At 44.0% G+C, this 144,179-nt stretch overlaps 1 protein-coding gene across 1 annotated transcript; it reads right to left on the bottom strand.

Moving 5' to 3' along the window:
- Positions 1-31,538: 31,538 nt before the first annotated feature.
- CALB1 (calbindin 1) lies at positions 31,539-121,907 on the bottom strand. The gene is made up of 11 exons (XM_073550520.1): positions 121,778-121,907; positions 121,468-121,544; positions 115,077-115,151; positions 83,863-83,943; positions 62,856-62,912; positions 61,743-61,820; positions 43,247-43,302; positions 37,637-37,676; positions 37,340-37,393; positions 34,471-34,542; positions 31,539-34,185 (listed from the first exon to the last, which is right to left on the bottom strand). The coding sequence occupies exons 1-11, from the start codon at positions 121,854-121,856 to the stop codon at positions 34,072-34,074; spliced, it is 783 nt and encodes a 260-aa protein (XP_073406621.1). The 5' UTR covers positions 121,857-121,907; the 3' UTR covers positions 31,539-34,071.
- Positions 121,908-144,179: the final 22,272 nt, after the last annotated feature.

Below are 144,179 nucleotides of genomic sequence, written 5' to 3'. Positions count from 1 at the left end.
TGATTGAATGGAAACCTCCCAGAGCCTTAAAGTTAGTCTAGGTCATGTGATGGTAACCTGGTTAGTAATGAGGTATGAGCCGGCAGCCCCCTCGTGCGGTCATCACATGTCCCAGTAAGAATATCATCTAAACAGTCGTGCTGGTGTAAGGGAAAGGAACTAGTTAGGCATGTCTCCTCCGTGATGGGTCCAGAACCGTCGGGGCTGTCACCTAAGTCGCAGGGGGAAAAGCTTAAAGCGTGAGACCACTCACCGTACTAAAGAGAAGGAGCGTGGCCAAGCTGAGAGAAGATTCGCGCGCAAGGATTCAAACAGTTTGGGCAGGAACGTCGAGCGTGCGAGAGACCTGTGAGGTAAAATCAGCTGAGAGGCGACTGGGCAGAGTAGAGCAGAGCCTGTGACGGCAGAGCGCTTTGACAGGAGACCGTCGACTGAGTACCGCTGAGACACCACTGTCCCCGCTGACGTCTCTGCCCTTACTGAGACCACTGACAACTCTGCCACAGCTGTCCCCACCGACCGCACTGACCGTGAGATACAAGGTCTGTGAACTGGACTTGAATCGACACAGCTAGCCGGGCTGCCCGTTGTAAACTGTGTTTGGGCAGTGCTGCAAGTCTCCATAGTATTGGGACACTCACCACTGAGGTAAAAGACGTTTTCCTCTTCATCACTTCATCTTCTGGACCCAAGACCTGCATCAGGATCCCGAGGAGTCTCCGCCGTCGTCAGGACCACGAGAGGACACCGCCATCATCAGCATATATTACATCAGCTTCCTTAGGACTGTGTCAGACCTTCACTGCGTCACATCCTAACCGGCTCCAGTCACGGTCAGGAGTTTAACCGTGACTGACACCTGAGGGTAGTATTTATCCCCTTTCCTACATTAGACGTACTATTCTGTCCATGTGACCTGGGACCTAAGTCCCAAGGACGGAATAGTAGGTCTAGTGCGATCAGCGGCGCTCACGGGGGGGAGCGCCGCTGATTGCGGCCGGGTGTCTGCTTCTTATCACAGCTGACACCCGGCACTATGTGTCAGGGGTGGTCACGGACCGCCCCCGACACATTAACCCCAGGCACACTGCGATCAAACATGATCGCAGTGTACCGGCAGCATAGGAGAGAAGTGCGCTGGGAGGGGGGCTCCCTCCGTGCTTCCCTGAGACCCCCGGAGCAGCACGATGTGCAGTGCTGCTGGGGGGGCCTCCTTCCCAGCAGGTCCCCGGATCCAATATGGTGGTGGGGACCTTCGGGGGCTTGCAGGGAGCCGGCTTCCTCACTGCCTGCAGAGCGCAGGCATGAGGAAGCCTGTGTAGCACCTGTGACAGATCGCTGATCTGTCACAGCGATCTGTGATGTGACAGATCAGCGATCTGTCACATAACAGTGATGTCACCCCTGGAAAAATGTAATAAAGTTAAAAAAATAAAAAAAAAAGTGTAAAAATAATTTATAAAAAGTCGCTAAATAAATTAAAAAAAAAAATTCCCTTATAAATTCATTTTTTGAAAATAAAAAAGACAATAAAAGTACACATATTTGGTATCGCCGCTTCCGTAACGACCTGCCCTATAAAACTGTCCGACTAATTAACCCCTTTATTGAACCCCTTAAAAAATAAAAAACTAAGCAAAAAATAATGCTTTATCATCATACCGCCGAACAAAAAGCGCGATCAAAAAGCCGGATATAAATAAACATGGTACCACTGAAAACGTCATCTTGTCCTGCAAAAAACGAGCCGCCACACAGTATCATCAGCGAAAAAATAAAGTTATAGCTCGCCGAATAAAGCGATGCAAAAATAATTATTTTTTTATATAAAATTTTTTCATTGCATAAAAGCGCCAAAACATAAAAAAAGACATAAATGAGGTATCGCTGTAACCATACTGACCCGAAGAATAAAAGGGCTTTATCAATTTTACCGCACGCGGAACAGTGTAAACGCACCCCCCAAAAGAAATTCATGAGACGCTGGTTTTTGTTCATTCTGCGTCCCAAAAATCAGAATAAAAAGCGATCAAAAAATGTCACGTGCCCGAAAATGGTACCAATAAAAACATCAACTCGTCCCACAAAAAATAAGACCTCACATGACTCGGTGGGTCAAAATATGGAAAAATTATAGCTCTCAAAATGTGGTGATGCAAAAACTATTTTTTACAATAAAAAGCGTCTTTTAGCGTGCGACAGCCGCCAAACATAAAAACCGCCATAAATAGTAAATCAAACCCCCCGTTATCACCCCCTTAGTTAGGGAAAAATAATAAAATTAAAAAAATGTATTTATTTCCATTTTCCCATTAGGGTTAGGCCTAGGGTTAGGGCTTGGGTTAGGGGTGTGTGGGGGTTAGGGTTGGAGTTAGAATTGGGGGGTTTCCACTGTTTTGGTACATCAGGGGCTCTCCAAATGCAATATGGCGTCTGATCTCAACTCAGCCAAAAATGTCAAATGGCGCTGCTTCCCTTCCGAGCTCTGCCATGCACCCAAGTAGTGGTTTACCCCCACAAGTGGGGTATCAGCGTACTCAGGACAAATTGCACAATAACTTTTGGGGTCCTGTTACCCTTGGGAAAATAAAAATAGAGGGTGATAAGATCACGTACCACTAAATCTGAGTACGGCTGTACGTTATAAACTTCTGTGAAGCTCTTGGGGGTTCAAAGTTCTCACCACATATCTAGATAAGTTCCATGGGGGGTCTAGTTTCCAAAATGGGGTCACTTGGGGGTTTCCACTGTTTAGGTACATCAGGGGCTCTCCAAACGTGTCATGGCGTCCGATCTGAATTCCAGCCAATTTTGCAGTGAAAAAGTCAAACGGCGCTCCTTCCCTTCTGAGCTCTGCCATGTGCCCAAACAGTGGTTCCTCCCACATATCAGGTATCAGCGTACTCAGGATAAATTGCACAATAACTTTTGCAGTCCAATTTCTCCTGTTACCCTTGGTAAAATAAAAAAAATGAACCTGAAGTAATTTTTTTTGTGAAAAAAAGTTAAATGTTCATTTTTTTAAAATATTCAAAAAATTCCTGTGAAGCACCTGAAGGGTTAATAAACTTCTTGAATGTGGTTTTGAGCACCTTAAGGGGTGCAGTTTTTAGAATGGTGTCACAATTGGGTATTTTCTATTATATAGACCCCTCAAAGTGGCTTCAAATGTGATGTAGTCCGTAAAAATAAAATGGTGTTGTTAAAAATGAGAAATCGCTGGTCAACTTTTAACCCTTATAACTTCCTAACAAAAAAAAATTTTGGTTCCAAAATTGTGCTGATGTAAAGTAAACATGTGGGAAATGTTACTTATTAAGTTTTTTGTGTGCCGTATCTCTGTGATTTAAGAGGATAAAAATTCAAAGTTGGAAAATTGCGAAATTTTCAAAATTTTCGTCAAATTTCCTTTTTTTCACAAATAAACGCAAGTTTTATGAATGAAATTTTACCACTAACATGAAGTACAATATGTCACGAGAAAACATTGTCAGAATCACCAGGATCCATGGAAGCGTTCTAGAGTTATTGCCTCATAAAGGGACAGTGGTCAGAATTGTAAAAATTGGCCCGGGCATTAACATGCAAACCACCCTTGGGAGTAAAGGGGTTAATTGTGCTGTCTGCCTTACTAATTCTTGCGCCTTAAGTTATCCCCAATAGTCATTCGCTGTATTAGAGAATATTATCTCTCCGTTTTCTCCCTGCATAGAGTTTTCTCTTGTAAAATAAACCCCTATCACCCTTGGTCTGTGTACGGTCCGTTACCGCATCCTACGTGCCTGCAGTCTCCTCACACTGGAACAGGAAAGGGTGTTCTCTAAACTGTTCCCACGTGATGTCTTGTTCTGCTAAAGCATTAAGATTTCCTTTCTCTGGAACTAAGGGGTGTAGGCTGACCCCTGAAATACAATCCCGTAGCATTATATCCAGCCTCCACCAAACTTCACAGCTGGCGCAATGCAGCCAGGTAGTTAATGTTCTCCTAGCATTCAACTCCATGGAACACGATTCCATTGCTCCAGAGTCCGGTGATGGTGTGCTTTACGTCACTCCTGATACTTTGCATTGTGCTTGGTGATATAAGGCTTTCATGCAGCTATTTGTCTAAAGAAACCCCAGCTATGATACACGCTTTGCACTGTTTTTGTGCTGATGTGAATACCAGAGGAAGATTGGACTCTTCAGGTATGGGGTCAGCAGAGCACTGGAGACTTTTATGCACTATGCTCCACAGAATCCTGTAACTTTATGCTGTCCCCAGTTTGTTACTGAGACGCTGTGGTTCCTTCCACTTTTCAATAATATCACTCAAAGTTGATTGCATAATATTTAGGAAGAAATTTTATGATTAGTGATGAGGTAACCTGCTCGGATAAGGCGTTATCTGAGCATGCTCTGGTGCTAACCGAGTGTCTTCGGCGTGCTCGAATAATATGTTCGAGTCCCCACTGCTGCATGTCTCACGGCCGCCCCGAATCACGAGAATCTCGTTAACTGAAAACGACAAATAAAGAATAAACAGCAACCACAAGATGGATTTCAACAACCCAGGTATCATTGTAATCAGTATAACGACGCCAACCTGACACTGTCTGTAGTTTACTGAGCAGAATCCTGCTGACAGGTTCCCTTTAAGGAACAAAAGTGTGCTCTGATTATCGTCCCATGATATTCTCTGCTCATGCGCTCTTCTCTCTCACTCTTCCATTCTGCATGACGTGATAAAGCTCTTTCTTCGCTCACAAAATGAATTATGTGTAGTTAAATAATCTTGGCAAGAATCCGGCACTTATTATGTAAATTGTATTTTCTGTAAACAACTTAACATACTCCGTGTAATTATAGGGAGATAATTACATTTTGTGGATTGCACTGATTAAGAATTAAAAAGACATCAAGAAGAGTTTTCAGCCCCATGATTCACTATATTCATCAGGTAAGGACAAATGGCGAAGATTGCCTCTCAGAATAACATATTTACTTTAGGAGGAGGCTGTCTCCACAATTTGGAGACGTTCTACATATCATTCTGATATAAAACTTGTCATTAAGCAAGTAAGACGCCAAAATTCTCATGAATGTGTTTGCAGGTTTAAAGTAAACCTGACAGTGGATACAAGCTGCCCAACACACAGCCTCTAGTAATCAAATGCTGGCTGCATGATTTCAGCCACATACAGTGGCATGTAAAAGTTTGGGCACCCCTGGCCAAAATGACAGTTATTGTGAAGCGTTAAGCAAGTTGAAGATGAAATGATCTCTAAAAGGCCTAAAGTTAAACATGACCTGTTTTCTTTGGATTTTAGGCACAAATATATATATATATATATATATATATATATATATATATATATATATATTTTCATCTTTTACATTTTAAAAATTACAAAAAGGAAAATTGGAACATGCAAAAGTTTGGGCACCCTGCATGGTTAGTACCTAATAGCACCCCCTTTTGGAAATATCACAGCTTATAAATGCTTTTTGTTGCCAGACAAGAGTCGTTCAATTCCTGTTTGAGGGTGTTTCATCCATTCTTTCTTGGAAATTCTTCCATTTCTGTGAGATTCCTGAGTCATCTTGCATTCACTGCTATTTTGAGGTCTAGTCATAGATTTTCAATGATGTTCAGATCAGGAGACTGTGAGGGCCATTGTAAAACGTTCAGCTTGCACCTTTTGATGTAGTCTACTGACGTGTTTAGGATCATTATCCATTTGTAGAAGCCATCCCCTTTTCAATTTCAGCATTTTTACAGATGGTGTTATGTTTGCCTCAAGAATTTGTTAAAATTTAATTGAATTCATTCTTCACTCTACCTGTGAAATGTTCCCTGTGCCATTGTCAAAGGTATGTCAGGTGTAACAGGCAGTCATTTTGGATCCTGCTGTAGAAGGTCACTGTGCCTGGCTCTGCAAGCACATTGTGGATCTTTCATTTCTGCTGTCGAGTGAAATCTTTCTCCCTCTAGGTTCTAGTAGTGATCTCCACCATCTGCTGCTGATTAACACTCCATTGCTGCAGGCTTAAATACCTTTAGTCTCTTCAGCATGGGCCAGTGATAGCTCTATTTACCTCTGTCTGTTGGAAGTGCTAGAAGTCGTCTAGTTTCTTCTTGGAGTCTCTTGGAGGATTGCTGGTGTGAGCTCTCTTGTGTCATCTCAATCTAAGTGCATTCCCTCATTTGTCTTCCTGCTTTGTCTTTAGTTGTAGGGGGGGCTGACTAGTGCTTACCCCGTCCCCTCACTATCCAAGGCCTATTGCTATAGGCAGACAAGGATTAGGTTCCTGCTCGACGATAGTTGATGTACCTATTTAGAGACATAAGGGCAGACAGGGTGTTGTCAGATCTTCCTAGGGGGTCTCCACTTCCCCCTTTCCTAGTATTTGGGCTCCCCCACCCTCTTCCAGTTGTGCACCTAGCTTCTCCCTCACCCAGTGTGACAGCCATTGACAGCAACACAACCCCAAAGCATGATTGATCCACCCCCATGCTTAATGGTTGGCAATATGTTCTTTTCCGAAATTCTGTGCCCTTTTTTCTCAACACAGATCTTTGATCATTGTTACCAAAGAAGTACTTTTTGCAGGTCTATGTGGTGATGCATTATTTGGTTTGCAGGCATATGTGGGGGCCATTATACCCTTTGCAGGATTATATGGAGGCCATCATACTGTTTGAAGGACTATGTCGGAGCCATTATACTGTTTGTAGGGCTATGTGTGTGCCATTATACTGTTTACAGGTCTGTGTGGGGGTACCATTATACTGTTTTCAGGTCTGTGTGAGGGGTAATTAAACTGCTTGCAGGTCTATGTGGGGGGGGATTACACTATTTTCAGGGCTATGTGGGTCATCGTTACACTGTTTACAGGTCTATGTGGGGGCCATTATACTGTATAGAGGGCTATGTTTCGGTCATCTATATATATAAAGCTGAGTGTATGTGTGTGTGTAGGTATCAATCCCTGAGCACTCCACTTAGCCCCACCCACTCCACATAGCCTTACTCTACATGCAAAGCCCCATCCACATGGCCCACATTGTGATCGTACACGGATGGAGACATATTCACCTCAAAAGCCACCCAGCAAAACTCACCAGCTGCGACGTCCCAGCCGCTGCGACCTACAATCCGGGCCACCGCCTACAGAGTATCAGTGAGCTGCAGGCACAGGTCACATCTAGCTCTGTTGTGTCTAGAATGGAGTTGCTCCTTTGAGGCATGACGTCAAGGGAAAGGGAGAAGCACATGTGAGGGGAAGAGAGGAGTGAGGGGAAAATGAGAGGTGTGAGGGGAAAATAGAGGAGTGATCGGAAAATGAGAGGTGTGAGGAGAAAATGAGAGGTTTGGGGGAAAATGAGAGGTGTGAGGGGGAAACTAGGTCTAAAGGAAAAAAGTGTGGTGCTGCACAAGAAGTAGGCTGTGTTTACGATATGCTTTATTGCAATTAGTGCAATTTCTCTTGGGATCAAGTGTTTCCAATTGTATATGGAAGAGGAGTGTGAGGTGCTGTCGAAGGAGGCAACTATGAAGGAGAAAAGCTGTGCTGCACAAAAATGCTGTGTATAAAGGAGGAACGTGAGGGGTGCAGGAGGAGGATGTGTAAGAAGAAGAATGGGGTGCAGGAGGAATAAGGCCCCTTAACTGCCGCCATTAAAAGTCGTATTGGCAGTCATTAAGGGGTTAATATTGTTTTTAAAAAAATTGCTTCAACAAAATGGCATCGGTTGTGTTCCGTGTACCAGTGCGGGAGCGTTGCTATGTTCAACAGCGACAATTTATGTGCAATATAATCATTATAATTTGTTATAACTCACCATGGTTAGTTACTATGCCCGGGGGGGTCATCATACAATTTGGAGGGCAATGGGAGGCCATTGTACAATTTGGAGGGCTATGTGGGGGCCATTAAACGATTTGGATGGCTATGTGGGGGCAATTAAACTATTTGCAGGGCTATGTGGGGGCCACTAAACTATTTGGAGGGCTATATGAGGGCCATTATACTATTTGAAGGGCTATGTGTGGACCATTAGACTATACGGAGGACTATGTGAGGCCCATTATACTGTTTGCAGGACTATATGGGGGCAATTATACTGTTTGCAGCACTATTTTGAGAGGCCATTATACTGTTTGCAGGACTATATGGGGGCAATTATACTGTTTGCAGCACTATTTTGAGAGGCCATTATACTGTTTGCAGGACTATATGGGGGCAATTATACTGTTTGCAGGACTATTTTGAGAGGCCATTATACTGTTTGCAGGACTATGTGGGGGGCCATTATGCAGTTAATTTTTGGAGGGATATATGGGGGCCATTATACTATATAGATTGCTATGTTGGGACCATTATACTATATGGATGGCTATGGGAGGGCCATTATACGATTTGAAGGGCTATGAGGGGCCGTTATATAATTTAGAGAGCTTTGAGGGGGCCATTATATGATTTGAAGGGCTGTGTGGGGGCCTTTATACTATTTGGAGGACTATGTGGGGCAGTTAAACTATTTAAACTATTTGAAGGTCTATTTGAGGGCCATTAAACTATTTGGAGAGCTATGTGAGGGCCATTAAACTATTTGGAGGGCTATGCGGGGGCCATTAAACTATTTGGAGGGCTATGCGGGGGCCATTTTACTATTTGGAAGGCTATGTGTTGACAATGTAGGGGCAATTATACTGTTTGCAGGACTATGTGGAGGGGCCATTATATTGTTTGCAGGACTATGTGGGGGCCATTTTACTGTTTGCAGGTCTATGTGGGGTGTGAGGTAGCGCTTTTATTCGGGTAGGGGATACTCGCTCAGCAGCCACAAAATCAGATCCGGCACTGATTTTCCATAAAGCAAGCATAGTCCATGCGGTTTATTCAACATCATAAGCCCACAGCAGCAACAAAACTTCATATAAACAGCAGAGCGTCCATGGCAGAGTTTAACTCTATAAACCCTGTGTTCACACAGGTTGTACAATGTCCAGCATACAGGCTCTCTTAGCCTCACTTATCTCACCCATGTCCAGGTTTCCTCATGGCTACTTCAGCTTACTGCAGATGTTCATTCCCTCCCCTGGGAACTCTTAGACATGTGCAGCCATTCACCACAGCCACTTCACAGGCTGTTAGCCAGGACGCTCCATCTCAGCGGGACCTTCCACACTGGACCAATCGGATCCCAGCATTCACCCCATGTGACCTACCCTGGCCACATCATATGGTTCATAGCCACGCCCACAGGGTCACATGACTATGACCTCATCACAGGTCCTTCACACACACATATACACTTTACAATAGCGTTATTAAACACACCCCCTGGGTGGGTTTGTAGGTAACTAGTCCCTGACACATTGAACCAGCACCTCAGCAGTATCACTGCTGATTAACACACACATAAATCTCCATCTCAAGGCCACCCACCTGGAGATACATAACGGTCATTCAGTATCTTGCCATTCATCCACTCTCCTGGGACATCCATACAGTGCCCCCTAGTGGACACAGTGGTCACTACACCACAGGGGGTACCATTCTACTGTGTTTAGGACTATGTGGGAGGCCATTATACTGTTTGCAGGTCTATGTGGGGGAGCATTAGTCTTTTTGCAGGGCTATGTGGGGGTCATTTTACTATTTGCAGGTCTATGTGGGAGGCCATTGGACTGTTTGCAGGTCTATGTGGGGGGCATTAGTCTGTTTGCAGGGCTATGTGGGTCGTTGATACACTATTTACAGGGCTATGTGGGGACCATTATATTGTTTTAAGAGCTATGTGGGGGCCATTATACTGTATATCAAAGATTGATGAATCTGGATTTTTAGATTGTCCACATTACAGTCATGGCCAAAAGTTTTGAGAATGACATAAATATTAATTTTTACAAAGTCTACTGCTTCATTTTTTTCTAATGGCAATTTGCATATACTCCAGAATGTTATAAAAAGTGATCAGCTTAACAGCAATTACTTGCAAAGTCAATATTTGCCTAGAAAATGAACTTTATCCCCCAAAACACATTTCAACATCATTGCAGCCCTGCCTTAAAAGGACCAGCTAACATCGTTTCAGTGATTGCTCCATTAACACAGGTGTGGATGTTGATGAGGACAGGGCTGGAGATCAATCTGTCATGATTAAGTAAGAATGACACCACTGGACACTTTAAAAGGAGGCTGGTGCTTGGCATCATTGTTTCTCTTCTGTTAACCATGGTTATCTCTAAAGAAACACGTGCAGTCATCATTGCACTGCACAAAAATGGCCTAACAGGGAAGAGTATCGCAGCTAGAAAGATTGCACCTCAGCCAACAATCTATCGCATCATCAAGAACTTCAAGGAGAGAGGTTCCCTTGTTGCCAAAAAGGCTCCAGGGCGCCCAAGAAAGACCAGCAAGCGCCAGGACCGTCTCTTAAAAGTGTTTCAGCTGCGGATCGGGCTACCAGCAGTGCAGAGCTTGCTCAGGAATGGCAGCAGGCAGGTGTGAGTGCATCTGTACGCACTGTGAGGCGGAGACTCTTGGAGCAAGGCCTGGTCTCAAGGAGGGCAACAAAGAAGCCACTTCTCTCCAGGAAAAACATCATGGACAGACTGATATTCTGCAAGAGGTACAGGGAGTGGACTGCTGAGGACTGGGGTAAAGTCATTTTCTCTGATGAATCCCCTTTTCGATTGTTTGGGACATCTGGAAAACGGCTTATCCGGAGAAGACCAGGTGAGCGCTACCACCAGTCTTGTCTCATGCCAACTGTCAAGCATCCTGAAACCATTCATGTGTGGGGTTGCTTCTCAGCCAAGGGAATGGGCTCTCTCTCAGTCTTGCCTAAAAACACAGCCATGAATAAAGAATGGTACCAGAATGTCCTCCAAGAGCAACTTCTCCCAACCGTCCAAGAGCAGTTTGGCGATCAACAATGCCTTTTTCAACATGATGGAGCACCTTGCCATAAAGCAAAGGTGATAACTAAATGGCTCAGGGAACAAAACATAGAGATTTTGGGACCATGGCCTGGAAACTCCCCAGATCTTAATCCCATTGAGAACTTGTGGTCAATCATCAAGAGACGGGTGGACAAACAAAAACCTTCAAATTCAGACAAAATAAAAGCATTGATTTTGCAAGAATGGACTGCTATCAGTCAGGATTTGATCCAGAAGTTGATTGAGAGCATGCCAGGGAGAATTGCTGAGGTCCTGAAGAAGAAGGGTCAACACTGCAAATATAGACTTGCTGCATTAACTCATTCTGTCAATATAACCTTTTGTTACTCATAATATGATTGCAATTATATTTCTGTATGTGATAAAAACATCTGACAAACACACATAAAAACCAGAGGCCAGCAGATCATGTGAAAATATAATATTTGTGTCATTCTCAAAACTTTTGGCCATGACTGTAGTTCCTGAAGGATTGAATGAATGTATAGACCATACAGGCTGAATAGGGATACACTGATATCTGTTTGTTATTGCTAATAGTTCTGGTAAGTATCCGGGGGTATATGTTTATACTGATATGTGATTACATGGTAAGAGTTAAAATATTAATAATCTAAATGCCTACACCTAGTCTATGTGCAAGAATGCAATTCACTCTGTATGTACCGTTATATCTTTATTTGTACGTGATGAAGAGAGCCGGCCGCTCTAGAAATGTGTTGTATTAATATTAAAAACATAATTATCTACTATATCCGACGAGAGCACACTTTCAGATTGCCATGTTTTTTTCCCTCCTGTTCTTTGGATTTTGTTAATCCCTGCTGGGATTGATGATGAGTGCTGCATTGTGCATTTACCAAAGTTGTAATTGTGACTGCGCAACTCGTCCAGGTGAGCCTGTCCATCATTTGGCTCCACTATGTCAGTCTGAGCGGGTTCACATATGGGAGCGCCCCTGATTCTTGCTGTTAGGTCTCTCCATAAATATATACTGAGGAGCAGCCTCCTGAACTAGTCACCCAAGCGGTGTGCTCCGCGCACTGCTTTTAAATGTTTTCTCTGAAATATTGCAGTGTTTCAGAGCACGGTAAATCACACCTGGCTGAAATGATGGCAGCAGTGTCTGATGCATAGTGTCTGAGGTTCCGTGAGGTTCCCTTTGAGGGGGGTTTAAAGATTTTATTAGATATTTATTTATTAGATATTTTATTAGATATTATTAGATTTTATTAGGTAACAAACCAAACAAGGCAAGTCTTTATTATTCAACCACCACAACCCCTTTGTATACCAGACCAATGCCCAAACCCCATAACCTCCTTATCCTACATCACTGAAGGGGAGCTTGCTCATCTTCTCTCCAAATCACACCTCACCACTTGTGCACTCGACCCCATACCATCCCACCTCCTCCCCAACCTTGCCACCACTCTTATCCTATCCCTAACCCACCTTTTCAACCTATCACTTACTTCCGGCACCTTCCCTTCTGCTTTCAAACATGCCACAATCACGCCTATCCTTAAAAAGCCAACTCTCGACCCAACAGCCTTGTCCAGCTATCGCCCAATATCGCTGCTCCCATTCGCTTCTAAACTCCTGGAACAGTATGTCCATGCTGACCTTTCCTCCCACCTGTCACAGTCCTGTTAAGGTCGGCGTGCAGCCACCGCTGTGCAAGGACTCACCCACACTGCAGAGGGGCCAGGGGTCAGATACGGCTGGATAGTTCAAGGAAACAGGACCTGGAAAAGCTAAAGTCAGTGAGCAGTGAAGGACCTATGGTCATGTGACCACAAGGGGGCGGGGCTTAGTGTCCTGCTATCAGAGATAGGCAGAACACTAATACAGGAATTCTCAAAGTCAGACAAACCGGGTCATACACAGAGATAACAGTAAAGTACCAGGGATGAGACAGGACGGATAGTCGGGGACAGGCAGAGATCAAAACCAAACAGACATAGAAGGTACCAAGCAGAATCCAACAAGCAGTATCCAGAAAACAGACCGAGTCGTACACAGAGAAGCAGATAAACAAGAACACAGCACTAACACACTCAGGGGTCACCACACTATGCCAAGGGCGAAAGTATAACTGACGGGGATGGGAGCATCCTGAGGCTATAAGAAGCTATCCCAGAACCAGGGAGAGGCCACAATCATAAGCCCCAGGTGTGCAGGTAAGCCTGCACTGGGATCACAACCTTTAACCCCAGAAATGCCAGTCATCAGCACTGGTTCCAGACATTAACCCCACGTGTGCGAGTCAAACCCGCACCGAGATCATGACACCACCTCTCATCTAACTTGCTCTTTGACAATCTACAATCTGGTTTCTGTTCCCATCATTCCACTGAGACAGCCCTAACCAAAATTACCAATGACCTACTTACAGCCAAAGTTAACGGACAATACTCTATACTCCTCCTTCTAGACCTGTCCTCTGCTTTCGACACAGTTGACCACTGCCTCCTAACTACAGATCCTCTCCTCCTTTGGCTTCAAAGACCTCACCCTATCCTGGATCTCCTCATACCTTTCCAACCTCACATTCAGCGTCTCCCACACTACCTCATCCTACCCTATCTCTGTTGGAGTCCCCCCAGACTCTGTTCTAGGACCCCTACTCTTCTCAATCTATACACTTGGCCTGGGGCAACTCATAAAGTCCCATGGATTCCAGTATCACCTTTATGCCGATGATACTCAAATCTACCTCTCTGGCCCAGACGTCACCTCTCTGCTGTCCAGAATCCCAGAGTGTCTATCAGCCATATCCTCCTTCTTCTCCTCTCACTTCCTCAAACTCAATGTAGACAAATCTGAACTGATGATCTTTCCCCCACCTCACAGATCATCCTTACCTGACCTATCTATAACAATTGACTATAACAATTGACGACATCACGCTTTCCCCCGTACCCGAGGTCCGCTGCCTCGGAGTAACCCTTGACTCTGCTCTGTCCTTCAAACCGCACATCCAAGCTCTCTCCACCTCCTGTCTCCTCCAGCTCAAAAATATTTCCAGAATCCGTCCCTTCCTCAATCCTCATTCTACTAAAATGCTTGTACATGCCCTCATCATCTCCCGCCTCGATTATTGCAACATCCTTTTCTGTGGCCTCCCTGCTAACACCCTCGCACCTCTCCAGTCCATCTTTAACTCTGCTGCCCGACTATTTCATCTCTCTCCTCGCTACTCCTCCGCTTCCCCACTCTGCAAATCTCTTCACTGGCTCCCATTCCCTCAGCGTATCCAATTCAAATTACTAATACTGACCTACAAGGCCATCTATAACCTGTCTCCCCCATATATCTATGAACTAATCTCCCGATACCTTCCCTCACGTAATCTCTGGTCCTCTCAAGACTTCCTTCTCTCCTCTCCACACTTATTCGCTCCTCACCCAACCGACTCCAAAACTTCTCCCGAATATCCTCCATCCTCTGGAATTCTTTGCTTCAACACGTCTGACTATCAACCACAATCGGATCCTTCAGACGGAACCTGAAAATCCATCTCTTCGGGAAAGCTTACAGCCTGCAATGATCCCCGTTGCCTCCTCACCACTACTGGAGCTACTGCCTCACCAGCACTGGAGCTGCTGCAACCCCCCAACCTACTGTCTCCTTCCCCACCATCCTGTAGAATGTAAGCCCCAAAGGGCAGGGTCCTCTCTCCCCTCTATATCAGTCTGTGACTGTTAGTTTGTTTACTGTAAGTGATATCAGTAATTTGTATGTAACCCCTTCTCCTGTACAGCACCATGGAATCAATGGTGCTATATAAATAAATAATTGGTGCAAATATAAAGACTTACAGGATGGACTTCAAAATGCCAAATTCTATATTTGGACTGGAGTCAGCAGAGACAAATTTAATTATTATAACATTATTATAACTCCAATGTAACCATTATTAATATTTCTTTATAGTTATCTTCTTCTTCTTTTATTCTTTGTTGTTTTTTTAACTTTATTTTATGAAAATTAAAAAAAAGAATTTATACACAAAAAAAGTGTCTTCAAGTCCCCAAAGAGCTGCATCCTGAAAGGGTTAAGGTACTGTAGAACTCTATTGATAAAGGGGTGTTCCAAAACTAACATTTATTTTGATCTTAAATGCCTGTCTATTTAATGTCTAATCTATTTACTGATATACTGTATATAGTCGAGTATAAGCTGACCCGAGTATAAGCAGAGGCCCCCTAATTTTGCCACAAAAAACTGGGAAAACTATTACTCGCTTATAAGCTTAGGGTGGAAAATGCAGGAGCTACAGGTAAATTTCAAAAATAAAAATAGATACAATAAAAGTAAAATTAATTGAGACATCAGTAGGTTAAATGTTTTTGAATATCCATATTGAATCAGGAGCCCCATATAATGCTTCATACAGTTCATGATGGCCCCATAAGATGCTCCATACAAAATACGCCCCATTTAATGCTGCACAAAGGTTAATAATGGCCCCATAAGCTGCTCCATAGAATAATATGCCCCATATGGTGCTCCATAAAGGTTGGTGGCCCCATAAGATGCCCCGAATAATGCATAAAGGTTATAGCCCCATAAGATGCGTCATAGAGTATGCCCCATAATCTGCTCCATATATTTTGATGGCCCTATAAGATGCTCCATAGAATATGCCCCATACGCTGCTCCATAAAGGTTTCCTGCCCCATATGATGCTCCATAGATATATATGCCCCATACGCTGCTCCATAAAGGTTATGGCCCAATAAGATGCTCCATAGAATATGCCCCATATGCTGTTCCATAAAGGTTATGGCCCCATAAGATGCTCCACAGAATATGCCCCATATGCTGCTGCTGCAAATAAAAAAAAAATAAAGGACATACTCACCTCTCGTTGCTGGGGGCCAGGTGCTGGTGTCCTCAGCAGGTGGGGACACCGGCGCGCTATGGGGCCAGGTGCCGGTGTCGCTTCTGGCTCAGGGCCCCTGCACCTGCGATATTCACCTGTTCCCGTTCCACCGCCACGCGCCGATCTGTCTTGCGGGTCTCTGCAGTGACTGTTCAGGTAGAGGGTGCGCACAAACTACGTCATCGCGTCCTCTGACCTGAACGGCACAGCCAGAGGACGTGGAAGACAGAGCGGCATGCGGCAGTGGAACAGGGACAGGTGAATATCACATATGTTCCCCCTGTCCTCCCCCTGTCATACTCACCCCCTCCTGGCGCGTCTCTGCAGTCCCTGCTTCTCCGATGCCGGCACCTCCTTTAATGAGCGGTCATGTGGTGTCACTCATTAAAGTAATGAATATACGCATATTCATTACTTTAATGAGTGGTACCACGTGACCTCTGAACACAGGAACACTGTGGCGCCGGAGACCATCTGAGAAGCAGGGGCTGCAGAGACCGCGCCAGGAGGGGGTGAATATGATCTGACAGTCGCTCTCCCCCTCCCCCGCCAACCCCCTGGTCTGTGACTCGAGTATAAGCCGAGAGGGGGCACTTTCAGCCTTAAAAAATGGGCTGAAAATCTCGGCTTATACTTGAGTATATACAGTACTTTAATTAAAAATTCACTATCGTTCCCTCATTAACTGCTTTATTCTTTTTATTCCCTTCTACCTTATTTCCTGCTTTCTGTTTGATAATGCTTTGAGAATCCCTAGTGCTTACTGGGATACTCAAATGATGTGTCATCGGGGAGCAGAATCTGTGGTCACTGTCGCACCTTCTGCCTCTTCTCTGAAATGAAAAGTCATCAGTGACGTCTGTTGCAGGGGCTGGGCTAGTCCCTGAGCATGTGCCAATTTTCAATTCCAATGTATGCTCAGTAGGATCCTGTCACTGTACCATATGCACAGTGACAGTGCGCTCGCTCGCCAACTCTGATGAGAAATGATTAGCTGGCAAGAGAGCGCACCATCAGGAGATAAGTAGAGTTTTTGCCCAACCCCTGAAGAAATGGACGTCACTGATGATGCTTCGTTTCAGAGTGGGGACAGAGGCTGTGGCAGTGATGGCAGCCTCTGCCCCCCTATTGACAGTTCGTTTGAGTTTCTCAGCATGCACTGTGGTTTCTCAAACAAAGCATCATCAAACAGGAAGAAGGTAAAAAAAAAACCAGATAAAGCAGTTAAAGTAGTGAGGGAACAATAGGAACATTAATTAAAGTATATTGGAAAAGAGATTAGATTATGACATTAAATATGCAGATATTTAGGATTAAAATTAATGTTAGTTTTAAACCACAGCAGAAAAATGTAAAAATTGTGATGTGCGTGTATGTAATGCTGGGCAGCCCGCCTGACATATAGGTGTCATAAATAGGCTGTAAGCCGAACACATTGCATCACACATACCTGTGTGACTGGCATTCTACTCAAGCCTCATTTGTGTGCATTTTTTCTAGTAGGTAGCCACCCCCATCATAATTTTGATAGGTGTGTGGGTGGCTGTTTCTATCAGTAGTTTGCACCTGTGCTGCCCCTGCCATTATCGTGGGGGCTTGCTGCATCTTGCTAGTGCATTTATCATCTGACAGGCTTCGGTAAAGCTGTTTCCTTATGGTATGTGTTTCTTAGTTTTAAGCCACCCATTTAAAGGGAACCTTTCAGCTGGTACATGCTGCCCAAACTGGGGCATCATGTATCAGCCACAGGCACTGACCGTAACATCACAGCTGTGTATGTTTTGTCTCTGTAATGATGCAGTATTTCAGAGACACACACTTTTAATAGCTGCCGGTGACCGAGCCGTGTTGTAGATTAGTCATACAGGCGGGTCCTCGGCAGGTACTCCCCACCTGCTGACAGTGTCTGACAGGTCTCTATTAGTGATGAGCGAGCCTGCTTTGTTAAACTGTTATTAGAGCATGCTCGTGTGCTAACCGGCATGCTCTAAAAATATGTTCGAGTCCCCGTGACTCCATGTCTCGCGGCTGTTCGACAGCCACAACACGTGCAGAGATTGCCTGTTTGGTAGGGAATCCCTGCATGTGTTGCAGCTATTAGCCGCAAGACATGCAGTCGCGGGGACTCAAACATATTATTCGAGCACAACGAAGATGCTCTGTTAGCACCCAAGCATGCTCGAGTAACACCTTATATGAGCACATTCGCTTATCACTAGTCTCTACCTATACGCGCCCATGGGCAGATATTTGTCAGTCACTGTCAGTGAGTGGGGAGAAGCCAGCGGGGCCCCACCTATATGACTATGGCTTGTCACCCATCAGCTATTAATCACATAGCTTTGATCGTACAGTCACGGTTTGGGCAGCATGTATCAGCTGACAGGTTCCCTTTAAGGCTTGAACAGACTGATTTTATTGGTGAAGTTTCAAAAACAAAAATGAGAATATTCAGTCCAAGTGTGAAATAGGTTAATGTTGATGCTTACCCAATGCAGGCGTTGGCCCTGACTCAGCCGTATTTGGATGTACACAGCAAGTTTTCCTTTATATTATTTTTCGGTAGAAGGCTTCAATAACCTTTAAGTGTACATAACCTTTCAATTCCAAAAAAAAATCAAGTCTCTCCTCAATTTGCTGTGTTATTATATTATTGAGGCAAATGCAGCAGCGACGTTCTTCATTGTCAGCTATTTCTCCAAGTTTGTAACATTAATCTTGTAGGTTGAAGCAGAGGTTAAGAATATTCCCTACTAAACAATGAGTCTGAGATTTATTTTCAGATTGGACTTGTATTTTGTCTAATATGTGCATAGAAAATACTAGAACATGCAGCGGTGATAGTATTATCAGGACTTACCAAACCCATAATACACAGCATATTAGTGTCATGATCCAGGCTGGGTTTTGTATCCTGTCTCCCTTTCCTGGTCTGATCATGTCAAGGGTTAACTTTTCTCTGCCTCGTTGTGGTGCCAGGCTGGCTATTTCTCTTCACTGCATCCTGCAGGTGGTGTCAGTTATAGTTTCTGCCTACGGCGTGAGTAGCTGACTCCGTGTATACCCTGATTTGTCCTTCTGCTGTTGCTGACTTTGCCCGTATCTGTTTGTTCCCCTCTTCCCGTCCCGACTCTGTGTTCCCCTTTCATGTTTTGGACTCTCCGGTATTTGACTTGGCTTGGACCCTGACCTGCTGTTTTGTCTCTTGTCTTTGGCATATCTGCTCCTGACCGGTATTGACCCATATGGCTTGTTTCTGACTCTGTTTGTTTATTCCTTTGGTACTGCGCTACAGACTAATATTGACCCGGCTTGTTTGACTATTCTGCTGCCACCTGCTGGTAGCCTTGCTACTGCACTGCAGGTCTGCTCTTGCTGTGTGCAGTCCTCCCTCCACTCTATTGCCATCTAGTGGAGCTTGCGTCTACCTGCATAGCAGCAGTGTGACAATTAGGAGAAGGTTGTGGGTTAGAACTTATAAGGAGGACACAGAGGACCAAAGCAAAGCCCAGGTAATGGGCATTTTAGGAATATTATTTCACAGAATTCAGAAGAATCACGTTATGTGCATCCATCTAAAGTGAGAGATATGAGACAGTATTCAGCTGAAATCACACATGTGATGGACGCTTTGTTATAAGTCTCACTTGAAGACCCCATCATATTTCTTGGAAAGAATGTCCCAGCATGCATTGCTATTCTCATCTGTAATGGCACCTTCAACTCAAAACTGAATTTGGATGGACTTGAATGGACTTGATGTTGACCTCTCTTTTTAGCAAAATATAAGGACTTCCTATGGAGTTCGATGTTGGGACTCCCAATTTAGATCTTCAGATTAATCTCTGGTTTAGTGTATTTAATAAAGGAACCAAGCAAGTCATGGTCAGATCAAGAGACTCGCTAGTCAATAACAAGATAGGACCAAAGAATTTCAATGGCTTGTAGTTCTGCTGCGTCACGGTATGTAATGTATTATTTGTCAGATTGACAATTACTGTGCAAAACGGACTCCATGAACTGGGACAGAAAAACATCTCAGGAGCATTGTATACTATGCAGTCAAAATTATGGATGCTACAAGGGAGCTCTATGGATTTCATTACAAGTCATTAGGGTCCATTGGGCGCCATTAATGTCTCTCATGTGGTTGATCAGCACTTTGTCATTTTTTATTTTTTTTCTCTTACAATGACAATTTCATCGATTTTTAATCCATGTCTATTTTTCCCAGCAGTATTGCATCTGTTTTTTTTCATATCCTCACCAAAAAAAGCCCAATCTTCTCGTCACGATGTGTAAATATTGGCAACCACACAAAGGAAAGCAGTATTTTATAAAGTCTACTTTAGTGACTGTGTGACCAAATAACATACGGGACATTGAATTTTTAGAGACCATCCATATTTCGGTTCACCTTGACGTGGTTGGATGACTTTCGCTTTTTGATCAATAAATGCTAACTAAGTACCCTACGTTACTAACGTGTACAGCAATAGTGGAGTTCATGATTTCATTAGTTGCAGTGTGCTGGCGCATCGCCTATGTTTGTATGTAGACAACATAGTGTAGTTGTGCACCTGTACATTAATTCATATTTATGGTGTGAGGGCTCTATATTTTATTTTTATGTAGTACATATCAGGGGGTGTGGACCCCTCCAGAGCTCAGCAACTTTACCTGCCCATCTTTCTCACACAAGGTTGTAATTGCGAGCTATTCCTGTTATTTTTTTTCATTTCCCCTTCAAATGAGGCCTGGTTTGGCACATGGAGAGGAAGCACATTATTGATAAGGACCATCCATATTTAGGGTCACCTTGACGTGGACTGATGGCTTTTGAGTTCTTTGATTAAAAAATGCTAGCTAAGTACCTTACATTATTAACGTTCACAGCAATATTGGAGTTCATGTTTTCATTATTCGCAGTGAGCTGCTGCACTGTGTGTGTATATTCAGGTAACATATGGGTCTTGTCAAGTTACCACATCGGGAAACACTGGTTATAGAAGCTCTCCTCTGTGGCCCTATTACTGTTTTATCTGTAATCCTGCAAGTTATCTGTCAATGTTCCACGCATGCACATATTGCCGAGATGCATGCTCAATTGACCTCTATCAGGCATGTGTTCTGTTCCTTATAATTGGATATGTTCTCAATACCTAATGCTGCCTATGAATGGGCAGGTGTGCCGGTCGCAACGTCATCGGCACCACTAACTTCCAATACAGAAGTAAGCTCCTGGATGCCGCTGGATAGCAACTTTAAACAGCAATTGCATAACTTTTTTTAATTTTAAGATTTCAAAAAAATGTGAACATAGACAATGAAGCCTAAAGCTACAACAGTTATTGTGTCTGTTGTTGGTGGTGTCCTTCATCATCCATTGGGCATCAGAAAGTTCGGAGACTATTTTGTAAGATTGATTACAAGTGGACGCTTGATGACCAATGTTTTCTCAATGTAATTTACATCATGCATGTTTAAGGGTATGTTCACACAGTTTGTTTGTTAATTTTGCTGCAAAAACCCACTTCAAATACTTTAAACCTCTTCCAGCAGCGGAAATTTTTCATTATTGCACTTTTGATTTCACGGTTTTCATCGAGAAGTAAAATTTGTTCAGGTCAGTCTGATTACGCCTATACAAAACTGGTATGGTTTCTTTTATATTTTACTTGTCAAAAATATTAATCTGAAGTGGATTGAACAAGAAGAAGAAACAGAAGTCCTTCCAAATAAAAAAAGTAAAGAAACAAGATTATCCTCAGGATACAAGGCGGCATATTTGGCTGTGATATGTGAGGCCTCTGAGAATAAAGCATTAAGATTCACAAGTTGGTATCTTACAGGTGAAAACTTAATTTAGAATAATATAATTCCTTTTACACATGAATTGTTTTACTAATTAAATATACTGCGCAAATTATTAGTTTATTCTCAAGGGGTCTGCAAAACCTGGCCCCATTTTTTCTCCTGCTCGGCAGATTTATGCAGTAGTAATACATTGTAGAGAGCATTGCAAGCTTTAAAACCAGGGCAAGCCTCAATCTAGACTTATTTTTTACACATTTTTTTACTACATTTTTAATTATCTGAAAGCATTAAAGGGAATATTTCATAAGGTTTATGCCACCTAATCTAAGAGCAGCATAATATAGAGCTAGTGACACATGGCTGGAATCAGGATCTCTAACTGGGCTGCTTTCTGTAGTTTTGAGAAAATCAGTTTTATCAGCAGACGATTATCAGTAGGAAACTAGACATTCATATTCTTGAGCTCTGCATAACCCTGCCCCCACCATTGATTGTCAATCAGTGATATGGGGGTTCTGATTTGCCTCTCTAGCAATCCTAAAAGTAGCTCTAACTGAAATGTTGCTTGTTCTTCCCGACCTTATCTTGACCGCCGCCACTGTTCCTGTTAACTGTCATTTATTAATTACATTTCGAACTAAGGAAAGGTTCAATTTGAAAATGCTTTGCTATCTTTTTACAGCCTTCCCCTGCTTTGTGGGACTCCACCATTTTCATTTTCAGAGTGCTAAGCAGCTGCTTAGACAAACCCTTGGCTGCTGTTTTTTGAGACAAGGTTAGAGGAGGCTGGGTTTTTATAATACTGGGAAATTTGCATCACGTAGTGTTTCCTAGCAATGATAGTGAACAAGCCATAACCCTAACAAGCTAATTGAATCTGAAACCGTTGTCAAAGTTATCTGAGCACACAAATCTCCAAGGGTGCTGACACTTTTGCATTGGCCCATTTTCCTTTTTGCAATATTTATATATATATATATATATATATATATATATATATATATATATAATATATATATTTGCCTAAAATACAAAGGAAATGTGTCATCTTTAACTTTAGGCCTTTTAGAGATCATTCCATTTTCAACTGCTTAACTGTTCACAATAACAGTCATTTTGACCAGAGGTGCCCAAACTTTGACATGCCACTGATGGGGGAGAGTACAGAGGTGTGTATAATGATCTTTTTACATATAATCCTTCCCCGATGAGAATAGGCATTGTCTACATCTAGAGTAAAAAAGATTTAATCATAACAGGTGGCGATTCTTTACTGTGCAAATAGTGAGACTATGGGTTCTTTGCTGTACGAGCAGTGAAACTAGAGCGTAGAACTCTGCCACATGATGATGATTGACTATACAATTTCAAGAAAGTCCTGGATACCTTACTTGGTAAATATAATATTACAGTTTATGGGTACTATATTTTGAAGATGGTCTGTTGACCCGGTGGAACCAGTTTGATTGCCGTATCTTGAGTGGGGAAGGATTTTTCCCCCTAATATGGGGCAATTAGTATCAGCTTTTTGTGGTTTTGGTCTTCCTCTGGGTCATAGGTTGATTTCAATGGACTTGAAAAACTATTAACTATATTGGGTCACATGGCAGATTATTAAGAAGAATCTCTAATGAATATTCATAATGAGTCATCTTAAATTATGGAATCTAAATGAAACATCAGGGGAAATAAAGTTGTCATATTGTAGAATATATCCTGTTATTCTAAAGGCTCGTTAGCACCTGTGTTATGAGTTTATAAACCTCTTGTAAGTTGCAATGTAACACCCATAAGCGTCTATGGACCAGATTCTGAATTGTCCCTTCTCTTTAAAACACACATCTGTCTCTTCTCTATATAGAAAAGTTGGGTCTGCGCTGGATATATTCTTGTTTTTGGCCCTGTGCTCGGCCTCACACAGGAATCTGAAATCTTCATCTCATCTTTGCCATGCTCTAATAAAATATTTACAAAAAAACATAATAATTGTTTTCCACTAAAAAATATTAATCTATCTTTCGTATCTAAAATTCATTTAGCCCGGAACTCTACACAGTATGTATACACAATTATTAACCTAGGAATAGACCTACAGATAGGAACTATGACTACACCTATATATAAACTTATGGATAGACCTATAGACTTGTGGATGGACCTATGACTGCATCTATGGATCTGTGAAAAAATGTTGGAAAATAAGAATGCTTTCAAAAGTAGAAGTAATAGTTTATTTGTATTAATTAACAAAATGCAAAGTGAATGAACAAATTAGAAATCTACATCAAGTCAATATTTGCTGTGACCACTCTTTGTCTTCAAAACATCAATTGTTTTTTTGGGAGACTTGCACTCAGGTTTTGAAGGAACTCAGTAGGGAGGTTGTTCCAAACATCTTGAAGAACTAACCATAGATCTTCTGAGGATGTAGGCTTGTGCAAATCCTTTTTTTTAATGTCATTCAACATAGAATCAATCATGTTGAGATCAGGGCTTTTTGGGAGCCATATCGTCACTTCCAGGACTCCATGTGGGCTCACTTAGCTACTAAGTACTTGAGTACTGCTCACAATACATTGCACCATTGCAACCCAATTATTTTACGGTCACAATATATTATGTCAGCAAAGGCATTCCCACCACACACAGTGTAATGGCCCTCACAGCCCTCCCACACACAGTATGATGGCCCTCACAGCCCTCCCACACATAATATGATGGCCCTCACAGCCCTCCCACACACAGCATGATGGCCCTCACAGCCCTCCCACACACAGCATGATGGCCCTCACAGTCCTCCCACACACAGCATGATGGCCCTCACAGCCCTCCCACACACAATATGATGGTCCTCACAGCCCTCCCACATACAGCATGATGGCCCTCATAGCCCTCCCCCCCACATGATGGCCCTCACAGCCCGACCACACACAGCATGATGGCCCTCACAGCCCTCCCACACACAATATGATGGCCCTCACAGCCCTCCCACATACAGCATGATGGCGCTCGTAGCCCTCCCACACACAGCATGATGGCCCTCACACACACAGCATGATGGCCCTCACACACACAGCATGATGGCCCTCACACACACAGCATGATGGCCCTCACACACACAGCATGATGGCCCTCACAGCCCTCCCACACACAGCATGATGGCCCTCACAGCCCTCCCACACACAGCATGATGGCCCTCACAGCCCTCCCACACACAGCATGATGGCCTTCACAGCCCTCCCACACACAGCATGATGGCCCTCATAGCCCTCCCACACACAGTGTGATGGCCCTCACAGCCCTCCCACACACAATATGATGGCCCTCCCACATACAGCATGATGGCGCTCGTAGCCCTCCCACACACAGCATGATGGCCCTCACACACACAGCATGATGGCCCTCACACACACAGCATGATGGCCCTCACACACACAGCATGATGGCCCTCACACACACAGCATGATGGCCCTCACAGCCCTCCCACACACAGCATGATGGCCCTCACAGCCCTCCCACACACAGCATGATGGCCCTCACAGCCCTCCCACACACAGCATGATGGCCTTCACAGCCCTCCCACACACAGCATGATGGCCCTCATAGCCCTCCCACACACAGTGTGATGGCCCTCACAGCCCTCCCACACACAGTGTGATGGCCCTCGCAGCCCTCCCACACACAGCATGATGGCCCTCACAGCCCTCCCACACACACAGTATGATGGCCCTCACAGCCCTCCCACACACAATATGATGGCCCTCACAGCCCTCCCACACACAGTGCGATGGCCCTCGCAGCCCTCCCACACACAGCATGATGGCCCTCACAGCCCTCCCACACACACAGCATGATGGCCCTCACAGCCCTCCCACACACAATATGATGGCCCTCACAGCCCTCCCACATACAGCATGATGGCGCTCGTAGCCCTCCCACACACAGCATGATGGCCCTCACACACACAGCATGATGGCCCTCACACACACAGCATGATGGCCCTCACACACACAGCATGATGGCCCTCACAGCCCTCCCACACACAGCATGATGGCCCTCACAGCCCTCCCACACACACAGTATGATGGCCCTCACAGCCCTCCCACACACACAGTATGATGGCCCTCACAGCCCTCCCACACACAGTATTATGGCCCTAACAGCCCTCAAACACACAGTATGGTGGCCCTCACAGCCCTCCCACACACAGTATGATGGCCCACCCACACACACACACACACATCATGATGGCCCTCACAGCCCTCACACACACATGTTATGAATGAGTCACCGTAGGAGGCAAAAACAGAAATACTAGCTAAGTCCAGAAAACCAGAGAAGTTGGCAGCTATCGGACTGCAGACCCCTGAACCTAACAACAACAACTAGCAGTAGCCGTGGGAGGTTTCTACGGTGCCCTAGACCCCTCGATCACAGCCGGAGAACTACATAGCCTAAAGACAGAAAGGGAAATCTAAACTGCCCCAGAGCAGACCCCAAAGCAATAGGCAGCCCCCAACATATAATGACGGTGAAGCAAGATGAAAAAACACTCACACGGATAGAAAGATAGGCTGAGCAAATGATGGGGCCCAAGCTAACTAAGTAGGACAGAATAGAAAAGCAGCTGTCTGCAATCCGCCAAAACCCTCTCAAAAACAAGAGCCAACAGACTGATAGGGAAAAAAGCCCTGAAGACGCTAGGCTTCAAAAACACTATCAGTACTCAGGTATTATCTGAAGACAGAGCAAAAAGGAATTCAGCTCACCCAGCAGGGAAAGGCAAAAATCCAGAAAAACAAGGCAAAACAAAACCAAAACAGAAATGCAAAAAGTAGAGCAGAAAACTTAGCTTTTGAGGAGCAGGAATCAGACTGGTCTTCAAGAATCCCTCAGAGTAATCACCCGCAAGGCAGGAGGGTATCGGCTGCCTTATATCCAGTCAGCAGTCCCAGTCACCCAGTCATCATCATTCTGCTCAGGTGCTTTGTAATCAGCCTCACTACCTTCCTTCACTAGAAGAGGGAGTTCATCAGACCTCAATGGTGAAGGGGAAAATGAACTCACAACACACACACAGCATGATGGCCCTTACAGCCCTCCCACACAGTATTATGACCCTCACAGCCCTCAAACACACAGTATGGTGGCCCTCCCAGCCCTCCCACACACAGTATGATGGCCCTCACACACACACATGTGGCGCCCCTGAGGCTCAGTCGCCACAGAGGTACTGCACCTTCTCCTAAGGTGTAGTGCCCCACCAACTAGGTAAGTTGGGAACTCCTTTCCACACTCCAACGCCTGCACCCCACACACAGGATAGTTCAGCAGGACCACATTGCGGCTCCATGCTTAGAGGGTAGCAGGGCACCTTTCATGGGTCCTTGCTTCATAACACGAGATGTGCTGGGAGGTGGGTAGAGTTGAGAGATATAAAAGGTTGGGAAGGTTTAGAATTAGAGATCAGTCTGAGAGGGTCAGTCAGTCAGGAGAGTCTGAGGACGGATCCCTGGAAGAAGGGATGAAGGAAGGAGTGCTGCAGCTGCCTCAGTGACCTGAGCCATCTGGCACGGGAAAGGAACAGAAGGAGAAAGACATAGAACTGCAACCTAAGCTTCCATAAGAGAGAGAAGGAACAGTGCGGAATGAAGGAGTAGGAGAACAGAGAGGAGTTGTGGGTTGGAAGAGGAACCCTGCCTATAGGTTCTCAGCGCAAGGCCGGGGCCCGGTCCCCGAGGTTGTACGGACAATTATGGTTCTGCAGCAGACACCGGTGGAGTAGTTGGCTGTAAATGCACTACTCCCATCTAAGACTTGGGGCACAACAGCAACTGAATAGAGAGCCAGGACTCCGGAGAAGGGAGTCCCCGAGAGAGGCTACAGCGGTCTGCCATACGAGTAGAGTTGTGTTAGGAACATCTGACAGGAGGAACTTCAGAGTACCACGGTACTGGAGCTCTTCACACCTTAAGGCGCAATAGAGGAGTCGTTCAGGAGAGGTACATGTTGGCGGAGTGTTGGAGAGGAGAATCCTGACTTCCTGGGAGGTTGATTGAGTCTCTGCCCCGGAGGACACGGCACGGAGGCAGGCACCAGTGTGTACCACGGACTGTGAGTAAAGCTTTGGAACTACAAGCCCTGGTGTCTTCCATTCATTTGTGCGCCAACACCGTCAGCACTACTACATCTGGGTACCAACATTCCTCTCACCACCTGCACCTATACACTGCCCTGGGGTTACAGCTTCACCTGTGGGGAGCTACACCATCTATGCTGCAACACACCATCAGCCCCAGAGGATCTGCACGCAGCGTTGGCTTAACATCTTGCTTGCCAAACACCACAGGTGGCGTCACAAACTATTCCACTTCATTAACTACAAACCACCATTGATTTGGGCGCCCAGGGCCACGGACCGGGTCACCGCCGCTGTGACACCACATCCCCCTGACACCGGCCCGGTTCCGAGTACCTCACAGCCCTGGGAGGGCGACCCACACACACACATCATGATGGCCCTCACAGCCCTCACACATACACACAGCATGATGGCCCTCACAGCTCTCCCACACACACAGCATGATGGCCCTCACAGCTCTCCCACACACAGTATGATGGCCCTCACAGCCCTCCCACACACAGTATGGTTGCCCTCACAGCCCTCCCACACACAGTATGGTGGCCCTCACAGCCCTCCCACACACAGTATGGTGGCACCCACATCCTATCACATACTGTGAAGGCCCTAACAGCACCTACAGACAATATGATCCCCCACCTAGTGTGATGCCCTTCCTGTCCCCTTACACAGTATAATGGCACCTAAAGCCCCACAAACACTATGATTGCCACAGCTCCTCCACAGCCCCCTCCCCACAACCAGACACACTATATGATACCCCCACAATTTCCCCTATAATCATGGGTAGACAAAAAAATACTGCAATTCCGATGGCTCCGTAGTCCACCATCGTATTCATATCTATCTCCTGAGGATACAGATACTGTTGAAATTCAGTCAACCACTAATGGTCGGTGCGCAATTATTTCCAACCCTTTGTTTGTACTGATCTGCAGGCTGGAAGGAAAAGTTAAAGGGCTGGATATGACACCTTGGACTGGTTCTGACCCACTGGCCACAACTTTGCCCATATCTGGCAACAAAGAGAGATACTTTCACAGGAAATATATAATCTATAAGTCAGAGATCTGTAAAAAGGGATTTGCTCTCTGTTGCATAAAAAAGGCCAGCACTACACTGAAATATTAGGTAGTATTAAGGATTGATTTTAAAGGCACTACCCGCCTTCATCAAAAAATATTTGCTTCCTAAATGAAAAGTTAAGAAATTTTCTAAATAATCTTTGTTAAAAATGTTCTACCATTTTGCTGCTGCAGACTGTAAGTCCTTTATTTAGTCAACCACTCAGCTAAAGGGAAACAACTGAGACATAGTTTCTGCTCATGAGAGCGCTCTGGATCCCCTCCATCTTTCAGTGTTAGAGATAGCAGGTGGAGATGGTTGGACACAGATCTGTAGTAAGGAGCGGAGAAAGTATGTCAAGTATGTCAAGCCTTATAGAGGAAACAAAACAGGGCGCATCCACTGTGTGAAACCTTTAAAACACTATTGTAATGGTGAGGCAAGGAGAGACTCACCTGATAGGGTTGTGAAACTTCGGTCACAACACCTACAAACGCATGAAACAGCTGCTGCAGTCTGCACAGGGTCCAAAGACTTGTAAGTTAACATGGCTTTAAGGTGCAATGATACACTGCGCTGCTGTAGGTATAATTCAAGGAAATTTATTGGTGCCTACGCGTTTCCTGAGCTGTCCCATCTTCACTTACAAGCCTTATGGAGAGAAGAGTACATAGACTATAGGCAAGGAAGAAAGCTCATGGACATAAGTGCAGTAGTATTTTATATAGTAGTTACGCAGGGAAGGAGAGAAATGGAAGAGGGAAAGACTGCAGATAACAGAGGGGTCTGCATAGGAGCTGTAGACACGAACTGGAATTATGTTTTAATTAAGATTAAAGTTGCATTTTAGACGCATATAAGCAATAAAAGCAATAAAAAATTGGCTGCAAAAGCGAACTTAGTCTTTTAACATTGGAACTGTAGCAGCGTAGATTAAAGGGGCTATCCACTACTAGGACAATCCCTTCGGACTCTGAATAATTGTAACTGTGAAAATAAAAGTTCCTCCCATGCTGGTGCCATTCCAGCAATGTCAGTACTGTTGTTCTCGGGGCTCATGTGAAATTGTTCTGTTACATGATCCCAGCACCCAATCAGCGCTGGCGTCACTGTCCCCGTAGCTCTCACTACCTCTTGATTAGTTATACGTCCAAAGGCGGAGACAGTGTCGCCAGCACTGATTGGGCACAGGGTTCTCGAGGCATAGCAACCAAACGTGAGCCCCGGGAACGCGAGTGCCGACACAGCTGGAAAGGCGCCGGCATAGGAGGCCAGTATAAGTGTTTTTATTTTCACCGGGTAAACATTCAGATTGAGAAGGGGTTGTCCTAGTAGTGGACAATCCCTTTATCTACGTAATTTATAGAATCATCAGGATGACTTCTAATATCAGGAAAATGATGCTGTATCACATTTCATGGATTGGACACCATTAAAATACGCAATATACCTAATATGTACACTCATCTTACCGTTACCGTTCCTCCACCACTTTACAACACTGCTGAGGTCCCCCACTGGTCTCTATGCCTCTTCTTCCAACCAAGCATCACTACTGCTGCCAACCATCCTGATGTACAAAGCTCCAAAGCTCGTCTCAGTACATCGTACTCTGTGATTGGCTGCAGGGGTGATCTGACGATCACCACTGTGACCATTGGTTGGCTGGAATTGACACAAGAGATGTATAGCTTGAATACCTGTTAGGTACTTGCAGCTTCTACTCCTCAGAATACTAAATATTCTACATATAGAATGGAGGATCACTTTAAAATATAAATTTTCATAATGCAAATAATCATAAAACCCAATCAGACATAAATAGTCCATAATTAAGACCCTTAAAAGGGCCCATTAAATCTTTGATATAACAGTAGGACATTTCACATCACATAAACCCCATCAGATGTAAGTAGTCAACAATCAAGACCCATAATTGGGTCCACTAATTCTTTGATATACAAAAAATTAGGATAAATCATGTATAAAGTGTCAATGTGCATAGAAAATAGAAAACAATGAGTGGATCTCACCCATTTGAGACATAGGGATATCAAACTTCAAGCGGTTCCATCCACAGTAGAAGAATTGATGGGTTTTAATTGTGGACTATTTACATCTTATTGGGTTTTGCGATTTTATTGGTATTATTAAAAGTTATATTTTAAAGGGATCCTCCATGTTATATATGGCCTACCTAGCCAAAGGAGGGTGCACTGAGAATGGACTCAGGCAGTGCTGGAAAGGGTGGGGGTTGATAAGGTGATTCATACATTATTTTTGGGGCATAAGTTTTTCATTAAAGGGTGGACGGTCTTTTAATGTAGTCTAACTACTTAAGCTTTCCCTTGGCAGAGAGAGGTAGGGGCGTTCTGGTAGGGATTTCTCCCCTAAGTACTAACTAGCCCATCTGACCACAGCAAAGTGGATCTGTGTCTCGGATGAAGAAAACCCCAGCTATAAGTAAAAGGCGACCTCATGATTTCTAGTGGATGTTATCTACTTCGAAATAAATGGCCCTCAATAACAATCAAGGGACATCAGGTCAATGGTGAGTCCCATTTGCAGTGACCGGTCTCCAAACCTCTTGAATAGCGATTTTCCTTCCCGTCCCATCCAATCACATTCATCCATTCATCCTCCAGCCTGAATGACGACAGACGCCATGTTTTCCAATAAATGGTTTAATTATGCAACTTCTTAGTTGACTTCAAAATAAAAGACCAAGGCAGCTTGCAGCTTGATACTGTACAGTTTTTTTTATATTGTTCTTGTCTTTATCACTGGCCACAAGTGTATTTTTATTAGAAGATACATTATTAATCTCATATTCAGCTCTCAGGAGACGCAAGACTCAGCATTTAGTTACTGAACGCTAGAAGTTGTACTAATGTGCAGTTTACCAGATTTGGAAATGAAGTCTCAGAGCTGAGATCTCACGAGATGTGGTTGTATGAAGGAACCGTGTCTGTTTCTATGCCCACAAACAGAAGATCTTTTATTCCCCGAACTGTCAGTAATTCATTAGGACCGCCCACTTGACTCCTAAGCCCAGAATAAGCAGAGACGTAAAATACAACTTATGCTGAGTCTTTTCCCACAAACCTATATATCTATTTGCTTAGTTCCGTCATCAGACTTCATGCTTCACGAGACTGGTCCACTTATGCTGCGGCTCTCTCACTTCCTCTGAATGTAATGAAGCCAGTGCTGATTGGCAGCAGGGATTGAGTGACACTGTAATGTCAAGCAAACCCCGGGGGAACCAGTGCCGACACCGCTGGAACAGCACCGGAGGTGAATATAAGGGTTGTTATTTTACTAGAAGGGTAACATGGGGATTCAGAAGGGGTTGTCCAAGTATGCACAGAGTTGTAATTTCAGTTGTCAGAAAACCTGAGTTCCAATCCCTATACAGAAAAATAATGAAATACATGCTCATAATTCTGGATCTATAGGTACTTAAGGGTGGACATTCACATTAATGTTTACAATAAGCTTTAGTGGACATGTGTGAATAAACACAGCATGTCCATAGAACTGCCCTCCCTGAGGTTAAAGGACAAATCCAGAAAACTAAACACTATCTCTAAATACTGTAGAGTCCCTTTGCCTCCCTGCATATAACATGTAGGATGTTGCTCTAGTGTCTATTAAATATATTGTTTAATGCTACAATGACTTTAAATGGAACTTGTCTTTTTAAACCTGTGCGATCTGCAGGCAGGATGTTATAAGGCAGAAGGAGCTGAGTATATATATATATATATATATATATATATATATAAATATATTATGAAGGCGGAAAGATGTTGAGACAGAGACCCTGATTCCAGTGATGTATCGCTTAGTTTTCTGGATGTAGCAGTTGTGGTGTAATCATGGTTTTCTCTGCTGTAGATCTAGCAGAGCTCTGAATGCTGAGCTCTGTATAACCCCGCCCACACCACTGGTTGGTTGCTTTATGTGTACAATGTATAGTGGCAGAAAATAGGAAAAAATCAGAGTCACAGTGTAATATGTGGAGAAACCCCTCAAATCCCAAACCACTTCAATCTGAAGAGACAGCAGAGTAACAGTAGTGCAAAAGAAGAAGGTCTGGCTTGGAAAGGTATGCGTAAAAATATTAAATTCATTATTCCATTTGATTAAATGGATTAAAATTATTTATTTTTGATAGGAAGAGATAAAGGTATTCTAGCGTTTCGGCCCTTAGTCATAGAGTATAGCAAGGAATCATGGATATCCTGTTTAAAAGTAACAACCTCCAATCACAGAGATCGTGATTCATGACATATACATGGAAAAAATATTCATGCATATAACATACAAAAAAAGTACATGAACAATTACAAATGCATCAATACGTGAATACTAATATATAAGCATTGTGTCATTTCTAAAATTCATGGCTTCGGCTGTTTCTTGTCCAATTTGATTATTCAAAATGCTTCTTCTTTTGCCTTTTGCACAATAGTGACAGAAAGCTGCGAATCAGAGCTGGGGGTGTGGTTGGACTAAAAGGCACGGGGCCAATTGTCCTGTAGTGATAATCTCCTGATGATAAAACACTGATTGTACTGAAACAGCAAAACACAGCCCAGTAAGTGACACATCCATGGAATCAGGCTCTCTTTCCCCTGCAATATGCTGCTCTCGGATTACACATCAATAGCCTGCTGACAGATTCCCTTTAAGAAAACAAAACCAAAACCAAGTATGGTAATTGTATCAAAGCCATACAATAGAAGAAAGATCATATATGTGCCCCTGCCATAAATTGTGCGTCACAGCCTCAGTTTAGCCTTCAGTAACTTGTGCTGCAGCTTCCCCGAGGCCTCTGGAGGCAGGGTTTGCTGTGACTTGTGGTTCCACAGGAGTGAGAGATGTATGGGTTGCTTGCTTCTGATTTCACTAGGGTTTCTCCGGATTTTTAGGGACATATTCAGCTCATAGCTCCCCCACTACTTCTGTTCGCAAACATACTTTATGTCTCTTACAAAGACATTGTTATGTTTCTCCCCTGTAGTTACAAAAACTGTACATTACAAACAGTATAGAAACAAATTAAAAAGGAAAAAAAAGAGTAATTTGCAGCACATTCTGGCTAATTCTCTACACGCAGTTAGATTTACAGATATAAAAGAAGTTGGGTGTCAGAGCCTAGTGCTTGTGAGATACAGATAGCAGAAGACAGGTGGCTAGTTTTCATCGGCACAAAGGACTAGCGCCAGCTCCGTTCTGTACAGCTTCCCTCCGTCTGATAAGGCCATGATGCTTTTCTTGTAGGTTGAGATGCTGTTAATGTCTAGTTCCTATTTAGAGAAGAGATAATACCTTGTAATCCAATTTGGAAAGCCACGTGACCCTCCCAATTTACACAGCGGTCAATGTCACACATTGCCTCATCCGAAAATCTCCCCTTACTTTTATACTGCATCGCGGAATTACTTTTATAGGTTTTTCTACATTGTCCCCATTGCTGGCTCAGGAATGACACTTCTTCCTATTAGCCGCCTTTATAAATTAGTCAGATTTTTTTTTTTTTAATCTAATTTAAAACCAAATTATCCCTTCCAAAAATAAAGTCAGAGATTTACCTTTTTATCCTTCTCACAGAGATCTTTCAGTAAGGCGTCTAATTCATTTTCATCTATATAGCCGCTGTTATCCTGCGTGATGAATGGGAAATCGTCAAGAGAAAGTCAGGCGTTTAATGTGCTGGGCCGCTGCCTCCGAGACCGCGCTTCATGCAAATCAGCCAATGAATAATTTTTACTGACTTATTTTTTTTAATTAATAAATCCTTAAATTTAATGGAGTTTTTCTTGTTTTTTTTTATATTCTGGAAGTTGAGATTATCAGTGAGCTGGAAGCAGCATAAGGCAGCAACAGAAACGATAAAACAATGGTGACTGTGCTAAGGCAAATATCAAGAACACAAAAGCCAAGGACCAACTCATCATCGGTGGATATTAGGACCATGGCTGCTTCTAACATGTTTCCTTGTAGGAATGGCACAGTTTGTGAAACATGAAAATACCTGCATTAACAGTAAACTATCAATTCTGGAACACATTTTCTTAAAAGTATCCCATTCCTCTTTTAGCCCCTTAATGACCAGGCCAATTTTTACAATTCTGACCACTGTCACTTTATGTGGTTGAAACACAACAAGAAAGCACAGAATAACAAATTTGCAAAAATACTCTGCAGTGAAAAATATGACAATAATCAGCAAGTGCTGGATAACAAATACAGGGTATTTAGTCGATACGTTTTTTGCAAAAAATGTATACCAAGCTGCTCCACCTCGTCATGGTAACCCTTAACGAAGCAGTCCCTATCTAATGTATTTAAAACCTGAACATATGAACAGTGTCTAAATGGACAGGATTCAGACAGGCGCTTTCTGGTATGGGCTCGTGGTGTAAAACAGCTCTTTATGTGCATGTCACACAAGAGAGGGGTGGGGTCTCCCAAACCATGCTAAGCAAGGAAAAAACGGATTAAAAACACATGTGACATGCACAAATGTGAACAAGTCGGTAGGACAGTGTTCACACCACCCACTGACTGAAACACAACAAGAAAGCACAGAATAAAAAATTGCTGATTATTGTCATATTTTTCACTGCAGAGTATTTTTGCAAATTTGTTAAGGGGGCCGGGGGAGGGGTTTAAGGTGGGGGCAGCCTGTATTAGGGAAAAAGTGCGGGAAAAACCGCACTCACCAGCCAGGAGCAGAGGAGAGAAGTCCCACCCACCCTCCCTGTTTTGGGTAGCATGTTGGGGGCTGCTAGGGGATGTATGTTTTAAAAAAAAAAAAAAGGTGATCGGTATATAGATTCTTGTCAGGGTCTATATGAGGCGTTGTTGTTGCTGTTGTCACAGTGGCTGTGGGGCGGGGGGTGGGGTTCTTGGAGTTGACGGTGATTGCTCGGGGAAGGATTCGGAAGTAACATTCCCGACAGTTTAAAATGGTATGGGGGATCTGGCTTTTGGGTATGGGCTCTGGACGGGGTTTTACCTCGGGAGCTATGGTGGTTGGTCTCCCAGAAGGGGAGTTACGGTGCCCTCAAGCTGGGCTGGACGGCTGGGGGTAACATGGTGGAAATAAGTTTATAGCCAGATCTTTCTAGCTCCAAGAACCCTCCCCTCATAATTTTGAATTATTTAATGTTTATTGTTAATGTTTGTTAATAAAATTGGCCGCTGTGGCCAAAATTATCCAAAGAATTTAAATTGTACCTTGTCTTATTCTCAGGAGAAGGGAAAGAGGGGGATGTTAGGAGGCGGCGAGGTATCGAGGAGAAGGTAAAACTGAAGTCGCCATATGCGGTCATGCTGGCACCGACGAGCGACGCGTGGACGCGGACGGGAGGACGTCAGGATCGCCGCGTCTGAAAGGTAAGTATCGTCTGCTGTATCGCTGCTGCATCGCTGTGAGATCTGCCTGTGTGGCAGCTCACTAGCGACCATTTAGCGATGCACCAGCAATCCTGACCGGGTCGTATCGTTGTCGGGATCGCTGGTGTATCGCTAAATGTAAAGGTGCCTTAAGACTCAATGATAATTACATGTACTATTACGATTTACTTACTATAGGGTATATGCTAATTTTGTTTTTTTCTTGGTGTTTTTTTTCTGTAAGGAGTTTGTATGTTCTCACTGTGTTTGCGGGGGCTTCCTCCAGGTTCTCCAGTTTCCTCCCACACTCCAAAGACATACTGATAGGAAATTTAGAATGGGAGCCCAAATGGGCACAGTGATGATAATGTTTGTATGTAAAGTGCTGAGGAATATGATGGCGCTGTACAAGTGAGCATAACAAATAAATAGATAAAAAATTGGATCAGGATAAGGATCAGACAGTTGGAATTCAGTTTCCCGATCCGTTTGTTCAGCAGAGAAATAAGCCACTGCCAAATGATCCTGGAAGAAGCTCCATCACAAAGAGCACAGGAAACCGAGCCCAGCGTTCCTGCGTATGGGGGAGTCGAGACTTTGACTGACAGCTATCTAATGGGTATGGCCTCCTTAGCACTGTGTAGAAACACACAAGTTTATTTATTCAGTTCTAGGTGGAATAACCGAGCAATGGCACAATGCACAGTTCTAATAACAGATAGTCCAGCATTATGATTTTATGGGAAGGGCACGTATTTACTAAAAGAAAGCTGGTGGAAGAGATTGCAGGTCATCTTGAAAGTGAAAAAAGTACCATGTGCGCATGAACATTTAATAACTGTCAATCTATAGCTGCTAAATGATACAGACGTCAACAATGATATATTTTAGCCTGGGGGGGACAAAGGAATGGCCAGGACTCCGAAGTTTTCATATTGGCTGTTTGGTAGGTCTGTTGGGAAGTGTTAAGCGGTGCTTTTATTTGAAGCCAGTCCAGCATGTAATGAAATAAATGACACACATATCACAGGAAAAGATCTGTATAAAACAGTAACATACCTTGTCATATAATTCAAAGGCTTTGTTAAACTCTTTGCCACACATCTTAACACCCTATAACATAATAATAATAATGTTATGTCTGCAGTAATATATATATACACACACACAGACAATCTGCAATAATATATGCAAAGAAAACTGAGAGGTCATCTCAGCAATTTAGGGGCTAAAAGGAGCAAAAAGAAAATTCTTGTAAATATACCGTAGATATCAATAAGAAGGAGAATTTTCATATCATATCAGAGCTGGAACTGGTAAGATTTTTAGGAGTATGTGAAGGAATTGAACTCATACCTGAAATTTTAGAAGAAAGTTTTCTTGGATTGGCAGCAATCTTAGGAACAAAAGAAAAAGTTTTTAATATTAGGGATTTCTTTCTTAGGTTAATACAGAAAAGGAATGTACTCATAGATTAACCCCTTATCGACCAGGGGTATTTTTGGTTTTGCATTTTCATTTTTCCCATCCCCTTCTTCCCAGAGCTATAACTTTTTTATTTTTCTGTCAATATGGCCATGTGAGGGCTTGTTTTTTGAGCGACGAGTTGTAGTTTTGTAGGTCATTATGAATTCATAAACACCAAACAAGTGTAGGTTCTTTTTTTTATCTAAGTGGTGAAAAAAAAATTCCAAAGTTTGTTAAAAAAAAAATAAAAAATTGCGCCATCTTCCGAGACCCGTAGCGTCTCTATTTTTCGTGATCTGGGGTTGGGTGAGGGCTTATTTTTTGTGCACCGAGCTGTCGTTTTTAATAATACCACATTTGTGCAGATACGACCTTTTGATCGCCTGTTATTGCATTTTAATGCAATGTCACAGCGACCAAAAAATCGTAATCCTGACGTTTTAATTTTTTTTCTTGCTACGCCGTTTAGCGATCGGATTAATCCTTTTTTTATTGATAGATCAGGCGATTCTGAACGTAGAGATACCAAATATGTGTATGTTTGATTTTTTCTTTATTGTTTTATTTTGAATGCGGCAAAAGGGAGGTGATTTGAACTTTTACATTTTTTTAATTTTTCATATTTTTAAAAACATTTTTTTTAACTTTTGGCATGCTTCAATAGTCTCTATGGGAGGCTAGAAGCTTCCATAGCGCAATCGCCTCTGCTACATATAGATGATGCTCAGATCGCCTATATGTAGCAGAATTACAGCTTTGCTATGAGTGCCGACCACAGGGTGGTGCTCATAGCAATCTGGTATCAACAACCATAGAGGTCTCCAGGAGACACCTTGTTGTTATACCAACGCATCATTGACCCCCGATCACGTGATGGGGGTCAGCGATGCACATATTTCCGGCCGCGCGACCAAAAGTGCTGGTTAAATGCGTTTGACAGCGGCGTTCAACCAGTTAGAAGGAGCGGGTGGATCGCGAATCCACCAGCGTTTATTGCGGGTACATGTCAGGTGTTCAAAACAGCTGACATATCCCAGCTTTGAAGCGGGCTCACCGCCAGAGCCCACATCAAAGCGGAGGAGACGTCCAATGACGGACAGTCAGTGACGGACTGATTCTCTTGGAAATTATGTGATATTGTTATGTCAGGAAGCAGTGTGAGTGATCTGACCAAAGAACGAGCGTGAAGTGGCTGCTAATTGGCCACAACGATTGCGTGACATAATATGATGGAAGGTCTGGGCGGAGAGACCATGCTGACACCACAGGAATAGTGCAGGCCTGGAGGTGAAGTATGGCTGTTATTATTTTACTGGGATTAAAAAGTGGTTGTTTAAGTAGTGGACAACTCATTTAAGAAAGAGGTCTTATCTCAACTATATAATATTTTTTCAAACTCTTCTTATCCTAATGACCACTATAAAGTACCCAGCCATGCCTCAGACACTCAGGATTTAATTTCTTACTACTTCTGTCTCCAGCACTTCCATAAGTAAAATGGCTCTTAAAAAAAAAAAAGAAGTAAAATGTCCATTTATTACGCCCTGTCTCTGCTCTTGTTGTGTATATATTTGTATTTGTGTTTCTTCAAATACTTTGTTATACCATGCCTGATGAAGAGACCTAAGTAATCTGGAAAGCTTACTTGTAACACCACTGATTTTATATTTGTTACCCATTAAAAGGTATCAGAACTACAAGATTATTTTGTTTCTCCTACTGAAAACAATCTTTTTCACCATTTTTTAATTATATCAATAAATTATTCCTGCACTAAGTGTGTCAAAGGTTGTCATAAGTTTATACTTCCAGACTTTCATGTCTCTCTGAGATTTGAAGTTACCTTTCAATACAGGAGAGTCTGGGAGTATAAACTTATGACAACCTTTGACGTACTTAGTGCAGGAATGAATGTGTCACATGGATTTATGTCTTTTTAGACCTTGTGGGGGCATCACAACACATAACCAGACCCCAATCAGTGGACAATAAAACATTCACACTCCTTATCTAGGAACTATTCCAATATTTATGGACACAACTGTTTATCACTCTCCCATAATGATAGTTCTGTGCTGTGTTGTGTATAAATATGTGATTCTTCAGATTTTGTATTAGTCAATGCCTGACGAAGAGACCTGAGTAGTCTCGAAAGCTTGCAATTTGTTACCTTCTTTTCAGTTAGCCATTAAAAAGGTATCAACCACTGAGGACTCTCAATCCTGAATATTTTTCTATCTACTGGCTAACACGGTAAAAAGATTTACTGTACATCTTTCCTGTATCAGGAGGCAGCAGGCAGTACTTAAGGCTCTTGATTACTGGTCACAGAATATTGAAGAGACCGATGGACCAGGTCCTGTAATTTGATCTGCACCAACCCTAGTTACTTCTTAAGCCCCCGTTACACATAGCGATATCACTAGCAATATCGCTGTAACGTCACCGATTTTGTGACGCAGCAGCGATATTGCTAGCGATATCGCAATGTCTGATACTTGCCTCCGACCTTCTCCCCCGCTGCTCATCGCTGGTCGCGCGAGAACGTCCTGGACCATTTCTCGTCGGGCGCTTCCTGCTGGGCTTCCTGTGGCGCAGACGAGCGACGTGTGGACGCGGGCGGAGGACGTCAGGATCGCCTCGTCTGACAGGTAAGTAGCGACCCCCTACCCCTGCGATGTCACTGGTGAGATCTGCCTGTGTGGCAGCTCACTAGCGACCACTTAGCGATGCACCAGCGATCCATATCGTTGTCGGGATCGCTGGTGCATCGCTTAGTGTAACGGCACCCTTAGCCTCATTCTAGGGATCAGTAGAAGTCCCAGCTGTGGAATCTCCGGGAAATGCAATTTATGACCTATACTGTGGCTAGGTAATGACTTACTAGGATAAGAAAAACTATCCAATTTTTTTTTGAGCCAGAGCAAGTACAGTGCATAGGTGTGCAATCACACTGTGCCCATTTAACAAGCAGAACCTAAGAAAAAAACAAAATGTGCAAAAACCCTGTAATAAGCAAATAAATAGTAAAAGTACATGTAAACAAGATAGTGTACTTAGTTAACATTGCTTTGATAAAAAAAACCATAAAAGCCATCCCACCATGACAAGGCGTACCCAGATTGTGACGTACCTAACTCTTGTAGTTCACCTTACTATGTGCAAGCAAATGTAAAAATAGATAAGGGCAGAGCTGCACCTGGTCCTGACTGTTCAGTGCCCTGCACCACAAGCAGCTGAGGTCGCATTACCTAACTGCGCTGCCTTGCTCTGTTACCCAATGCCTCTGTGGTCTCCCCTGGTGAATCCTCTTCGGCACGCTATCTGAAGGATGCCATACAATTTACTCTAAACAGGATCTCTCAGGATCATCAGTGTGCAGGTTTGAAAAAAGTCTATGACCAAAACATCACATATTGTACACACAGTTTGGACCACATAATCCATTTTTCATCTGATTTCACCACAACCCCCATTTGAGTGCCAGATTTTTTCTATTTATGTTCCAACACCTGCCCGGGGAAAGCTATGTAAGCAAAATAAACGGCCCAAAAAAAGGGAGCCATGCCCTCGTTTGTACAAAGTCCAACAAAACTAAACTAAAACCAAAAAATTTAACTACAAGAGTTGGGTACTGTCCCAAGTGGGGTGCACCTTGTCCCTGGTGGGATGGATTTTACGCTTTTTTAAATCAAAATAATGTTAGCCGTGTCCTATGTTATTTACATGTACTATTACTATTTACTTACTACAGGGTATTTGCTCATTTTGTTTTTATCTTAGGTTATGTAAGATAAGAAAAAAACCTTATTAATTTCCCATTCCAGAAAACCTCTTCAATATAACTCTATATTTGTGGACAGTATGACCAGCACATCATTTCCCAATTACTCTGTGGGTTATAACATGTATTATCTGCTCCAGTTGATAGGTTTGGTCTACGACTGAATGTAAAAGATTATAAATTGATGTTTACAGCAGACTGCCCAGCAGGAAATGCTTTCTGCTAATAATGCCGGACATGTAATTGCTTAAATACTAGCAGATTTTCCCGACCATAACCTCAGCTAATACCCATCATAAGTACATTTTGTCCCTTAGCTTCACCCTGCGACCAGTTCTTAACCTCCTTCATGGCCTTACTATAACCTGCCCCCCAGAGTGAGGTACAGAAGACGTTATATTAAGTCATCAGGGATGTTTGTCACTGTCCTCAAAAGTCATCCATTTCTGTAGATAATCACTAGCGAGGCTTGTTTAATCCATAGTGATATCTAGTAAACATTTCTACTTCCTCACTTGCTGGGATTAGCATTTCAAGGGTTTTATGGGGTATTATTTTGACAGCATAGAGAGCTCTAACAAGGTCAAAAAAGGATTTCCTTGTATTCCAGATCTGTTTCTATAAATGCAGTTTATCTCGTGCTGATGTCTGTAACACAGGATTCAACACTTTGCACTTAAAGCAAACCTGTGAGCAGGATTTTGCTAAGTAAACTATAGGCATTGTCATGTTGCTGCTGTTACACTGATTAAAATGATACCTGGGGTGAAGAAATCCGTCTTGTGGTTCTTGTGTAGTCAGTGTTAGACATTTTCAGTTAAAGGGAATCTGTCATCCCTTTTTGAGATATCATATAATGATATCATTCAATTGTGTGTCACATAAGGATTCTCTTAGTACTTTTGCTTCCCCCTGACCCCGCACCTTTCATGCATAAATACCTTGTTTATATCGGTTCATATGTATGTAAACTGTCGCTCTCCGGTCTGCTGGGCGGGGCTTATTCACCTGCTCCCCCCCTCCCTGTCTTGCTCTACGCATTTCTTCTTGTGTAGAGCAAGACAGGGAGGGGGGAGCAGGTGAATAAGCCCCGCCCAGCGGACCCGACAGCGACAGTTTACATACATCTGAACCGATATAAAAAAGGTATTTATGCATGAAAGGTGCGGGGTCAGGGGGAAGCAAAAGTACTAAGAGAATCCTTATGTGACACACAATTGAATGATATCATTATATGATATCTCAAAAAGGGGTGACAGATTCCCTTTAATGATATGCTCGTGTTCCGAGGCGGGATTGTAGGCAGAGTCTTATCTTCCTGCTCTAGGCTAGAGAAACCAAGGAAAGACCTGCCCACGGACAACCCTGTGACAGGCTCGCTTTAAAGGCAGAGATGTGGAATGGACGGGGCTGTTTTATGTGCCCCAGACAATTGTTGGGGTCATAAGAAGTGATTCTGCAATTGCCAGAGTATTTTGAGACAGGGTTAAATTGGCAAAAAGGCTCAAGTGTAGGGTTGCACAATCATTTTCTCCACATTCGAGAAGGATGGTCAAATTATTCTGATCAAAATGTGATCTGAGTGGCATCAGTTTGTAAGCTCGCTAGTACTAACTGGTGGGAGCATTAAATGATCTTTGCACGTGGTACAAAATCCAGTTCATCCTCACCAGTTATATCAAGGCAGTCATATGTGCAATGTATTGACCACTTACCTGGCCATTTCTGTAAGTCCCAGCTTCCCATCATTATTTGAATCAAACATTTTAAGCTGCAAATGAAATAAAAACTCAGTTGAACAATTTTCTTTTACAAAATTTGACATGTAATATAACAAAAGTGTTTATAGACTTTGGAATTTAATAAATTAATCTGTCCAATTATTTTTATGAAAATTAACTCTAAGAAACTCAAAGGCTGCAATCTGAAGAACCCCAGTTCCACCTATAGAACTTTTTTTGGGGGTAAGCTGAACCAATCAATTCTACAGGTGGAAAGGAGACTATTACATTAGATAGCTGTCAATCAATTGAAGGTTCAACTGTCAGATACAGTATCTACTCCAATCTCCCCATACAACAGGCCCAATCCTTCTGTCCTATGATGATATTGTCAGAGGAGAGTCAGGAGGCCCACATACATATTTAATGGGGGGGGGGGGCAGGGGCTAGTTCATCCAAAACTGGCAAGTTCAGATGACTTGAATCTCACTGCTCCAAGCAGAATATGCTGGTCACTGGGGGCATACATATGTTGATATTTGGTGTTTTTCCAATTTATAAGCAAACACTTGAAGGGCAGAGCCCCACTGAATATTACTCCTCTCTATCAGGTCATTGAAATGTAACTTTTGTCTTCATTAAAATTCATATGATGAGGTAATGATTAAAATATTTGCCATTGTTTAGTTATTTAGCAACTGTTCAGTAGCAGTGGCTTATCTCTATATATTAAGATAGCACTCCGGGGTGAGCAGCAGAACCGCCAGCAGGAGCGGTCCATGACTGATCTGAGCCAGCATCAGGAAGACCAGTTGCTAACTACCTTCCTGTTAATTCTTAGGCCCATTGTAAGAAAAAGATTTAGTTTTGGAAAACCGCTTTAACTTTTGTGGAGCCCATAAACCTCATTGAAGCTTCTCCAGTAGACCTCATTCAGATGTCGGTTTTTCTGAAACGAGTACTATCTTTGTTTTTCACGGATAGCACTCCTACCTATAACAGTCTATGAGGTAGTTCACATGCCTATTTTTTTCCTCAGACTGAGTGGTCCATGCAAAATAGCGGAAATATGACTGATATTGATCGAAATAGTGGATCAAAATCAGCAATGCAAGTCTACGAGTCCGTGAAAAGATCGGACAACACTTGGATGCCAAGTGACTGTGACTGTCAAGTGACTGTCTGTCCGCAGTCTCCAACATCATGTCCGCTCTCTATCTGAAATTTAACCTCTCAAAAACTGAACTTCTTCTGCTCCCGCCATCTACTAACCTCCCTAAATCTGACATTTCACTCTCCGTGAGTGGCTCTATAATAACACCCCGACAGCAGGCGCGCTGTCTAGGTGTTATGTTTGACACCAATCTCTCCTTCACATCCCATATACAATCTCTTGCCCGCTCTTGCCGCTTACACCTAAAGAACATCTCCAGAATCCGCCCTTTTCTCACCATGGAAACAACAAAAACCTTCACTGTCGCATTGATCCACTCCAGCCTGGACTACTGCAACGCTCTATTAATATGCATCCCCATTACTCAACTTTCCCCTCTCCAGTCCATACTTAATGCAGCAGCCAGGGTCATCCATCTGGCTAATCGGTACTCGGACGCGTCCGCTCTTCACCAATCGTTACACTGGCTGCCCATTCATTATAGGATCCAATTCAAAGTACTTGTTCTCACCCACAAAGCTCTCCACAGTGCGGCACCCCCCTACATATCCTCCCTCATCTCTGTCTATCGGCCTAACCGACCGCTGCGCTCTGCAAACTACTTTCGACTAACCTCTGCACTAATCCGCACCTCCCACTCCCGACTCCAAGATTTCTCCTGTGCTTCGCTAATCCTCTGGAAAGCTCTACCCTAAGAAATTAGGAATATCCACAATTTGCACAGCTTTAGGCGCTCCCTCAAAACACATTTGTTCAGAGCGGCCTATCACGTTCACTAATCAGTCATTTTATGTGTAAATGTGTGTGTGTAGCCCATTCACTATCTCATCTATCCCTCACTCCCTCAAGATGGCTGGACCATCATTGTAAATACACCATTGTAAATACACACCTGTACTCTGTACTCTGTATCTCCCTCACCTCATTGTAGATTGTAAGCTCTCACAAGCAGGGTCGTCTTATTTTGCTTTAATTATTGTATTGTTAACGTTGCTACTTATGACTTGTGTTTTGAAACTGTTAAACTGTAAAGCGCTGCGGAATATGTTGGCGCTATATAAATAAAGATTTATTATTATTATTATTATTATTATCCATGTCTTGTCCATTTTTCACTGTTTTTTTCCATCAGAAAAAAGCTGATGAAACTCTGACCAAACTCTGATGAAACTTGGATGAAAATCTGATGAAACTGCTGAAAATCACTGATGAAACTTTTTTTTGTATGTGAAAAAAAACTGACATCTGAATGCGGCCTTACAAAGTTGGCAAAAGCACAATTTTGAACTACTGTATATAGGTTGTACACCCTTAACACTCCATTCACAAATCCAATTTTCACTTCTGTGGGCTGTTCATTTTTCCTAACAGATGTTACTTGGAGACATTTGAGTCTATGGCCCTCTCAGGTGCCTGACAGAGACCGAGATATTTTTGAATTTTGTCCAATTAAGGGACCAAACTCACTTGTCCAAGAGAATGGATGTGCAAAAAAAACCCCAGCTCATGGAAGTCATTTGTGTCTTATCCATTTGCTGCCTGGTTTTCGCCAACTGGTTGCTAGGACAAGCTTGGGGAACCTTCTTTGGTTTTTGTTTTTTCATAAAAGTAAAAAGAATGACAAATGGATGGTAGAAAACACACATGGACCAAAAACAGATGAAAATTTTATCCAGTGCACTGCTAAAAGTCTACCCTAAGTCTAGACAAGCCCTGAATTTATTGGACTGGTCACTTCTGTAGGTTATGGATGTGACTCTCTGTGTACAGCTCTGTACAAGTTATACATGTTGCAATTTTTTTTTCACAAGGTCTGTGTGCAAAAATTCCCATGTGCACATAGGTCACAATTGATCCGTGTGAATCGGTTGCGTCAATGGACATAACACAGACCAAAAAATATTGGTGTGAACATGCCCTGAGGCATGAACAATAGTTCAATTTTCATCCAGAAAACAAGGACAATTTTCGTCTGCTATCCACGTGTCCATATTTTATGTCCATGTGGCATCGCATTTATTCATCAAGGGTTTAAAATGTACTCGATCAATTACAGTTTCCTAGGTTAATAATGGCAATGTATCCTTCAGAATCATATGCAATACAGATGTTCTGTATAGGATCCAATTCTTTTTGCACGTCCATAGACTTGAATCGGCAGGTCCCATCCGATATACAGAAGAAAATAGTCCAAGCTGCAATTTTTTTGGCCCTTGTGAAAAATTTGTAAACTGGACAGCCCTTTTGAATTACATTAGTCAGTGTACATTGGTCAGTGTGCGTTGGTCAGTGTGCATTTGTGGCGCCCCCAGGGGTATGGTCGCCACAATGGCATTGCCTTCCTTCTGGGAGGGTGATGTCATGCTTGGAAGCAAGGAAGGGTCTCTCCAGCAGTTCATCTATACATGCAACACAGTTCCCACTCCAGGCCAACAGAGGGAGCTCTGAACCAGGATTGGGGGAGGAGTGCTCTCTGAGGGCCAGGAAGGGGACAGTTAGTTAGTGTGAGGAGGGCAACGTGTGTAGACGTGGAGTGAGAAGCTGGAGGTTGAGCTGAGGACGGAGAGCTCCCTCCTTGTGATAGCGCATGATCTTGAGCCTGGTCTCCACGGTTGTATGGATACTGAAGGTCCTGCAACAGAAACCAAAGGAATAGGAAGCTGTAAATGCTCTATTCCCACCTAAGGCTCGGAGGCACAACGACTGGTGAGCCAAGAGAGATAGAGGGCTACAGCTGTCTGCCATACGAGGTAGTTCTAAGAGAAGATAAGAAGGAGGAACTTCAGTGTAATACGTACTGCATGTACCTCAAGCCAGCGCTAGGAAGGAGATTACACAACCCATCTGATAGAGAGATACCTGAGTTGTTTCCAGGCTAGCCTGCTCCTGTGCCATCTGTAATCAGGATCCAGGACTGCATTTGCCAAGTAAAGGTAAAGAAACTGCACCCTATTGTGTCCTTGCCTCCTTCCTGCAACATCCTCAGCACTGCTACATCTCTGTGCCAAACACTGCACCTTCTTCCTAACCCTTTATCTAAACTGCCCTGGGACTACAGCCCTGCCTGTGGAGGGCTACATCATTGCTGCAATACACAATCTGTCCCAGAGGATCTGTTTGCAGCGTCTGCTTAACACCTCCCTTGCCGAACACCACAGGTGGCGTCACGAATCCTTTACAAACTTTATTCCCAACTCAACCCCTTTTATATGGGCGCCCAGGGCCACGAACCGAGTCACCGCTGCTGTGACAATCCCCTCTGAGAGACCAGCCCGGTACCGAGTACCCCACAGCCCTGGGAGGGTGACCCATTTTTGGCGTCACAAATAGGATTACAGAGCCCGGTACCCCCGGGTCCTGTGTGCCAGAGACTGTATTGTGTACTGTGAACTGTTGGCGGCATTGCCGCCATTATGCCGCTGCTTGGTGCGTGCGGGAAAACAATAGAGGCGGGCCTTCATGGGCGGAGCCTGCCGGAGAGCGTGAAGCAGTGAAGTCCCGCACGGGAAGAGGAAAAAGCGCGCGAGAAGTGGGAGGAGCTGAGGCCTACAGCCCAGAGCATCGGGCCTGCGAAGCGGCCACTGGTAAGTTTGCTCAACCCCCGGCCCTAGCTAACATTAACTAGGGGGGGAAGAGAATGTCTGAGCCACGCAGCAATGCAGCGGCAGACGCCGCCGCCAACCACTCAGCGCCGCAAGATGATGGATCCAATAGGGCTGCGGCTCCGATAGCGCCCACCGCAGCGGTCCCCATAATGCCGCTGTCTGTGCCCTTCATTCCGGGAGCAGCCTGGCTACCGCAGTATTCAGGGGAGTCACATACCATAAGTGAATTCAAAGAGAGACTGAGCAGTTTTTTTGAAGTATACCCTCTGTCTGAAAGCCAGAAAGTGAACATCCTGATTGGGCAGCTAACGGGTGCAGCGCAGAGGGAAGTAAAAGCCTGGCAGGACACTGACAAAGAGACTGTTAAAAAGATCCTGGCTAAGCTGAGAAGCACCTGTGACATTCGCACTGCAGCTGAAATCAAGATGAGATTCTTTGGATGCAAACAGAAAGTGGCGGACAGTATAAGGGACTATGCTCTTAACCTGCAGGAGGCGCTGCGAGCTGTCAAGCAAATTGATCCTGACTGTGTGAAAGAGGAAGACAAGCTGTTAAAGGAGCAGTTCATTGAAGGACTCCTATCCAGTACCCATAGAGCACAGCTGCGCATTATAACCCTGCAAAACCCTGATTTGGACTTTGCTGATTTCAAGGACAGGGCTATTCGGGTACTGCAGGAACCAACTGTCAACCGTCCAGCGCCCCCTAGGCACCCAGCGATCACCAACCATCAGGAAGCAACATCTTTCCCTCCCATCCCTGTAGAGGCCGATGCCCAGACTCTGGATAAAGACCCAGCTGCAGATCTACGTCTTCAGGTCCAGGAGTTGACCAAAGGAATGGCTGCACTTACTAAAACTGTGCAGTCCCTGTAAGTGTCCTCCAAGGAGAATATCCAGCTCGCCTCCAGTCCAGAGGATGTCCCATGGCTCCGGAAGAAGAGGATTCCTCCACTCCGATGAAGGAACAACGACCGTTATGACCAGGACGGACGTCTCATCTGTCGTAACTGTCGCAGGATAGGCCACATCGCCAGGTCCTGTCATTTAAACGAGCAACCCCTGGGGCAGAGGGCCAACCCCCAGTAATAGGATCCCCAGGCCCAAAGAACTGGAGAGCCAAGTATGTTGGAGGGAGACCAATCCTTCCAGTGGTGATTGACGGCATTCCCCTGAACGCTTTGCTGGACACTGGTTCCCAGGTGACCACCAAGCCGTACATTCTTTACAAGAGGTATTGAGCTGACTCTGAACTTACCCATGGCCCAACTGATGAACTGACAGTAGTTGCCAGTAATGGCCAGTCTTTACCCCAAGTAGGATGTAAAGAAATTACTGTTAAAGTGGGTAGAGTAGAGCTAAAATCTCAAGGTCTGATAGTTGTGGATATTGCTCGACGTGAATGTAATCCCATGATGACTCTTGGTACCAATGTAATTGAAAACTGTCTTTCCGAGGTTACTGTCTTGTTGCAACAGGTGACTGAGACTGCTGGTTCCAGTGAACAATGAGTCCTGCAGAAGGAGATCAAGGCCCTGGTGCAAAGACAGCAGGTAGAACTCTCTGGCGGAGAGATTGGCAGTGTCAGAGTGAGTGATGCTTTCCCCATTGCAATACTCCCCAGATGTGAAATGTTGATTTGGTGTCGGGCAGCTATAGGTCTCAGAGGAAATGATTACCAGGCATTGGTAGAACCAGTGTACTCTGATAGCCGGCCCACTGTCCTGACAGCCAGAGGGGTAGTTGATGTACGTAAAGGGAGAGTACCTGTACGCCTTTTGAATTGTGGGGAGGAGGCCACAATACCTTGGTACGCCACAGTTGCTAAGCTGCTCACTGTTAGTAACAACGCATTGCAGGCAGCAGAGCCCTTGGTCTCATCCGATCAGATGGAGGACAATGTCTCTGTGAAGCAGCTGGAGGAGTGGTGCCAGCAACTGCAGGTGGGGACTGACTCTACACCTTCATACCAGAAAAATGGGGTTTACAGGGTGACCCAGGAGTATGAGTGGGTATTCAGTAAACACCCTCTAGATTTTGGGAAGGCAAAAGGGGTTCAACATCATATCCCCACTGGAGATCATCCACCCATTAAAGAAAGGTACCGGCCTATACCCCCAACACAATAACAATGTGCCAAAGGTATGTTGAGAGAGATGAAGGAAGCTGGGGTTATCAGAGACAGTTGTAGCCCCTGGGCAGTGCCAATAGTTTTTGTAAAGAAAAAGGATGGTACCATGAGAATGTGTGTTGATTACAGGAAAATTAACAGCATTACACATAAAGATGCCTATCCATTACCTAGAATTGAGGAATCATTAGCTGCACTTAAAACTGCTAACTACTTTTCCACCTTGGATCTCACTAGTGGGTATTGGCAGGTTCCTGTGGCAGAGGCAGACAAGGAGAAAACAGCATTTACCACCCCAATGAGTCTCTGTGAGTTCAACTATATGCCATTCGGGCTTTGCACCGCCCCAGGAACATTTCAACGGCTGATGGAGTGCTGCCTGGGACACATGAACTTTGAGACAGTCCTGTTGTACCTTGATGATGTCATTGTTTTCTCCAAGACTTATGAAGACATCTGGAACACCTGGCTGAGGTGTTTGAAGCCTTGTCCAACTTTGGCCTGAAGGTGAAGCCTTCCAAATGCCACCTCCTGAAGCCCAATGTACAGTACCTCGGACATGTGGTGAGTGCAGAAGGTGTGGCACCAGATCCGGACAAAGTCACTGTCATCCGGGACTGGCCGAAGCCCAGTAACCTCCATGAAGTACGCCAATTTCTTGGGTTGGTAGGCTACTACCGAAGGTTCATCAAAGGCTTCACGTAGATAGCCACCCCCATGCAAAATCTTCTGGTGGGGCAGTCCAAGAAGACCAAACAAAAAAGTTCCACCTTTGAATGGACTGAGGAGTTGGAGAGATCCTTCACTCGACTGAAGATGGCTCTCACAGGGGATGAAGTTCTGGCCTGCCCAGATTATGACAAACCATTTGTGTTGTACACTGATGCCAGCAATGTGGGACTTGGAGCAGTACTTGTCACAGGTACAGAATGGCAAAGAAAGAGTGATCTCTTACGCCAGCAGGAAGCTTTGTCCTACGGAAAGGAACCCTGACAACTACAGTTCCTTCAAGCTGGAGTTCCTTGCCATAGTCTGGGCTGTCACTGAAAGATTCAAGCATTACCTAGCTTCAGCCAAGTTTACCATCTTCATGGAAAACAACCCGTTGACTCACTTGGAAACTGCAAAACTAGGTGCACTGGAGCAGCAATGGATGGCTCGGCTGTCTAACTATGAATTTACCATCAAGTACCGAGCAGGGCACAAGAATGCCAATGCTGATGCACTGTCCAGAATGCCAGATGCAGGAGAAGACCATGAGGCTCTTGAAGAAATAGAGCTACCTCCCTTCCATCGGCCAATTGTAGCCCAACGTGCTCAAGGAGTGAGAAACAGACGGTCTGGCTTGAAAGAGGTCACCCTAAATCCATTGCCTCATCATGACTGGGCAGAAACGCAGGATAGCAAACCCGCAGTCTGCCTGGTGAGGGAGCAACTGTCACAAGCTGACTCACACCCAGAGTCGGATGCTCCTGAAGAAACCCAGCAGTTGTGGAAGGAAAGAGGTCGGCTGTTCATCTATGAAGGAAAGCTGTGTAGGAGGAGTATCAATGCCTGCACTCATGAGCTGGTCTAGCAGGTGGTAGTCCCAAAGAGAGAGGCATCAATGGTCTTGATAACATACCACAATGGAGCCGGACACTTCGGTTGGAAGAAGTTGGAAGCCTTGCTCCGGGAGAGATTCTACTGGGCTGGTATGAGGAAAGCCATTGAAAAGTGGTGCCAGGAGTGTGGACAATGTAACCTGCGCAGAAAGGATCAAAACAGCCAGAGAGCTCCTCTCCAGCCAATAGTAGCCAAACACCCACTCGAGTTGGTCGCCCTGGACCATGTGAAGCCGGTCCCAAGCCGATCAGGCTACATCTATGCTCTTACCATCGTGGACCACTACTCAAGATTCCTGGTAGTTGTGCCTGTCAAAGATCAAACAGCCAGGACAGCAGCCAGAGCAATCCAACAGCACTTCTGTAGACCACATGGGTATCCTGAGAGAGTGCTTACAGATCAAGGTCCCGCCTTTGAAGCAGAAGTGTTCCAGGAATTCTGTAACTTGTTTGGTTGTAAGAAAATTCGGACAACACCATACCATCCACAGACCAATGGCATGTGTGAGAAGATGAACCAGGTAGTGATTGACCTACTGAAGACATTGCCTTTGGAGTAGAGAAATCTGTGGCCAGAAAAGTTACCAGATCTGGTAGACCTTTACAATCACATTCCTGTGAATTCCACCAACTGTACCCCAGCCTACCTAATGAGAGCAAGACCAGGTAAGCTGCCTATTGATTTGGACATGGGAGTCCTGACACCTGAAGTAACGTCACCAGATGCTGACTGGGATACAGAAAGACAACAACAGTACCGTAGAGTACAAGAGAGTGTGGAGAAGAGACTAGCACAAGCAAGACAAAAACAAGAAAGGCACTACAACCAACATGCCCCTGTAGTTCCTTTGTCACCTGGAGAACAAGTCTTAAAAAGGAAAAGAAGATTGCATAAATTGGATGACCAATGGGAAGCTGAACCTTACACCATTCAACCCTCAAACTTTCACAATACAAAGGTGTGACTTATTAGTAAAGATGGAGGAGAAACCTCAGCAGCAATATCAAGGGATCATCTGAAACTGTGCCCTGACCAGTTAAAAGAAAGAATAAAAGAACAAAATAACATCCAACCCATGGAAGAAGAAGCAAAAGTCAGCACTATACTTGGAGTGCTGCTATAGTGGTGCCAGTGTTGACATTTCCCCAACTGGTAGTACAAGAAGACGTGACTCAAGAGAACTCTGAGAATCAGGAAGTTCAGGTAGCAGATGCCATACCAGCAGTGGAGCCAGAGAACCCTCGTCCTGCCAGTGGTGAATCTGTCATACCCATGGTGGGACTAAGAGTTCACAGACAATCTAGTATCCCTGTGTTACGTAGAAACATCAGTATTGTAGTCAGTTCAACACCAGTGGTTAGTACCAGACAACCAGTGAGTTCCACAACCACACCAGTATTACGCAGGTCTACCCGTACTACACAAGGTATACCACCATTAGATTCCGCATATAATACTGTAAGTTAAAGTAATGTAACTGTCAAACTGTATATATGTAACTGTTCAAGTTTTGTGCCTACAAATAGTCTGTAAGAACTTTCCTTTTTGAATTTTTACCTTGCTTTCATGGACACTGAACCACAGGACTGTGTGTGGTCATCAATCTTGTAAATAGTTCACCATTTGCCCAGGAATGGATCATGGACGTTGATGCACGAACTTATCATCACAGGCCTATTTTTGGAGCTTTTAGTTTTTGTAAATTTTTCCCTTTTTCAAATCTTGTAACCTTTATAATTGTTCATATTGTTTGCATGTTTTATATGTTTTTCATCAGCCCAGGAGTGCTGACTTGCACTAGGGGGGAATGTGGTGCCCCCAGGGGTATGGTCGCCACAGTGGCATTGCCTTCCTTCTGGGAGGGTGATGTCATGCTTGGAAGCAAGGAAGGGTCTCTCCAGCAGTTTATCTATACATGCAACACAGTTCCCACTCCAGGCCAACAGAGGGAGCTCTGAACCAGGATTGGGGGAGCAGTGCTCTCTGAGGGCCAGGAAGGGGACAGTTAGTTAGTGTGAGGAGGGCAACGTGTGTAGACGTGGAGTTTGAAGCTGGAGGTTGAGCTGAGGACGGAGAGCTCCCTCCTTGTGATAGCGCATGATCTGGAGCCTGGTCTCCACGGTTGTATGGATACTGAAGGTCCTGCAACAGAAACCAAAGGAATAGGAAGCTGTAAATGCTCTATTCCCACCTAAGGCTCGGAGGCACAACAGCGACTGGTGAGCCAAGAGAGATAAAGGGCTACAGCTGTCTGCCATACGAGGTAGTTCTAAGAGAAGATAAGAAGGAGGAACTTCAGTGTAATACGTACTGCATGTACCTCAAGCCAGCGCTAGGAAGGAGACTACACAACCCATCTGATAGAGAGATACCTGAGTTGCTTCCAGGCTAGCTTGCTCCTGTGCCATCTGTAATCAAGATCCTGGACTGCATTTGCCAAGTAAAGGTAAAGAAACTGCACCCTATTGTGTCCTTGCCTCCTTCCTGCAACATCCTCAACACTGCTACATCTCTATACCAAACACTGCACCTTCTTCCTAACCCTTTATCTAAACTGCCCTGGGACTACAGCCCTGCCTGTGGAGGGCTACAACATCATTGCTGCACCCCACCATCTGTCCCAGTGGATCTGATTGCAGCGTCAGCTTAACACCTCCCTTGCCGAACACCACAGGTGGCATCACAAATCACTTATAAACTTTATTCCCAACTCAACCCCTTTTATATGGGCGCCCAGGGCCATGGACCGTGTCACCACTGCTGTGACAATACCCTCTGAGAGACCGGCCCGGTACCGAGTACCCCACAGCCCTGGGAGGGCGACCCACATTGGTCAGTGTGCACTGGTCAGTGTACGTTGGTCAGTGTGGATTGGTCAGTGTACGTTGGTCAGTGTACGTTGGTTAGTGTGCATTGGTCAGTGTACATTGTTAAATGAGCATTGATTAGTGTAGATTGGTCAGTGTACATTGGTCAAGCACATGTCCATATTATATGTTGGTCTGATCGAGACCTAAGCCTGATAGTGAATTCCACCTCTTCATTGTAGCAATCAAACTTCCAAAACAACAAAGATGCAGAATTCTTCTTAGGTTGTTTTCTCTGTCATTACAGTTGGTATTAACTGACGCCCGGACTCATTCAGCTCAGTAACATCAGATCATGATTTCAATGTGAAAAGAATCATGGAGAACGCGTCTCTGCACTTGGCTGGATTTCAACAGACGGGGACTTTGAAGAGGCACGCTTTTGAACACACATCACTTACCACCGGAGAGGATGAACCACTTCTGAATAGCACTTAAAATGAAAACTTCAGAATATCAATAAATGAAAGAGACGGGAGCCACCTTGCAGGAAAGCTCCATTGTATTCTCCAGCCATAGACTGCTCATGTTTATGCAAGAAGCACGTCTGGCTGCTTGTAGCTGATAAAGCGCCTCAGTATTACAACAGTTGGAAAGGGACTGAGAGTATCATGCAGGAGAACGATGATCTTACTGAGACAGACTGAACACATTGATACTAGAATTAGATTTTTTTTTAACATATAAATAAGTCAGAACATTCCTAATGAAATTTATGGCAATAATAAAAACTAATAAGTGCCATAAACTAGGTCTCCGGCAGATCCAAATACTGAATTTGTATTATGCTATTAATGGAGCTTCTGACCTGATTGCTCACAAGCCGGCGGATTCTCAGATGAAACCTTTCTATCCAAATTATATGCATTTTAGTTATTAAGAATTAGGACACTTAATAGTAGCAGCGCGCCTTTCAGAAATGGATATCAAAGTCTGTAGTGACTAATGAAAAAAATACAGCTCTCCTAGGAACTTGGAGGTGCACAGATAGGATCCCGATTGGTCAAAGTCAAGTAATAAGGAGAATCCGGCACTCAAAAGTAGGCAAGGTGAAGAAATCGGCTTTAATTCAGCTGTCCCTTGTATGTACAATAGGTAACGTTTCGGTCATCATAGACCTTTATCACACCAACACCAGATAGTGGATAACCACAGGGCTTGTAGATACAATGAGGGGCTGCGCAGGGGGGAATGTGACCACCATCGCTTGTAAGGCAAGCACTGATTAGTAAAACATGTAATATGAGTGGACGGAACGGTAAATTGAGCCTACTGGCCGCGCCGAGGGTGCACCAAGCAATTTAATTAATGTAGTTAGTTTCTACACGTCTAGTCGGCATGTGGCCGCATGTATGCAGATCACATACTTGTGTTAATGTGTCCACTGTTCCCAGTGCCGACACTGGAGAATCCTCACAGCGTGCGCATTCACAAGTCTGCAGTTACATAGAGTGACTACAGACTTTAACCCTTAGGCTATGTGCACACGCTGCGGATCTGCAGCAGCTCTGCAGACAGTGTACAGTAGCATGTAAATCTATGTGATTTACAATCTGCTGTGAACATGCTGCAGATTTTTAACTGCGGAAAAGCTGCGGTTTTGAATCCGCAGAAAGAATTGACATGTCAATTCTTCCTGCGGATTCTGCTGCGGTTTGCCGCCTATTCCATTGTTCAGGTGTCAAACCGCAGGGGAAAACCACAGTTTGACAAATACAAATCCGCAGACCAATCCGCAGCGTGTGCACATGGCCTAAGGCTGGACAACCCCTTTAAATCCAAGTGGGTGTTATCAGACAGTTTTCACTGGGGGTGTGTACTTATTTCCCTTGTATGCTGTGACTCACCAAAGCTAAAGTAAAGAGGAGAAATTGGCTGGGCCTGGAAGACTTTTAGCAGGGAACAATTGGCACTTTTATGGTGCAAGCTTCTATAGAATTGTGACATGTAGCTGTATCAAGAACTTTGATCATTTTATTACATCTGATTAAAGCATTGCATTATGACTGTTAGCGATCACTTTCTGAAGATACATCTACAGCTACCTAAAACCCTGACGCGAGTTGCTTTTCATGAAATTCAATAACATGTATTAAACTTTATCATAGACTTAGAAGTCACATTTCATTTTATGGACATTTGTGCCAGAAAGATGTTGTTTTTTCTTCCTTAGAAGTCTGCCAGGACCAGCAAGTATATTCTCTATCTTTCAGCGTTAGTGTGCTGCTAAGTATGGGTCAAGGGCACCAAAGCCGAGTTTGGTTCTTCATATCAAGGTTTTTTTGTTTTTGGCTCTACTTTACATTTTGGATTATATCTACGGCTGTAGGTAACTACTTATTGTGCAGTCCCTCAAAACCTAGAGACAAGTATCTAACCACTTATATCTACCACTTACACAAACCGGATCAATCAGATTAACAAACATTGAATTCTATTGTTCATGTCCTTCATAATACTATATTTTATGGCAGATATGCCTTGTATTTTGTGTGTGGTGTGAAGCTGCCACTGAGAGCAGGAAACACAACCACAAGGACTCGGGAAACCTCTAAATTAGATGGTAATGAAGTAGAATGAAATACACTGAATTTTGGGTTAATAATGAGCTTTGAACAATGGTCTTGGGAAATCTTTAAAATGATGGCCTGGATTAGACTGAGTTTTTTTCTTGTTATATACTGTTCATAGGGGACTTGTAGTATAAATCAGGAAATGTTCACGTTTTAAACTGGCCTCTTTAGTCTTAACCCTCTTCTCAAAGTTTTCACAGGGTTTTTGCCTAAAGGGAATCGGTCATCGGGTTTTTGCTACATCATCTGAGAGCAGTGTTAAACAGGGGCAGAGGCCCAGATTCAAGTGATGTGTCACTTACTGAGCTGCTTGCCGCAGTTTTGAGATAATCACTGTTTTCTCTGCTGCAGATCTATCAGTTCTGAGTGCTAATCTCGATATAAACCCCACCCACATGACTGATTAGCAGCTTTCTGTGTGCACTGTGCATAGGAAGAAAGTAGCTCTTAAGTGGTGGGGGTGGGGTTATACAGAACTAATGAATATGAAGGATTACATGGCAGCAAATTTACTAGTCCTCTTGTGATAATCAACTCCTGATAAAACAGTGATTTTTTGAAGACTACAACAAGCAGCCCCGTAAGCGACGCATCGTACAGTCACTACATCATGCTGCTCTCAGATTAGGTCTTGAAGGGAATCTGTCACCAGGATTTTAAGTTCCCCAAATAACTGTTTTATACTAAAGTGTATTGTCACCTTAAAGCAAAGCTGTCAGAAAACTGAGAGCAGGAATTGATAAAGGTGAAAAGAGATGATCTGCTTGATATATTTGATGTCTAGTTTATGGTCTGATGCAGAATTTCTGAATAAAGAAGTCACTCTTGACAGGACTCCTAAGTCGGACAGTGAGTCCTGATTTCCCCGCCCATTCTGATCAGGGCGTGTACAGACAAGGCTGACACTCCGGCTTTGTGGTTATGTATGGCGTCTGAAATGTGACCTGGCAATATTCATTGTCTTTTACATTTAATGGATTATTTGGTTTAGAAAACCACTTTAAGATGTTCTACAGTTGAAAGGAACCGGAACGTGGTGGCAGAGGGCATCTCTCACTCCTTCTCAAGAGCAGCTACAATGTTATTAGCTTTTTGTTAGGGAACCCTTCTAACAAATGTCAATAGTTCATGAGTAAATTATCTGGATATTTAAAGGGAACCTATCATGTCCAGGAACACTATAAACCTGCATATATAATAGTAATCTGCAGGTACATAAGGTTTAAATCCCTTTTGACAAGCTTATTGGAGCAGCGAGTCACTTCCAGTCATTGGGGCGGTGCTGTGAGCTGTTACAGTCACCGCTGTCTACACAGTGAGTGCAACTAATCAATCAACAACCATTTCATTGACAGCTTGCTCTGCACACACATGCTGCACACATACTACAGAGCAAGCTGTCAGTCAAAAAGCTGAGGAGTAATTATAGTGAGTGGTAACTGTAACCGCTGCCTGCACCGCCCTGATGACTGGAAGTGAGCGGCTACAGGGAGGATATAGCTTAATTTTCTCTCTGTAGCTGCTGCTCGAATAATCCAACCAGACATGATTTCAACACTATTTACCTGCACATCATCACTATATCTTCAACTAAATAACGTTTCTGGACAGGACAGGTTCCCTTTCATTATTTTTATTACGTATGCTTTTTTCAAACTTTAAAGCCGCGCAGAAAATACAAATGCACATGTAGCCTCTCTGCCAAGTCCTCACTGATCCAATTCTTGTATGACCTTGATCAAGATTATTCTCTGCCCTGGTTGGTATCACAACAATTAAATAAGTAAAATGCTGCTATGGAAGTGATATGCAGATTGCCTCTTCAGAGAAAAAGAGGACTTGAACTCTATAGCGCCACTTGTTGGTAGTAGCGATCCTACAAGTCACAATCAACCCTTTAACGAGTCTTGTAATATGACTTAGGATAAAAGCCAAATCAGAATTTCAATTTGCAGACACGGTGTTTCAAGTAATTGGCCCTCATCAGTGCAAAGTATGAGAACTGATTTGGCTAGGTGAGAGGCTCTGGACTGAGGTCTAAGGGGTAAGGTTTCTCCTTGTGGAGAGTGACATACCAGCTCTGGCTTGTCAAGGTAAGGAGGCTTATTCGCCGTGCAATGCTCCTCTGGGAAAATAATATGCAAATTACCTCTTCAGAGAAAAAGAGGACTTGAACTCTATAGCGCCATCTGTTGGTAGTAGCGATCCTACAAGTCACAATCAACCCTTTAACGAGTGAATTTTTTTGCCCTGTGTTACACTGGTATTACTCTCATTATTAAAGAAGAGGGAATTTTCAAACTAGCATACCAGAATAAAGACAGAGTCAATAAAATAGAAAAAAATCATCTTAGCTCACCCACTAAGATTTAAGACAGCAGACTCCATATTGCAGACGGTGCACGGAAAAAACTCCATAGAAGAAAAACGGGAAACTTTCAAAGAATCTTTTCAATCTCTAGGATTCTTTCATTTTTTATCATGCTTTTAATAATGTGAAATAAAGGAATCTTTTTCATTTTTTTTTAGACATGTTGCCGGGCATTGAAAGATTTTTCAACAGTAAAGACAGAGTTTCGAATTGAGATGAAAAGGCTTCAAGCATGAGAAACGCTGAAAAGTCTCCACCTTTTATCTAAATCTGATCATTTGTAATTTCCTTCTAAAAAAATAGGTGTACTCGTCACTATTCCACATTTCGCACCCAATAGCGCATAGCACAATTGTAAGGGGGTAAGGCTGGTTTCACACTTGCGTTTTTTTGCGCTGTATTTTGCATGGGATGCGCTTATGTGCGCATTGGCATGCTCATGTATGCTTTTTTTTGCGCATGCGTTTTTTTGTTGACCATTGGTTAGACAATGGAAATTAGGGGTTTAGGTTAGAGTTAGGGTTAGTTAAGGGGGTTTAGGGTTAGAGTTTGGGTTAGGGTTAGTATGGTTTGGTTAAGGGTTAGGGTTTAGGGTTAGTTAGGGTTTAGGGTTAGGGTTTTGATTAGGGTTAGTAGGGTTTGGTTAAGGGTTAGGGTTAGGGTTAGTATGGTTTGGTTAAGGGTTAGGGTTAGGGTATGGTTTGGTTAAGAGTTAGGGTTAGGGTATGGTTTGGTTAAGGGTTAGGGTTAGTAAAGTCATGGTTTGGGTTAGTGTGAGGGGCCAACTAATGTTGGAAAAAAACGCAAACGCGGTAAAAACGCACTAAAAACGCATACAAATGCATAAAAACGCTGCGTTTTTTTCATGCATGCTCATAAAAATGCTTGAAAAAAACGCAGCATTTGTATGAGTTTGTATGCGTTTTTTCCATGCGTTTTTTTGCGGGAAAAACGCGCTGCAAAACAAAGCACTTGTGAAAGTAGCCTAAGATATGATGTCTCTTATGCCTCCCTTCCCTCTGATTGTCTTCCAGTTCCTAATGTTTACAGACGTGTTTTTATGATTAATGCCTGCGGTACTGCTATATGTATAACTATGTATTACCGCTCACTACTTATGGTATTGTCACTTGAATGTGTTACCATTGAATGGATAACTGTATACATTACCTTATGTTCCTGTATGATAATATTGCATGTGTATTATGTGTCAATTGTGTATGTACAGTCAGGGAAAGTTAGTGCATCCTTTATTGGCACATTAGAGGAAGTCCTTCTTAGTATATAATTTCCCAATAGGCTAGTGGGGCCTGATAATAGGTTCATAGAGGGTTAAGTGTAGGAGGGGCTGCTGAGAGTTAAGGTTAGTGATGAAGAGTGGTTTAGTCAGACAGGGCGAGGGCGCCCAAGAGTCCACATGGAGATGCAAGTATGCCGAGGAGCATAGTATTGTTTCACGTAGGGGAAGGGCTGGACGCAGCTGCCACCAGAGTACAGGTCACGAATACGGTCCTGGCCCTCCCTTACACTATCATGCCTTCTTTAACAGTGCCCAAATAAGTCTTCTTAACGGGTCATTAATCTCTCAACTTTCCAATTTTCCCATTTTGAAAAATCCACATTATGCTTCATCAATAGTGGTTGACCAGTACCTCTGCTCATGGCCTTCCATTGCTATCTATAGACATGTGCCTAGTGTGCTCTGGGATTACAACTGTCTGTAAATTTACAGACAGTTGAACAAAAAAGTATGTTTTTTCTGCTCAACACTGTCCATAATTTTTTTTAATTGTTTGTACTGTACTGCGCAAGCGCTTTAAAGGAAGATGTACACCTCCTGACACGAAAAGGAGTAATTCCCTGTTAAGCTCATACGGTACTTCTTTCCCACCTGTGTGTCTTCACTCCGCAGAGTCATCTCTGTACCAACTCCCAAAGAAGCAGAAGCAGCAACCCAACAGGGGCACATGCCGACTCAACACTGGGGGCCAACCAAGTGGGGTGAGTGTCTGACTGTTCTGTGTATGTTCAACATGAGAGGAATGTACTGCAGGCAGAAGATTTGCCTGTGCCAGTGACCCATCTATGACATTATTCAGTGCTGACACCAGGACCATAAGAACGGGAAATGGGCAGTTCACATACAGCGTTGAGCCGATTCTCACCATAGTCTCCGTATATTCCGCCAGCTTCGAATCTTCGTATGGTTTGTTTGCCTTCTTTAACAAGTCTTTAAGAAAACTCTGTCGGAACAAATAACAAATATTTCAGAGGAATAAAGCTTTATCTATGAAGGAGCAGAAAATACGCCACTGATTTATTCCCCACAGGTGAGTAAGGTCACATTTTGCATTGGAGACCAGCCAGTACGAAAGCCCAAGAAATATTACAGTAGTTTGGCTGGAACCCTGCTGGTCAGGCAGATTTCTGTGCTATATCTTTGAATTATTATATCTGTCTGATTATATTAAATCTGAATTTCCAACTCTACAACTTCAGTACAAGATCTATGGGACCTGCAGGGAAAATCTGAATACGATATGGGACAATTTACCTTCAGAGTGAATGCAAATAGTATAATGTAATGGTACTGTGCATCAAATGAGAACACGGGCTGTTTTTTTTTTTACTTTTAATTAGTCAGTCATTAATAAAACATTTTTTTTTGCTTGACACATTGGCATAATCTACATACTGTTGTCACATACTATTTTTGTATCCTGGCTTCTAATGAAGTCCATAATCTGTGGATGGTATTGCAGCTTATGTCCTATCAGATGAATACAGTTGAGCTGTAATACCAGAAGCATCCTATGGACAAGAGTGGCGCAGTCCATAGACAGAGAACTTGAATTCTAGTGCCACCTATTGGAAGTAGTAATTCTAATAAGCCTTGCCACATGACTTAGGATAAAAGCCAAACCAGAATCTCAATTTACAGAAACATGTTTCAGGGTGTTGCCCTCACCTCAGTGCAAAGCATGAGATCTGATTTGACTGTATGAGAGGCCTCTGGCTGTGGTCTAAGGGATAATTTCTCTCCTTGTCGTAAGTGACATGCCTGACATGCCATTGTAAGGAGACTTATAGGCCATGCAATGCTCCTCCAGAAAATTGGGGTGTTTCCCCTACTCAACACAAAGCAAGAAGTCTGATTCGGCTGGTCATGAATGATTATTACATAAACAGCTACTTCTAACTAAAGCAGAAGACTTCACTTTAAATTACATCACAATCCACTCCAACTAGTACGTCTCTATCGTATATATTTACATTACCTTAAGTTCATCAGTTTCTATAAAGCCGCTATGATCGGTATCATACCTCCGCCATGTCTGCAAGAATGGATAAACAACAATAAATGTAATATGAATGTAATAGATAAAATAATTCACATTACATATTAAAATAATAATAAAATGTATTAATAAATCCTACACCGCAATACAGATATTCTGTGGCATGTGTACTGCTAAATGGGTACTATTCATTTCAAATAAAAAAAAATGTTTTGAAGATAGAGATGATGGAATCTATTGAAAATCAAAATTTAACATTTTTGTCAAATTTTTTCCCAAACAAAAATTTGACTTGTGGTGAAAGCAAAGAGAGAGCTGCGATCCCATCCTGTCATGTCTGTATCCTCTCTTTTGTGTCCTCCTCTGCCCAGGAGCTGTGGTATGATCAGACCATGTTCTTGTATGATCAGACACGGCCATTACACAGTACCCAGCAGTGGCACATTTATAAGATTATCTCAGCACAGGAACATTATTTTTAAGTACATCCAATTGTGGAAATTATTTTTATTTTAAAAACTATTGATTAATTAAAATATACTTTGTACATGGGTTAACCCCTTCAATTCCTTTAATGGCAGCCAAGCAGTGAAGACTTCGATGCTGCGATGGAGCATTATCCTGCATAAAAAAAATTTTTTTCTTGACTTCTTTTTGTACCGCTGCTTGAAGAAAGTGTCTCCTGTAAACTGGCTTAGAGGTTTTTGAAATGATTTTGAGTCCATCTTCAATCCAGAATTGGTCCAACCAGCACATTTTTAATAATACCAGTCCACAGCAGTACCCACCTCCACCATGCTGGTGTCTGAGTCGAGGTTTGTGCTTGTTAGCGATCCAGCCACGGGCTTATCCATCTGCCCTGTAAAACGTCCCTCATCTCATGAGTCCATAAAGTCTATTAACAACCTGTCTTCAAATATTTCTTGGCCCAGTCTTGATGTTTCACCTTCTGTGTCTTGCTCAGTGGTGGCTGGGTTTCAGCCTTCCTTACCTTGGCCATGTCTGAACATCTTGTACTTCTAGGTCTCCAGGAAGGATGCAGCTCTAGAATATGACAGAACTGTAGGATAATGGTTTCCTGGTCACGTCACCTTTGAGTCTTCTCCAATCTTTGGCAGTTAATGTGCAACTTTTTTTCTCAACACATTTTTTGTGACCCTGTTTTCTATTTCCAAAAAAACTTATGATAGTTCTGTGATCATGTCCCAGTATCTTAGCAATTTGAAGAATGTTGCATCCTTCTGTAAGTCTTATAATAGTGTTTTACTTTTCAGAGTCAGTTAAGTCTCTTTTTGGCCCTTTTTGCTTGAGGAAAACAAGCTGCCTAATAATTCTGCACACCTTGATAAAGGGTGTTGTGTTCTTAGGTCACACCCTCCTTATTACACAAATACACATCACCTGATCTGCCTCATCCAATAAGCATTCAAGTTTATACAGCGCAGAGTAGGAAAATCTGCATAAAAATGATTATGGTCAAAATATTCACTTGCCTAAAATTATCACGCAGTATAATGAATTCCCATAGAAAGACTCAATGAATTCTATAATAGCAACATAAATAATATTTTTTACATTTATCAAAAGATGAAAACAATAGGTTAAACAAGGAAAATATTCAGATGATATTTGGGGACATGCATAAAGTTATAAAAATCCCAAAACAGTTAGTGCATAGTATGCATCTTATTTATTGCCAAAATTTGTACTTGAAAGATAATACTTTATTTAGTTAATCTCCATAAAATGCTGCAGTCTATAATAAACCCCCAACAAATCATGTATATATTGTGGAAGATCGTCTCACTCGGCTGTACACGGAGGTAGTGTCACGGGGGCTAAGTTCAACTAAGGCTGAAAGACCCGGGGCCCCTGTGGTGTCCCTTTACTAGGGGAAACCCTGTCTGACCCTCAACCCAGGGTTTTTGCTGAAGGTGCAAATGCCTGAGCCTCCGACCTTTCCTTATCTCCTGCTCAGCCCTGCACTTAACCCTCCACCCTCCACCCAGTGAGAAGTCACCACCAAAGCTCCCACACAAATAATGACAGACAGGGAGAACTTAAACTGCACTGCGCCGCACACACACAGGAATAAACAGTAATGTGAACAGGGCACAACTAAACACAAATATGGGAAGGAGAAAGGATAACGACGGATCATACGACACCAGATATGAATCTCTCTCTCTTGAACACCTCCACTCCAGACCGGAACCACTTGGTATGAAACACAAGCTATAATCGGCGACGCCCATAGGCCAGTATGACTATTTAAAGACCGTGGGCGTGACTAACCATCCAACCTGGTCTCCAGCAGGATTAACCCCCGAGAGCCTGAAGATCAGGCCGGCGCCACTGAGGCTATAGTGGCTGGAGGTGGAACTACCTTTGCCTGCCGGATGCTGTGGTGTGAACAGCGTCCGACATGACAGTACCCCGTCTTCTACGAGGGACCCCAGGGCCCTCAAGACTCATAGGACCCGGCTTGTCCGGATGACGACGGTGAAAAGAACTGACCAGCCGATCCGCATGTATGTCTGAGGCTGGAACCCAAGACCTCTCCTCTGGACCATACCCCCGCCAGTGCACCAAATACTGAAGAGTACGGCGTACTACTCGAGAGTCCACTACCTTGGCGACCTCGAACTCTAACTCGCCATCCACCATGACTGGAGGTGGCATCGGCGTTGTGTCCACAGAGCCTACCACCTTTTTCAATAAAGCCCTGTGAAACACGTTGTGTATCTTGTACACTGCGGGAAGTTCCAACCGATAAGCCACTGGGTTAATGATGGCAGAAATCCTAAAAGGCCCAATAAACCTTGGACCCAGTTTTAAAGAAGGGATTTTGAGTTTTATGTTCTTCGTAGCTAACCACACCCATTCACCCACACACAGGTCCGGACCTGGCACGCGTCTACTGTCAGCCACCCGTTTGTACCTGGCACTCATGCTCAACAAACGCTGTTTCACCCGCCTCCAGACTGATGACAATTGGGCTCCTAGCTGATCCTCCTCCGGGACACCCCCGGAGTCACCCTGACGTAAGGTACAAAACTGAGGATGTTGACCGTACACACAAAAGAATGGAGACTCTCCTGATGACTCTTGGCGGTGATTATTTAATGCGAATTCGGCCAGAGGAAGGAAAGTAGACCACTCCTCCTGGTTGTCGGACACAAAGCATCGTAAATACTGTTCAAGATTTTGGTTCATGCGCTCAGTTTGTCCATTAGACTGTGGATGAAACGCCGATGAATGTGACAACTTGATCCCCAACCTTGAGCAAAAAGCTTTCCAAAACCTCGCCACAAATTGCGTACCCCTATCAGATACTATGTCAGACGGTATTCCGTGGAGTCTGACCACCTCCTTCACAAATACCTGAGCCAACGTCTTAGCATTGGGCAAAGAGGACAACGCCACAAAATGCGCCATCTTTGAAAAACGGTCAACCACCACCAGGATGACCGTGTTCCCTGCCGAGGCTGGCAAGTCAGTGATAAAATCCATGGAGATTTCTGTCCATGGCCTATTGGGTACCCCCAGAGGCTGTAGCGTGCCAGCAGGACGGGTTCGGGGTGACTTAGCCCTAGCGCACGTGATGCAAGCTGCCACGTACGAGACCACGTCCTGCCGGATTTTGGGCCACCAGAAACGACGCGATACCAGCTCTAAGGTGCCCTTCACCCCTGGGTGACCAGCCAGTACCGAATCGTGGTGTTCCTTCAACACCTTAGGCCGAAGATGCAGGGGTACAAATGATTTGTTGGCGGGAAGTCCTGGTGGTACCTCCTCTTGGGCCTCGGCAATCTCCGCCTCTACCTCAGTCGTGAGAGCCGAGACCACTACCCCTTTCTGGAGGATGGGTACCGGCTCTTCCCGAGGTTCTCCCCCCGGAAAACACCTAGACAAAGCATCCGCCTTGGTGTTTTTAGCCCCGGGACGGTACGTCACAAGAAAATTGAAACGAGTAAAAAACAATGCCCAGCGAGCCTGCCTAGGAGACAGACGCTTGGCCGACTCCAGGTAGAGCAGATTCTTATGGTCGGTGATAACTGTGACCTGGTGAGCCGCCCCCTCCAAGAAGTGTCGCCATTCCTCAAAAGCCAGTTTGATGGCCAACAACTCCCTGTTGCCGATATCATAATTCCGTTCGGCCGGCGACAACTTCTTGGAGAAGTAGGCGCATGGATGCATCTCGCTCAAGGACGAGCCTTGAGACAGTACTGCCCCCACTCCCACCTCCGACGCATCAACCTCTACCACAAAAGGTTTAGACACGTCTGGTTGCACCAGAATGGGGGCTGAAGCAAAACTATTCTTCAGACGCTCAAATGCACGTATAGCCACCTCAGGCCAGTTCGCCAGATCGGCACCCTTTTTTGTCATGTCCGTGAGCGGTTTGGCGACAGTCGAAAAGTGTTTTATAAATTTCCTATAATAATTCGCAAACCCCAGGAACCGCTGGAGTGCTTTCAGACTCTCCGGCCTCTCCCATTGCAACACCGCTTGCACCTTAGCGGTGTCCATTTTAAAACCAGCTGCGGACACAATATATCCCAAAAAGGGCAACTCCTGGACAAAAAATAAACATTTTTCCAGCTTAGCATAGAGCTGGTTCTCCCGGAGCAACTGTAACACCTGCCTAACATGCTGCAAATGAGTGTCCCGATCGCTAGAATAAATGAGGATATCATCCAGGTATACAATCACAAATCTCCCCAGGACATGAGCAAAGACATCATTAATAAAATGTTGGAAAACGGCAGGCGCGGTGGTCAACCCAAACGGCATAACCAGACTCTCAAAATGACCCTCAGGAGTGTTAAACGCCGTCTTCCACTCATCCCCCTGACGGACCCTTATGAGGTTATACGCCCCCCTGAGGTCCAGCTTGGAAAACCATTTTGCCCCCGCTACCTGGTTGAACAAATCCGGGATCAACGGCATTGGGTAGGGATCACGGATAGTAATCTGGTTTAACTCTCGGAAATCCAGACACGGGCGTAACCCCCCATCTTTCTTCTTAATGAAGAAAAACCCCGCGGCTACAGGCGAGGACGAAGGCCGGATGTGACCTTTGCTCAGACTCTCCGCGATGTAGTCTTTCAGAGCTTGTCTCTCAGGACCAGAAATATTAAACATCCTGGCCTTAGGTAATTTGGCCCCGGGTTTTAGCCTAATAGCACAGTCATAGGCTCTATGTGGAGGCAGTTCTGAGCAACCCTTCTCAGAGAAAACATCCGCGAAATCCTGCAAAGCCTCCGGCAGGCTGGGCGTCACGGCGGACACACATGTGGCCAAGCAATTGTCTTGGCAGAAACCACTCCATTGTACTATGTCCTGAGTTTTCCAATCAATTACCGGGTTGTGCCTGGACAGCCATGGAAAACCCAGGACCATTTGAGCTGGGAGATTACGGAGGACCCTACATGTAACCGACTCAGAATGTAGGACCCCAATGTGGAGTTTCACCTCTGCCACAAACTCAGTAATCTCCCCTTGAGGGAGGGGAACAGCATTAATGGTCACCACCTGTATGGGGTGAGGAAGTTTTTCAATCTTAAACCCGGCGGTGTGTGCAAACTCCTCATCTATGAGATTGGTGGCGGAACCGCTATCCACAAACACTGATATAGGTAGCTCTCTGCCGGCGACAATAACCTTGGCAGGGAGCATACATTGAGATACCATCATGGAGGATATGCATACGCTCAGTTGGGTCTCCTCCATACCCTCTGAGCTTAACAGTTTTCCGCCGGTGTGACCCTCTTAGGTAGTACCGGGCAAACGTTAACATAATGACCACCTTTACCACAGTAGAAACATGCTCCGGACTTCCGGACTCCCGGAGCGCGAGGCCGAACCTGTGCCACGCCAGCAATCTGCATAGGTTCAGGGGACTCATCTACTTCAACCACACCTGCACCTCTGTTTTCCCCCAGAGGTAGCGTCTCCTGTGCCCCCTGACGAAAACGGCGATCAATACGTATCACCAAACTCATGGCAGACTCCAATGATGCCGGAGTCTCATACATCAGGAGGGCTTGTTTCACCCTCCCTGATACCCCATGAATAAACTGGCTCCGCAGTGCTGGGTCATTCCACTGTGTGTCTACAGCCCAGCGGCGAAATTCCGAACAATAGTCTTCTGCCAAGCGCTCCCCCTGGCGGAGGGCGCGGATTTTAGATTCCGCTAGAGCCAGTCGGTCAGGGTCATCGTAAATGAGCCCGAGGGCAGAAAAAACATTATCGACCGAATGAAATGTAGCAGAGTCAGGTGGTAAGGAAAATGCCCATGCTTGGGGGTCACCACTCAGTAATGACAACACCAGCCCTACTCGCTGGGCCTCATTACCTGAGGATATTGGCCGCATGCGGAAGTATAATTTGCAGGCCTCCCGAAATACGACAAATTTGCTGCGATCGCCTGAAAATCGTTCTGGCAGCGGAAACTTCGGCTCTGCACCGATACCTGCAGATGCCGTTTGCACCTTTGCTACTACCAGGCCATGCTGCTGAACTGCCCCATTCAACTCGGAGACCTGTATGGACAGCGCCGCCAACTGGCGGGTTATGGAATCTAATGGATCCATGGACTCCTGAAAAATGTGGGCCGATTATAATGTCACGGGGGCTAAGTTCAACTAAGGCTGAAAGACCCGGGGCCCCTGTGGTGTCCCTTTACTAGGGGAAACCCTGTCTGACCCTCAACCCAGGGTTTTTGCTGAAGGTGCAAATGCCTGAGCCTCCGACCTTTCCTTATCTCCTGCTCAGCCCTGCACTTAACCCTCCACCCTCCACCCAGTGAGAAGTCACCACCAAAGCTCCCACACAAATAATGACAGACAGGGAGAACTTAAACTGCACTGCGCCGCACACACACAGGAATAAACAGTAATGTGAACAGGGCACAACTAAACACAAATATGGGAAGGAGAAAGGATAACGACGGATCATACGACACCAGATATGAATCTCTCTCTCTTGAACACCTCCACTCCAGACCGGAACCACTTGGTATGAAACACAAGCTATAATCGGCGACGCCCATAGGCCAGTATGACTATTTAAAGACCGTGGGCGTGACTAACCATCCAACCTGGTCTCCAGCAGGATTAACCCCCGAGAGCCTGAAGATCAGGCCGGCGCCACTGAGGCTATAGTGGCTGGAGGTGGAACTACCTTTGCCTGCCGGATGCTGTGGTGTGAACAGCGTCCGACATGACAGGTAGGCATGGGAACACTGCGGCTTTAGGAATGTACTTTGTTTATTTAGATGCGGTATAAACCAAGGTAAAGCAGAAAGTAATCACGGCCCTCTGGGCAAAACAGTGAAACAAAAGCAAAACGGTAGAACTAGGCACCTAGGCACAGTCCTTGTTTTTAGCAGGGATCAGCCCACTCAGGGACCCACGGTTCAGGCATAAGCCCAAACACAAACACTTCTCTGGAGTGTTCCTCTCCAGACACTGAACTCTGCTGCCTTTGGAGGCCAGCTACTTAAACCCCAGATCACACCCTGAGGTGGAGATAAGGTGGATATTCTCCCACCCGCTCTATGGATGTCCACATAAAAGTCAGCCTATTATGCAATGTGGGCCATGCACATATAAAGCCGTCTCACACAGCGTGTCCACATCAGACATTACCTTTCTGAATCCTGCTCATATAGGTACTGTCCACATAATTAGGTTTTAAATACATTGGATAGCATTGCTCTGATGGGTATACCTTGGCGTTTGGTAGAGCGGCTTAGGATACATTTTTTGCAAAAAACGTATCAACTAAGTACCCTGTTTTGTTATTATCTTTTTACTAGCACTTGCTGTTTATTGTTAGATTTTTTTTTACAGCAGAGTATTTTTTCACGTTTGTTGTACTTTGTTTCTCTGTGTTTCAGTCTCTTGGTGGTGTGAATACTGTCCTACCGACTTATTTACTGTGTGCATGGCCCATGCGTTTGTATTATACAAATTAGCTTAACCCCCTCATCGCAATTAGTGTGCTGGAAGAAAAACTCTGGGTTTTATATCAATGACACCATTAGGCATAGTGAAACATATCTCCCCTCCAGCATTTTACCAGTGACTTTGTCACAATATAAAGCTCTGGCAAAAATTAAGTTCAGTTTCTCTGATTTTTCTCTTTCTAGGTATATTTTTGAGTAAAATGTAAATTGTTCTTTTAGTCTATAAACTTTCAGACCTCAAATAATGCAAAGGAAACAAGTTCATAATCATTTAGAAACAACAATACTAATGTTTTAACTCAGGAAGAGTTCAGAAATCCAAATTTTGTGGAATAACCATGATTTTTAATCACAGCTTTCATGCGTCTTGGCATGCTTGCCACGAGTCTTTCACACTGCTTTTGGTGCAAAAATGTAAGCAGTTCTTCTTTGTTTGATGGCTTGTGACTATCCATCCTCCTCTTGATTACATTCCAGAGGTTTTCAATGGGGTTCAGGTCTGGAGAATAGGCTGCCCATGACAGGGTTTTGATGTGGTGGTCTCTTAATTTTTGCCAGCGCTGTATATTGTTTACAAAGAAATATCTCTCATAGAAATATCTCAACGTCTCTCATAGAAAGTAATTAAATAGCAAAAATCAATAAATATCAGTTTTATGAGGATTTACAGAAAAACCGTGGAAAATGCAGTGAGCTAAAAAAAGAACATCAATCCATGGTTATATTCTGGGTGGCCTGTCTCAAGAGGTTTCTGAGAAATCTTTCAATCCCCATGATATGTTGAATCAAATGATCTCTGGTAATGATACAGCACTGACATGTTCCATAGCCTTTTATACAGAATGTAATGAAAAGTAATGGAAATGTATCCTGAAAAGAAGATTGAGGGGTGTATGTACTAACACTGGCAAAGTTATGCTCCTAATCAAAAAGTTTAATATTATTTCAACCACCGCATCCAATAGCAAAAATATTCCTTCTATTTTTCTAGTAAATAAAAGTTATTAAAGTAGACTACTTGCCCTTGGCTGGCTTATCATATGTTGGCCCAGGGATATTTGAGTTTATTCTCTAATTACCTTTTAATAATAATAATGAAATCATTTGTCCAAGTCTATACAGTGAAGATGACAAATAAGCAACAGAAACCAGGATTCCTTAGCCTAATGTGATTGATCTAGAGCAGAGGTCCCAGCCTTTCTGACCTTGAGAGCCACATTGAACTATGAAAGAAGTCACATCCAGCTCAGAGAGAGGGTCGCGAGCCACATCCAGCTCAGAGAGAGGGTCGCGAGCCACATCCAGCTCAGAGAGAGGGTCGCGAGCCACATCCAGCTCAGAGAGAGAGTCACGAGCCACATCCAGCTCAGAGAGAGGGTCCGCGAGTCACATCCAGCTCAGAGAGAGGGCCGCGAGCCACATCCAGCTCAGAGAGAGGGTCGCGAGCCACATCCAGCTCAGAGAGAGGTTTGCGAGCCACATCCAGCTCAGAGAGAGGGTCGCGAGCCACATCCAGCTCAGAGAGAGGGTCTGCGAGCCACATCCAGCTCAGAAGAGGGTCCGCGAGCCACATCCAGCTCAGAGAGAGGGTCCGCGAGCCACATCCAGCTCAGAGAGAGGGTCGCGAGCCACATCCAGCTCAGAGAGAGGGTCCGCGAGCCACATCCAGCTCAGAGAGAGGGTCGCAAGCCACATCCAACTCAGAGAGAGGGTCCGCGAGCCACATCCAGCTCAGAGAGAGGGTCGCGAGCCACATCCAGCTCAGAGAGAGGGTCGCGAGCCACATCCAGCTCAGAGAGAGGGTCGCGAGCCACATCCAGCTCAGAGAGAGGGTCGCGAGCCACATCCAGCTCAGAGAGAGGGTCGCGAGCCACATCCAGCTCAGAGAGAGGGTCGCGAGCCACATCCAGCTCAGAGAGAGGGTCGCGAGCCACATCCAGCTCAGAGAGAGGGTCGCGAGCCACATCCAGCTCAGAGAGAGGGTCGCGAGCCACATCCAGCTCAGAGAGAGGGTCATGAGCCACATCCAGCTCAGAGAGAGGGTCGCGAGCCACATGCAGCTCAGAGAGAGAGTCAAGAGTCACATCCAGCTCAGAGAGAGGGTCGCGAGCCACATCCCCCATTCACAGTAGTGACACCCAGGACCCCTATTACCAGTATAATGACAACCAAAGCTTTTCCACTGACATCACACGTATGTCAAGCTCCAGGGTTCCCTATTTTAACCCCATTCAGATTAACTCTTCTGTGCAGGGCTACACACACGAATCGCCATTTATAGATCTACTGTATCTGTTTGCTACACCTGGTGCGAATGCACCAAAATGGCGGATAAATGCAAACAATACATCATGGGCTCACAAGCTACATGTGGCTCTTGAGCTACAGCTTGGAGACCCCTGCTCTAGACACCAGTGTGATGAATGGAATAAGTGGCAATATTTCTTTATAAATTCTATTCAATATATTCTACATAAAATATAGGCAGGGACTTAGAGAAAGGTAAGGAGTAGTACCAATGGGATAATAAAGATTTCTGCTGAGCAATACATGTTCCAAAGTAGGAAAGGTAATTCACACCTGAGTGGTGCAGTTTGCATATCTTAACTGCTCATGGAGCCACTATGCTTTGCAGATTGAGAACAAACACGATTGTTACATGAAAATGTACATAGGAAAAACATATCTGTTCTAAAAGCCTTGTGAATATGTGCAGGAATGAACACAATCACAGTATTTTAGTATGAATATGTGCCAACAATTTTTATATAAAGTTATATCAACCAGAACCATGGAGCAATCAATCGAGCTGGTGGGGATTAGGAACGCAAGTTTGAAATTATTTCCCAGAACAGTAATTCTATAGACATAAGACACCTCACCGCTCTACATTGTAATGTGAAACTGTCCACGTACAATCAAGATTTTTCATTTCTTGAACTGGTGAAAATGCCTTATGATATTGTACAGTTTTCCAGTCGTTGCCTTCCTCTGGTTGTATATACTTATTTGATGAAATCAGCTTTTGCACCTTTCCACTTCCTATCAGGATCTTAGTGGGATTTCTTGGCAAACCTCAGTTGTTAAAGCTGTACACAGTTCAAAATTATTACAAGATCGGGTTTCTGATGAGGTTTATTCAGTATACCCACAAGATTAGAATGCAAATACAGCATAAAACATGAAAAGAAAAATAAACAGCAGCATAACTTGCACAGGCCTGAGCCAAGGTTTCACCTCATGGCTTTCTCTGGTGCATGAAGGTGTGTCCTAATCTATTAAGATATTTCAACTAGTGATTAGGACACTCCTTTATGGCCCCAGATGAAGCAGTGCGGTAAACTCTGGGTCGGGCATGTGGAAAGTGCCTCATTTTAAAATATTTTATGATAGATAAATTTTGATTTTAATCTTATGAGTATAGTGAATAAAACTTGCTGGAGTTTGGATATTGTAATAGTTTTGCACTAGAAACAGATTTATCTTCTAAAACAAGTAATGTTTGCACAGAAATGCTATGAAAATCCTGAAAGAAAGTGAAGTGGTGCAAGAGTAGATTCCAACAACAAGTTTATGCAACCAGGCGAAGGCAATGAAAACTCTACAACATCTAAGAAGGCTTTCTCCAGGTGAAGGAAAGAAAAATCCTGATATAATTTTGTACGTGAACACTTCAGGAGAATTTAATGATACAATGTTAAGCCCCTCCCTTCATTATGTAGTAATGTTGTCCATCCTGGGCCCCTTCCAGGCATATACGTCCTCCATGCTGGTATATATGTTTCCCATCCTGGTATACATATCCCCCATCCAGGTATATATGCTCCATATCCTGGGCCCCTTCCTGGTATATGTCACCCATTCTGGTATATATGTCCCCCTCTTGGTATATATGATCCCATTCTGGACCACTTCCTGGTATACATGTCCCCCTACCTGGGCCCCTTCTAGGTAAATATATCCCACATCCTGTGCCCCTTCTTGGTATATATGTCACCCATCATGAGCTCCTTTCTGTTCTTCATTCTGCCTATGAATTAAAACACCCCCATTCTATTCACCTTCCTCAGATTGCACAATGTGTGGCGTCCTCTCCTGTGGCCGGCGCAGAGGCCATCAGCTGGCGCAGAGGCCATCAGCAGACATGCTATGATGGCGAATGAAGTCACTGCCATGCAATGCTCTTACCTGGTACGTCAACATCAGCTATCAGCCTCTGATTGGCCGGGGTGGCAAATATTGCAGCACAGGCAGTCCCTGCGCTGCAATACACCAGCTGGAAGTGCGTCATCGGCGGACCCCCCCCCCCCCCAGCACGGGCCAGGTTGCAGTCATAACTTCTGCGTCCACTATAGTTACGCCCTTGGTTGAGGAGTCTTATGTTTTTAGAATTAGTGCAGTAGAATGTTCATGGGTTGAAGATGAGCAGTGTTAGGGCTCATACTCACTTGCGAGAGACTCGCACGATTTTCGTGTTTGAGTCTCTCACATAAAATGCTGGCACTGCCGCCGGCACTCAGACCAGTGCGTGCGGCTGCATAGAAATACATGTAGCCGCATGCTCTGGTCTGAATGCCGGCGGCAGCGCCAGGTTTTTGTTACACCGCTCTGTCATACTCACCCGGCCTCCGCTCCCACGCCGCAGCCTCTCCACCCGATGGCCATGGCGGTCACCTCTGATGGGCTCGCAGCCGACGCCATCATTGCATGCAATGCGCATGCGCCATAGGCCGCGCCTGCGCCTCCCTGCTGCTTCTTGTGCTCCGGCTGTGTCCTAACCCGGAAGCACCTTCGGACCAATGGCAGACCAGACAGGGCTATATCAGGCCGCTTCCCCCTGAGGGGGGTGCCTGATCGTTGTGTTACTTTGCACACTGGGCCCTGCTTCCTCCTGTGCTCTCTACAGTCTCTCGGTGTCGTCCTCAGTGTTTCCTGCAGCAGCCTCGCAGCCTGTCTTCCAAGTTCGCTAACAGTTATTCTCAGTCCTACTCCAGTCCTGCCTCCGGTGTTCCTGTTCCAGTCCTGCCGTCCTACTCCAGTCCTGCCTCCGGTGTTCCTGATCCATCCTGTTCCAGTCCTGCCGTCCTACTCCAGTCCTGCCTCTGGTGTTCCTGTTCCATCCTGTTCCAGTCCTGCCATCCTACTTCAGTCCTGCCTCCTGTGTTCCTGTTCCATCCTGTTCCAGTCCTGCCGTCCTACTCCAGTCCTGCCTCCGGTGTTCTAGTTCCATCCTGCTCCAGTCCTTCCGTCCTCCTTCATTCCTGTCTCCTGTGCGCCAGCCCTGTTCTGTCATCTACACTTCAGTCCCACTGTCCTACTCCAGTCCATCCTGAGCTGCCTCTCTCGGTACCGGCTACCGTGGTACTCGAACCCCTGGGTCTGCTCCTAACGGTCCCTGTATAGGGGTCGGTTCCACCTGGCAGCTCGCCCGAGGCCCCTCGGTGCCACGGTCCAGAGGGTCCACTCCTGGAGATTCCCGCTCCTGACCACCCACGCTAACAGTTTTCATGTGAGAGACTCGCACGAGAATTGGTGTAAATAGGAAAATCAATGGAATATGATGGACATTTCTGTTTATGACACACGGAGAGTCCAATGTGTCCACTTCTTAGGCCCCTTTCACACGTCAGTGTCTCCGGTACGTGTAGTGACAGTTTTCTCATGTACCGGAGACACTGACACACGTAGACCCATTCAAATGAAAGGGTCTATGCATATGTCAGCGTGTTTTCACGGACCGTGTGTAAAACACGCAGACATGTCCATTTTCACCCGGACACATGGGCCACAAAACATCACAGCAGAAACGTCACTTGCATGCCTCGACGGTCCGGAGGTCACAACAGGTCAGTTTTTCATTCATTCATTCTCTTCTGCTCACTCTGATCACGACAGAGCAGGGGAGAATTTATGACAGCCGGCTTCAGCACCAGCCGCTGGGGGACAGAGGCTTACAGTAGGGCTTATTCCCCGACGGCCGTCCGTGTGGTCCTGTTGCGGCACACGGTTGACACACACATAGTACACACACGGACACTGATATCTCCGGACGTGTGAAACCTGCCTTAATGGATTTGGCACATCTTTTTCCAGAGGACTTTTAATACTGGCATCTAAAATGTCAATCTTTATAAATTCCATCCTGTATGGTTGTAAATTAATTTTAGTGTCTAATTAGAGACAGAGCTATTTCGTTTGAGTATTAAAAATGGTCCAAAATAGAGGAAATAGAATTAAATTTATCAAGTTTATCATGGATTTGATCATTTTCATTTGCCTAACCATTCCTCAATTGTGGATAAGAATTTTAGATAAACCTACACTTTTTAAAATTAATTGTATTAAAAAATTGAGTACTGCTGTATTTTTTTTTTCAAATAAATACTAAATTACCATCTTTTTTCTGTTTTTGTGACCTGTGGTAACGTTAATTACGTCACCGCTCATAACTACAGTGGGAAAATTTCTCACGATACTCTGTTCAGGCTGGTATGGTCAGCGGTCACATTACTGATGTCACCTCTCACAACACCATCCGGATGTAGCAGAGTTGGGGATCGTCGTGAGACCTCTATTGTGGAATTATGGCAGATAGGGGAGTATAACTTTTATTCATATAGGAATAAATGGCTAAAACAGGTTTGTGGAATGTTTTTTTTCAATTAAAGGATTTTTCTCAGTGTGTTTTCATTACTTTTGACTACAGGGCTGGTAATGGGTGTGTCTGATAGACGCGTCTCCTTTACTAACCCCTGGGCTTGATGTCAGCAGACATAAAACAGCTGACATCAATCCCAAAACTATCATCCTACTTGCCAGCAATGCAGGGCAAGGGCAGAGGCTAAGCGGCAGAATTGAAACATCTAATTGATGCGCCATTTCTGGGATGGCTGGTGTTAATTGTTAATATTTGGGAGGGCACCAATGTCCATGACCTTTCCCTGCCTATTACTATCAGCCCGCAGTTGTCTGTTTAGCCTTTGTTGGCTATTAAATATAGTTGAGCCCCCCCTTTAATAACCAGTAAAGGCTAAGCAAACAGCTTTGAGCTGTTATTAATAGGCTGGGAACCTTTATGGCTATTGGCCCCTTACAAGAACAACAACACCAGTCCCAAGCTGTTTGCGTTCCCTCAGCTGGATAGGAAAAATAAAGGGGACCCCACACCGATTTTTAAATTTATTTATATATTTAATGCACTATTCACAGACGGCGGGTGCTGACTCCAACTCTCATCATCGTCGCATGATCGCACTGATCATAGGGAGATCAGGCAACGATGATGAGAGTTTAATTCAGCACCCGGCGGCCTGGGAACAGCGCAAACGGTACTACTTTTCCCCGATTCCGGTACATGTCACACTGATGACACACGGATGTCATCCATGTCTCATCATTATGCAAGTGTGCGGGACATATAGAGGACCGTGCTGCCGGCAAAAAGCAGACATGTCTATGTGTTTTGCACATGGACACACAGACCGTGTGAATACACCGACATGTGCGCAGACCCATAGATTTGAATGGGTCTGTGCGTGTGTCTCCAACACGAAAACTGTCACCACACGTACTAGAGACACCGAAGTGTGAAGGAGGTCTAAAATTGCTTTTGGAAAAGTAATGCCCAAAGTGGGATGCAGAAAAGAGTGAAAGATGACAAGATGACATCTCCTTTAAAGCAGAGTAACTACTAACACATTGTATATGTGGTCACCTATTGCTATAATAAAACTCTGTGCATCCAACAGGTGGAGTTTTTAGAATATAGGTATTATGGAAACCTAAAAAAATTATGGAAAATAAAGAAAAAGAGAATAAATAGTAGAAAATAAAAATAAATTGAAATGAGTATAAGTATAGACTGTAACTTTTGGAAATGTGTAAAAAAACATAGGTAAAATATATCTTTGTACAGTGTTAGCCAGTAGATAGAATTATGCCTGATGAATGGACCAGAATAGCCTCGAAAGCTTGCTATGTGTTATCTTTCCAGTTAGCCTTTAAAAGGTATCCACCACTGTGGACTCTCAATTTTGACTATTTGTAAAAAATACATAGAAATATTAAGTTACAAACTTGGAGTAAATAATAGAAACAGTAGCGCAAATTACAGTGCACACACCAAAAAAAATAATGTGATGAAAAAAAGGCTTTTTATTGAATCACCAAGTGCACAAAATACTTTAAAAACAATTAAAAAACACAACACATATGAGCACCCACAATAAGGATACACAAAAAAACAGGCTGAAAGGATATGGCTAAACCTGAGATGCTAATCATACAGTAAGTCAATATAGTGTGGGATCACATCAATATACGATGAGCAAATAATGTAATATAATATCCATAGCTGGCAAATAAAATGGCAGTGCACGAGAAAAATTAGTTATGATATAACTGCAAAATTTGAAAACATCTGTATCAAAATACAATAATTAAAATGTCACACTGCCAACAGTAATAACTGCTAATTAAGTGCAGAGTGCTGAGGAAACATGGTATAGTTCTCAGATTTTTATACCCCCTCATATAATGATGAGGATGATAAACACATGGATATAATAGTAAAGTAAATCATTCTGGATACTTACTTGCCCCACTTATGAAAACAGCCTGTTAAGAAAAAAATCACATCCCAACGCATGCCGCTAGGGCATCTAGCTTCATCAGGGAAGTCATGCTGGAAGTCAATCATTCACTGTTATATATCAGTAAGTGCACTTACTAATGCACCCGTGATCAACCGCACCTGTGGGCGGCAATCAAGGGGTATTCATGAGGCTATCAAAAATATTGAGTCTGCGCAGTGGAATAGATGAATTAAAAAAAAATAATAAAAAATAACACACCAGCGATAATCATCTGCACGCATGCGCAGGAAGTCATTCTGCGTTCCAGAACTAAAGGAAGTGGAAATCTGCGTTCCACTTGCCGGAAAGTAAATACTGCGCAGGCGTACTGGATCACAATGTATTCCAGCAATGTATTCTTTTCTTTTATTATATTATATTTGCTCATCGTATATTGATGTGAGCCCACACTATATGGACTTCTGATTAACATCTCAGGTTTAACCATCTCCTTTCAGCCTGTCTTTTGTGCACCCTTATTGAGGGTGCTCATGTGTTGTGTTTTTTAATTGTTTTTAAAGTATTTTGTGCACCTGTGAACCAGTACAGATGGGTAGGACAAGGATCCACAGGATACGGAACAAAAACGGAGCAGAACCGCAGGGTTGCGGAGCAGGGTAGAACCGCAACGAGCAGAGTAGGGTAGAACCGCAACGAGCGGAGCAGGGTAGAACCGCAAGGTCCATGTGCTGCATAGCTGGGCTGGGTCCTCCAGAGTAAGAGTGACCTCTGTATCTGTCCCTATATTAGTTCACAATTCCTTAAAGGGTTGTTCTCATCATTGGTCTCCACGCGCACCGCACCACTGCATCCTACCCTCTGCAGCATCAGACGAGAGCCGGACCACCGAAACTGGGGTGGCTGGCTTCAGAGCAGAGCTGGTAAATTCTAATGCAAAAAACTGGTAAGTGTGGTGCCCCTGAGGGTTCAGTCGCCACAGAGGTACTACACCTTCTCCTGAGGTGTGGTACCCCACCATCCAGGTAAAGTGGAGACCCCTGACCACGCTCCAACACCTGCATCCCACACAACACAGTAGTGTAGCAAAGCACCCTTTGGTGGCTCCCTGCTTAGAACACGAAGCGTGCTGGGAGGCGGGTGGAGTTTAGCTTGCACTAAAGAGCGGGAAGAGGATAGGATATAGAGAGTTAGTCACAGGAGTCTGACGAGGTTGGACTTGTGTAAGGAGATCCCCTGAGAGGGACGAAGGAGGGAAAGTGCTGCAGCCGATCTCAGTGATCTGGGTCCGCTGGCACAGGAAAGGAACACTGAAAGAAAGCCTGACTCTACATAAGAAGAAAAGGATTAATACGGAACGTGAGGAGAGGAAGAGAACAGAGGATTGAGGGTTAGAGGAGAACCCCACTCAAGTTCTGGGCGCAAGGCCGGGGTCCGGTCCCCGAGGTTGTTTGGATACTTATGGTCCCGCAACAGACACCGCTGGAATAGAAGTTTGTCATCACTTTATTCCCACACAAGACTTGGGGGCACAACAGCAACGAGATAGAGAGCCGGGACTTAGAAGCAGAGAGTCCCCGAAGCAGGCTACAGCTGTCTGCCGTACAAGTAGAGTTCATAGGAATATCGGACAGGAGGAACTCCAGTGTAACTCAGTACTAGGAGTACTTCACTTAAAGGCGCTAAGAGGGAGACGTTCAGAAAAGGCACATAAGTTGGAGGAGTGTTGGAAAGGTGTGCTTCATCTTGCCTGACGGTTGGCTGAGCACCTGACCCGGAGGACACGGCACCGATGCGGGCTCTTGAGCCACCACAGACTGTGAGTAAAACTTTGGAAGTACATGCCCTGGTGTCCTCCACTTATTCCTGCGCCAACCTGCCCAGCACTGCTACATCCCTTGCGCCCGACACTACACCATCTAACTGTCGCTACATTCACTCTGCCTTGACTCTACAGCCCTGCCTGTGGAGGGCTATACCATCACTGCTGCACCACACCATCTGTCCCAGAGGAACTGTCTGCAGCGTCGGCTTAACATCTACATTGCCGAACACCACAGGTGGCGTCACAACGTACACATTCACACTGAACATTTACAATGGGCGCCCAGGGCCATGGACCAGGTCACTGCTACTGTGACACTTCCCTGTGAGATACCGGCCTGGTACCGAGTACCCCACAGCCCTGGGTGTGATGGCGACCCACAAGGCCACCATCAGGGCATTACTGCCCTTACTACTGTATGGGGCCCCATGAACAGTAGCAAAAAGAGGGGCCCGGATACGCTGGCAGACCGGGCCCTCCTCTCTTGATACTGCTGTTTGGGCTACAGGCGCAATAGTTCATGGCCGCTGCAAGCCAAATACATAACAACACTGCGGTGATTTAAAGATACACCTACAGTGTTGTTAGTGAATGCAGTGGCCAGAAATCAGTGCTGTACCTAAGCAGCAGCAGGACCAAGTGCATCATGGTCCGGATCCTGGTCAGGTGACACACTGCGCACTCTTCTTCATTCTGGAGCAGAGCAGCAACATGTAACGTTTCTGGGAGGCAGAAGATGCTGAAATCGGCGATGAGGCAGAGGAGGCGGGCAGTGTGAGAGGACTTGGAGGAAGTTGCAGAGGAGAGTGAGGTGAGGAGATGGCAATCTACTGATGTGAGTGAGAAGATGGGAATCTGCTGAGGTGGAGATGGGAGGCTGCTGAGGTGAGGAGATGGGAGGCTGCTGAAGAGAGGAGATGGCAATCTGCTGATGTGAGTGAGAAGTTGGGAATCTGCTGAGGTGGAGATGGGAGGCTGCTGAGGTGAGGAGATGGGAGGCTGCTGACGTGTGGAGATGGGAGGCTGCTGAGGTGAGGAGATGGGAGGCTGCTGAAACGACCAAAAAAATTCTAGAATTCCACTTTTTTCAATTTCACCGCACTTTGAATTTTTTCCCCATTTTCCAGTACGCTATTTGGTAAAGCCAATCATGTCATTCAAAAGTACAACTCGTCCTGCAAAAAACAAGCCCTCACACGGCCATATTGATGGAAAAATAAAAAGTGGGTATATATGATTGGGAAACATCTTTATTTGGGAAATTGTTCTGCGCTCGCACTGCGGTGCATGGACTGGGCGCCGATCTCCTGGCCTGCATCCTCATACATGCTGTGAGGCTGCTGAGCTCTAGTCAGGAGACCCGCGGCCCGTCCATGCACTGCGGTCCGAGTGCAGATCGATATCCACCGACAGCTTCATACATATACAGAAAACAATACAATAATCTATAATCAGAAATACAGATGATAAAAAAGTCACAATCTGGTTTCAATTATTTTTAAAAAAAGTATGTGACTCATTTCCTTAAAGAAAAATAAAAATATACCTAAACAGAGTGTTGGGTATTTTAACAAATGATTAATAAGTTACAGTAGAGTAGAGCTCATCCAGAAGAGTCTACCTTGTTGTGGTGGCGGCTTAAAATTCTTTTGGCCAGAAGAAAAGCTGCTGGCTATATGTATGATCTGGGAAATGTTAATGTGTGATTGGTGAGGACGTGGTGCAGAAGTGGAGTTTTTCCAAGAGTGGGTAGTGGGACTCTGGAAGATTTGAGGGGTGGAGGCACGGCTGGGGTGGAGCCTGGACGGAGTCTCAAGGGGGCCCAAAAATGTTTACAGTATGGGGCCCTGAAATTCCTAATGGCAGCCCTGGCGACCCATAAGCACTAGGCTCTTAGACTGCGGTGGTTGCCAGTCTCCTAGTCAATCACCACTGCAGTCAGTCTATCACCGCAACAAGCAGTAAACGCTACAATTAGAAATCCCTACATATTTGACAAGTTATTTTTTTTATATACTGTACATTGCAAATTTAACAATTTTGAATGGTGAAAATAACCCTTCAATATTTATTATTTTTTCAACTAAAGACCCCACTAAGGCTTCAATATCCTCTTATGGATTTTTATTTCACCTAGTAGATAAAATAACTCTCCTGTAACTAACACTAAATGCAAGCTACAACATATGTTGAGGTTTGGCAACTACTTGGGAGCAGGAGGATGGACACTGCTGCCATATAAATAGACCCTGGATGGATGTCCAGGACTCGGGCTATGTTCACATCTGCATTGGAGGTTGTGTTAGGAACCTCTGTTACCAATTCGGTTGTTTTGATTGGAAAAATGGAGGACACCTCGGCAGAACCCAACAAGCTCTGTCACAAGTCACTGAGGGTCTACTGGGCACCGTAGGGAGAAGGATCTGATGTCTGTTTAGAATGGAAACATGTGAACAGAGGCGAGATAGATCATACCTCCGAGCATGTGACATACATTTATTATAGGCAGTATGTTTTCTTATTGTTTGTGGCCCCCATAACTCATCTGAATATCAGACTGAAGGTCTATATGTTCTCGACACAGTTCGGAGATACCTGCATGAACTCCTCGCTTGACTTCACCTGCTCTCTAAAGAACGACAAGAAATTCTCCTCAGTTGGCAAGATCTGGGCGAGCTGAAAGAAAGGCAGATAATGGAAATGAGATGCATTTATGACCAGAGAGCGTTCACTCCACAGTTATACATAGTGCAGGTAAAGAGGCGCATGAGAGAGCAAAAACCTTCTCTGCTATGGATGAATGTTTCTTCCTAGTCACTGTCCCTTATCGTTAACTCTAGAATAGAAAGCGCTGAATGCACATTTATACATCATGGCGTAATGCTTGCAATAGAGGAACTTTATAGAAACTTGGCTCTAAGCCTATGCTGCTATATTGAGAATGTAGACTTGGTATTAGGCTCTCTAACATCAAGGATCCTAATAATGGAAGCCATGACACCAATATGAAGGAAACAGTTAGGAAAGTCATTACTGGATCTACAGACTGGTGCACTTTTGCGAGTCACTGGATTAAATTTTTGTCTTAGGACAAGACTCCTCTCTGTATATTTTTCAAGAAAGAGCAAAAAGAGAAAATCCCTTCCAGTTTGAATGGAGCACTGGTATATCACGCTCACTCATGCTTCATTCAAAATTCATAGGACTGATGAAGATAGAAAAATGCAGCGTTCCACTTTCTCCAGCAATCCTATAAACAATGTGGCCACCTCTTCAATCTGACAGGGCATTCCAACACCAGTCTCAGTCTCGAAACTGGTGCTAGTAGTTGGATCCTCACCAAATAGCAAGTTAAAATGTCAGCAGATTTTTGTTATGTAATCTGTCAGCAGCACGATTTAGGGCAGAAACCCTGATTTCAGAGATACAGTGGGGCAAAAAAGTATTTAGTCAGTCAGCAATAGTGCAAGTTCCACCACTTAAAAAGATGAGAGGCGTCTGTAATTTACATCATAGGTAGACCTCAACTATGGGAGACAAACTGAGAAAAAAAAATCCAGAAAATCACATTGTCTGTTTTTTTTTTCATTTTATTTGCATATTATGGTGGAAAATAAGTATTTGGTCAGAAACAAAATTTCATCTCAATACTTTGTGATATATCCTTTGCTGGCAATGACAGAGGTCAAACGTTTTCTGTAAGTCTTCACAAGGTTGCCACACACTGTTGTTGGTATGTTGGCCCATTCCTCCATGCAGATCTCCTCTAGAGCAGTGATGTTTTTGGCTTTTCGCTTGGCAACACGGACTTTCAACTCCCTCCAAAGGTTTTCTATAGGGTTGAGATCTGGAGACTGGCTAGGCCACTCCAGGACCTTGAAATGCTTCTTACGAAGCCACTCCTTCGTTGCCCTGGCGGTGTGCTTTGGATCATTGTCATGTTGAAAGACCCAGCCACGTTTCATCTTCAATGCCCTTGCTAATGGAAGGAGGTTTGCACTCAAAATCTCACGATACATGGCCCCATTCATTCTTTCATGTACCCGGATCAGTCGTCCTGGCCCCTTTGCAGAGAAACAGCCCCAAAGCATGATGTTTCCACCACCATGCTTTACAGCAGGTATGGTGTTTGATGGATGCAACTCAGTATTCTTTTTCCTCCAAACACGACAAGTTGTGTTTCTACCAAACAGTTCCAGTTTGGTTTCATCAGACCATAGGACATTCTCCCAAAACTCCTCTGGATCATCCAAATGCTCTCTAGCAAACTTCAGACGGGCCCGGACATGTACAGGCTTAAGCAGTGGGACACGTCTGGCACTGCAGGATCTGAGTCCATGGTGGCGTAGTGTGTTACTTATGGTAGGCCTTGTTACATTGGTCCCAGCTCTCTGCAGTTCATTCACTAGGTCCCCCCGCGTGGTTCTGGGATTTTTGCTCACCGTTCTTGTGATCATTCTGACCCCACGGGGTGGGATTTTGCGTGGAGCACCAGATCGAGGGAGATTATCAGTGGTCTTGTATGTCTTCCATTTTCTAATTATTGCTCCCACAGTTGATTTCTTCACTCCAAGCTGGTTGGCTATTGCAGATTCAGTCTTCCCAGCCTGGTACAGGGCTACAATTTTGTTTCTGGTGTCCTTTGACAGCTCTTTGGTCTTCACCATAGTGGAGTTTGGAGTCAGACTGTTTGAGGGTGTGCACAGGTGTCTTTTTATACTGATAACAAGTTTAAACAGGTGCCATTACTACAGGTAATGAGTGGAGGAAAGAGGAGACTCTTAAAGAAGAAGTTACAGGTCTATGAGAGCCAGAAATCTTGATTGCTTGTTTCTGACCAAATACTTATTTTCCACCATAATATGCAAATAAAATGAAAAAAAAACAGACAATGTGATTTTCTGGATTTTTTTTCTCAGTTTGTCTCCCATACTTGAGGTCTACCTATGATGTAAATTACAGACGCCTCTCATCTTTTTAAGTGGTGGAACTTGTACTATTGCTGACTGACTAAATACTTTTTTGCCCCACTGTATATCACTTACTGGGCTGGTTGCTGTCATTTTGATACAATCAATTTTCTCTGCTGAAGATCTAGCAGTGCTCATATCACTAATTGTTTTCTGTGTACACTGTGCATCGACAGAAAGCTGCCAACCAATGGTGAGTGGGATTATACAGAGTAGTAGACTAGGAGGTAAATCAATGGTGAGGCGAGATTACACAGAGCAGTAGATTAGGAGGTAAATCTGTGGTGAGGTGGAATTATACCAAGCAGTAGACTAGGAGAGTAGGAGGTAAATCAGTGGTGGGGCGGGATTATGCAGAGCAGTAGACTAGGAGGTAAATCAGTGGTGGGGCGGGATTATGCAGAGTAGTAGACTAGGAGGTAAATCAGTGGTGGGGCGGGATTATACAGAGAAGTAGACTAGGAGGTAAATCAGTGGTGGAATGGGATTATACAGAGTAGTATACTAGGAGGTAAATCAGTGGTGGGGCGGGATTATACAGAGAAGTCGACTAGGAGGTAAATCAGTGGTGGAATGGGATTATACAGAGTAGTAGACTAGGAAGTAAATCAATGGTGGGGTGGGATTATACAGAGTAGTAGACTAGGAGATAAATTAGTGGTGGGGCGGGATTATACAGAGTAGTAGACTAGGAGATAAATTAGTGGTGGGGCGGGATTATACAGAGTAGTAGACTAGGAGATAAATTAGTGGTGGGGCAGGATTATACAGAGTAGTAGACTAGGAGGTAAATCAGTGGTGGGGCGGGATTATACAGAGTAGTAGACTAGGAGGTAAATCAATGGTGGGGTGGGATTATACAGAGTAGTAGACTAGGAGATAAATTAGTGGTGGGGCGGGATTGTACAGAGTAGTAGACTAGGAGGTAAATCAATGGTGGGGTGGGATTATACAGAGTAGTAGACTAGGAGATAAATTAGTGGTGGGGCGGGATTATACAGAGTAGTAGACTAGGAGGTAAATCAATGGTGGGGCGGGATTATACAGAGTAGTAGACTAGGAGATAAATTAGTGGTGGGGTGGGATTATACAGAGTAGTAGACTAGGAGATAAATCAGTGGTGGGGCAGGATTATACAGAGCAGAAGGCTAGGAGGTAAATCAGTCGTGGGGCGGGATTATACAGAGAAGTAGACTAGGAGGTAAATCAATGGTGGGGCGGGATTATACAGAGCAGTAGACTGGGAGGTAAATCAGTGGTGGGATGGGATTGAACACATCAGTAGACTAGTATGTACAAGACACCTAGTCCTATAGTGATATTCTTCTGCAAATTAAACACTAATTTTAGTGAAACAGCATCACAAAGCCTAGAAAGTGACACATCACTGATATCAAGGTATTTGCCCCTACATCATGCTGCTCTCAGATTGCATAGCAAAAACCTGCAGACAAATTGCCTTTAACATCTTTCCTGTGGATATGTGATAACTTGTAACGTTGGGAATAACCCATTAATTTAGAAGAAATGAGAGACAGCACAGATAGTGGGACGGATTTACTAATGCTGTCTATCATAAATGTAGATGAGACAGAAGATTTAACAAATCTATCTAACAGTGTGCACAGATGTGATAGATTTGGTGCATTGTTGGTGCATGTCAGACTCTCCTTTTTTATGCACAGCCGGCTGGGTTGTTACTGTACTTCACGGTTTATTTACAAGTCAGTATTTTTTATCAGTATTTCATCAGTATTTGTATGCTGAAACCAGCAATGTATCCAAAACACAGAACAGGTGTGAATCTGCCAATGATCGTTTTTCTCTGTAAGTTCCACTCCTGGTTTTGGCTACAAATACTGATGTAAAAACATTGGTGTGGAATAAGCCTAGGATGACTATTCTGTGCCTAAAAAGTGTCATGCTCCAGTAATAAGTGTCATGCATTTTACTATCTGATAACATCACATCCACCTCCTTTTTTAGACAATGTTGAATGTGACAAGTGTGACCCATTTCATTAACAAGTTTGTCTAGACTGAATCAGAATAAAATTCTGGTTCAACTAATGGCAAAATTCTGGCAAAAAAACACAAAAAATAAGTCTTCCCAGTCAGCTTCAATCACATTACTAGATCTTTGCTTTCAAAAACTTTGAATGAACACTCAAATTAGTTTTGTTCCACTGGGCGCAGCTAAAAATCATAATGCACTCGTCCCCCAAAACAGAGCAAAATAATTCTGCAAAGTCCTTTAGTTTCCCATTCAAGAAACTAAAGGTGGTAACAATTTTTTAACCAATTTTTTTACTTGTATGTGGGAAAGTTAAATGACTAACAAGGGTAGCGGACAGGAGTTCTCAGTAACAGGGGTAGACATATCATTGGTGCAACCTGTGCATCGCCCTGGGGCCCGAGAGGTTAGGGGCCATTACAATCTACAAAGCAGGTAGAAGTGTGCATTATGATAAACTATTGGACTACAAGGGGACCCCATATACTGTCCTTGCACAGGGGCCCCCATATACTGTCCTTGCACAGGGGCCCCCATATACTGTCCTTGCACAGGGGCCCCCATATACTGTCCTTGCACAGGGGCCCCCATATACTGTTCTTGCACAGGGGCCCCCATATACTGTCCTAAAGTGGCACCCTGCGTCTTTATCACCACAAAAGGGTTAAATATGTACTGTTCTGTATGTGTTTTGTGAGCAATGGGAGTTATGCTTTCTCTGCCACAGACCACAACACACACACAGACATACCATAACTGGGAGGGGGAGGGGCCGAGCTGTTCTCAGTGTGAAGAAGGAAGTACGCCTGGACGCCATGATGACATGTGGCTGATCCAGGAGTGAGAGTTAAGAAGCAGGGAACCAGTCCCTAGATCATCCATGCTTTCAGAGCTGGGTGGTAAGCTGAGAGACTGCGTGGGATTACACAACCAGCAGAAAAGTGTTTTCCCTCAGAAATACTGCAATAACCTGGAAGCAGTGAAGGACAGTGCAAGTGGGAACTTGAGCTGCGTCACAAAGGATTCAAACTGCAAGTTGCTGTAGGCAAAATACACAGTGAGTAGAGGCAATACTGGGAAGTTCTAAACTCCAGAAAGCCTTAAGGCCCCGTCACACTAAGCGATCTCGGTAGCGAGATCGCTGCTGAGTCACAACTTTTGTGACGTAACAGCGATCTCACCAGCGAGATCGCTGTGTGTGTGACAGCGATCAGCAAGCAGCCCCCCTGCCGGTATCCCTGATCGCTGGAAGAAACCTCTGGACATTTCTTTGGTCGCTGGTCTCCCGCTGGCCAGCACGCATCGCTGTGTGTGACAGGCGGGAGACCAGCGATCAGGTGTAAAAAATAATAAAAAAATAAAATAAAAAATATTGTTATTCTCACCTTCCGATGTCCCGTTCAGCCATCCTGCCTCTCTCCACGCTCCGGTCCCAGTGATCCTTTGCACGAATGACCGCGAGACTTTGCTATCCCTTGAGACCGTGACATCTCGCAGTCATTCTCGCAAAGGATCACTGGGACCGGAGCGTGGAGAGAGGCGGGATGGCTGAACGGGATGTCGGAAGGTGAGAATAACAATATTTTTTATTTTAATTCTATTTTTACAGGGATGGCAAGCGATGCCGGGCGCTCAGCATCGCTGTGCTGATTGCTGGTGAAGCTGTCTGTGTGACAGCTCACCAGCGATCACATAGCGACTTACTAGCGATCCTGACATCTTGATATCGGTGTCGGGATCGCTGGTAAGTCGCTTAGTGTGATGGGGCCTTTAGTCCCAGAAGGGATTAGAATAGCAGGAGGTTACACTGAGTCACAGCAAGGAAAGATAACTCCCATTCTCCAGAGCAGACTGTCACCTGGTGAGAGTTGTAAAATCTCCTCTGAACTGCACCTGAACTACAGTAAATGATAAAGTGACTTTCCTTGCTCCTGCCTTATTACTTCGTGCCTTCTACTTGCATCACAATCTCTGGGGGTCTGCCCTGGTTGGAGAGGGTTAAACATCTACACTGCCATCACCATCTACTCCCCCAGGGATCATCTGCAGTGCCAGCTATACTACATTCGCACACTCCAACTGGTGTCACGAATCACTACATAAACTTTATCCCCATCCAATTCTACCCCTTTTACATGACCGCCTGGGGCCATGGACCGGGTCACCGCCGCTGTGACATCTCCCATTGAAGTTAACGGGCTCAGTACCGAGTACCCCACGGCCCCTCGGGCACGTCACTTGCGCAGGGGCCCCCATATACTGTCCTTGCGCAGGGGCCCCCATATACTGTCCTTGCGCAGGGGCCCCCATATACTGTCCTTGCACAGGGGCCTCCATATACTGTCCTTGCACAGGGGCCCCCATATACTGTCCTTGCACAGGGGCCCCCATATACTGTCCTTGCACAGGGGCCCCCATATACTGTCCTTGCACAGGGGCCCCCATATACTGTTCTTGCACAGGGGCCCCCATATACTGTCCTTACTCTGGGGTCCTCTTCTGTTTGTCTCTGCTAAAGGTCAGTAAACTTTACCTCTAAGGGCAGAACTAATCAGATTTATCATACAAGCCAACCCCCAAAGGTCGTCGTGGCCATACTGAACCTGTCCCATCACAGAGGGCAACTCAAGGACCTATGGTTGCCCATAAAATGGCTACATAACATTGGGAATCTGCTTTGTCATATGAGATGTCACAGAGTTGAGGAATGTCGCCCATACGAGACAATTTAAGATACACTTTGGGACTTAGAAAGAAGAGGCGACACATGGTTTGTGCCATAAAGAGAAACATTACTAAGTGAGTTTATTAGGACATGCGGATGATGCAACTAATGAGTCTTTTCAGAGAGTGAGATGACATCTGTTCTCCTCTGCGCCTGGAAGATTCCCCCCTCTACCTGTGCATATTTTAGGAAGGCTGTGAAATGCAAAAAGACATTCAAAGTTCACATAAATGAGAATGGATGTAAAATCCCTCCGTACGAACATCTGGGAAGCTTCTCCTGGTTGCGCAATTATACTTTATATTGTTTGAGACGTGCAAGTGAAACACAAGCTGCAGTCACGTTTCCGAACTTCCACTGCCCGAGGAGTGACTGAGAGGTTATGACCGCTCCGACCTCCTCTGATGCTCCTGATCGGCAGGAGGACACATTTAATAGAAAGTGATTCCCTAGAAAACAAGAAAAGTAGCCCCTTTGACATATTAGGGGCCAGCAAACAAGGACAGCTGTACAGCAGTGATTCAAGAGTATGTAGTTGCGCACAACGCTCATTTTTAATAAACGCTCCACCCGACTATTGCCTGAATATTTTTCAAGTTCTTCCTGGGGTCCTTAGTTTGGGAGTCTCCTAGGAAATGAGGGATTGCCATATGAAATACCTTTGCGTCACCAGATAAAACCCCACCAGAGAGGTGACTCTGGAGTGTTGGGCCACCACTCCAGAGTCACCTCTCTGGTGGTCTAAGTGATCTTCTTGACTTGTCCAGAAGGGATGACTAACCAACTAACCATATACACTTGAGAGCTGCAGCAAGTCACTGGCCTCAGAAACTGCATCCACAGGCATCATTGCTGAGGCCACTGATTGGCTGCAGTGGTCATGTGCACATGACGAACACATTGTCACTGCTGGCCAAGTCAACAAGACCAGCAGGATTGCAGGAGCAGTGGTACATTATTGGTGGCTGATAAACTAATTTAAAGAGAATCTAACACCACCTAATCTGAGAACAGCACAATGTAGAGGATAACTGATTTCAGTGATGTGTCACTTACTGGGCTACTTGCTGTAGTTTTGCTAAAATCATAGTTTTATCAGCACAACTTTATCACTAGAGGTCTAATAAACCTGCTGCTATGTAGTCCTCTATATTCATGAGCTCTATAGCTCCACCCACCATGGATTGTCAACTTTCTGCCTATGCACAGTGTACACCAAAAGTGGTGTGGGTGGGGGTTATACAGAGGTCAGCATTTAGAGAACTGCTAGATCTGTAGCAGATAATTTTATCAAAACTAAAGCAAGCAGGTCAGTAAGTGATATATAACGGGAATCAGGGTTTCTATCCCTACATCATTCTACTCTCAGATAAGGTACCAAAAACCTAGTAAAAGCAAACAAAGGTATCCAGCCGGTTGGATATACAACTTCATCAATTTTTTTTACAGCGTAAAAGGTTCCAGATACATTAAAAAATATTGAATCAAGGCAAAAACCGTCATATTTTGGACATAATCATAATATTAAACCTTGGAGACAGATGCCCTTTAATAGTGATGAAGCATAGAAAATGCCAATCTTGATGACCCCCTTGTGTTTCAAGATGGGAATTAGATGGAACTTTAGAGGGAAATATTCTGGTTTCCATTCTGAAGAAGGATTTGTTAAACTTGAATTATGTCTGGAAGATATTCCATGAGAAAAAGCTTTGATCATTTTATCATCAGATAAAGTAGCCCTTTATTTTTGATATTTGATCATTTTAGCTTCATGGCTTCTTTTCATAACTATGTCCAAGAAATCCTCATAGATCTCATGGATCTCGTAGATCCCACTGATTCCATTGTTCTTGTATGTTCATTAGGACAAGTTGTATAGTTATTATCCTCCTAAGCACTATTCTGGTTCTTGCTAATGTTGTACATTTTAGTGCCTATTATTTTATATACAAAATAAATTTAGAATGTGGCCAGTGATAAATGATGAGGATTGGTGTCAGGGTCAAGCGGCCAGACACGATGCAGTCATTTTAGACCACTGAAAAGGCAATGTCAGACCGCTTTCTGCCAATCAATGACTCATTTATTTGATCGAATTAATGGCAGATATCTGTAGAAACGTTCATCTGTTATCGGATTTTTGGGGTCTTTATTGGCTTCGGTAGTTGAAACGTTGACCATGCTGAGCGACAGATCTGGGTCCCATCAATGGAAGCCCAGACCAGACCATAGAACAACATTTGTCATTTTAATTTTTCTCATTCTTACCCCAAAAATGCTAAACTGATTTCTCTTATGTTTGGACGTTTTAAGTCACTAAAGGAAATCCCTGGAAGGTCTGCGTCATCATTATCATCATTAGCAGATCATGGCTGAATGACATTAGTTTTGCAAATGGCATATTTGAATGAAATACTACTAGGATGCAGGGAGATAATCCAGTGTGACAAAGCTCATTTCCAAAACATTTGTGTAAACTGAACGATCGTAGGAAATTTGCATAACCGCTTGGGAGGAGAAGTATTACAACGATATTGCAGGGTTCCATTCAGTAAAGCTCTGCATCTAGACAGTCCATGTATCTGGCCAAACGATGCACATAGCTCAATAGCAGATCAGGAAACTTCTGTGCAAACAAGTTGAAAAAGGGGGGAAAAAAAAAGCCAGCTTTCCGAATAAATTTTCACATGTGGCAGGTGAGAGGAACCCTGTTCAGATTAGACGTAAGCAGTAGTGATGGGCGAACGTGCTGGGATAACATGTTATCTGAGCATGCTCGGGTGTTATCCGAGTATCTTAGGAGTGCTGATATATTATGTTTGACTCCCTGCGGCTGCATGATTTGTGGCTGTTAAACAAACAGGCAATCCCCACATGTGTGGATGCACAGCTGCAAATTATGCAGCCGCAGGGAGTCAAACATAACATACGAGCACGCCCAAGATACTCGGATAGCACCTGAGCATGCTCAGATAATGCGTTATCCGAGTATATTCGACCATCGCTAGCATGCAGCAATGAAGGAAGAACAAGGTTTTTTCCAGATTCTTGTAACAGAATGCAAAATGTATTTAGCCCATGTTAAAATAGTAAGAAAACTCCTATGAAAAAAAAACACCCATCATGGAAAGAAAGGCAACTTGTTTCATTCGCAATCCTGCCCCTTGAACAAGCTGGCGGCGAAATGCGCGTCGGGGTGAGGGAATAATGAGGTGACCATTTCCACCTGGAATACCACTGACACCTCCTTTACTTTTATTTCACGCTTCATTAGCTATTTGCCTTTTACCAAGAGGGTCCCTTTCCAAATGATTTAATATCTTCATGGATTGGGTGGTTGCACACTGACTCAAATCCAACCTGTCTTGCTGCACATTTTTTTACCACTATTAACTTTTACTGATGTGCCACCTATCAATCCATGTCAACTCCCTCTTACCTTAGAATCCATACCTGGATAAATCAAGGGTACCCTACCTGATCTATTAGCTATAATAGAACATAGAGGCAATGATGTCATAAGCAATATCAACTACTTTAAACCTGGTGTCCATTAAGGGTATGGAGGAACACATGATGTCACAGCACCATTTATATCTCTTTGATTAAATTTCTTATGCAAATTCCTCCTCCCTATTGTAATTGGTTATCGCCTAAAACGGCATCCCCTATATGACATTTTCTGCTTACAAGCCTCTGTATCTTTTTTTTTGTATCAATAAAATAGAATTTTAATATGGATCTTTTCTCAACTTGACCCTTCATTTATTTTTGTGGTTTTCGTTAATGATATATCATTCCCTGATAACATGCATTTAAAAGTTTCTTACATTTCCTTCTACTATTGATTTACACAAAGTTAGATGAAATACTGCATATTTCGTTATGAATAGTGATGAGTGAACGTGCTGGGATCAGGTGCTAACAGAACATGTGTTGTGGCTACCTAACAGCTGCGGACATGCAACTGCGGGGACTGGAACATAATATTTGAGCACGCTGAAGACACTCGGTTAGCACCCGAGCATGCTCACATAACATCTTATCCCAGCACGTTCGCTCATCACTAGCGATGAAAGCTGGAAAAATTGCACAAATTGTGCAAAGTAGACGAAAGATCCCAACCGGTAATACCAATATTACACATAAAGGCAGCCATCCAGTTGTCACCATTGGCCCCACCACTGCCCTAGCCTTGCCTCACTATATCTTGTATAATTGTCCTCACAGCTATTCTTTCCACCCCTGTGTAACGCATTTGTGGAAGTGACATCCCGAAAACAAATTTGACAAAAAAATCACAATCTTCTGACAAACAACCAATTTCTGTATCATTTGCATTTTTACCTTTTCCTGTGAAAATAGATACTAGATTATGGAACTAGTCATTTGCATGTGAGGCCTTTCCTCCGCCGGCAGATTTGTAAAGCCAGGGTCACACACAATAGTTTAATTATTTTTCTTCCCCTAAGTGGTATGAGAGCTGATAATGGTCTGAATCACCTCCTATGCTCTGGAGTGAATGGCAGATTTATGACCTCATTTCGTGATACTGTACTTTTCTTGTCCCTAGCTACTAGTCATTAATGGCCAAATCTTCCAACAGAATGGAAGGTTAGGCTCTGTCTGCCTTGGAGTGAAATACAAATCACCCGGGGCTATTTCCAGTGTCCTCACAAGTCACTTTCTCTGCAAATCGAGATTTTTTTAAATTGTTTTTTAAGCACCGCATCTAATGATAGATTTTAATGAGACATCAACAGGTTGATATTTTATATATTCACTCTTGCTATGTATTATCTATGAATCTGAAATATGGTATAAAACAAACATTGTTATAGCGCATCCACCGTCTGCATGGAGAAGAGGGCCGATAATAGGAAGCGGGAATAGAGAGAGCGGGATCATTATGGAGAGCATCTGATGGAAGAAAGAGTGCGATCTAAGGATCACACAACATGGGAAGGAAAAGTGAGTAAGAATATTGCAGGAGATGTACTCGTCTGGGGACTTTTTTTTAATGTAAATGCATGCATTTTTTGGCTAAAAATTATTTTTGTAATTCAATTTCATTGAAAATTTTGCACCGTTAGACTTTTACAGACTTTGTTTCTTTGAAAATTTAACTTTGATGTTGACTGTGGTCAAAAATCAGCTAAAGGTAGCTCAGAAGAAAAGACATTAAGAAGTTTCAAAGTTTTCCACTGTACAGTCACTGTCAAAATGATCTCACTGGTGAATTTTCAGTTAGTTCACTCTACAGCCAGCAATACACAATGTAAGGGCATTCTGACACGTCCAGACAATTCCGGTACCGGAAAAAACAGTACCGGAGCTATCCGTGTGGATACGTGGTACATCCGTGTGGCAAACGTGTGCCGCATCAGGACCACACGGACGGCCACCGGGGAAGAAGCACTACAGTAAGCGCTGTTCCCTGGTGGCTGGTGCTGAATGCGTCTGTCATTCTTCTCTCCTGCTCTGCCGGCAACAGCGAGCAGGAGAGAATGAATGAATAAAAACCCGACATGGGGTCTCCCTTATATTTGTAACCAACCCGGCGAAACTCACAGCTTGGAGCTGCTATTCTCAGGCTGGTAAGGGGCCATGAATATGGGCCCCCCCAGCCTAAAAACAGCAGCCTGCAGCTGCCCAAAAATGGCGTATCTATTAGATGCACCTATTCTGGAGCTTTGTCAGGTTCTTCCCACTTGCCCTGTAGTGGTGGCAAGTGGGGTTAATAAGGGGTTAATGTCACCTTGCTATTGTATGGTGACATTAAGCCCGGCTTAGTAATGGAGAAGTGTCAATAAGACATCTATCCATTACTAATCCTAGAGTTATTCAAGGGTTAAATAAACACACACAATTAGAACAAAGTATTTTAATGAAAGAATACACCACACACAGTTTTAAAATCTTTATTATACGCCTAATCCCATATCGAAGCCATTGTTCTCCTGTAAAAATGTATAAAATAATAAACCAACAATATACACTACCTGTCCGGCGCTCAGTCAAGTCCCACGACGTAATCTGTCTCTGGGAGTTAATCAGTTTACAGCCAGAGCGCTGCTAATGCGACCGTTCCGACTGTAAACTACTAGGGAATGAATGAGAAGCAGGCCGGAGCGTTCAGCTGCATAGAAATACATGCAGCTGAGCGGTTCGGTCGGAGTGCCGGCAGCAGTGTCGAGTATTGAGATGCGAGACTCATGTGAGTTTCTCGCATGTGTGACCCCGGCCTAACACAAAGGCTACCAATGGCAAACAGCGCAATATTTTTAACAAAACCCATTTACAAAAATGACTTTTAATCCAATTACATGCAGTTACATAGGAAAAACAATGTTCCCAAAAGTGGACAATTTTTAATTTTTTTTACGTAAATGCATGTAAGTGGGGCTAGAAATAATTTTTGCAATTTTACTTCATTAAAAATATTATCGTTTGCCTTCTATTGCCTTTGTGTTATAATGTCTTTTACTAGCTGCAGAATGTGTTAACTGAGAATCTATCAGGGAGCTCTTCTGAATTGGGCCAATTATGCAAATCGAACTGTGGTCAGATTTTCTCAGATGAGGAGAAGAATAGAGAAATAAATCTCTATTTTCTCCAATGTGTCAGTCCTTTAAAAGTGGACGGCGCTCAGATGTCACCCGAGTGCAGTCCGATATTTTCCACGGACTCATTAACTTGTATGGTCGAGTGTGTGGAAAATATCGAATCCGACTCAAGCATGCTGCAGTTTTTTTCCCAGACCGAAAAAATCGGACAGGTCCAAGGTCCCGTAAAATAAGATTGGTCTGAGTGCGATCCGATGTTTTGTCGCACTTGGATTAAAAATATGGTTGTCTGCCCAAAAATTGTATCTCATGGTATAAAACTTCTGAGACAACTCCTTTTAGATTGCAGCCTCCATGAAAATCAGCTGATCTACTGCAGCTAAATGAAAACTGTACTTAAACTCTTACAAACCACATATCCAAGCCCTCACCTCCTCCTGCCGCCTCAAACTCAAAAATATTTCCCGGATCCGCTCATTCCTCAACCACAAAAACAATAGTGCATGCTCTTATCATCTCCCGTCTCAACTACTGCAACCTCCTACTCTCTGGCCTCCCCTCTAGCACTCTGGCACCACTTCAGTCCATCCTACACTCTGCTGCCCGACTAATCCACCTGTCTCCCCGCTATTCCCCAGCCTCCCCCCTATGCCAGGCCCTTCACTGGCTTCCTATTGCCCAGAGGCTCCAATTCAAAACCATAACCATGACATACAAAGCCATCCACAACCTGTCTCCTCCATACTTCTGTGACATGGTCTCTAGGTACCTACCTGCACGCAACCTTCGATCCTCTCAAGATCTCCTTCTCTACTCCCCCTCATCTCTTCTTCCCACAACCGCATACATGACTTCTTCCGTGCTTCCTCATACTCTGGAACTCTCTGCCGCAACACATCAGACTCTCACCATCAACGGAAACCTTCAAGAAGAACTTGAAGACCCACCTGTTCCGACAAGCCTACAGCCTGCAATGATCCTCGGTTCTACTGAACCACCGCCCGACCTGCTCTACCCTCTCCTCCTGTATCCTCACCCATCCCTGTAGACTGTGAGCCCTCGCGGGCAGGGTCCCCTCTCCTTATGTACTTGTGTGTCCCTTGTCTTCCACATGTTTATTATACTTGTCTATATTTCCCCTTTTCACATGTAAAGCGCCATGGAATAAATGGCGCTATATAAATGCATAATAATAGTAACAATAACTCATGCACCAGCTTAGACCTGTGGGGTTAGTCTGGTCTTTCCAAGGAAAACTGTCAAGACTCCCATGCCGGTCAAACAAAAAGAGTACCTTCGATAAGTAATATTTAAAGAGGCTGAAAGATGGAATCTCTAGACACAGGTATTTTACAGATTTTGTTTTAAAATAGATCTGTCACCAGATTTCACATTACAAACTGTGTACGTCACTAAATTGGTCTCTAAGAACGCTGTACTTATTTTGAAAATCTAAAATGTCAAAATGACTGTATTTCTTTTATGAACGTATATACTCATTCTCCATCCACTTATCCTAACTGACAGCTCCTCAGTGTCCCTCCTCCCTGCTGCTGCTGAGGTCTCACACTGCTCGGTACAAGCTGCAGCCGTCAGTCAGGCTGGGTGGAGACAGAATACATTTGAACAGATGAGCTGCTTCATCGGGAATCATAATTTACTCAACTTAATATCAGGATTATACAGCCATTCTGACGTAAATTTTCAAAGTAAATTTCCCACTCTCATCAGGTCTAAGAGATCTTATTTATTAATGCAAAAAGTTAATGCGGTGACAGATCCACTTTAAATTGACTATTAAACCTGTGGGAAATGTATGGGAACATAAGGGTTGCTCTACTTTCTGTAAACTGAAATATTTTAAGTCAAAAAACAATTTTTATGACTTGAAATACATGTATATGAAAAATCAAGTGTCACAACAAACAAACAATCCCTGCATGTGCTGCGCCTGTCAAACAGCCGCGGGGATTCAAACACATTTTTTGAGCACGCCGAAGACACTAGGTTAGCACTCGAGCATGCTCAGATAACACCTTATCCGAGCACGCTTGCTCATCAATAATGCTGATTGCTTGCCAACGTGATGTGTATTCAATGGGAATTTCTTTCAGTGTCGAATATTAAACATAAAGAATATTCCAGTGTCCCCTGAATCATACAAGTTCAGTGACCCATATTCCTATACTCAGCACATGGAACATTGCCCTGACCTAAATGTAATTACCCAGAGAGCTTGGGTGACCTATATACAATCCTTGTAATGTAGTGGTGGACAGATAATGCTATTGTTTAGTGAAATCTACAATCCCTCAGTAATTTTGTTTGGAAGGGTTAAAGAACATGGACTTCTTCAGGAATTTTTTTTTTACTTAAATTCATGCATTTTGCATTAAAAATAATTTTTAATATTTGGTTTTATTACAAATGTTGCACTGTTGCCTTTTACGGGCTCTTTCTTTCTCTGCATATTGCTGGCTGTAGAAAGAGCTAACTGAGGATCTGTTAGTAAGCTCATTCAAACTAGTAGTAAAACACAAAGATAAAAAAAGGATGAAACTCGCCATATCAGTTTTAGAATTTCCTAATGATTGGGGCACACTCTCTTTATACATGGACAATTAGCTGTATATTTTTGCCTCCCAAAATAACCCACCCCTCAAGGCTAAGCTCAGATGAGTGCGGATCTTTGCGAACAAGTGATATCCGCAAGTCGCAGCTCGGTGTGTGCGCTGCCAAAGCAGAAAAGTGAAGGAACCGACTGCTATTTCTGTGCACAAGGCTGGTCCTTAATGAAGTTGTCCACTACTTGGACAACTTGTTCTTATACCCCATGCTTGGCCCCGATAACATAATAAAGCCTATACTCATCTCCCGTGCCGGCGCCGTTCCAGCGGTGTTAGCACTCCATCTCCCGGGGCTCCTGTGCTGTTGTGACACGTGACGCCGGCGCCCAATCAGCGCTGGCGTCGCTGTCCCCGCTTCCTGTCGAATTCAGCAGGAAGAGGAAGTCTGAGATCAGCTGATCCCGGACTTCCTCCTCAGGTTCGATTTGTCCGACAGTGCTGATTGGGTGCCGACGTCACGTGTCACAACAGCACAGGAGCCCCCGGGAGATAGAGTGGGAACGGCGCCGGCACTGGAGGAGAGTATAGGCTTTATTATTTTATTGGCGCCAAACATTTTGATCCAGAAGGGGTTGTCCTAGTAGTAGTTTATATCTGACCCTTGGATGGTGGCAGATTAGTGCACGATCACGGTTTTTACACATAAGAATCTTCTTTTAAGGAGTTCTAATTTTTAATGAACCGATTCCAGACACCCGACCCCTCAATGACGGAGGATAATTATTACAAGTGAACCAATTCCATTGTTCCGAAAATTCCCAATTTGAGATTGTGTTGAGCGCAAAAACATTATTTTCCAGAATTCTAATCGGAAGAGAGAAAAACGAGGATGATTTCTTGTAGGGCGCAGCGTCCCAGAAAGATTACTGCCGACTATAGAATGAACTTCTTACCAATTCATTCAATTTTAAGCTTTAATAGCTGTGAGGGAAGCGTGGATCTCTGCACTCACTTAACCCTTCACCACTTGGGACCCGATTCATCATTTGTGATTTTTTTACGTCACTTTTCTTTTTAAAGTGTTAAAAATTTCATGACATTTTTGAAAAAAAACCCCTTCATTTAATTTTATATTTAACCAGTTGTGTGACTTTTTAGCACAAAAAAAGTCGCAGGTTCCACTTAAATGGCGCAATATTTACACCAAAATATTTGTCTGGTGCACATATAATCACTCCGGCAGGTTACTGCAGTACGTCTTGTGGCAATTTTTTTTTTAAAATCACAATTGATGAAACATTTGAAAACATCTGGAACTTCACCCTCAAAGACAAACATAAGAAACCAGGCAAAAAAAACCAAATAAAATAAGACTTTAAAAGGCACACATTATATGAAGAATAAGACTCAAATTAAAAACTGGTGAAAAATAACCCCAAAAAGTATACAAAATAGGTGCAAAAAGAAAAAAAAATGAATTGGGTCCTGAGTCTTTTACTCCTTCTAATTTGTGAGCACCAGATCTTAACAGCGAGCGTTTCTCATAACCCTCCAGGCGCGGCTGTTATTCTGACCTTTAATAAATAATTTCTAGCACACTGTTATTCCTGAAGATCAAATATACCATGTCCTGCTACAATGTCAGAAAAACAGAGAAGAAAAAGAAATAACTGTACAAAGGCCTTGGATGTTGGTTTGAAAAGTTTGTTACATTTCTGCAATGGTTCAAAGTAAGGTTAATACTGAGAAAAGTTCATTTTTTTGCCCAGAACAGCTTCTACTCCTATTCTCCTAATGGGGGCTTTAAAATAAATAATTTATCATGTACTATTTATTTATTATTTTTACTATGAGTCTAAAAACTAAACCCGACGCTGGCACCAAGTAGTCACTGACCGCTTCGCTCCATATCAACTGGCTGCTGTGTCGATGGGGCTTGACTGCTGATGGCTCCTCGCTAGAGTTGAGCGGATGACATTCATCCACTCAATGCCGACTTTTATTCCCCATTGACTTGCATTGGGGTCGGGTTTCAGACGAAACTCCAACTTTTTTTGCCCTAGTCGGACCAGTTTCATCCGAAACAAATTTTGTTTCATTCGGGTTTCACGAAACCCGATCCGACCAAAGTCGCTCAACTCTACTCCCCGTTGCCCATCAGCGGGGAGCCATCAGCAGTCAAGCCCCATTGACACAGCAGGCGGTCAATCAGTATGACTCCTGCAGTCACGCCCTGTCGACATGACGTCAGTAGAAGCCACTGGATCGCCAGCAGGAGAGCGCTTTTTGCTGGAAGAGATCGGCAACTACCTTCCAATTTATAGGGAAGTCAGAGGTGAAAGTAGCACCTAGGACCCCAAGTCTAAGGGTCCCGTTACATTTAGCGATGCACCAGCGATCGCGACAATGATACGACCCGGTCAGGATCGCTGGTGCATCGCTAAATGGTCACTAGTGAGCTGCCAAACAGGCAGATCTCACCAGCAATATAGCAGCGGTTGGCGGTCGTTACATACCTGTGAAGACGTCCTCCCGCCCGCGTCCACACGTCGATCGTCGGTGCCAGCAGGAAGCCGCCGATGAGAAACGGCCCAGGACGTTCTCGCGCGATCAGCAATAGCCAGTGGGGAGCCGGTCGGAGGTAAGTGTCACACATAGCGATATCGCTAGCAATATCGCTGCTGCGTCACAAAATCGGTGACGCTTTAGCGATATTGCTAGCGATATCGCTATGTGTGAAGCCCCCTTTAGGAATCCAAAAGTCACTAGCTATATAACAAGACCAAAGGATTATAATTGGTACACGGCTGGTATGTTGCCTTAAGTAACACCTCTAAGATATTTAAACTATTACTGTGTATTTTTTTTTTATTTTACCACCGTTTAGGTATCAAAATATTTACTGGTCACCCGTTCCGGTCCTCTGCTGCACCACGTGACTGCTGGTGTTTTAACTGGCCTGATCACTCCAGTGTCTGCTGGGCGGTCCAGACCTGAAGTCACTTCTCAATGTAACCCTATGAGAGTCAGAGCAAGGATCTCATAGAGTTACATCAAGAGAGATCTAATCGTTAGCTGTGACTTCCAGTCAGCCAGAACTACCGCCACGAGGGACCGGTGCTGCACAGAATCGGTAGAAGACGGCCACTCGTAAGTATTTTAGTACACACAGGACACATGTATTACTGACACTTATCCATTGGACAGCACAGGAAATGCACTATTATACACAGTTTTGGTGACAGACAATTGACCACGCCGCCACGCGTGGTTTCTCATAGGGTGAAACAGGAAGACAGGATCCCTTTTATTTCCACGGTTTAGACACCTAACAGGCAGGAAAGGTGTCATCAAAAATGACCTATGGTTTTAATGAGGTTTTTTTTTTTGCTTTAAATGTATCTTATTTTTAAATTTTGAGTTTTTTTTTAATTTCACTTCATAATCTATAACAAAAATATAAGTAAAAACTAAATAAAAATAAAATCTTGCAATTGTCACACTGGCCACTGAAAGAGTTTCGAAGAAGTCTGATTTAATCATTTAAACAGAGATTACACAGACAGGTAACACTTCTATACACAGCTGATAACACAGGATCCACAAATCATAATAGGCGATGTCAAAGCTCACCTGCTCCCTCTCCCTTCACATGTTGCTCAGTAGATGCTTTAATATAAAAGATAGGGCATTGCCAAAATAGTTTAACTATACATTTAACACGAATACCCGATTTAAACAATAGGTCATTTTCTGATAACACATTCCCTTTAAACATTCAGGGGATAGAAATGGGTAACTTTTAGGTTTGCCTACAGTTTTACATGAAATAAATGAGGATAATGCTGTGATCTGTGCCTAGGCTTTAGTTCCAGTGCTTACAGGGAATCTGAGATCTGAGACACAGCCCTGTCTTATCATTGTTTTAGACTGTTGACCCCTCCCTCCCCAGAAGCTCTGCATCCCCTGATCGCTCACTTTCTAGAAGTATAAGTCGATCACAGGCTCAGTGCATGGGGAACTGATTTATATTACAGCAGCAAGAGAATAATTATGTCTACAGACTACTAAACTAGTGGGAAAAAGAGGATTATCAGAATACTAAAACAATTAACTGGAGCATGTTCAGGGAAGAGCTACCAGGATGGTGAGCGGACTGCAAAGTATGTCCTACGAGGAACGGTTAAAGGATCTGGGAATGCTTAGCTTGCAAAAAAGAAGGGTAAGAGGAGTGTTAATAGCTGTCTACAAATATCTGATGGGATGTCACAGTAGAGGGATCATCCTTATTCTCATTTGCACATGGAAACACAATAAACAATGGAATAAAACTGAAAGGGGGAAGATATAGATTAGATATTAGAAAAAACTTTTTGACAGTTAGGGTGATGAATGAGTGGAACAGGCTGTCACGAGAGGTGGTGAGTTCCCCTTCAATGGAAGTCTTCAAACAGAGGCTGGACAGACATCTGTCTGGGATGATTTAGTGAATCCTGCCTTGAGCAGGGGGTTGGACACGAGGACCCCGGAGGTCCCTCCCAACTCTAACAACATTCTATGATTCTATAAAACAACTCTAAGGCTGGCTCCATGCATCCAAGTCTCATGCTCCCTGTACAGACTGTGATTTCCACTTGGTTTCCTGACCTGAACTCACGAGCCTTATATATCCTTATGAGGCTTTCGAGTATATAGTAGGTAAAGAGACCCACGATTATTCCAGGAATGGTGCTCTGTACACGGACCGAGAATCTAGGTCATGTGAGCCAGCTTTAGTAAAAAATAACCTGGAGAATTCATGTAGGAAGAGTAGACCAGCACCAGGAACAGCCACGCAAACTATATTTTCAATGCAACATTTGTGTAGACAGAAACTGCCCTATTGGGCACTATTCCTTTGTCTCTATTTGGCTGCGCTGGGCACTTCTGCTACATACACCGTTTACATCTGATCAGATCACCAGTGTAAGTCCAAACCCCACCTACCAGAAAGAAAAGCTATGTGCACATGACTGTGTGGGATCCATCTGAAAAAGCACCGCAAAACCGCTGCAAAAAATGAAAATACTGCAATGTAAAAATCACTTGTTGTGCACACGATCGATATTTTGTTACTAGCTATAGTCTAAATAGCAGAGAAAAAGACTGCATAGCTGAAGACTGCCAGCTTTTTCCTGAGCTAGTTTCACCTTGGGAAGCTTCAGCAGTAGCACCGGCTTCTTCAAAACATCATGTGCACATATCCTAAAAAGGTTTTCACCTTCAGTGGGTCCAGTGCTGAGTCTTTCACATGTCTTTGGTCTTTGTGTATTGTGCAGAAGTAATATTACAACTACAGGTCACATCACTTGCTGCAGCCAATCATTAAGCTCAGCGGTTTGTGTCATCTACATCATAAGTGATTGGCTGCAGCAGCGATGTGACCTGTAGTCGCTATGTCACAACTGCAGCCTGTAAAAAGAAACTGCACTTGGGATAAGGTGAGTAACTGCTGTTTGTTCTTTTATATGTGTGTGATGTGTTTGGGGCCATATTTTTTAATATGGAAAATCTCTTTAATCACCTATCCTGGTCTTCAATTTTAAAATACTAGACGACCCTTTCAAAACCTCTCTCATCTTGGCTCTCAATGCATTTGGATACAAAGACCATGTCGTCAGTGTTACAACTGACATAGTCACTAGTGATGAGCGAGAATACTCGTTGCTCGGGTGTCCTCCGAGTATCTTGGGTGTGCTCGTAGATTATGTTTGAGTTCTCGAAGCTGCATGATTTGTGGCTGCTAGACAGCATGAACACGTGGGAATTTCCTACCAAACAGGCAATCCCCACATCATGTATTCAGGCTGTCTGGCAGCTGCAAATCATGCAGCTGCGGGAACTCAAACATAATCTACGAGCACGCCCAAAATACATGGAGAGCACCCGAGCATGCTCGGAAAACTTGAGTAACGAGTATACTCGCTCATCACTAAACACATAAGATAATTACTCTACCCTATAGAGTTGGCAGACATTTTGCACACTGTTGCAAAGCAGCACATTTAGCAAAAGTTGGACCTGTAATGGAAGAAGATATTTTTGTTTTTGAACCAGGTGCCCCGATGCTTGGTGGCAATGGGAAGGCTATGTGACAATTTTTTTTGCTAACATGGATGTTCTTCTACAGACGACCCTACATCCATCCCCCACAATGCCGGAGCATATTATATTCATGTAACAGTAAGTACTGTAGGTTTGTCAGCATCCATAATTTACGACTTTGTTATTCCCAACTCAAATATCTTCTTTCTTAGGTAATGTAATGTAAGAAGCCATATCTATTTTCCTTATCTTTATGGTTGTAATAAAGACTTGTGAATGGGCATCTGGGATTCAGATAAGCATTGAACATGGACAGACGATGGCGGTGTCTTGTTTTTGTCATGATCTGCTTAGTTCACGGGATTAGGTAGTTCAGAGGTTAATCTGGACGGCCTCACTCTGAGATTCTGGGAGGCTTTTTATAGCCTCATTGTGGACTCATTCCTCGTAGCTTATACTTGTTTGGTTTTGACCCGGTTCTGTCCCTGTTACGAGTTCTGCCTGTTCCTTTTGTACTGCGTTGCTATCTCTGTGTATGACTCATTGCTTCCGTTCTGACTATTCTCTGCTTGCTCCTCTGGTACCATGCTGCCCTCTCTGTGTATGACCCCCTGCTTGTCTGACCTGACTTCCCCTAATCTTTACTCCAGGATTCCTGTAATAGAATCCTACAGTCATCTACTGCAGCAGGACGCTAAGCCACGCCCCCTGTGTTCACATGATCGTAGGTTCTTGTACTCTTTACTAGCTTTAGTGTCGCAGGTCCTGTTCTCAGAACTTTCCCTGCAGTTTCGGACCCCGGGCTCTCCCGTAGTCTGGGTGAGTGACCCTGCTCAGCTGCTGCAGTCTGCCGGCGCTGACAGGATCCTGATAGTTTTCTTTTCTCTGATGCATCCTATTTGGACGAATAATGGCAGATCTGGAGATCATTTCCATCTCAACCCAAATCCGCTCTTCTTGGAAGGGGTTACCCACAACAAAGTGCATGGGGCCTGTACTGTGGCTCTTATGCAGATGTTCCAATTTGTACACACCCCCGATATAGCACTCACAGTGCCCAGGATCATGGTGTCATATACCTACACATCCTACTTTCTGATGGAGCCATACAGACTTTTCTATAAATGTCATACTAAATGCAAAATATAAAATAATTAGCCTTACTTGTAGGGTAGAATGGTAGTGAACGTAAAGTGTCAAGATTGTGGTATGAGGACCCAGAAGCCCAGGTGCCCCTATACAGGTTCCATGCCGCTTTAGCATCCTGCCTAAACAAATGAGCTACAAAATTGACCTAGATCTGATCACTTGGCTCTTTGGACGATCAGCTGGATCTTTCTATAAGTGGCCAACTTCTTCAAATGAATGAAACATGTAGTTGACAGATACAAATGTGACATTCAGATGTCTCCATCCATGGTGTTAAGCAGGTCTGGCACAGGGTAAAGCATCTTCCTCAGAACAAGTCTCATAGACCATGGGGAAGAGATAACGTATTCTGCCGAGGCTCCATCACGCTCCCCGCAGCAGTCCAATTACAGGCTCCTCAGTAACAATCAATAGGAAACTTGGCATGTCAAAATGATTAATAGCTTGATAAGTCTGCACAATAAAAACTGTCAAGTATTAAGTACGAAGGAAATGTGTACATGTATTATCAGGCGTTGTGGTATTTTATCATGAGCTCTTTATTATAACGCTCTCCATAATATTGCTAACAAGGCCATCCATAAACTGATCCCTGCGTACGTCTCCAAATTAAAGGGATTGTCCTCCTTTGGGGACAATTTTCTTTTTAATGTGTGTAAATTGATGTATTTTGGGTTGAAGTATATTTTTTCAATATTTTTGTATTTTTTTTTTTATTCTACAGCCTTTGTGTGACACTGTCTATTGCTGGATACACAATAGTGAACGTTGAATCCATCAGTGAGCTCAGTCTGACAGGAGAGCTTGTAACTCTTATCTCTCTTTTCCTCAGCTCTTCTCAGCTGAGATTTGACCACAGACAGCATCAAGGAAACAAAGAGCCTGTGAAAACTAAATGGCGCAAATTCTTTAATGAAACCCAATTGCAAAAACGATCTATTTTTAACCCTACAATAAAAAAAAGATCCCAAACGGTGACCAGTCTGCCTATTTTCTAGATATATAATCGGTTCAGTTCTCACAAGATTCCCTTGGTGTTTAGTTTTTATATTTTTATTAATATTTTATTCCAGTATATCTTTGGTGTCTGCAACCTTTTGGAATAAACAGCCATAACTTTTTTGATCCACCGTGGTCTCAATCAGTGCACAGAATGGGTTTTTCCATTCCAGCTAACAGCTGGAGGTATTTTTTGCTCAAAGTTTGAGATATTTTAGTGGAACAGGAGCATTTTTAAAATTTTGCACCAAATTCAAGAGGCGCTTTGAAAAATTTGGCACAAAAAAAAATCAACAAAAACCCTAAGACACGTTTCAACTGATATGTAAAAGAGGCAGAAAGACTATTTGTAGATTTGAAGCCTCTGTCACGCCGGCTCTATCCCAAGCCAACAGCTGCCTCCCCCTGCTTGACTGCCTGCCTCTATGCTGCGTGACTTCAGGCAAAGGAGACGACAGTCAAGTAGGAGGCAGGTAAGGAATAGAGCTGGAGCGACAGAGGCTTTAGATCTACCATAGCTCTTCAGGTTCATTTGCATATCAATACAAAACAGTGATTTCTCAGTAATGGAGGATCGGTCTGATCACGTGAAGGTATTGCTGGACTTGTCTTTTGAAAGCCTACATGCAAAAATAGTTTAAAGGTTGGGATCACACATGCGAGAAACATGGGCTAGTCTCGCATGTTAATACCTGGCACTTCCGCCGGCACTTGGATTGGAGCGTGCGGCCACATAGCAATACGTGGAGCCGCATGCTCCGCTCCCCAGTGCCGGTATTAACATGCGAGACTTGGCCGTGTTTCTCGCATGTGTGATCCCGGCCAAAGAGTGAAATCCTGTATAAAGATTAATAAAAACAAACAGAATAAGTATAGGTAAAGGTGTAGCTGCAAAAGGTTGTTGGTACGTGAGGGGGCCTCTAACATATAAGAAGACAGAACTAATATAAATGGTGAATGCTGGGTGGGAATCCTTCATGTTACACCCCCGGTCCCAGTACGGAGATAACTTGCTCTCGACCACTGAGAAGGGTACCCACAATCTGAAATATTGTGGTCCTGTAATATTTTAATTCTAGTTATTTTTTGTACACATTTACATTAAATGTAAGGGCTCAACAGAAAACCAGATTATATAAACTAGCTTGCAGGCATTGTATGTTAAATACTAAAAATCGTTATATATTATAGCGCTCATTAGGAGAGATGGACGTCATGTAAATACAGACGCATTGCCTTAATATGAGCTCATACATTATGCATGAGACCTGCAATGCACATGTATATGCAATATTGATGCACCTTGTCAAGCATGCTGTAGTTACAGCGCAGGATATGGATGGGATTTTACATCTGATATTCCTGGGTGTTATAATAATATAATTATTTCGAGAATACATTTGGTGATGCGCCTATACTTTCCTGTATTATTCCTAGAATCGTTTTTACATAGGGTATGTAGAATCTATATATGCCCTACATTGCTCGAAGTCATGTGCTTAGCTGCAGATTCAGTTCATTAAAAACATATCGATGTGTTTGAAGTAAGAGTTGTGCTAAAGCACCACACACACCTAACACTGGGAAAGTCGCACAGGCCTAAATTGGGCAGAATTTGGATTTCTTCTAAATCAAAACTGTTCGATCCCCAACACTAAATTTGCATTCTCTGTTAACATTAAGCTGCAGCCCCCATCATAAATCCCCTACAGCTACCCTGGGACACCTTCAAAAGGAAATGATCAGCAAATAATTATGGTTTGGATTATATTTTCATAACAACAACAAAAAATTAAAGGGGTTCTTAAAAAAAATGGACAGTTAGGTGGGGTGTGATAAAATAAGAAAAAATACAGTACTTTCTGATTAAATTTCCTAATACTCCAGTACTGCCACTCTGCAGTTTTGCCAGATCAGGGTTATATCTAGGGGGTACATGGGGGGCACTTGCCCCTGGCGTAGTAGTCAGGGGGCCACCACTGGGTAGTATGATGCAGCGGTCCAAGGTGTCTCCCCAACAGCTGAATTTTGCCACTCCCCTGTAATGGGATTCAGCCATTCTCTGAGCCGGCTGTCAAGCTGACAGAAGACGTAATGTGCCAACTCCCAACAATCAATTGTTCTCACGCCATTCACGGGACATACTGGGAGTTGTGGGTTCATGTGATACAAATGTATGTAGGGCTGACCTGACATTACAATTAATGTACAAAAGGTGATTCTGGTGAGGTATTCATAAACTGATCATTGTTCAGGTGATTTATTCATGCAATGATGGTTGTCCTGGTGATGTATTTCTGTACTGATTGTGGTTATAGTGCTGAAATAATGTACGAGTGGTGGTCCTCATGATGTACTGATGGTGGTTCTGGTGATGTATTCATGTACTGATGGTGGTTCTGGTGATATATTTCTGTACCGCTGGTGGTTATGGTGATATATTCATGTACTGATGGTGGTTATGGTGATTTATTCATGTCCTTATGGTGGTTCTTGTGATGTATTTCTGTACTGCTGTTTGTTCTGTTGATTCAGTTCTGTACTGATGACAAGTGTGATGCTGTGTTTTTGCACAGATGCGGGACCAAGTGATATATTGCTGTACTGTAGTGGTGATATATTCATGTACTGATGGTGTTCTGGTGATGTAATTATGCACTGATGGGGGTTCTAGTGATGTATTAATGTATTGCTGCTGTTTCCGGTGATGTATTTCTAAACAGATGAGGGTTGTGAAGCTGTGTTTCTGAACTGCTGGTGTCTCTGGTGATGTATTTCTGTACTGATGGTGATTCTGGTGATGAGTTCATGCGCAGTTATTAGTTCTGATCCTGAACACATGTAACAATCCATAACCTTCAAGATTACGTGATACATGGCTATATTAATAACGTGCTGTGCCATCTGATTAATTAAGTGTTACTGTGTTTTTATTTATGTTAAGTACATTAAAGGGGTTGTCCAATGATGAGGTGACTGCGGACTTTGAATTCTCACAGCTTGCGCACTGCAAGCTGTCAGGAATCTCTGATAGCATCGATGAGAGTGGAAGGTCACGAAACCGCAAGTTTGCGATTTGTATGCAAAGTGTCATGTGCCGACATGCGTAGCCTCACTCAATACAAGTGAATTGAGCTAGGTTGGATATGTCATATTGGAATGTTGCCAGAAGTGTGGAAATCACATACTTGCACTCACATGACTGTCACTCTTGCCGCCGCAAATGTATTGCATGAGGCCAGAAACAGTCTTTTTGGATTCTCACTGGGAACGGTCACATCGTATACTTGCGGTTATGTGCCTGGCCCTGACACCAGCGAATTATCACTATGATAATTCAGAAGTTTGCAGTCACTTAGAGCTTTTCTTCCTGCCTCCCTTAATGAAGCAGGGACTGTAGTTTCTCACTGAACACTGAGAGAATTAGGAACAGCAGCTCGTCGGCATGTGACAGTATGTGTGCAAATTGCATATGGATGGTCACATGATGATTACGCAAACCGATTGAGCGGGAAAAGGAGGGAGGGGGACAACAAACTGAATCCTTGACCGTGGTACCGGAAAACCTAGATCCGCCTTTGACCTGATGAACATGACCACTGTAGCCAGTTACAGGCTTTGGTGGTGTACGACTCAAGTGATTGGCTGCAGTGGTCACGTGTGGATGGCATGTCATTGGTTAAAGAAATATGGAACTGGAGCAGCAAAGGGAGCACCAGAACAGTGACATTGAAATGTTGTATTATCAAACATGAATGAACTGCTTCTTTCATTATTTTATCATATTTATCCCCCCGGTACCATTTTTTCTATGGAAAATCCTTGTAAGACTATTTCTAAATGTATCCATAGGACTCTAAATAACATGTACAATTCCAGAGAAGGGAAGTGTCTGTCATTGGGTTCTGGGTAGAATTAGTGCTTGCTATGTAGTCTGGCTGATAATTGCCATTTCCAGCCATATACATAGCTGTTATCCAGTGCTATGTTATTATTTCACTGCATCCAGTTATTACAAGCCCCTCACTATATACTGTAATGGATTTCTGAGCTGCACAGTGAACTTCCAGTCTTATTTCTTTATGATCGTTGCTGTTATCATTGCACCGAAAGTTGTTGTTTGATACATATTTTAGCAATACCTCATCCTTTGATTTTTACCCACTTGATCTTCCCTCGGCAGCGCTCGGCATTCAGTTCCACACCTATGACTTTCTGTGAATCATCACATACAAAACAGACAAATAGACCCTTGAGGAGATTGATTAACATCAAAGTCAACTAATAATGGGGCTATCTTCTGCTGGACCTGACGTCCCCTATTGTATTTGTTGCCCACTAATGTATCAGAACCTTTACCCATTGGAGGATTCTCCTCATCTACTTTGGTGCGCCAGTCCGGTCCTGTACATTAATTAACAAATCTACAGAATGGTTCAGAATCTGTATATTAGATCTGAAGTATCTTACTTTTCATGTCCCTTTTCTGTGTGCAATGTTTGTAGCCTATTTCCTATTGTGATATGGAAGCCATGAGTAGATAAGGTAACTGCAGGTGACAAATCCTATTATGTGCCTCAATTTAGTGCTATGAGGTCATGTGAATATCTATATGGCCTGGTTAGCACGTGCCTAACAGCTTCATCCACTTCACCTATGTTGAAGTACAGTATACCTATCATTTTAAATTACTTTTACCATGTTATAGTGAAATGTGAGAAGTTTTGATCGGTCGGGGTCAGGGTGTCAAAGACCCTGACAATCTCTAAAATGGAGAAAGAGAACAACTCAGCTGAGTCCCCTCATTTACCTTTAGCCTTATAATGGATCCATGCAAATCATCTCTCCGAATAGAGTTGAATAGTGCTGATCACAAATGAAGCGGCATAACACTCTGCTTCAGCCCTTCTGCCTTTATGTTTTAGTGATTTGTGGGAGTCATATCTACACCTGGACCTGGACCTGTTAGGTATGCTTCTGTCATTAGGCGCTGGTGTGTTCATTCTGTGGGCAGCACTGGTGATGGAGGAGACATCATGGCCAATACCACTAGGCTGGGCAGGCTTCGTCTAGTCAGAGATTGTGTGTGGCTGAGTCCAGTGGTGCCACTCAGTAAGGCAGAATAGGTGTGTGCTGTCCAGCCATTCAGCAGGAGTAACTGGCTCCCTGTTGTGGCCAATGGAGCAATACCACACCCTACTTAAACTCCCAGATACTGCTGAGAGTTGCCAGTTTTTAGTATATACTGACACTGGTTAATTCTCCCGTTGCCCTGATACCTGTCCTTGGTTGCTTGATTAGCATTGCTAACATTGAACTGAATGTTCCTGCCTGACCATTCTGTCTCTGATCTGTCCTCCTTTTTTTTTTACCTTGGCTACCTCCCTGACCTCGTCCCTATCAAATTTTGTCTTGTATCCTCCCTTCCTGGTTTACACCTTCCTCTGCCAGGTCATTTTAAGCGACTGGCAGCTATTCCGTTGACACAACCCAGGAGACCCTATTGTAAGTCAAAATCCTTATATAGGGGTTAAGGGTTGAAGGTTCAGATTCCTGTGGGACTTGGTAAGTGGATTGGCTTTCACAAACTTTGTGGAGGCCCTATCAAAAGCTGCCAGGTTTACAGGTTCAGTGCACCCTTACATTGGGAGTCTTAAAGTCCAGACCCCTACTTATCAAAACTTATAACAAATTATTAAAATCAATAGGTACGCTTTAACAAACCTTATCCAGAAATTCTATGAAGCATATGGATGTTATAAAAATAAAAGCCATAGTGGAAAGAAGTAGAGGATTCAATGCCACCATGGAGGACTTAAGTGCTGGAGCACTCATTGAGATCAAGTTTACATGGTTGTACATCTGCTTTAATGCTCTCCATTAAATTCTACATTTTTCCTGCTGCAGTACCATACAAAAGCATATTCTATACCCTGAGGTCATGGTTTTGCCTAAATACACCATTGAAATTGATAAAAGACATAGTAGTTGTATGGGCATGTACAGCGCTGCTGACTCTACGGGCATGTACAGAGCTGCTGACTCTACGGGCATGTACAGCGTTGCTGAACTGTCCATGGCACTCTTGGCCAACTATAGGGCCAGTACATGCAACTTCCTTAGACTCCGTGATGTGAGTATTCCAGGCAGAGATTCCCCCGAGAGTACATTCTGGAAGTGGACTACTTTGTCTTGCAATACAGAAAACTGCTCATTAATTCAATCTGAAGTAAGGATTGGGGCTTTTCACTTGGTCATGGCTTCACAGGATTCACTATTATATTAGGAGAGGAAGAGGGGCAATTGTAAGAATTTCTTATTGAGCCCTTCTTTCTCAGTATATGATATTTCCAATGATTTGCTTAATGCGTTACCTCTGCATTTCTGTTAATGGAGAACAAAAATGAAATTAAAATTCTCTATCCTAAGGATTACTGTAAAGCATAAGATTGTTTGACTTAGGACCCCCATCCAGTGTCACATTTCCCTGCTTTGCGGTATTTCTGCTTTCCATTGGAAGAAGCACAAAAGCTTTAGCTTTGAGAACTTACTGAAGACATAATAATGAATAAACCTGATTTATACTACTGCCTGCTCATTTTCTTTGCGCACTGTTCATTTTCTTCATGACTTTATTACTAATGGATGAACAGTCACTCATTTATACCATACAGTTCTTCCTGCACATTTACAGCTGCTTAGCCCATGGTGTATGTGGAAAAAATGGAGAACTTACCTCTACTATGCCGATCTTCCCATCACTTTTCTGCCCATACTGCTCCACAAAAGCTTTCATTTCATCTGATAATTCCTATAAAACAAAAAAATATTGTGAATTCAATGAAATAGAAGTCAACTGCGCTGATATAGTAGAGGATCTCTGATGTTAGTGTGCAATAAATGTAGTTTCTAAATCACTAGTCATGCCAAGTCAACAAGAGTACGCCATGAAATCCTCAGTCTGCCCCAGAAGAACCATTTCCCAAAGAATATTTATACAAATTATTTACTGTATAAATTCTTTTTTCTGCCCATATTAATGAGTACTATGTTATCTGTTAGGGAGTTCTTTACTTTAACTGTCAGTTGGTTTTGGGGCATTTACTTTAGATTTACTTGGGCTTCTAACAGATGTTCTTGATGCCCCACTAGTAATGGGCGAGTATACTCGTTGCTCGGGTTTTCCCGGGCATGCTCAGTTGACCTCCGAGTATTTTGGCGTGCTCGGAGATTTAGTTTTCGTCTCCTCAGCTGCATGATTTGCTGCTGCTGGACAGGCTGAATACATGTGGCGGTTGCCTGTTTGTTAGGGAATCCCCACATGTATTCAGGCTGTCCAGCAGCCGCAAATCATGCAGCTGAGGTGACGAAAACTAAACCTCCGAGCACGCCAAAATACTCGGAGGACACCCGGGTATGCTCGGGAAAACCCGAGCAACAACTATACTCACTCATCACTATACCCCACCATTACCACATCCCAGCTCTGAACCTCTGCGCCCACCACTCTGCTCTCCTCTGCTAGAGGCATATGTGCCCAAGATCCAGATTGGCACCACTGTCGTCCTATTAGTTCCTACACCAGTTTGTCACACGCACATGCATGCTGACTAACGGATTCTAGGCACAAATGCCTAGCTGTCACAAGCTTATTGAGAACCATTGCTAGACTTCTTAAGGTTCCTACTTAAGGTATACTTTGCTGAGGTGATCAACTATTTCAGTATACCTTAGTTTTGACCTCATCCTTCTTTCTTCTGCCACTCCAGACTTTGTGCCTATATACAAAAACTTCCCAAACCTGACATCTGTCTGTCCAACTAGTAGTTCAAAATGCTACAAGGGGACCATGAAATAGTCTGTTGTGTGCACCCATTTTTCTGCTAGAGACTGATGGTGGAACTGTGCTGAGGATTCCCTGTGATGGGGAGTTCAAATCCTTAAACTTTTTGGCTTAGACCTGCATCAATTTGAAGCAACCCAGTGAGACCACAATATATCTTGCTTTGTATCAGAGATAACCTTATTTAAAGGGAACCTGACATCTAAATCATGCTACTCAAACTGTGGCCAGCATGAAACAGAGCCTGACTGCACCATTGCAGCCTGGTGTATTTATCTCTGAAATACTACAGCATCTCCGAGAACATATAGGCAAAGGATCCAGTCAAGGACCATAGCCGGAGACTTGTCTGGCTCCACCTTCTCCCAGCACTGATCCAGGTGATTGCTAGGTCTATTCCATACAGAGAGATCAGTCAATCACCTGTCAATAGGGTGTCACTGCCAGTGTCATACTGATTGACAGTCGGCTCCCTGCTGCCTAGCTGTGGGGAGCCAGTTGTTAATCAGCATGACATCGGCAGTGATGCCCCGTTAACAGAGAAGACCGGAAGAGGAACAGCTGCTCTGTTGACTTAAGGCCAAATTAAGCAACAGAATAGCCAGCGGGAGCTGTTTGTGACTGATCTGAGTTGGAAGGTATAGTCACTGGGCAGAACAGGCAGATAGTTAGCAACTACCTGCCTGTAAGTTCTTAGTCCTATAGGAAAAATAAGCAAAGTCCTGCCTGTTACTCAGTTCTTAAGTTTACGATTATTTATTCTCTATAGATGATCAACTCTCCTGAAATTCGATTCTTACAGTTTAACCTAATTTAAGTGGGAGATTGTGCTCCAGGTTTCCGATAGTTGCTACAGCTATGTAGATTCCTGCAGTCACATGGGGCATGAGACCATCAATGATATGTGCTGTGCCCAACATAGTCAAATGGGATGCTATGAACATCATTAACAAGCATCGTGACCAATGTGACTGTTAGGGTCTTGTCAGTCGCGGCAGTGCCTCTCGAAAACCCAGAGCGAAGGACCATAGAAGAAGGACGAGGAGTCCATTGGAAAAATAAATACGAGTAGTAGTGGCAGACCTTTTTAACGCTTTCCCAGCTCTTAGAATATGACAAAATGGCAGCCAGCAATTGTGCAAGTCAAATCCCTCAAAATTTGGATTTGCACAAGTCAAAATTTTGTGGGAGATTTCTAGGTAATTTGATTTGTTTAGAATTGATTCACTTATCTTTACTAGTTACCCTTATTATACAGCTTGAAATGTGTCAGCGGTGAAGCTGTTTTATTCTATTCTTGTATCTTTCAAAATAAAGCCAGAATGGTTTTACTCAGATCCTGGACACATGACCGGGATAATAGCAGGTGATGACCTCCTTTATTTCATACCTGTATTTACATGTATATTATAATTTTTAACTGAAGTCAAGTATATAATGGCATCGGCTATCAAGCTTAATATTGGGGTTGTGATCTTTACGGAGCATTTTCAGTCCGCCTCTGGGCAGTCCATTTTTAGACTGGTTTAGAAAAGTATTGCAGGATTGTGACTGTATTTTGGGTTTTTCAATTTATAAGAGAAATTGCCAAGAAACTTTCAATGCAGCAAACTTTCCTTCTACAAGGTCATAAAATTGTCAAAGCCAAACCATGAAGATAAAATAATAGTAATTCATGGATAGGCGAGAGCTCAAGATTCCCTCCTGTAGCGGCCAAAGGTCTGAAGGAATTCTAAGTGTAGGAACAATTGTATGAGACATGTAGAGAGCAGAAGATATCAAAATGAGATGGATAGTCATGTGGGTTCTCATAAGATGATGGAAACGAGCCACAGTTCTTCCTTGTATTCTGTATTTTTGCACTGCCGATTTAACATTCATTTCGTTGTGGATTATTTGTTATGAGATGCTAGATTCAGTATATTCAGTTATTGCATAAACATCTCATTAATTTCCAATTAGGACACCGGTTATAGTTACCAGATAATGTGTGAAATTGTTTTGTGGTCATTGTATTGGACTCTTATCTAAATGCTGAATGACAGTTTACGATGAATATGTGATGATGGATGCAGCAGTGGAAAAATGAGGAATGGGGTCAAAGGTAGGAAAAAAATGAGAAAAAACATAGTATAGAGATGAAAGGAGAAATTACAGGGAAGGAATGGCAAGATAAAAAAGAAGGATGAACATAGAGAACTAGAATGGATGAATGTAGAGTGGTGAATGAAGAAGGAATGGGAAACATAATGAAGGAAAGGCGTGGAGAGGAAGCACCAACTGGAAAAACAGACGGCAAATGGAGAACAGGATACAATTAAAAGACAGAAGTAGAAAGCAGAGTGGAAATGGGACAGGACATAGGAAATAAAAAATTGGAAAATACATTAACGAGGAGGTTAAAGAAGGAAGGTTGGGAGAAGAAAGGGGATGGAGATAACATAGTAAAGAGGATTGATGGGAGTGGAAGGAAAAGGAGAGGAGAGACGGTAAAGAAATGAAGAGATAATAGAAGGAAAGTAGAGATAAGGAAAAGGAGAGCAGTGGGAATCATAAGGGAGATACCTGTGGGAAACGAAAGGGAGAGAAGAAAAGAGATGGGCTGGAAGACAGAGGGATGCATAGGGAAAGGGGAATAAATCGAAGGAAGGACAAATAAGAGGAAGGTAGGGTGGAGATGAGACTACAATATGGCTAAGAGAGTGGAGAGTATAGTATGTAAGGGAAAGAAGAAGGATAAATGAGAAGATGAAAAAGAAAAGAAGAGATGGAAAATAAAAAATGAAAGACAAGACAGAGGAATCGAAAACTGGAAGAGGAATATATTGAGTAGAATGGGGTAGGAAAGAAATGGGGAAGGGAAAAGTAAAAGACTGGAAGGAAATAGTACAAGAAGAAAACAGGATAGTGTGATAAAATAAGAAAGACTTCTTGATGAATAGATTATTTGATCCTCATCAAAGACGAACAGGTAAAGAAAGAACAAGTGAGAGGATCAGGAGATTAGAAAGGTTAATGACCAGAAATAGACCACTGAATTATACTCCTAAAGAAAAAAGGCTCCCAATTCCTTTTTACTAGTCAGCTTTAAATAAAGTTAATCTACAATGGATCCCCAACAAGTGAAGAAATAAGCAAAAACATGCTAATAAGGAAGCCTAAAGAATAAAGACTGAACACCCTGAAAACCAAGGTCAACCATCTACATATCTGGTACTTGGATATGTGTGATCTATATGTATCAGTGAAGCGCAATCCTAGAATCTAAATTTAAGGTCCTCGACGTTCAAAATCCTTCACGTGACCTACACAAAATGATTTTGCAGAAGTTTGAGGACTTTCCTTACAAATATTCCTTTTAATATTTGGTGGAACTCCCAGGAGAAGAGATAGAAAACGAGAAACATGACAATGTTAATATATGTCCGTTATTTCTAAATGTTGTATTACATGGGTTATAAGTAAATCATGTCTACTGAAACACAGTAATTGAGAATTTCTAGTTTTATTATTACTATATGCTACTGTGGAGCCTCCCATGCCCTTCTAAGTGATAATCTCATTGACACTGCAGCAGACAGGAGGAATTTTGTATTTATACATAAGTATACAGAGGGCTCAACTGGCAGAGGACACCTGCGATTCTGTATGAAGGCACGCCAACCTGTAGAACAACGCAAGAACTAAATATTGTCTTCCCCCAGCAGCAAGTCCCAAGATCACATAATGATAAAGGAAAGAATGGAGAATGTTTTCACGACAGATTTCAACTTCTATCAAATAAAAGGCTCTGGAAACAAACACTGCCTGATAAAATGTTACATTTTCTATCATTTATAACATCTCTCTCTCTTTCAGAACTTATCCACATCTATCTATCTATCTATCTATCTATCTATCTATCTATCTATCTCTCTGTCTATCTATCCCCTATCTATCTATCTATCTATCTATCTATCTATCTATCCTCTATCTATCTATCTATCTATCCCATATCTATCTATCTATCTATCTATCTATCTATCTATCTATCTATCTATCTATCTATCCTCTATCTATCCCATATCTATCTATCTATCTATCTATCTATCCCCTACCTATTTATCCCATATCTATCTATCTATCTATCTATCTATCTATCTATCTATCTATCTATCTATCTATCTATCTATCCCATATCTATCTATCTCATTTACCTATCTATCTATTATCTATGTTATCTATCTATATTATCTATCTACTATCTATATTATTTATCTATATTATCTATCTATCATCTATCTACCGTATATTAACCATCTATCAATCTAAAATGCAGGCAGCAGTACGATTACAATGTGCAAACAAGTGGGAGTACTTTATTGACACATCTAATTGGTGCTCATTGCTTTCCACCCAATATTCAATACTAGTTTTCTTCTATGTATCTAGTTCTATATCACATATCTTTCTTTCTTTTTTTCTTTTTCTTTCTTTCTTTCTTTCTTTTTTTTCTCTTTCTTTCTTTCTTTCTTTTTCTATCTATCTATCTATCTATCTATCTATCTATCTATCTATCTATCTATCTATCTATCTATCTATATCAGTTAACAACATATAATGTAATTAATTTAATAATAATGACTAAATCTGCTTAAACCTACAAAGTGAATCAAAACAATTATCCCAAGCGAAATAAAATAAGGTTAATAAAATATATTGTTAATAAGAGCTACCGTAATTATCCTAATACGTTAATGTAACATTGCATCTCGCCCATAGACACCTGGGTGACATCGGGGCACAGAGCGGTCCTGACAGTCCTGCCATTCTCTCTGCAGATTTACAATGCATCAAAAGCCACAGCTAAAAATACCCCATGTCACAGGGATCAGGCTCCGGAGCCGTCCTCCTCCTAATAGTATCTGTGTCTACAGTCAGTAATTAAAATAAAGAAATATTATCACCAGTGAGTGTCCTTGGATGCCAACTAATAATCATTTCAGAGCAGACTCCTTTTTTTTTTTACACCAGATCATTACATTTCCAGGCTGGAGATAATAAACCTCCTGCTCCTGTGTCACCTCCACCAGCACCAGGCTCTGGAGGATGAGTCTAGTGATAAGTGATACTTTAAGTAGATCCTGCAGTTAAACTTAAATCGATTTTGCCAGTTTTGGAGGGTGACATTAGGCATCTGCTGCTCCTGCCATCTCTGTGTGCTATCACACTTTATAACATTCCTGAAAGACTAATCAGAAGGAAGGATCCACATTTCAGTAATGCATGTTATGCAGACACATACCAGTCCAGCTTTCTTCCTGGCTTGCTGGAGCTCCTGAATAAAGTTCTGCAGCTCTTTCCCTTCAATGAACCCATTGCCTGCAAACAGATACCAACACACAATGAAATCCTCTCCAGTGCACTGAGAGGGATAGAAGAAAAAAAAATAACTAGATGTTATTAGTCCAGTAAGCAGAAGTCAGCCTGGAAATGACAGCAAGAAGAAGAAAAAGAGCCTTAACCTTTTCTTTGCCAGGGCACTGGATCACTCTGGCAGTGAAAGGGTTAGAAAGGCAGAGGAGGATATCATGTAAAGAGTAGAAGATATTCACCATCTTTATCATAATGATGCCAGATTTCCAGGAACTGTGTGCCTGAGATTTCCACTCCTTGGAGGTGAGTCTCTGCCATAGTGTGATGTGCTGCGGTGGGAAGCTGCTGTCCTTGGTGCTGAGAGTACAGGCTGAGGGACTGGAGTGGGAGCTGCACCCAGCAGGGTATATAAGACTGACTCCAGCAGAAGCCCCTCCTCCTACAACGCCCAAAGCCTCCCTTTATTCCACTCCTCTGACAGGTTTATGTCTACTTCACCTTTACTCTCTAGTCTCCACCTTCCCTGCCTGCCTATAGTGACACTAAAGGGAAGGTTCACCTAAAACGTTTCACAACTTCATGGAAAAAAATGAATCATATAGAATTTATAGAATTAAGCTCATTCACATTAATTGCTATGCAGTGTTGACACTTATTGGCCATCTGATCAGTGATGGTCATAATTCCAAATAAAAGAAATGGTTATTATATATATACTAGCTGAAGAGCCCGATGTTGCCTGGGCATAGTAACCAACTGTGGTTAGTTATAACAAATTATAATGATTATATTGCACATAAAAACATTTCACGTCATATATTCAACACTCCAGATTTGCAACACAAATTAACTAAACAATTACCCAAGTATTGATAGTATTTTATTTTCAACTCATTCAAGAGCCTTTTGATAAACAACATGTGTATCTGTGTATCTAACCCTATCCTGTGTGATAATGTCTGCTGAGCTGTGTACCTAATCCTCTCCTGTGTGATACTGACTGCTGAGCTGTGTACCTAATCCTCTCCTGTGTGATACTTTCTGCTCAGCCATGTATCTAATCCTATCCTGTGTGATACTGACTGCTAAGCAGTGTAGCTAATCCTATCCTGTGTGATACCGTCTGCTGAGCCGTGTATCTAACCCTATCCTGTGTGATACTAACTGCTGAGCCGTGTATCTAATCCTATCCTGTGTAATACTGACTGCAGAGCCATGTATCTAATCCTATTCTGTGTTATACTGTGTGCTGAGCTGTGTATCTAATCCTATCCTGTGTGATACTGTCTGCTGAGCTGTGTATCTAATCCTATCCTGTGTGATACTGACTGCTGAGCCGTGTATCTAATCCTATCCTGAGTGATACTGTCTGCTCAGCCGTGTATCTAATCCTATCCTGTGTGATACTGTCTGCTGAGCCGTGTATCTAACCCTATCCTGTGTGATACTGACTGCTGAGCCGTGTACCTAATCCTCTCCTGTGTGATACTGACTGCTGAGCCGTGTGTCTAATCCTCTCCTGTGTGATACTGACTGCTGAGCTGTGTATCTATTCCTATCCTGTGTGATACTGACTGCTGAGCCGTGTGTCTAATCCTCTCCTGTGTGATACTGACTGCTGAGCCGTGTATCTAATCCTATCCTGTGTGATACTGACTGCTGAGCAGTGTATCTAATCCTATCCTGTGTGATACCGTCTGCTGAGCTGTGTATCTAATCCTATCCTGTGTGATACTGACTGATGAGCCGTGTATCTAATCCTATCCTGTGCGATACTGGGCTCCCCCTGCAGTCTGTGTCAGAGGGTGGTCTGTGTTGGTACTGTAATAAATTGTGTTATTTCCAGCTTTACAGAAGGACGATAACACCATAGAAATGATAAAAAAATAGGAAAAAATTGTTTGGTTAATTAGAACGCGCGGGGTTAAAATTTCGCCTCACAACATAGCCTACGATGCTCTCGGGGTCCAGACGTGTGATGCCAATCCCAGACATACACACATACATACATACATACATACATACATTGAGCTTTATATATTATATATATAATATACATATATACAGTATGTATATATATATATATACCCAAGCACACACGGTTATGCATGTGTGTATACATTCACACAATACACACAAGATTGAAAATATATAGAATGACAAATATATGTGTGTATCTCTATACAGCACACACACATACTCACATTATATATATATATATTATTCTATATATTGCCAGTTTACTATGTATGTGTATGTGTGTATATATATATATATACATATATATATATATATATATATATACTAGCTATGAACCCGTTCTATGCCCAGGTGGCGGGCATTTTTATTGGTATGGTCTCCCATCCTGGTATGTGCTGCCCTCTTCCTATCCTGGTGTGCATGGCACCCCTCATCCCTATCTTGGTATGCATGGTACCTTCACCCCCCCAATCCTGGTAAGCATGGCATCTTATTTCTCATCCTGGTATGCATGGTCCCCTCATCCCCCCTATCCTCGTATGCATGGTCCTCTCACCTCCCAATCCTGGTATCCATGGTCCCCTCACCCCCAATCCTAATATGCATGGTCCCCTCACCCCCCTTTCGTGGTATGCATGGTCCTCTCACCCCCCTATCCTGGTATGCATGGTCCTCTCACCCCCCTATCCTGGTATGCATGGTCCTGTCACCCCCCTATCCTGGTATGCATGATCCTTTCACCCCCCAATCCTGGTATGCATGGTCCCCTCACCCCCCTTTTCATGGTATGCATGGTCCCCTCACCCCCTTTCGTGGTATGCATAGTCCCCTCTCCCCCCCTATCTTGGTATGCATGGCTCTCTCACCCCCCTATCCTGGTATGCATGGTCCTCTCACCCCCCCTATCCTGGAATGCATGATCCTCTCACCCCTCCCTATCCTGGTATGCATGGTCCTCTCACCCCCCTAGCCTGGTATGCATGGTCCTCTCACCCCAACATCCTGGTATGCATGGTCCCCTCACCCCCCAATCCTGGTATGTATGCTACCCCTTACCCCCCCAATCCTGGTATGCATGGTCCCCTCGCCCCCCAATCCTGGTATACGTGGTCCCCTCACCCCCTTTTCATGGTATGCATGGTCCCCTCACTCCCCTTTCGTGGTATGCGTGGTCCCCTCACCCCTCCCTATCCTGGTATGCATGGTTCTCTCACCCCCCCTATCCTGGTATGCATGGTCCTCTCACCCCCCTATCCTGGTATGCATTGTCCCCTCACCCCCCAATCCTGGTATGCATGCTAACCCTTACCTCCCAATCCTGGTATGCATGGTCCCCTCACCCTCCTTTCGTGGTATGCATGGTCCCCTCACCCCCAATCCTGGTATGCATGGTCCCCTCACCCGCCTTTTGTGGTATGCGTGGTCTCCTCACCCCCCTTTCGTGGTATGCATTGTCCCCTCACCCCCCTTTCATGGTATGCATGGTCCCCTCACCCCCCAATCCTGGTATGCATGGTCCCCTCACCCTCCTTTCGTGGTATCCATGGTCCCCTCACCCCCCTTTCGTGGTATGCATGGCCCTCTCACCCCCCTATCCTGGTATGCATGGTCCTCTCACCCCCCATCCTGGTATGCATGGTCCCCTCACCCCTCCCTATCCTGGTATGCATGGTCCTCTCACCCCCCCTATCCTGGTATGCATGGTCCTCTCACCCCCCTATCCTGGTATGCATTGTCCCCTCACCCCCCAATCCTGGTATGCATGCTAACCCTTACCTCCCAATCCTGGTATGCATGGTCCCCTCGCCCCCAATCCTGGTATAAATGGTCCCCTCACCCCCCTTTTCGTGGTATGCATGGTCCCCTCACCCCCCTCTCGTGGTATGCGTGGTCCCTTCACCCTCCTTTCGTGGTATGCTTGGTCCCCTCACCCCCCTTTCGTGGTATGCATGGTCCCCTCACCCCCCTTTCGTGGTATGCATGGTCCCCTCACCCCCCTTATCCTGATATGCATGGTCCCCATGCCCCCCAATCCTGGTATGCATGGTCCCCTCTCCCTCCTTTCGTGGTATGCATGGTCCCCTCACCCCCCTTTCGTGGTATGCATGGTCCCCTCACCCCCCAATCCTGGTATGCATGGTCCCCTCACCCCCCTTTCATTGCATGCATGGTCCCCTCACCCCCCCTTTCGTGGTATGCATGGTCCCCTCACCCCCCTTTCGTGGTATGCATGGTCCCCTCATCCCCCTATCCTGGTATGCATGGTCCCCTTGTGGTCTTTGCAGGTACGCAGGATGCAGTGACGAGTCGCGAGACAATTTGGTGCTTTCTAAAATAACGTTTATAAGACTAGAGGGAACTTTCCTCAGTCTCGGCCTGATCGCCAACAGGGGTAACATGGGTTGCCCGCGCAGGGGCTATAGACAAGCAAACACAAGTAGGTAGAACACGACTACTTCCGGCAATAGCCAGTCACTATAGGGCCGCGGTATGGCCGACTACGGGTCCTTAATTGTAAAGTCAACTTAGCTGTCCAGACGTCCCTCGCCGTTCGGGTTGGTGGTCTTTCGGCGTAGTAGTTGCTGGGCCCAGCTGCTGAGGCGTTGACAGAGTCTTCGCGCCCACCGCCGCGCTGGTGACACTGGAGCCCCACAGGCCCCGGCAGAGTCCTTGGACGGGTGGGCCGCAGGCCCCGGCCTGGGGCAAGCGGTAGCGATGGGTGGTGGCGAATGACAGGTCACCTGTGCAGCTAGTGGCTGCGACGGGGAGTCCGCGGTCAGCAGAGGCCCGGCCCCTGCTGCGGACCGGAGCGGGACAGTAGTGGCCGCCGACGGCACGGTACTTGCAGCGGCCACGGGCGAGAGTGGGGCGGCGGCGGGTGGCAGGGAACCCGCAGGCTGAGGGGAGATGGCCGCGGGTGACCACGGGTAGGCTACAGCCGCGGGCTGAGAAGAGGCGGCAGCGGCTGCGGGTTGAACTGAGGCCGCAGTGGCAGCGGGTTGGAGCGGGGCAGCAAGTCTCGGCCGGTCACCTTGGCACCGTCCCTCTGGAATCCTCGGTGAGTGTCCTCTCTGGCACTGGTGGGTCGCTCTAGCTTCCAGTCGCTCCCACGCTCTCCTGCAGTCTCTGTCCCGGTCTGCTGACTCATCGTCCGGGGAATTCCCCGCCTCCTTTATACTAGTCCCTCCCCCAGCCCATTTGTCTGTCAGAGCGGTCCATCCCCGAATTCTGTTCCCCGGGGACAGTTTCCCCCGGAACCCAGATGACGGCTCCCTTGGTTCCGGTCCGGACACTCGACGGGGGCCGTTCCTCCCACACCCTCACCCCCCAATCCTGGTATGCATGGTCCCCTCACCCTCCTTTCGTGGTATGCGTGGTCCCCTCACCTTCCTTTCATGGTATGCGTGGTCCCCTCACCCCTTATCCTGGTATGCATGGTCCCCTCACCCACCCTTATCCTGAATATGTATGGTCCCCCTCACCCCTATTAAACTACACACATACAAAAAAAATAAATAAATACTCACCCTTCTTCCCTGTGCTCCAGCACTGCCTGCCACGTTCTACTGGAGGCCGGGGAAGGAGTCTGGCGCCGGAGTACGCGCATGCCCATAGTGCTGTCTGGCGCCATATTGCTGAAGATACACTGCAAATGTGTCTTCAGTAAAATGGCGCCGGATCGCGCTATGCGCATGCGCGATTCTGGCCGCACTCCTGCCCCGGTCTCCGGCCGAAAAGAAGCACTGCGGCAACGCTCCTCCTGGTCAGGTAAGTATGGCGCCGGACATAGCGGTATGCAGTGTGTATGCGTACTGCCATCTCCGACGCCATACACACTCCTCACCGCGCTGCCTCATTCTGTCTGGAGCCAGACTGCGCAGGCACGTTGCGCTTGCGCAGTCTATAAAGGCTTCGAACAGAGTGACGCTTAGCCGGTTATATTATAGATAGATATATATATATATAATATATATATATATAAATAAACAGACAATATTCATATATCAGTCTATATATTTCCAGTCTTGTGTGTATAGTGTGTAACTGTGTATATATACACACATGCACGCTCAGTTAACAGGAAATATATGGAATGATATACAGAAAAAGATACAGCCTTACCAACACCAGATCAGATTGCCAATGCAATGCAGCAGACCCCCATGATAAAGGCTGGGGCAGGGCAGGTGCAAAATACTTGGTGTTGGTGAGGCTGTATCTTTTTCTGTGATGCTTTTTGAAATTTTGTTAGATGTCAGCCATTTTTTATTTTAGTGCTGACCATAAGAGCTTACACTCTACAGGAGAGAGGACCCTGCTGACCATAAGAGCTTACACTCTACAGTAGGGAGAGAACCCTGCTGAGCACAAGAGCTTACACTCTACAGGTAAGAGAGAGAGACGACCGTGCTGACTATAAAAGCTTATACTCTACAGGAGAGAGAGAGAGAACCCTGCTGACCATAAGAGTTTACAGTGTACAGGAGAGAGAGAGGATCCTGCTGACCACAAGAGCTTACACTTTACAGGAGAGAGAGGACCCTTCTAACCATAAGATCTTACACTCTACAGGAGAGAGAGAGAACCCTGCTGTCCATAACAGCTTACACTTTACAGGAGAGAGTGGACCCTGCCGACCATAAGAGCTTACAATCTACAGGAGAGAGAGAGGATCCTGCTGAGCATAAGCTCTTACACTCTACAGGAGAGAGAGGACCCTGCTGACCTTAAGAGCTTACACTTTACATGAGAGAGTGAGGACCCTGCAGAGCATAAGCGCTTACATTCTACAGGAGAGAGAGGACCCTGCTGACAATAAGCGCTTACACTCTACATGAGAGAGGACCCTGCTGAGCATAAGAGCTTACACTCTACAGGAGAGAGAGGACCCTATTGACTATAAGAGCTTACACTCTACAGAAGTGAGATTTACCCAGTAACTCTGGAGATGGAAAGTGACTCTGCCATACAAACTGTACTTTACTGGGAACCGCTGATCACTGATGTCCCAGGCATTGACCACCACTGTGCAGGGTATAATAATCATAGATGTCATACCTGCAGGGTATTCTAGGGGGGCCCACATGGCAATGCAAATAGCCCGCTCTCTGATGCTTCAGCAGTGTGGGAAATGGTGCCGGGCAAGTTTTTGTTTTGCGAACTGCGCATCAAATCTCTAAGTGTTCAAATTGGCATAAAACCGAGAATTCCAGGAAATTTGACTTGAGCTCAATTTTCCCCTGATCGATCCTCTCCTCTCTAGTCCTAATACCTTAGAGTAGTAAATCCTCTTGACAGTTTCCCTTTATTGTAAATGAAACCCCAAAAATGTAGCCCTATCACCAAATGCCTCCCCCTGGTAAAAAGAACAATATCAAACATAAAGCTACGATACATAGAGTATATATTGTATATACAGTATGTCTACAGTGAATGCTGGCAGTGCACCGACGCTTGCAGTAAAATACACAGTGCTGGAAAAACCTGTTCTTCAACATGAACTTGTGAGTGCAGAGTTATGAATGAATGATCCCGTATATTGCAGGTTGGGTTACTCTTATTTTCCTGGATCGCTGACTGTCATGTGAAGGTTGCTGACTGTCTGGAAAAAAGTAATTATACCACAAACTTTAACCTCTTAGTTTTATTGTTTTTCCATGTACATATCACCAGTGATTTTACATCCTTGTCTCATTAATCTTTACCTCTGATGATTTCTGTGATAACAGTAGACACTTTGATGGAAATTCAGATAACACAAAGTCTTAATTTTTAGTAACTCTCGTGATGACTTCGGCACTCCTGGGCAAAAGGGTTCATGTAGGGTCCTGACCCATTTATGGTAGAGGAGGAATCTGGCATTCAGTATGGTGCTCATTGCTGTGACACTTTTTATTAATTTTACAGTTCAATTAGTTCAATAACGGAAAACGTTTTGGTCCAATACACAAACTGTGTAACAAAAATAGCAGCAAAAATAAAAGTGTAGATAAATAATAAATGTCCATATCGCAAAAAGACAGTAATGTAGGAAGATAGGAAGGTGTAGAAGGGAGGCCTCTAAATCATGGTAAAAAGCAATAAATCTTTTTTGATAAATCTGCCCTATAGTTTTTTCAGTATTCCAGTAGTGTCTCAATGGAAAACTGAGGTTGAAGAGACGAGACGGTGGTAGTATCCGGGCGGTTACCCGAAACGCATTGCTTTTAAAACAAATTTGTTTCTTCAACATCTGGTTCATTGTGACATCCTCGGCAGCATCTGCACACTGCCACCACTTCATCTCTACCACCTCGATCTTTCTCGCCACCTGTTGGGTGTGTGTTGTGAACACTTTTGACCTGGCTTCTGAGTTTGGGTTCCCTCTGGTGGTTGCAGCTGGTAATGGAGCTGGTCTGGCTGACAGAAGTCAATCACCTGAGGAGGATGATTGGAGGTCAGGTGTTACAGACTGGAGAGATTTAAGTGAGCAACCTTCCCTCAGTTGTTGCTGGTGATTTGGTTTTCTTCCTGAGCATTTTGGAAGTCTGCTTGCCTCCTGCTTTGTCCTGCATCTTTCAGATAAGTTATTTGTCTGCTTGAATCTTTTTTCATTTGATCTATTTTTTGCTTTTCTCTTATTTTTGCTCTGCTGGTGTGAGTTCAGCCTTGTTCCCTGCTGGGACCTGTGTTGGACTCTGTTTCATTTGCCACAGCTCATGTCAGTCTTTGCAGTATTTATAATCCCCTGTTATATCAGTATCTTTTGTTTTGCGTCCAGTTAACACCAGAGTTCTGATTTAGTGGGGGAGAGGTCGTGTGGCCTCAGTATTTTTGCATATCAGACGTGTTGGATTTTTTCTTAGGGTTTTTTTGCGTGATTGCAGACAGTATCCTTTCCTGTCCTGTTCTACCCAGACAGTTTGGGCCCCATCATTTGCTTACTCTATTTTCTGCCTGTGTTTTGTGCCTCATCTTGTCTCACCGGCAATATATGTTCGGGGGCTATCTATTCCTTTGGGGTTCTGCTCCGGGGCAGTTTAGTTTCCCCCTTTCTCTCTTTAGGCTTAGTTAATTCTTTGGCTGTGCTGAGGCGTCTAGGGCATCGTTGGTACATCCCACAGCTAATTCTAGTTGTGATGTCAGTTTAGGGGTCTGCAATCTGCTAAGTTACCAACCTCTTTGGTTATCCGGTTGCCTCACCTATTCCCCTGCTATCCTCCTCGGTTACCTAATCATAACAGGTGTGATTACAGCAGCCAGAGCAGCAGCCTTCCATTGTTTGGTCTCACACGCATATCAGAGTTGTGCGGCACAGAACTCTGGCAGGTGAGCGGCTCACATCCTATCACCTCCCCAATCGCTCTTCGATTTCACATAAAGAGCGCTCCCTTTCTCTTTTTTTCTCTGTAAATGGAAAACTGTCTTTGTTACCCATAGCAACAAATCACAGAGAAGCTTTCATGTTACCAGATCAGTTTGGAAACTGAAAGCTGCACTGTGATTGGTTGCTATGGGCAACAAAGCCAATGTTCCTGTTAGACACTTTACATAAATGAGGCCCTGTGTGCCAGTAGCTTAGTATTAGTCAGATATTTAGCTAAGTTATTATGAGACCAACTCGATAACAGAAATACTCATAGCTGGTAGAATAAAGATAGCCTCCATTTTGAGTAACATCCTTGTGTTTATATGTAGCGGAGTCCTGTTCTTACCTATGTTCCAGGATGTAGACTACTGTCTATTGTAGACAGGGGCGGACAATAACAGTAGAGGACCCCTGTGCAAAAACATATATGGGCCCTTTGCAGTCCAATAATGTGTTTGTGATGGAAGCTGGTGACAGCGTTGAGGGTGGAAGTGACGCCCTTAGGTATTGGACCCATGTGTGGCTGCACCAATATGTCCGTCCCTGATGCTAGGTGGGTCCATACTTTGTGAGACCCTCATTAGATCTGCAGCTTTCTCACCAATGAATTAATTTACTAAGTTTGACATGGCCTCCTCTCCTTATTACCATTTCGCTGAATCCTAATACTACCATAATACAATTGCTTACTATAACATGGACGCGGCTATAGCTAGCAATGCTGCTAAGGATCTACTATATATAACAGTAGCCCTTAGCACCACCATGGCTGACCTTACTGTCTCTGATAAGACAACACAAGGTTGGAAACTAATACCTGGGCACACTTGTGACTGGTGCTGTTATATGGGCATTCCCATGATTAGCATTAGCAAAGTGAACCAGGGGAGAAGGTTCAGTTTGTTGCCCTGTATCGGCTTGTTCGTGCCCCCCTGACATTGCAGTCTCACTATTAGGGCTCGTGCACACGACCATAACAACCGGATGAGTGGTATCTATTGTTTTCATGGATAGCACTCATCCCCATGTTATCTTACGGAGCTGTGCATATGTTCGATTTTCGCAGCATACACAAGTTCATTCATGTCTAGAAAACATTGGACGGCATTTAGATGACATGCGAGTGCACTCCGATTTTCACGGATTTATTTTTTTAAGGCGCCACTCCAGCGTTTTTTTTTTCGCCGCTGAAATGGCGCTTTAAATACAAGTCCCCTGCCCCTGGTCATATACTCACCTTCCGGCGATTTCACTGTTTTTCGATGCCATCTTGTGACAGAAGCGTCTGACCGGCCGGAAGTCAGAAACTACATCACAAGTTGTCAATGAGAGCCAGCACTCCAGTGGTGCAATAAATAAAACCTGCTGGAGCGGCGCTTTAATTCTCCATATCTGAGAAAATCGGAGCACACTCTGATCAAACGCTGATCAGAGTGAGATTAGCATAATCTGATCGATTTTATTGGATGAGAGAAAAAGGGTGGTGTGACTCGAGTTATATGTTGCAAACTCTTCTATCTATGCATTTCCAGGGCTGCTATTGCTATGTAATGATGTTACATTGCTATGTGACCTGTTATATGCATAGAGCTGTGTAAGTGCCATTACTTTCCAGGCACCGTTATTTCTGGCATTAGAGTCTGAGCTCTAGTGTTATGCTGCCCGTACACTCTGGGTGGTGCAATAATATTCATGGGTGGGAACAATAATGTAAGAGCATGCTACAATACGCGCTGACAAGTTGTCGGACCCCTATATACTAGTGATATGCAATAATATTCTTAGGTGGGAACACCCATGTAAGAGCATGCGGCAATATATCCAGTTATCTGCAATGACTGCTCACATTACTAATGGATTATACACTAATTCAATAGCCTTGCAAATCCCATAATCTGGACAGCACAAGGTCTGAGCTCTCCTGTGTGCTTGTGCTCAGTCACTTCTAACATTTGGCTTCTCATGCTGAGCTCAAACCACATGAAAGACCAGAATCGCTCATCAGTGTTTGCTGGACCTGTGTTGTCCATATCTTCCATTGACAGCACCTGACACATTATATTATAAAAATGTTCATTTTTTTTTTTCATCACCGATGGTCCCAAGAACAAAAAAACAGAGACATACCCTATCCTAGTCCATTTCGTGGGTAGAACTTGCTCATTCAAGAGATTGGCTGAGTTGATGAACCAAAATGGATAGCAAATTGAGGGCATCTGTGTCCTGTCTGTTTTCAACTGCCTAGTTCCTAGGAAAAGTTTGCATTTTTTTGAGGACAGAATAAAAATAAATGGCACATGACCAAAAATGGATTTGCTTTTTTGCAGCTGTGAAATAAATCACTGACGTGTAAATAAGGGCTAGTTCACACTGAGTTGGAGTTTTTGCTGTTGCTTGTTATATCAGGTCAATAGGCAGAAACTCCATAAGGCCGGGTGCACAGCGCCCTTTAGCCACACGTCAGAGGCTCCAGCCCTGACAAATTGGATTCGGGGTATTTGACGATGTGGCCATTGAGCAGAATGAAGCAGACAGGGTCACTTTCACCTCTCTGACCTAATTTTCGGCAGTGTCTCCCTTTTTGAGGCGTACACAAATAGGTGGTCAGCTGTGTTTTTTTTCCCCATCTCAAATATGTGGACACTGATGAAAAATAATCCAGCCATTCTGTCTTTCAAGCGGAAACCCCTGCAAATTCACTGACGTGGTTAAAACATCCAGTACATCGATGCAGCTCTCTATTACCAATGTATTTAAGAGGCGCTGATCACACCCAATTATGCTAAAACTGTGGGAAAGCTATAAAACGACAAATCAGCCCCGCATAAAGCAGGCCGCTCTCAGTATGATCCTCCGCATTGAAGAAAATGAATACAGTAAAATGCCAGTTGTGGCGGATTCCAACATAGAATTTCAATATGGAACAGAAATCCTAACCTTAGAATGTTTGGCATTTCTTGCCACGTTCACTTTGCAATCCAATCTGTTGAGGTCAGGCACATTAGATACATCAGGAATCACTGAAAATCACAGTATAAGTGCTATCTATTTAAAGGGAATCTGTCACCACGTTTTTACCAATGAATCTGGAAGCAGCATAATGTAGAGACAGAGACCCTGATTACGGTGATGTGTCACTTGCTGGGCTGCTTGCTGTAGTTTTTATAAAATCACTGTTTTATCAGAAGGAGATTGTAATTAGAAAACTAGTAAACCTGCTGCTTGGATCATGAGCTCTGTATAACCCCGCCCCTCACCACTGATTGTGCATAGGCAAAAAGCTGCCTATCAGTGGTGAGGGGCGGGGTTGTACAGAGCTCAACATTTAGAGAACTGCTAGATAAAAACAGGGATTTTATCAAAACTACCTAGTAAGTTATACATTGCTGGAATCAGTGTCTCTGCCCCTACATTATGCTGCTCTCATATGGGGTAGCGAGAACCTGGTGTCAGATTCCCTTTAATGGATTATCTGGTTCAGGAAATATATAGAGAATTCTCAGCTAATAGAATCAGTCAAGACCTTCATGTACTAGAGTGGCTACAAGGGGAGCATTTTGCTCTTATTACCCCAAACATCTATGTGTTACCCAGTCAGCCCATCAACCATAAATGGGGAACATGTAATTCTTCTTTTGCCCTCAGTTGGCGCTGTAGAGTATATTAAACACGTTCCTTAGAGATTACAGCTCCTTGGAGTTGTCAGTAACAGGACACAACCTCATATTGTACATCTTACTGTATCGGACTATAGCAGTAAAAGTGATTAAAGTTTATATATGGACAATCCACTAACTCACTGCTGGGTTTCTACTTCATTTTACTACTATTGTTCATATATTCATTGTTTTCTGATAATTGTCATCACAATATTTCTTAATAAGTAACAGATGCAGATATTTTGAAGACCAAAGTGTTAGATGGTGGACAGGTTGCTAGAGATACGTTGCCCGATACTATTGACAAGACTATATAGGGTGGGCCATGTATATGGATACACCTAAATAAAATGGGAATGGTTGGTGATATCAACTTCCTGTTTGTGGCACATTAGTATATGGGAGGGGGGAAACTTTTCAAGATGGGTGGTGACCATGGCGGCCATTTTGAAGTTGGCCATTTTGGATCCAACTTTATTTTTTTCAATGGGAAGAGGGCCATGTGACACATCAAACTTATTGAGAATTTCACAAGAAAAACAATGGTATGCTTGGTTTTAACGTAACTGTATTCTTTCATGAGTTATTCACAAGTTTCTCTTTGTTTACAGTCATTCACCTGTCGCAGAGGTTAATACGTGAGGAGCGGATAGAAATTGTGTTGATGTCTGGTGAACGCAGTACCTGGGTCATTGCAGCAGATTTCAATGCAAGACACCCTACGCATGAAAACTGTCACCATTCCCATTTTATGTAGGTGTATCCATATAAATGACCTACCCAAAAAAGTATGTCTCATCACTGAACATAATGTTCAGTGTAAACTGAGGGTCCTGTTCTCATTTTTGATTTTTCCTTCTGCAAATTCAGTGCGCCGATCTGGGTCACCAGCCATTCCCATGATATTTAGGTGTCTCCATATAAATGACCCACCCTGTAGTTGTTGCAGAGCCCATTCTCTAGCAATGATACTGTCAGACATACATTCAGGAAGACAGCAGAGGACAGCAGCCCGGACGCTGCTCCAGTAATTCCCCTCTCACTATATAGCATGAATCAGATTTGTCTGACCGTGCAGTTTTCTATCATCCACAGAGTCTTCTCGCGGTCAAAGACAAAATCCAATAAAAGTATTGCAAAAGTGAGATTAAGGATATGTGCACAAACAGTATATCACAAAACTGAGTACACCCCTTACATTTATGTAAATATTGTACTAGATTTTATTATGGGACAACACTGAAGATGTGACACTTTCATACAATGAAAAGTAGTTACTGTACAGCTTGTATAACGGTGTACTCTCGTTTGTTGCCAGCGGTTTAGACATTGATGGCTGTGTGATGAGTTATTTAGAGGGCACACCAAATTTACACTGTTAAAGGGAATCTGTCATCTATTTTTTGGCATATAAGATGTGGCCACCGCCATCAGGGGCTTATCTATAGCATTCTGTAATACCTGTAGATAAGCCCCCGATGTAACCTGAAAGAGAAGAAAAACGAGTTAGATTATATTCACCCAAGGGGCGGCCCGGGTCCGGTCCGTTGGGTGTCGCGGTCCGGTCCGGCGCCTCCCATCTTCTAGCGATGACGTCCTCTTCTTTGCTTCCCATCGCGGCTCCGGCACAGGCGTACTCAGGGCTTTTTTTGTAAAAAAATATTTGCCGGTACGCAATATTTGCCCCTGACCTCCTCTGTGCAGCCCCCAACCTCCTCTGTGCAGCCCCCGTCCTCCTCTGCGCAGCCCCCAACCTCCTCTGTGCAGCCCCCGACCTCCTCTTTGCAGCCCCCGACCTCCTCTGCGCAGCCCCCGACCTCCTCTGCGCAGCCCCCGACCTCCTCTGTGCAGCCCCGTCCTCTGTGCAGCCCCCCCGTCCTCCTTCATACTCACCCTGCTGTGCCGTCGCTGAACGTCCCTGAATCCTCCGTTGTCCAGCGCTGACAGCTTCTTCCTGCCTTCAGCGGTCACATGGTACCGCTCATTAAGCTCATGAATATGCTTCCACGCCCATCGGCGTCCATATTCATGAGCTTAATGAGCGGTACCATGTGACCACTGAAGGCAGGAAGAAGCTGTCAGTGCTGGGACAAGGAGGATGCAGGGGACGTTCAGGGAGGCACGGGAGGGGTGAGTATGACTTCCCAGCCACTGGCTCCTGCCGCCGCTCCTCCTCCCCCGCTGAAGCACCTTCAGATTTCCGGTACGGCGTACCGTCGCAAAAAAAGCACTGGGCGTATTGCTCTGCCCTGTTGAGGGCAGAGCAGAGTAATGCAGTGCGCAGGCGCGGACCTCTCTGACCTTTCCTGGTGCCTGTGCACTGCAATACTTTACTCTGCCCTCAACAGGGCAGAACAGTACGCCTGCGCCGCAGCTACGACGGGATGCAAAGAAGAGGACATCATCGCTAGAAGATGGGAGGACCCGGACTGTGACACCCATTGGACCCGGACCGGACCGCCCCCCCCCGGTAAGTATAGTCTAACTAGCTTTTCTTATCTTTCAGGTTACATCGGGGGCTTATCTACAGCATTACAGAATGCCGTAGATAAGCGCCTGATGGCGGTGGCCGCAGCTTATAGGCCAAAAATGGGGTGACAGATTCCCATTAAATGGAAACTGAGGGAGGATGTGATGGACTGCCCGAGCATGTCTCCAGACCTAAACCCTATTGACCATCTGTGGGGCATCCTCAAACAAGAAGCTAGGGGAGCACAAGGTCTTCAACCTCCACCAGCTCCATGATATCGTTATGAAAGAGGATTCTAGTGGCCATCGGTGAAGCTCTAATGAACTCCATGCCCAAGAGAGTTAAGGCAGTGCTTGAATATAATGGCCACACAAAATATTGACACTTTGGGCACTCCTTGGCCATTTTCACTTACGGGTATACTCCCGTTTGTTGCCAGTAGTTTACACATTAACCCCTTTCTGAGATATGATGTACTATCCCGTCCATGTGCCCTGGGACTTAAAGGGAATCAGTCACCTATATTTAGTAATACCATGTAAAGATATCACTAAATTGTGCGTCCCATAAGGATTCTAGTCGGCCCTTTAGCTTGTTGTGGGTGCATGCAAATCGTCGCGGTCCGGTCCGATGGGCGTGGCTTAGGAGTCTTCTCCCCCCCAACTCCTCGGCTTGCTTCACATAATCTTTGTCTGTGAATACCACAGACACCGTTGGTTTCCGCGCTTGCACAAGGTAAAGGCCCCCGTCGCCTGCGCAGTATGCTTTGCCCGACTGTGGGCGAAGCATATAATCGCTACTGCGCAAGCGCCGGTATTTTCCAGAGCGGTCTATGCCCCGGAAGTGTGTCCTGCATGTGAAGACTTCCAGGGCATAGACTGCGCTGGAAAATACCGGCGCTTGCGCAGTAGCGATTATATGCTTCGCCCACAGTCGGGCAAAGCATACTGTGCAGGCGCCAGGGGCCTTTACATTGCGCAAGCGCGGAACCCAATGGTGTCTGTGGTATTCACAGATGAAGATTACATGAAGCAAGCTGAGGAGGTGGGGGGAGAAGACTCCTAAGCCACGCCCATTGGACCGGACCGCGGCGATTTGCATGCTCCCACAACAAGCTAAAAAAGGTATTTATTCCTCAAAGGTGCGGGGTCGGGGGGAGTCAAAGGCCCGACTAGAATCCTTATGAGACGCACAATTTAGTGATATCTTTACATGATATCACTAAATATAGATGACAGATTCCCTTTAATTCCCAAGGATGGGATAGTATGTCATAGCGATCAGCGGCGCCCCCGGGGGGAGCGCCACTGATCGCGGCCGGGTGTCAGCTGACACCTGGCACTATGTGTCAGGGGCGGTCACGGACCGCCCCCAGCATGTTAACCCCTGGCACATTGTGATCAAACATGATCGCAGTGTACTGGAGGATCAGGGAAGCATCGGCAGGGAGGGGGCTCCCTCCATGCTTCCCTGCGACCCCCAGCGCAGCGCAATGTCCTTCCCTGCAGGTTCCCGGATCCAATATGGCCACAGGGGCCTTCGGGGGCCTGCAGGGAGGCGGCTTCCTCAGTGCCTGCAGAGCGCAGGCATGAGGAAGCCTTGTGCAGCGCCTGTCAGATCGCTGCTCTGTCACAACGCTGTGTGAGGTGTCAGATCAGTGATCTGACACAAGACAGTGATGTTCCCCCCTGGGACAATGTAATAAAGTAAAAAAAAAAAAAAGTGTAAAATTAATTTATAAAAAAAATCGCTAAATAAATAAATAAAAAAAAAATATTCCCAAATAAATTCATTTTTTGGAAATAAAAAAAACCAAACAAACAATAAAAGTACACATATTTGGTATCGCCGCGTCCGTAATGGCCCGCCCTATAAAACTGTCCTTACTAGTTAACCCCTTTAGTGAACCCCTTAAAAGATAAAAATAAAAAACAAAGCAAAAAATAATGCTTTGTCATCATACCACCGAACAAAAAGTGCAATAACGCGCAATCAAAAAGACAGATATAAATAATCATGGTACTGATGAAAATGCCATCTTATCCCGCAAAAAACGAGCTGCCACACAGCATCATCAGCGAAAAAATAAAAAAGTTATAGCTCGCAGAATAAAGCGATGCAAAAATAATTATTTTTTATATAAAATTGTTTTCATTGCATAAAAGTGCCAAAACATAAAAAAGACCTAAGTGAGGTATCGCTGTAATTGTACTGACCCGAAGAATAAAACCGCTTTATGCTTTATTAATTTTACCACACGTGGAACGGTGTAAACGCACCCCCCAAAAGAAATTCATGAAATGCTGGTTTTTGTTCATTCTGCGTCCCAAAGATCGGAATAAAAAGCGATCAAAAAATGTCACATGCCCGAAAATGGTACCATTGAAAACGTCAACTCGTCCCACAAAAAATAAGACCTCACATGACTCGATGGGTCAAAATACGGAAAAATTATAGCTCTGAAAATGTGGTGATGCAAAAACTATTTTTACAATAAAAAGCGTCTTTTAGCGTGCGACAGCTGCCAAACATAAAAACCGCCATAAATAGTAAATCAAACCCCCCGTTATCACCCCCTTAATTAGGGAAACATAATAAAATTAAAAAAATGTATTTATTTCCATTTTCCCATTAGGGATAGGGCTAGGGTTAGGGTTAAGGCTAGGGCTAAGGCTAGCGTTAGGACTAGGTTTAGAGCTAGGGTTAGAGCTAGGGTTAGGGCTGAGATTAGGGTTAGGGGTGTGTTGGGGTTAGGGTTGGAGTTAGAATTGGGGGGGTTTCCACTGTTAAGACACATCAGGTGCTCTCCATGGCGTCTGATCTCAATTACAGTCAATTCTGTGTTGAAAAAGTCAAACGGTGCTCCTTCTCTTCCAAGCTCTGCCATGTGCCCAAACAGTGGTTTACCCCCACATATGGGGTATCAGCCTCCTCAGGACAAATTGTACAACAACTTTTGGGGTCGAATTTCTCCTGTTATGCTTGGGGAAAATAAAAAATTGGGGGCAAAAATATAATTTTTGTGGAAAAAAATATGATTTTTTCATTTTTACGGCTCTACGTTGTAAACTTCTGTGAAGCACATGGGGGTTCAAAGTGCTCACAACACATCTAAATAAGTTCCTTGGGGGGTCTAGTTTACAAAATGGGGTCACTTGTGGGGGCTTCAACAGATTAGGCACATCAGAGGCTCTCCAAACACAACATGACACCCGCAGACCATTCCATCAAAGTCTGCATTCCAAAACGTCACTACTTCCCTTCCGAGCCCCGACGTGTGCCCATACAGTAGTTTTCTCCCACATATGAGGTATCAGCGTACTCAGGACAAATTGGACAACAACTTTTGGGGTCCAATTTCTCCTCTTACCCTTGGGAAAATAAAAAAATTGGGAACTAAATGATCATGTTTGTGGAAAAAATATGATTTTTTTATTTTCACGCCCGGGCGTTATAAACCTCTGTGAAGCACTTGAGGGTTCAAAGTGCTCACTAAACATCTAAATAGGTTCCTTGGGGGGTCTAGTTTCCAAAATGGGGTCACTTGTGGGGGGTTTCCACAGTTTTGGCACATCAGGGGCCAGTGGCGTAGCAACTGTTTGTGGCGCCCGGGGCGGTCGAAAAATTTGCCGCCCCTTTGGTCTTTGATAATTCGGAAGAGCCCACACTACACTCAAAGATCTAATTTTTAGTCTGCTACTAACTCTGCTGTTATTATTTCTAAATTTTTAGACTTTCATCTTCTTTCAGTTCTCTATATATATGTATGTATTAGCTTGATGATGCTGGATGAAGACCTAATGGCTTTTTTAATAATAATTTTTAATAATGTGACAGAAAAAAAACCCAGAAAGTACAAATTATTCTGGCGGAGAGGGAGCGGACACTGACAGCTTGGGGCCCCTGTGCAAGAAATGTGTCCAGGCCCCCCTCCTTTTATGGCGTCAAAGCTACGTGTGTGTGTGTATGTATATATACATATAGATAGATATAGATAGATATTGATATTATATAGCCACACACACACACACACACACAGGTATATATATTACATAGTCTCCTTTATTATGTATCTTGCTGTCCCTTACACAGTGCCCTCTCTTGTTATGTACAGTACTGTCCCTTTCATATTGGATTATATAGAGCCCTGTTTTTTATTACATACCGTCCTGTCTTGTTGGCTGTATAATGCAATGATGGCTGATGGAGTATGGGAAAGCTTCCTTTCTAATGGAGGAGCTGATGGACTGGCAGTTTGGTCACCGGCTCCTCGATCAGCAGTCATTTTATATTTAAAAAGAGAGGGGACTTTGTAATAAAAGAGGGCACTGTAAATAACAAAATTAACAAGAATACACTATGTAAGAGACAGCACTATACATAACAGCAGAGGAAGCTATATAATAAGGGACGGCATCATACGTATAAAACTAGAGAGGATGATATGTAATAAGGGATGGTGTTATACATAATAAAAGAGGAAACTGTAACTAAGGATGGTGTTATACAGAATTAGTGAGTTCACTATATACTAAGGGACTGTGTTAGACATAGTGAGTACACTATATACTAAGGGACTGTGTTAGACATAGTGAGTACACTATATACTAAGGGACTGTGTTAGACATAATAAACGATAATGTCTTCCTCCACCTCCCCCTGTTCCTAAGGCCATTATAAGTCCCCCTTCCTCCCATCCCAATTCCCCACACCCCTCATTGCCCTCTTCATCACCTCCATCATTTTCTTCTCCCCCACCACTATCTTTGCTTTCTCCCCCACCACTCCCATCATTGCCCATTCCACCACCTCCATCATTTCCTCCTCCATCATTTCCTCCTCCTCCACCACCCCCATTTATTGCCCTTTCCACCACCACCATCATTGCATTCTCCCCCACCACCCCATCATTGCCCTCTCCATCACCCCATCATTGTCTTCTCCCCATCACTCCCATCATTGCCTTCTCCATCACCCCATCACTGCCTTCTCCCCAGCACTCCCATCATTGCCTGCTCCATCACCCCATCACTCCCATCATTGTCTGCTCCATCACCCCCATCATTGACTGCTCCATCACCCCATCACTCCCATCATTGCCTTCTCTGCATCACCCCCATCATGGCCTTCTCCCATTACCCCCTCAAGGCCTTCTCCCATTACCCCCTCAAGGCCTTCTCCCATTACCCCCATCATGGCATTCTCCCATTACTCCCTCATGGCCTTCTTCCATTACCCCATCATGGCCTTCTCCCATTACCCCCTCATGGCCTTCTCCCATTACCCCCTCATGGCCTTCTCCCATCAGCCCAGGCATCATGGCCTTCTCTCCCCATCACGGTCTTCTCATGTCCCCATCTCCTCCAGGGCCAGGCTAACCTACAGACACACACACAGACATACACACACACACACACACACATACACATAGACAGACATACACACACACAGACATACACACACAGACATACATACACACACACAGACACACACACACACACACACACAGACATACATACACACAGACACCACCTCTCTCCTCTCACCTGTCCGCAGCAGCGCTCGCGCTTCCTCGCTCACACAGCAGTTGCCACTGAATGATGATGTCATTCAGCGGCGCTCCTCTGTGTCAAACAGGAAGTGCGGCCTCCGGGCAGGACGGACCCTTGCAGCTCCGCTCCTGCTATTCCCTCTTGCAGGCAGCGGAGCTGCTGTGATTGCTCCCTGCCCACCGCTGCACTGCACTGTGCCTCAGCGCTTCTCCCACAGAGAGGAATTGCTGCTGCTGCCGTGCCGCCCCCACATACGTGCCGCCTGGGGCGGACCGCCCCCCTACGCTACGCCACTGCCAGGGGCTCTCCAAAGGCAACATGACACCCGTAGACTATTCCATCAAAGTCTGCATTCCAAAACGTCACTACTTCCCTTCTGAGCCCCGACGTGTGCCAATGCAGTAGTTTTCTCCCACATATGGGATATCAGCGTACTCAGGACAAATTGGACAACAACTTTTGGGGTCCAATTTCTCTTCTTACCGTTGGGAAAATAAAAAAATTGGGGACTAAAAGATCATGATTGTGGAAAAATATGATTTTTCTATTTTCACGCCGGGGCGTTGTAAACTTCTGTGAAGAACTTGGGGGTTCAAAGTGCTCACCACACATCTAGATAAGTTCCTTGGGGGGGTCTAGTTTCCAAAAAAAAAAAAATTGGTTCCCAAATTGTGCTGATGTAAAGTAAACATGTGGGAAATGTTACATATTAAGTTTTCAAAATTTTCGCCAAATTTCATTTTTTTCACAAATAAACGCAAGTGATATCACTGAAATTTTACCAATAACAAGAAGTACAATATGTCTCGAGAAAACACTGTCAGAATCACCGGGATCCATGGAAGCGTTCCAGAGTTATTAACTCATAAAGGGACAGTGTTCAGAATTGTAAAAACTGGCCCGGTCATGAACGTGCAAACCACCCTTGGGGGTAAAGGGGTTAATGGCTGTGTTTCTGTGTTTTGAGATATTTAAAGGGAACATCAAATTTACACTGTTATACAAGCCGTATACGGACTACTTTACATTGTTATCAAAGTGTCAGATCTTCAGTGATGTCTCATGAAAAGATATAATAAAATATTTGCCAAAACGTGAGGGGTGTACTGACTTTTGTGATATACTGTATGTACGCATAGGCCTGACAAAGCACAGAGCAGTGAGAAATGATCAGGGCAAGGCAGATGAAGCTGACGGCACCCCCCCCCACCTCGATGAACCCTCAGCACCCAAGACACAAGTGAAGGAATGGGTCAGAGACTAAAGTAAAAGGACCCTTAAAGTGCCCTCCCTTTTTCAACAAAAAATACTCGCAAAAGTAATAAAGAAATTGGTATACTTTAGGGGTAAGGCTCCAAAAAGGGAGTGTGGTTTCAAAGTTATATATGGAATCATTCATTGTTCTTAGACCGTTTACACAATACGAGAGATAAATAGTGATATTCATCCCTGACATCCTATATTTCATGTGTAAGACTCAAGGACAGTCAGGAAACTAATATGACAACTATAATGGGGGAATTTTGGTTTCAAATAAAGTGCCCGACATTTGGCAGATATCCTAATGGAATCTAAACAGACCCCACTATAGATAAAGAGATATGAATATGTATGATTGTTTTTAAAGAATCT

The sequence above is a fragment of the Dendrobates tinctorius genome, unplaced genomic scaffold (genome assembly GCF_039654945.1).
Source record: "Dendrobates tinctorius isolate UK_male_01 unplaced genomic scaffold, ASM3965494v1 ptg000165l, whole genome shotgun sequence".
Lineage (NCBI taxonomy): Eukaryota > Metazoa > Chordata > Amphibia > Anura > Dendrobatidae > Dendrobates > Dendrobates tinctorius.
This window is presented reverse-complemented; position numbering and strand designations above follow the sequence as displayed.

Coding starts and splice junctions, on each gene's coding strand:
- CALB1 (XM_073550520.1), bottom strand. CDS start 121,856: ATGGCAGAGACTCACCTCCAAGGAGTGGAAATCTCAGGCACACAGTTC. Junction 115,152..121,467: donor CCAGGAAGAAAGCTGGACTG/GTATGTGTCTGC, acceptor TTTGTTTTATAG/GAATTATCAGATGAAATGAA. Junction 34,543..37,339: donor CCTTTGAATTATATGACAAG/GTATGTTACTGT, acceptor TTCATCACGCAG/GATAACAGCGGCTATATAGA.